This window comes from Panthera onca, chromosome C2 (genome assembly GCF_046562875.1).
Source record: "Panthera onca isolate mPanOnc1 chromosome C2, mPanOnc1 haplotype 2, whole genome shotgun sequence".
Classification (NCBI taxonomy): Eukaryota; Metazoa; Chordata; class Mammalia; order Carnivora; family Felidae; genus Panthera; species Panthera onca.
In genome coordinates, this window is record NC_138347.1 from 146449121 (window position 1) to 146562359 (window position 113239).

General features: G+C 44.3%; 1 protein-coding gene and 2 long non-coding RNA genes across 4 annotated transcripts; 2 read left to right on the forward strand and 1 right to left on the reverse strand.

Moving 5' to 3' along the window:
• The first annotated feature begins 21226 nt into the window (after nucleotides 1–21226).
• TGFBR2 (transforming growth factor beta receptor 2) lies at nucleotides 21227–112967 on the forward strand. 2 transcript variants are annotated; one of them, XM_060638451.3, is made up of 8 exons: nucleotides 21227–21861; nucleotides 58985–59153; nucleotides 64369–64559; nucleotides 79898–80008; nucleotides 92820–93619; nucleotides 95314–95455; nucleotides 107170–107297; nucleotides 110293–112967. In XM_060638451.3, exons 1-8 carry the CDS (start codon nucleotides 21768–21770, stop codon nucleotides 110470–110472), a joined length of 1815 nt encoding a protein of 604 aa, XP_060494434.1. In that variant the 5' UTR covers nucleotides 21227–21767; the 3' UTR covers nucleotides 110473–112967. The 2 variants fall into 2 exon arrangements, with proteins under 2 accessions (XP_060494434.1, XP_060494433.1); XM_060638450.3 differs by lacking the exon at nucleotides 79898–80008 and having other exon boundaries at nucleotides 21230–21861.
• On the forward strand, nucleotides 21874–34474 carry LOC144612798 (uncharacterized). Its single transcript, XR_014135256.1, has 2 exons — nucleotides 21874–27195; nucleotides 33296–34474. It is a non-coding gene; the product is annotated as an uncharacterized LOC144612798 (long non-coding RNA).
• LOC132682988 (uncharacterized) lies at nucleotides 37581–46877 on the reverse strand. Its single transcript, XR_009611978.3, has 4 exons — nucleotides 46559–46877; nucleotides 40512–40670; nucleotides 38800–38906; nucleotides 37581–38042 (listed from the first exon to the last, which is right to left on the reverse strand). It is a non-coding gene; the product is annotated as an uncharacterized LOC132682988 (long non-coding RNA).
• Nucleotides 112968–113239: the final 272 nt, after the last annotated feature.

Sequence of the window (113239 nt, forward strand, 5' to 3'; positions counted from 1 at the left end):
GAAACCATTAACAGTTATGTACATTTCGACAGAAATTGATTTCTCAGGCTCTCTCACAGTGAGTTGCGTGCCTGGAGGCTATTGTCCCATTATCTATTCCACTTCCTTCAGTGGGGAGTGACCTCAGATCAGGTGTGAACCTGACTGGTTTCAATGTAATCTCACACTTCTTGCTAAGGAAATGTTCAGGAATGATCATGTGGCTAGATTTTGGCCAATAAACCGTAGGAGAAAATTGGCGGGGGCTTCTGGGAGTTTTCCTAACTCATTTGGGAGACTCATAGGGATTCCAATACTCTGCCCTCCCCGCCCCAGGAATAAGAATTGAAAAGCAGGTTTCCCCAGGGGTTGCTGCAGCCATCGTGAAGCCAGGAGACAAGAAATGCTACAGGCAAAATCCATACACAGAGGAGAGTCTAAGGAGAGAAGCACAGACGAATGCAGCTGTAGTAGATTCTGTGGGTACCCTGCCCTGACCCCACACTGACACATGCCACTGCTGGGAGTGTCGGCTGCAGAGAGCTGACAGCTGCCCTTTTCTCCTGAGAATTGCTGTCTGTGGATGAGATGCCCGACTGCCCCCTCCCAAAAGGTATGCACCCTTCCATCCCTAAAATAACGGACAGCAAATGACTGACTAGCCCAGGAATACAAGAGGCTCCCTCCCTAACTCACAGTTAAGACTGGCTTTGTGGTACCATCATGCTACCGAGGACATCATGTCTCTGCTTAGCTCCTCTTTCTGCCTCTTGATTCATTCACTCCCTTTCTCCTGAGGGTTCTTCCTCCACAAACCATTTGGACTCAAACCCCTGTTTCACATTGTCTTTCTTGGGAACCCAACCGAAGACAGTGCCTGAAAGCATGATTAAACCGTGCCTGACACCCGCCCTCTCTGTTCTTCCAATTGTGTGAACCAGTATGAGCTCTTGTGTTTGAATACAGTATGGGTAAGGTTTTTCTACTGTTTGTAGCTGAAACTTCCTGAGTTAGGACACGGAGGCTAACGGATTTTACTGGGAAATCTGGGTCAGAAAACACACACGGCACGAGGTGCAGGTTTTGATGGCTGCTATAAGACCTAGAGCAAAGTGATCTTGGACTCAGGAAAGAACAAGGATATTCCTGGGATAATAATTTCTGAGGGTATGTTGAATGTGAGAGATCTTATTTGCATATGCTAGGAAGTTAAGCCAGGTGAGTGAGATTTGTATCTACTAACAAAATTGTAAGACCATTGAGACACATGAGGGGAGAAGGGGAGGAGTTGGGTCCAATGTCCAAATATCTTCACCACCGTCTTAAATTACAATAGCGAAACAGCTTAATCCTAAAGGGAATTACCTAAGAAATGTATTCTTGAACTGACCTTGAGATTAGGAGGTTACAGGACCCATGTCCCCATCCCCAGGATATAGCTAGGTGTTTATCCCCCGTGTTACAGGCCTGTGCTGACCAGTACGCTGGCCATTTGTCACATGTGGCTATTGAGCATTAAAAGGTAGTTTAAACTTGCATGTGTGATAAAACCTGAAATATACAATGAAAATAAAATACTTATATGAACTATCTCATTAACAATTTTTATTAAATTATGCTTTGAAATTACAATATTTTAGATCTACTAGGTTATTACAATTAATCTGACATGTTTATTTTTATACTTACTAATGTGGCTCCTAGAAATATTAAAATACAAACATGGCTTCTATTAAATCGCTGTTAGGACTTATCTGAGCAGTTGAAGGCATAGGGCTGTGTCATAACATAGGAGCCAGACTTGGAAGCTCATGCCAAAAATTCATTAAGGTGCAGGAGTTTGGATTTAGAGCTAATATTAGTATGAAAACATGACTAACCAGACAGCTAAAAACTAAATATCCAGGATATCCAGTGAAGTTTAAGTCACCGCATGCTCAATCTAGTGTTTTACAAAATGCCGCTCAACAGTTATAACTGCTTATTTTTTATTTCCAAAATAAAAATGGCTGAAATGACATTAAGGTGCAACGTGGCAACAGACTAAAAGGCGTTTGCCAACAAATTTACAGGAAAATGCACAGAGCACACAATGGAGAGGATGTGAAAGAGACGTGAAAGAGACAACCATTACAATGAATGATACAATGTGGGAAGGTGCTGTGCAGTTGAATAAAAATACTTGTCTCTGTTTACACTATTTACTAAATCCCTTTGTGACACAGAGACCCATGAAGAAATACATTTTGGGAAACTATTACAAGAGATGATGCATTGCCTAAAATGTTTTGGAGAGGAGCTGTGGCTGTTTTGACTGGAAAAAAAAAGATTCCAAAGCAAACTGGCAGGAAACCATTCTTTTCTTCAGTGATATTTGTTGGGTGTGGTACTGTGTCCCACTAAGGTACTACAGTCCCCAGCCTCCTTTGCAACTATGTATAGTCAAGTGGCCACATTCCCGACACTTAGATGAAGACCTTAGATGGAACTTCTGGGAGGCTTCCTTGAAAGAGAGAACAGAAAGCTAGAAATACAGCCCTTTTGATCTTGCTCTTCCTTTTATTCCTTCTTGGGTCCAGATGTGATGGCTAGAGCCACAGTAGCCATCTTGTTGCTTTGAGGATGGAAACCACAGAAAGGATATGGGAGCAGAAAGATAGGAAAAGCTTATGACACTCTGGAAGGTGAGTCTCGGGGCTTTTTCTGTGTGCGATAAAATTAGTGTGTTTTCACTTTTTTTTTTTTTTTTAACTGATAAAGGTAATTACAATTTTTTGGAAATCCCTGGCCTGTGGAAGAAGATAGAGTGTTCAGGATTGGAATTGGGGAATGAACAGAAAAGGGAAAGTAAAACAGACCACAGGAGGATAGGAGAGGGTTTGGGGAGACGGAAGACTCTCTTTTAGAACCGCACCAACCTCCATTAAGGGAATAATCAAACCTGACCACACCAAGGGGCTCTTTCTTGTCTCAGTTCCTTGGAGGCACCCTAGAGGTATCTTGATAAAGATAAAATAAAAGTCCTCCATGATCAGGCCTGGCTACCTCTCTGGTCTCGTTACCTGCCAATCACTCTTTCTTTTGGTCTGCCATTCCTTTTGAAGACTCGCTCAAACATTAATTCTTTATCAAGAGCAAAGTCAAGTGGAAGAATCAGAGAGATAAAAGCAGATAAAAGTAGATAGGCAGCATTAAAGCCATTTAGCTACCCGCTTGTGAGCAAGACCGAGAAGTCCTATCACTGCCCTATGGTTAAATTTTGATTGTGAAAGGTTATAAAACTCTCTTAACAGTAGAGCCAAGTTTTCATATAGAAAGAGCCCATTTATTTCACAGCGTTGTGCTGCCAGCTTCAATAGCAGCCTCATGGCTATTGAACTCACTTTCAACACAACAGTCAAAGAGTGGATTTTTTTCCCCCTCTTAAATATCAATTCCTTGCCTGTGAGCTCTACATATGGATTTCAGTTTTTGAACCAGAACAGTCAAGAAGCATCTCCATATCGTCGCCAAACAAATCCCTCAATTTTTCCAAAGGCAGATCCCCCAAATAGACTGAATCTAAGGCTGCTTGAACTCTTTATAAAATCTGAACCAGAAATCTTTGTCAGGTTTCAGTAATCCCTTCCACAGATATAGTGTCAAGATCTCCAAACTGCAAACGTCTGCCTTCGTCAGGAAAAAAATAAATGAACCTCATAAGTATACATGCACATGTGTGTATATGGTTGTGCGTGTATGCATATAAATGCTTCGAGGTAAAAGAGTAGGCTCCCTTAGAAACATTTCGTTTCTAAGAAAAGGAACAGAGCTCCACAGGTTATTGGATTTAAGTTTCCACAATGAATAAGACGGTCATGTGTTCAGAATCCCAGCTTTAGCTGCAATTAAATACTGACCTTGTTTCTCTTTCTTATGAAGGATTTGTATTTATGCCCGAATCCTGACTTGACAGATACGCAAAGGAGAATTAATTGTACATAGATAAAATTTCATTTTTCTTCTTTAAGGTTAATATTCACACTTCGCTTCCTAAAATTCTTAAATGGTTTATAGCCAAGGAATACAAAATTAGATATAAAATTATAATACTTCGGGAATGTAACTGAAAAGGAGCACAAGTAATAAATCCTATTATTGTAGCTGGATAATGCAGACGAGGGTCTATATTTACACTATTTGCAATGTGATCTTTTATTTGGAATAGGTTTTAATTTAAAATGTAATTAAGATTATATCAGTAAGGACTCTTTATATTGTACACCATAGGAAGCCCAACTGAAATGTAATGAAAGACTGTATTGACTCGCAAAATTGGAAAGTTCAGAATTAAGGCAAGCTTTGGGTTTTGTTTGACCCAAAGACTCACAATATCATCAAGCCTCATTTTCCTTCGATTCTTTCAGCTTCTCCCTCCTTTGTGCTTTCATTTCATCCTTAGGCTGGCTTGCCTCGTGGTAGGAAGATGGCCGCCAGCATTTTCCAGAACTGCAGACTGGAGTCTTCACTTCCAGGTGAGGGATACTGCTTTTCCCCAAACCACGAGTTAAGAGTGTTAAGCTTCACATTGTATCATCCTTCAGTGTTTTAGCATCTCTAAAACTATAAATGTCACAGGAAGTTAGAATTATCTTGATTGACCTGGGTCAATTCTGACCTCTAGACCTAGGGGCCTGGTTAATCCCACATAAACCTTACGTCTGCTATTCAGGGGAAAGGGAATGAAACAAATTTTCGAGAGGCCACCAGAATATTCGTTACCAAAGAAGATAAAAAAGATATATATTTCTAAAGTGCAGTATTTACTTGCCTTAATGTCATGTCCAGTCATAAAACCATGACAATGTAAGGTCCCAGCACGGGAAAAACTCACAGATTTGATGGTGTAAAACTTACCCAATAAGGAATCGCAGTCTGGGGAGGAGATGGTGAAGTGACCAATAAATGTACTATTGTGTGGTAAGTACTGTGAGCAATAGAAACACAGTCTTGGAATTATCTGGGGCTTCAGAAGCTTGGATCTGAGTGCTGGATGCCTTCGCCACATTTCCTCAGCAACAAAGTGGGGATAAGATCTTATTATTCGCGGTGAGTTCAGCTGCAAGTAACACGAAACAAAATTCAAATTCTTTCACCATAAGAACAATCACCTCATGTTACAGAAGACCAGAATTGATAATTCGGTCACTTGATGGCCTCATTAAGGACCAAAATTCCTGGTGTATGTTGGTATTTTCCTTCAGTATTAGCCTTTTGTGTTTGCTAGATGACCAGCTCCTCATGTAGCCACACCCATAAGACCAAAAAGGAAGTCATGCATCTCTGTGGAGAGCAACAAAACTCTTGGGCAGAAGCCGTTTGGCACCTTGCCATCAGCAGACATCTTGTTTGGCCAGAATTGTACCATGTGTCCACATCTTAACTTCCGTCTGGTAGAACTAGTGGAATGGCATCCTTGGCCCAGACTCATCAAGGTTCATCCTCTTGAAATACGCAGAGAAAGGACTTTATCCCAGAACATGTGGGTAAACAAAACTTTTAACCAAAATTCAGGAAGGAAAAGTTATGTAGAGTTGGAGGTGGAGACAAGCATGGACCAGATAGACTTGGGAAACTCTACCCAAATGCCCACTAAACCAAACTCACAGTATATGAAAGGAGCTTATCCCACAGTTAGTGTGCAGTATGTGCAAGGGCTCAATAAATAGTTACTAACGCTGCTATCTATAGAAGATTCGTGTGATGTGGAAAGAAATCACACTAGAGGATGCACCAGTCGGAGTGTTGAAAACAGAAGCGTTGTGGACTTTCCTAGATGACAAATGACAAGGGAAGGAAGGAGGCCAGAGGCTATGGGTCTGGAGATAGTAGATAATTAAGTAGTTGCTAAGGACTTAGTTTCCAATTGGATCAGGAAGTCTAGAAAGATTGAACTTTCTGGTATGACACAACAGTATCTGTGGATAGATGTGTCATTTGCTAGCACAAGAATAAAAGGGAAGTGTCTGGTTAGATTGCAGGGTAGAGAGGCCAAGTTCAGGGATGGGAATGACGAGTTTAAGGTGTCTTCAGTACATTCCAGTACAGACTTAATTGTAGTACAATCTGCTACTGTTTATTTAGTAGTATGTCATTCATTCATTCAACAAATATTTACTGTATACCTACTGTGCCCTTGGGTCTGAGCTCAATCCATTACAAGCATTGTTGTGTAATCTTCTTAAAATTATTTATTTATTTATTTATTTATTTATTTATTTATTTTTGAGAGAGAGAGAGAGAGAGAGACAGAGAGCAAGCAGGGGAGGGACAGAGAGAGAGAGAGAGAGAGAGAGAGAGAGAGGGAGAGAGAGAATCCAAAGCAAGCTCTGAGCTGTCAGCGCAGAGCCTGATGTGGGGCTTGAACCCACAAACCATGAGATCATGACCTGAGCCAAAACCAAGAGTTGGACTTTAACTGACTGAGCCACCCAGGCGCCCCATGTTATGTGATCTTCCAAACCCTGCTACAAGATAGTTGCCCAGTGATCTCCAACTGTTGCTTTTGAAGCCAATTTTGGAATCCATTCATTGGCGCATCACTGATAGTTAATTACATCGTTGGCAGCAGCATCCTCAAACACAAAAGCCACATTGTTTATGTTAACTCAGGAGTGAGGTTTTCTCTTGTTGTCATTAGAATCAGACCTGCAAACTCATTAACTTTGTCTCATTTATATACGCTAAAGAACCTGAAAATTAAGTGCATGAAAATGCGTTGAGAGAAATAGACTGATAACATATCACATCCAAATACATGCAAAGAAAAGCTTAATGTTGGTGCTATTTTGATAATAAATTATATATATATACACACACACACATATATATATAATTTATTTTCTATATATATTTATTATATATATAAAGTTAACATCTGTCAGAGCTTTATAAGTTATAAAAAGTTTTCATAGACATTATCACGCTTGGTTCACAAGAAAAGAGAGAGAGTGAGACATAACCCCCCCCTTTTTTTAATGTATTTATTTTTGAGAGAGAGAGAGAGAGGAGAGAGAAACAGGATCCTAAATGGGCTCTGTGCTGACAGCAGAGAGCCTGATGTGGGGCATGAACTCACAAACCACAAGATCATGAGCCCGGCCAAAGTCAAAACGCTTAACCAACCGAGCCACCCAGACATGCCAAGACATAACCCCTTAATTAAACTTATATTTTAAGATAATTGTAGATTCACATGGCTATAAGACATAATACAAAGAGATTCCAGGTACTCTAAATCCAGTTATCGATCAATGGTAACATTGCAAAGCTATTACAATATTTCAACCATGATATTGACATTGATGCAGCCAATATGCACCACATTTGTATCACCACAAAGTTCCCTCAGGTTGCTTCTGTGTTAGCCATACCCACTCCCCACTGCCTTATCCTCTCCTCAACACCTGGCAACAGCTAATCTGTTCTCCATTTTTAAATGTTCTGTTATTTTAGGAATGTGACATAAATGGAAGCATTCAGTGTGTAACTCTTTGTAATCAGCTTTATTCACTGGTGTAATCCTCGGGATATTCATCCTGGTATTGGGTGTATCAATAGCTCATTCCTTGCTAGTGCTGAGTACTAGTCCCTGGTGTAGATGTATCACAATGTATTCAATCACTCACCTGTTGAAAGGTATCTGTGTTATTTCCACTTTGGGGCTACTACAAATGTTCTTGCCCCTTTTTCTTTGTGAACAAATATCTTCATTCATATGGGATAGATGCCGAGAAGTAGAATTGCTCAGTTTTGCCGGAGTTGTAGATTTAGTTATTTAAGAAACTGCCACATTGTTTTCCAAAGTGGCCATACCATTTTACATTCCCACCAATAATGTTTGAGTGATCCAATTTCTCCATGTCCTCGCCAACATTTGGTGTTGCCCTTATTTTTTATTTTAGCTATGCTCACAGGTATGTAGTGATATCTCATTGCGGCTTTAATCTGCAATTCCCTAATGGCTATTGTTGAGCATCTTTTTATGTGCTTATTTGCCATCTGTGGGTCGTCCTTGGTCAAATGTCTTCTGGTTTTGTTTGCCCATGTCCTTACTGCTTTGTAGGGTTATACATTCTCAAATAATTTTGAGAATTCTTTATATGTTCTAGATAGTTGTTCTTTATCAGCTATGTGAATCGTAAATATTTTTACTCACCTGTAGCTTGTCTATTCATTTTTTCGAAGGGTCTTTCATAGAGCAGACATTTTCATTTTGATGAAGTCTAATTTATCAACTCTTTTCTCTTATGGATGTCCTTTTGTTCTCAAGACTAACAATACTGGGCTAGAGCTACATTGCAAAGATTTCTCCCCCTATGCTTACTTTTCCAAACTTCGTATAGCTTTACCCTCTACATTTAAGTCTGTGATCCATTTTGACTTAGTTTTTATATAAGATGGGGGGGTTAGGTCCAAGTTTTGCTTGTTTTCTTTCGGTTTTGGTTTTTACATAAGGAAGTCCACATGCTCTAGCATGATTTGTTGAAAAGGCTATCTTCTCTCTGTTGAATTGCTTTTGTATGTTTGCAACACATCACTTGGGCACATTTATACGGGTCTATTTCTGGGTTCTGATTCACTGATCTATGTGTCTTCCTCTTTCTGCCATTACCATGCAGTCTTGATTACTGTAGCTTGAAATCAGATAGACTGAGGCCTCTCATTTTATTATTCTTTTTCAAAATTGGCTTAGGTATTTAGGTTCCTTTGCCTTTCCGTGTACATTTTAGAACAGGTTTTTCTTTCAGGACATTTTTCCATGCCAACAAAAAATCATGCTAGTATTTTGACAGGAATTGATTTAAAAGCGTATATCAATTTAAAGAGAATTGGTTTCTTCACTACTTCAAGTATTCCAATCAGTGGATCTTGTGTCTCTCTCCCTGTATTTGGGCCTCTCCTAATTTCTTTCATCAATGTTGTGTAGTTTTCAGCATACAAGTTCTGTACGTGTTTTGTTAAATTTATACCTATGTGTTTCATTTTTGAGCTATGTAACTGGCATTGTAGTTTTCATTTCAGTGTCTACATGTCCATTGCTACTGCATAGAAATATAATTGATATTTATGTGTTTATCTTATATCTTGTGACCTTGCTGAACTCACATTATTTCCAGGAAAGTTTTTGTAGATGGGATTTTCTACATAGACAATCGTGTCATCTGAAAATAGGGACAGTAATTTCTATTGTTCTATTCTAATTCACTGATTCATTCTTCCATCATTTCTAATCTACTGTGGAACCCATCAAATGAGCTTTTCATTTCAGTTATTATATTTTTCAGTTCTAAATTTCCATTTAATTCTTCTTTATATTTCTCTTTCTTTGCTGAGTTTTCCTGCTTTTATTTTTCATTTATTTTTAGGTATATTTCTAATTTCTTGTTGAAGCATTTTTATCATGGCTGCTTTAAAATCTTTGGTAGATAATTGTAATAGCACCATTTTCTTGGTGTTGGCGTTTGTTATCTTTTCCCATTCAGTTTGAGATCTCCCTGGTGTTTGATATGAGTGATATTCTAGAGAAACCTGGACTTTTTAAATTGTGTTGTGAAACTCTGGATCTTGTTTAAATCTTCTGTTTAAGAGTTTTGTTTGTTTGGTGTGTGTGTGTGTGTGTGTGTGTGTGTGCGCCTGCTTGGCTTTCAATACTGCTCCAATAGGTTGAGGGGCACCACACTGTTACTGACAGGTAGAAGTCAAAGTCCAGTCTGCCCATTTGACCTCCACTGACACCTGGCTGTGGTGTGGGGAGACTCTCATTGCTGGGTGCGGTTAGGAGTTCCAGCTCCCATGTGGTATCCACTGCCGGGAAAGTAGAGGTGACCTTCTTACTCCTGGGCAATAGTAAAAGTCCTGATTTTCCATGAGCTCTTGTCTGATAACACCCCAATGGGAAATGGTAGAGACACCTTATCACTGCAGGATAGGGGTAGAAATCCAGGCTCTCTACATGGTCTCCACTCACAGCACAGAAGCGGGAAGGGGCAGAAGGGGGCGCTCTACTGGCCAGTGGCGATGAAAGTCCTGTCTTTCTACTTGGCCTTCTCTAACCCCACCTTAGTAGGGGGGGTTGGGATCCCTCATTAAAACTACACAAGCATGGAAATCTATGCTCCCCTTTTGGTCTTTGCTAGTGTGGGTGGAACCACAATATCTTATGTGGTATTTTGATGGAGTATAGCAGTTACTGTCTAAAATTTTTCTATTTTGCTAGATTGCCTCCTTTCTAGTCTTTTGGCTGGGGTTTTGTTTTTGTTTTTTAGTCTTACCTGTTGATGTTTCCTGGTTGTTGGCTTCTTTAGCTCTGAGTATGAGCTTTTGGGGAGGGGCAGAGGTGAGGACTGAGAAACTCACCACTATGTGGTTCCTCAGGTTCGAGGTCCCTAGTTGGTTTTACTTCTTTCCACCTTCCATAGTCTTCCTATGTTTTCCTACATATAGAGTCCAAGGTTTTTATTTGTGCTAATCAGGAGGTATAGGGAAAAGTAGCTCTAAGCCATCTTTGAAGTGGAAGTCTGATGTGATTATCAACTTGACTTTAAACTTAAAATCAATCAGGCTCAGAAATGTTGGATAAATTGCTCAGGGTCTCCAACCTAGAAGGTGGAAGATAGGAAAAAAGGGTCAAGAATCAGGACTCTGACGTGAGATGGATTGGGTCTGGTTCCCAATCTATCATTCACTCTAAATATTATTAGTAAACTTTTTTTTTAATCAAAAACCCCTTTGAAAATCTATGATCCCCTCTTTTGACAAACACGTGTACGTGAATTCATACAAATTGTTGCACATCACGGTAAATTCCATGAATTCCAGATTAAGATCTCCTGTTTTGGAGAAAAGTATGCTATAGGCTTGCATGTAGGGAAGAGAGAGGCCACACTTGTGAAGCAGCAGCAAAGAATCACATCCTAAATGGTCATTCACTGGTCCAAGAACTGACCTCAGGATCAGACGGCTGTGAGGCCATGCAGCAAGGAGAGGACAACCATGGGGGCATCATGGGAGTGCCAAGAGTAGGGGGTTAAACTGGATGGCATCCCCCTACCTTACCAGCGCTCTACTGTCTACCCCCACCGCATCTCCCATCCCAGGAGTCTCCAGGGATGACTCTCCTGGACAGGCAGTTCCAATGGGCTCCTCTGTGTGTGAAGACACTGTCCACTAATGGTCAATCACCATGATGCATGGGCTGTAGAAATGCTCCCAGGGCATTCTGGCTCCAGAGCACTCTGGCCCCTTCTGGATAGGAAGCAAGTGACAGTACTTGAAATTTTGGGGTGGACTTAAGCATATCGGTATACCCTGAGCCAGGAGCAGACATGAGAGCCCAGTGTAGGGACATGTAAGTCAGCAAAAAAGAGAGTTGAAGAAGTCCCTGAGGAACAGAAGAAAGAAAAGTCAGGTAACCAATTGGTGTTCTGGCTCTTACTAGCTGTGTAGCCTCAGGCAAGTCACTAATGTCTTGGAATCTCGCTTTCATCGCCTGCAAAACGGAGTTCATAATTTCTCGCCCTGTCAACATCATGTGGTTTTCGTGAGGCGAAAATAAGATCTGGTGTGTGGGGACTCTTTGTGAATTGGAAAATACTACCCCAGCATTATTTTCAGGTCTGGCTGGAGATTGTACACTTCACCCAGAAGTAGAATTTTATCTACAGAATCGTTATTTTTCTGTAAAAGATATTCGTGTAAAAGCCCTGATTTGAAAACCTATAGAAGGTCTATGGTAAGACCAAGATCGAGTTTTCTTTCCTTAGAGAAAAATGTCCTGGGGAATATGGGTGTTCCCCATGAAAGAAACAAATACGTTTCATGGGAGCAGATGGTTGAGATGAAGGAAAAGTAGAGCATAACAAGAGGTGTCTATAAAATCAGTCAAATAAAACATGAAGTGTTGGGAAAATAGCCCACTGTTTTAATTGTCTTTCGGGAGTTGATTTTGTGTGTGGAGGCAAAAGATAATGATAAATGTCAAAGGCAGCCTCTCTGAACTACTTCCTCTGGAATTCTAAAGAACGAGTAGCATTCTGATAGCCTGTAGGTGAGGAATGACTGCAAGGAGCAGATGGTTTGATGTTGTTATGACTTGGCGATAAGCACTCACCATGGCAATTCTAAACAAGAACCAATGGGTCTATTGTCAACTTCAGGAAGGAGGCACCCCTTTGAAATGCCCGAAGGCACATGTAGCACATGCTTTTCCAATGATTCAGTGGGTTAATAATTAATCACCTCTTGAGACTTTTGCAAATGATTATGCAAGAGCACATTTCACACTGTGAATTCTTCACCTCTGATACACTAAAGCATAAGTGTTTTGTTACCAAATATTCTTTGCAATTGTTCTTAGCTGTTAAACTAAAGCTTCTGCGTTTATAGAACTGCTGTGAACTGACTCAAGACATTTTGTCATTGCCAAACGTTTGCATACGTTTGGTGGATGGGGGAAATTAGAAATGGGTTGAGAACCCAAGGTCTCCCCATGTCCTTGCCACCAGGTAACACTTAACACTGGAAGCAAGTCTCAAACTGAATTCTGCTACACGTATGTATATTTATTAAGTAAGCCAATGTCCACCTCCTCTGTGGAAAAGTGAAGTCTCTGCTCTCTGTCCTTTCACACACTCTGAAAGTATTTTGCAGGAAATAGTCACTCCAGGAAAATGTGACCGTTTTCTAGCAGTAGGATTCAGTTAATCTGAGATCAAGGGTCAGAACCTTCCAACAGAAGCCAAACACAGGATACTGGGTTAGGCCTGGGGCTCCCTCTTTAAGCCAATTTATATGTCTTGAGCAACAATCATTTCACCAACAAAAATTCATTTCTGACTTCCACATGACACTTAGCAAACCGGCTGGAGTTGATCTAAGATAAATATGGCAAAAACTGCTTAGGGGTGCAGTCTCGCTAAGAGCTTTCTAGATGCTACCGTTACTCACAAAATATTTCCCTTTGACTAGGGTACAAAAGTTTTATCAGAAGATCTCAAATATTCATCGAGTCTAGCACACATGCGTATTACATGCTCTGAGATGTGTAATACCATGAAATCAAAGTATAAATTAAAAGTATAAATTAATATGGTTATATCATTATTTTTCTGAGACCAACTAAATAAACTCACGTTAAGGTATAATTTTGTAAGCCGATGAACCAGTACCACTAAGTAATTTTGTATTTCTGCGAAATGAACAACTAAAACAGTTTGTTGTAATTTAAAGCAATAACTTAAGTTTGACTAAGTGTCTAACTTTCAAGTCTTATAATATCATTTGGTTAATAACTACTTATTCAACTGAATGATAATCATAATAAAATTTTAAAAATAGAAATAAAAAATGAAACCTCTTTTGTTGCAGTTTTCTTTTTTTTTTAAACTTAAAAATCAGAGATGAACATTTACCAGGGTGAAATTGATCAATGTAACTATCAAAAATATAAACGTTCTCTTGGGAGATAAAATCTATTTTCATTTATTTATACCATTTTCACTTATGGGAAGCATTTTTCAACAACGTAAGAGGAAGTTTATGCTGGCGTTTAAATTCCATGGCAGGTATTTCTAGCCTCATTTGGTAGTCAGGCATTGAGGGTGTTATGGATTTTATCTCCCAGATTCACAATCTGTAGAGTCTCAGTTTTTTAATATTACAGATTATGGAGTCTATTCATTGCATCATCTTATCATTCACGGGTATTTATTGAGCAACAAACATAAATCATGCACAGGAAGCTAAAGATGTGAAAAACACAGTTCCTGCCTCAAGAATGCCACAGTCTATGGGGAAATCTAAGGGGTGGCCACTGTAAGGACAGTAGATGACAAAGTGGCTTAGAGCCGGGGATATGCAGCTGGTCTCTACTGGGCTGGAATTCTGGCTCTGTTGTTACTCAACCTCTGTGTGGTTTAGTATCCCAACCTGTAAAGTGGGCATGATAATACCACGTACCTCATAGGATTGCAGTGAGGGCTATGGGCATTTATTTATATTAAAAACTCAGAACAGTGTGCAACATAAAATGTGCTGGGCGACCAATGTTGGTTACAATTATTAAGCAGGATGTTTTGGGGACCATCTTCTGCAAGACTATCCCTCTGCTTCGTCCCATGTCAATTCAGACACCAGTTTCTGCCAAACTGAGCTCTTTATATATTTCTTATCCATTGATTTCCCTCCATTCCCATGCTCCTTTGGCTCAGACTTGTGATTTCACAGTTGTTTTCCCGACATAGTCTTACACCCTCAGATGCATCCTTCAGACTTTTAATCACTATTTTGAAAATCTTATCTGATTAGTTCTGATCATCTCCCTCCCTTGATCAAAATTTCCTTCAATGTTTTCATCACCTGACATATGAAATATAAACTCTTTAGCTTGACATAAAAAAAAAAAAAAAGGGCTTCTCCAAGCCCAAGCTACTCTGGGCCACTATTGGGTTTTGAGATTCCCTGTTAATGTCCACAACTAGATAACTACTAAAATAAAATAACAAAATTTTGGTTCACTTACACGTTTGCTATGTATAAGCAAACATATACATGTAAATATGCATTTCTTTATGAATGCAAATACATAAAGAATGTAATTGTGTGATTTCCAAGATAATTGGAGAAATCATATAGTTAAGGCATAATTGATGTGATTCTGTATTTGGTACACAGATTGACAGCCATGTGGTGACTGGAACATCTCCTTCTTTCCATTTCATTAGTGGACTTCTCTGTATTAGTTAGAATTTTGACTGGAACTGACAGTCGACATGATATCAGTTATGATGTCTTGTGATTCTGCAATCTGGACTGGGATCACCTTGCTGATTTCTATCCCCTCTGGCATTTGCTGGGGCTGGGAAGTCCAAGATGGCTTCTTCACTCATGTGTTTGATGCCTCTATTAGGAGGACTGGAATAGCTGGTGGCTGGTTGGGTATCTTTCTCCATGTGGCCTCTTATGGGGTTCACTTGGGCCTCCTCACAGCATATGGTTGCAGGGTATTCAGACTTCTTACCTGCTAACTGGTTTCTGAGAGAAGTCTCTCTTTGAGGCCAGCCCTAGAACGGGCACTGTATCATTTCTACCATGTTCTATAGGCGGAAGTAAGTTAGAAAGCTCGCCTGGATTCAAGGAGAGAGAAAAGAGAAAAGAGGATCCATCCCACCTCTTGAGGAGCAACCGTAAGCCAGTGAGGAAAGGAAAGGGTCATAGCCATCTGTGAAGACTACCTACCATACTCAGATAATGTCTAAGTTGAGGTGGTTACTTATATCGGTTCAGTAGTTCTACTTTGGGATACTTTTGGCCTTCTGTCATTGTTGAAAGGTGACTGTATCCCTGTAACTGCTTCAGCCTCCCCTAATTATGTTTAAAGGTAAGAAACAGGAGTGGGAAGAGTGGCTTTCCTTGGAAAGAAAACTTTCTCACAAGCCCCAGTAGTATTCCTTTTTATATTTCTTTGCCCAGACAAACCAGGACAGGCTCTTTGCCTAAGACACAGTTAAATCCATATCCTAAACAAAATTAGACTCTGATAACAAAGGAGGAAGGGGAAGAATAAATTTTGCGCAAGCCAGCCATGGTGTTGGCTGTATCCTATAACTTCCTAAATAATCAAATGTGTAGATGATGCCAAGAATCTAAATTAAAGCTGCCTTGCCCTCCTCACCTCCAGCCCCAGGATGGACCCCATGATGGTTTTTGCCTGTGAGAACCCTTTGCCTCTAGTGGGAGGAACTCCACACTCAAAAGGCAAAGAACATGAATTCGGGGGGAGGGGTGCAGAACTGGGGCCAAAAAATACAACCTAAAATCCCTTCAAATCTGTACTCTGGGCATTTTAAACTCCTTGTATTTCCCGGCCCAGTCTACGCTCATACTTCCCCTTGTCTTCTCATGGCTGATCTGTTTATCTGCAACATGCTTCCTCAGGCCTTCATGGCCTGACCATGCTTCAGGATTCAGCTCAAAAGGCACTCCTTCCCTGCAGTCTTCTCTCACTCTCAGGCTGGTTCTTGGCCCCTGGTGCCTGCTTCTGTCGTAGCCTGAGCTTATCACCGTTGTGACAATTATATTATCAGGGCTATAGATAGACCCTAATGCCCACTTAGTTCAAGAAAGTAAAATAGAAGTTAACTCTTAGCTGATTTTTAATGTTTCTAGCTTGGGCTATCCATTGGAGTTGGAGCCTTTATACAATTTTCTCTCAATTTTAACTTTAGAAAGAGGTAAAGGAGGAGGGAAGGGTCAGAGAGAGAGGGGGAGAATCCCAAGCAGGCTCTGCACTGATCATGGAGGCTCAGTCCCCTGACCCTGAGATCGTGACCTGAGCCAAAATCAAGAGTTGGATGCTCAGCCAACTGAGCCACCCAGGCACCCTTTTTAACATTTATAAAAATTTTTTTTTAAAGATAGAGCCTTTTCTCCATATGGGGAATGTACCAAGGGGACATGCACTTTGGAGTCCAATTTTAAAATTATGAGTGTATGCGATGCCAGTGGAACATCCATGAAGAGTCGAGTAGGCAAATGGAATAATGTTAGCTTAGGTGAAATTAGAGCTTGATGATTAGATTTAGAAATCATCATGTATTAGTGAAGCCATACAAATGCATGTGTTCCCAGGAGGAGTGAGAGAGGGGCAGAGAACAGAGTTGGTAAGCACTAGCATGAGACCAATGAGCGGAGGAAAACAAACCTGTCAAGATATTGAGAAGGAACAGCAGGAAATTGGGCACACTAATCTGCTAGCACTCCCGTAACAAAGTACCGTAGACTGGGCAGCTTAAGCAGCAGAAATCTACTTCTCACACTTCCAGGGGCTGGAAGTCCAAGGTCAAGGCGTTGGTGGTTCGGTTTCTCCTGAGACCTCTGTTCTTGGCTTGCAGGTGACTGACTGCCTTCCACGGTGTCTTCACGTGGCGTTTTCTCTGTGTGTGCACTTCTGCCTCCCTGGCAACTCTTTTTATGACGATACCAATCGCATGGGGTTAGGACCCTAACCTCATGAGCTCTTTCAATGTTAATTATCTCTTCAAAGCTCCTATCATCAAATTTAGTCATATTGTAGGTTAGGGTTTCAATGTATGAATTGGGGAGGATATTATTTAGTCCATAACATAGGAATGGAAGAGCAACACTGAAGTCAAAGGAGAGAGAATGCCAAGGGAGAGAGGTGAGCAGGCTCCTACTATCCAAGGTAATAGAGCAAGAAGGCAGGTAAGCCCCTGATTGGAATATGCCCACCCATGGCACAAGTTAAAGACAAGATGTTTGCTAAGCAAAAATACTTTCCAATGGAGAGGTGACTGCCATGGGCTGACCAATGAGTAAGGGAGGAAGTAGTGATAGCAGAGGGTGGGCTCTCACCAGCCCATAGTCACCCAAAATAGTGTGATGATCAGGCTGGTCAGGTGGTTAGGATCGACCACTTGATCAACTTATTCTAGAGTGTAGACTCTGGAGCTAGACAGGCGTCAGCATAAACCTGGGCTCTGTCCCTTACTAGCTACGTGAACTTTGCCAACTCTCTTATCTGTATAATCCTCAGTTTCTTCACCCGTAAAGTGAAACTCAGATCACTACTGCAAGGACGTGCTCCCAAATGTTAACAAGTGATTATATTTGGGTGATAGAGTGAAGGATCTTTTTATTGATTTCTGCCTTTCGCTTATCTCTATTTTAGGTTTTTTTCCACCTAAAGTGAATATACATTATTTTTGCAATTTAAAACACAACTATGTTTTCTCCAAAAGAAACAATTCCTGCTTTCTCTAAACATGTGGTATAATAGCAGGTTTTATTAATATCTGTAGAGAACTGCAAATAAGGGGATGGATGAGAAAAACAGATATTCTCATTTTTTCCCTTTATCGAAGACAGGAAACATACATGGAGTACTGTAGGGCGCAAAGTGTGGTTCAAATTTGAAAAATGAATAATCTATGTTTCCAAGGGTTTTACAAGTATGTGTGTGTGGGGGTAGGATTCCAAAAAAAATAATGAATAATTATAACACACTCCGTGTCAGAATGGGATAAACATTACAAAATAGGTCAAATAAACGAAATGCTCCTTGGGTTCCCTCTGGGAGAGGAGAGATCATTTGAAGCTGGAGGAATCACAAAATATTTCCTGGAGGAGCGAACATCACGTAAGATTCTGAAAGGGGTGGGTGGTTCTCACACATTCAGTATTGTCTCAGTGTTCATTGGTCTGTTTCACAATAGGAGGAGAATTGGTCAAGAGATAAGAGCTGAGAATGCAGAATATGATTGATTTCTATGAAGAGCAGTCTTCTGTCAACTGCTTTGGTTGCCAGTAACCTCAGCAGCTGTGTGTCAAAAAGTTGAGGGGAGTGGAAAGTTCTGGCTTATCACAACTGGAAAATGCAGGGCTTAAATTAACCATTTTGATTCAGTGCAATTGTGTGTGTGTGTGTGTGCGCGCGCGCGTGCGCTCAGAGGTTGTAAAACTGGAAATGTGAAGACACTCAAGCCGTTTAACTTTGGTTCAACTTGGTTTTTATTGTTTTTCAAATTGGTAAGGGCCTAAAAATTACTCTTTGTTTTTTAAGTCCCGAGGAGTTGGGGTTTTAATTTTTGCTTCTATCTGCAAATGGCCTCAAGTTTTGCATATGTCTATTAACTGAAAATTATATTGAGTCAAATATAAAACTCTGTGTGAAAGCAATGTTTTAACTGAGAGTATCAGACTTCTTTTACGGCGAGAATCCCAAAAGGAAGGTCATACTGACAAATGTTTAAGATTGCCAAATTGCAGTATGTGTGAGTTTACAGGCCTCTGATTTCATCGGACTGATGGTTTCTAAAGGATGAGTTTGCATTTGGCAATGCTGAATTCAGACTCTCAATTTCACAGGAGATTGGGGATTAAATCAGAAATGTTAAAGGCAAACAACATTAAAGTCAACATTACTAACACATGATGGCAAAGGCCCTCCAGTTAAATTCTCTGCCATGGAACTGAGTATCTTAAACCTGGCCTCTGACAATGTAAAACATCTGTTTTTGCATTAAATATAGGGGAAAAAAAGTCTTTGGGATCACCTGGGCATTTATTTGCTTCTCAGTATGTCTGGAGGAGTAAGGAAGTATATGTAAGCTGTCCAGAGGAACTTGGGCAAATTTAGAAAAAAAAAAAAAAGAAGAGAGAAAATACCCACACACTTCTCCTTTTTAAAGAAAAGGAAGTAATAGTGACATCACCTGTAGCTAAAAACTAGCCTGTTTACATCTCAATTTATTAGGTAATAGAATGCCTTCTCCAGAGCTGTGGAATAAGTAGGGCACTGAAGTCCAATTTTCTTCTAAATCTTTATTAACTCATTCTTTCATTTATCCAACAGCTATTTATTAAACACCTGTTACATGCTAGGAACTAAGCTCACAATGGTGAGCAGAGGGAAAAATTTAATCCCTGTCCTCAAACAATTTGGACTTGAGCTGGGGAGAGGAATAGACGTGAAAGAGTGACACCGATAATGACACAACGATACCTGTAGTAAGTGTTAAAAATGAGAAGCATAAGGGTGCCAAGAGAACACATAATAAAAAGTCTATTCAGAGAGGTTAGGGAAATCGTGTCCATCAAGGAAGTTGGGATTTACCAAGAAGACGAGGAATTGGCTGGGTGAAGAAGAAAGGAAGAACAGAGAGAAGGAAGGGGGCCCTAGGGGTGGCTCTGTACAAGAGGAGTAGTGGACATGCTCTAGGGAATTTGGAGAAGGCTCTCAGCAGGAGAGGAAGGGAATTGAAGGATCGAATTTCTACCCTCTCTCAAGAGCAGTGGGAAGCCACTGAATGCATTTAATCAGAGGACTGGGATAATTAGGTTTGCACTTTGAAAAATGGACGTTAGCTCTGATTTGAGAAATTGGGTGCCCAGAATGGCCAGGACTGGGGATGGGTGGTTGGGAGACTCCCGCCCAAGGGTTGGCAGTGGAGGAAATGGCAAGAAGCAGATTTTGAACTCCACTTTCCTTGGTGGCTCAAGTGGCACCAGCTTTGGTGGTTGTGGTTGAGCAAGAAGATGCCCGGCCCCTCCTGGTTTCCCTGCACTTCCAGCATCCGGAACACAAGAGGGCTGGGAAGCGGCCTTTTCCTAAGAGACATTCAGAGGCAGCTTCCGTGTTGGGTGGAACAATCACCATTGTTCCAATCACCAATCACCATCAAGGCTGATGGCTTCAGGATCAAGCAAATGAACTCTTAGATTGACAGGGAGGTTTTCCGGCGTTGGGTTTCCCGGGAGAGCTATTTGCTTTCATTCCCAATGAACCTGGCCACCTGCCTCTGCAAATGTTTCTCTCAGATAAAGGAAATAAGTTCATTGTGTAACCTGCTGGAAGATCTCCTGACCAGAGAACCGTACACGGTTGGAACTGGGATGAGCATGTAATTAATTCCCTACCCAACCAAGACGCTTGGGAAAGGAAAAGGGGCTCCTTGAATGATCGAACTTCAAAACAGGTGTGCACATGGATCTCTTCGGGCAAACCTGGTCAGCCTAGCAAGAAGGGAGGGTTCAAGGTTGCCCCAGCTTTCCCTGTTGCAGAGGCGCTAAGGCTTCTTTCTCTCTTCACAGGCAGTATTGGAGTGCAAACCCTGGCACTTCTCTCACTCCTGGGCCACTCTGATATTAACATTTATTGCCATACTCCATCCATTCTGCACATGAAATGTCCCACCACTATCCCTCTGTGGTGGCTGCTCCTTTACACTCACTGAAGCGCCCCCACCCCCACCCCCCAGGAAGGGGCAGTTCAAAACGGGAGGCAGCACCCCAGAGCTCCTCAGAAACGCTGCAGCTTGGGGGGCCTGGATCAGAAATTTTACATTTTAGCAAGATACTCATTTGGTTAACACGCACATTAAAGCTTGAGGAAAAAAAAAGGGGGGGGGGGGAAAAGGAAAAAAAAAAAAAAACTTCCGGACTTGGACCTACAGTAAGGAAAACATTTCACAACGAAACAAAAGTTTCTCGAGGCGCTACTTGCTATTTAATTTGAAACAAAACTGCGCTCACGCCTCAGATTTCGGCATCCGCTCGCGGGGGCTGCACTTGGGGGGCTGAACACACGATCCCGGAGCACCCGGGAACAATGCAAAGGGGGGTGTGCGGAGGGGGAGGATGCTTGGGGCGGGAGCTCGTGCAAAGCGTGCAGACTCGCGGTGTTCGGCTACTTTCTGAGACGCGTGCCCTTAGTCACGCGGGGGGGCAAACGCTCGGAGCCAGCGACTCCTGAGGGCGGCGGGGGCAGCTGAAAGTTTGCCAAAGCCCTCGGAGGGGCCGGTCTCAGGGACGTGATTGGCAGGCAGGAGGGAGAGCGAGGGCTGAAAGCCGAGCGGAGGGAGAAGGCTCTCGGGCGGCGAGAGGTCCTGCCCAGCTGTTGGCGAGGAGTTTCCTGTTTCCCCCGCGGCGCCCGGGCGAAGTTGAGTGAGTCACTCGCGCGCACCGACCGACGACACCCCCGCGCGCGCACTCGCCGGGGGCAGGAGCCGGCCTCCTGCGCAGCTCCCCTCGGCCGCCGGGGGCCTCCCCGCGCCCCGCCGGCCTCCAGGCCCCCTCCCGGCTGGCGAGCGGCGCCGCATCTGGCCCGCGCATCTGCCCGGCCGGCCGGCGCAGGGTCCCGAGAGGGCGCGGCGCGGGGGCGCAGCCGGGGCTCCGGGAGGCGCCGTCCGCTGCGCTCCGGGCTCGGTCTATGACGAGCGGCGGGGGCTGCCATGGGTCGGGGGCTGCTCCGGGGCCTGTGGCCGCTGCACATCGTCCTGTGGACGCGCATCGCCAGCACGATCCCGCCGCACGTTCTGAAGTCCGGTGAGTGCCCCCTCCCCCCGCCCCAGGCGGGCTCGGCGGGGCGCCGGGGGTCCCCGCTGCGCTTGACAGGCGGCCCCGGGCGCCCGGCGCTCGGGCGGAAACGGCAAAGTTCCCTCGGCGGCACCCACGCAGCCCGGCTCCCCGAGGGGCGCCGGGGTGTGCGTTTCTCTTTCGGAAGAGGAGGAAAGTTCGAGGGGAAGGGGGCGCGGGGCACGTCGGGCCCCCTTTGTGCGGCCAGGAAAGGCGTTGCGCCGGCCGCGTCCGAGGCGCGCCCCCACCCCCGGAAAGGGAAGTTTGAGAAGTTGCTTGGGCATCCGAAGGAGGCAGGGGAGCCGCGCGGCCCGGAGCCGAGGCCGCCGAGCAGCCAGAGCAGCTGGCGCACCTGGGGTCGCCGCGGCCCGGGCCGAAGCCGCGCGCCCACCCGGGTCTGGCCGAGCCACCCCCCTTCAGTGGCCAGCGAGTCCAGCCTTCGCTCGGGGGAGGCGCCGCACGTCGCCCCAGGCCGGCTTCTCGGCCCGCAGTCGCTGTCTGCAAGTTTCAAGGAAAGAAACAATTTCCCGAGGAAAGCTCTCTGGCCCCGCTGATGGCTGGGCGTGGACGGGGAGGGGAGCAGGGATGGTCAGGTGGAAGGCGGGGAATTACGAACTCAGTGCCTACTAGGTGCTGGGTGCTGGAGATGGGGCCTGGAGCAAGACAGCCCTGCCTTCCCTGAGTTGCTGGGTTCTGGAAAGGTTCGATTCCTGACCGTCCGTACGCTTCCTAGAGGTTTCTGAAGGTGAAAAATGCAGGAATTGAGTTCTTACTGACTTGCTGCGGAAAGTGCGGAACCCCCGGGACCTTAAAAGTTAAAGTTTTTGCAGCTGTGATTCCGACGACTGAGTGTCTGCAGCTGGGGTCAAGGTGAACTGAGTATTTGGACCTTTCGAGGCCTCAGTTCCTTCATCTGTAAAATGGTTACATTGGGATAGTTTTACATCCCTTTCATTGGTAGCGCTTGTCGCTGCCTTTCCCCTTCGGTGATTTGGAGATGCCTTGTGTAGGTAGATTTGGGACGGAAGTGTAGAGGATCTGACAGGCCACATCACCTCCAGGTACTTGCTTGTTTTTCCCAAGGGGCCACAGGCAGACTTGACCTTTATGTTTGTCCAGAAGAGAGAAGCACCGGGTTCTACATGGTACCTTTCAGAGGATTTGAAGAGGGTTGAGAACTTTTTAAAATGATGCCTCATAGGGAACGTGGCATGGAGATGGGAGTTTTCAGTGGAATAAGGCAGAAGAACTGTTGTAAACATAACGTCCTAACGCGCATTTGAGTTTCATAAGATCCTAGTATTTCATTCTTGGATGTTTTCCGACGTTGCAGCGCCACAGTGTTCGACTGTCTCTGATTATATTCCAGATACTTAAAAACTGAACTATATTTTGCTAGTAAAGCTTTGAAACAGCACCCTTCATTTTCCGAGTGCGTTAAAAGTCATTAAAACTCTTCGTTTCCGATTACGAAAGAAGGAAATCAGCAGGCCCTGATTTGGTTAGGTTTTGTTTACGAGGATAAGATTTATGAATTTTCAAATTCCAGACCCAGTGGTTCATGAGTCCGTTTCATTTCATCTGTATACACATTTTTAAACAATTAGCTTAAGAGCCTAGTGGCTTTTCATTCGGGCTTTTGAACAGTTTTGCAAAACCCACAGGTTTCCTATTTTGATGGAATTAAAGTTTCCGAATTTGAACTAAGGAATCACTTTGAATTTGGACTCATTTGAAATTAAATTTTCAAGGATAGTTGAAGGTTGAAGGTAGCCATAATGAAAACAAGAAACCTACCTTCCACTTGCATTTTAATTTTCCATGTGAGTAAACGGTTTCAGGATTTTTCTAAACTAACTGGTAAACTGTCCAGGCTTTTTCAGAGCATCTTAATGTGTGATAAGATGGGAGGAAATGAGATTGTTTACCGTGTCTTGTTAGGTCACCTAAGTAAGTCCCATCTTCTGTTTGGCAGACTGATAAGTGGGCAGAGGATTTCAGCATAAGAACGAACTTCTCGAAGAAATGTTCTTAAATCCTGTTTTGTTTGTTTGTTTGTTTCGTAGACCCACTCTTCCCGAATGCCCCAAATTAAGTAATTAGTCTTTAGGGGAAAATCTTAAATGTCAAAAAACTCTTCAGATCTGAAAAATGCCGCTTGTACTTTTCAAATCCCTAACAAGAGATTTCTGTGGCGGTCTCAGTGCTGGTAAAAGTGTCACACAGATAAAGTTCTTTCCTAAAATCATGTTATGTACTTACTTTGTCAAGGTCAGAGACTAGAGATTGCTAGGCCCGGAATTTGATCTTTGGTCCTATTGCTTTCCAGAAGACACATTTATACCCCTAGGCCACTTCCTTTAATAACAGCTTACTTTTCACCCGTTATGGTTTATACAAAAAACTCATCATAGTTTGGATTTATTGCCTTTTATCAAGGTAGCACCCCATGGTGATGAGTCCTCATTACAGTCTGTGTAGCTATCATAACTGCTACAAGGTTGCCATTTTATTTTTTTAAATGTTTCTTTATTCTTGAGAGAGAGAGAGAGACAGAGTTGTGAGTGGGGAAGGGACAGAGAGAGAGAGAGAGAGGGAGACACAGAATCCGAAGCAGGCTCCAGGATCCGAGCTGTCAGCACAGAGCCGGACGTGGGGCTTGAACCCAGGAACCACAAAATCATGACCTGAGCTGAAAGTCAGACGCTTAACTGACTGAGCCACCCAGGTGCCGCACATGGTTTCCATTTTAATTTACCAATCCTTTGTTATCAATGCTACTTTAAAATTTTTTCTTTATTTTTTTTAACCCGAAGTTCCCAATTAAGAAAGCTACCTCATTGGTGCCATTGTAAAAAGTGGCCAGTACTCATTCTGTCTTCTCAGTATTTATGGAGTATGTTCTTGTGCCAGGCTCAGACCTGAAGACACTGTCCTGAATGAATAAGATGAGACTTGGTCTTTGCTCTCATTGAGTTTAACGTTTGGGAGGGTGTGAAAGGCCTCGTGCAAGGACTTTGAAAGGCCTCCATAAACAAGGGCACATAGTTTAACCCTGTGCACTTGGAGGCGTTAATGAACCCTGGTGGTTTATTTCCTAGACCCCTCTTTCAAAAGCCCGTTTGCTTGTTGAATGCTCTTATAGGAGTGCCTGTTGAATGTTTGTTTTTCTCCGTCCCTCTGAACATCTTTTCTTTCCATTGGTCTGTCCTTTTCTATACCTGCCATGTTGTAGGTCCCCACTTGGGCCACCCTGGTTCCCCACTCTGTAGCCATTGTGGTAGACCCAATGTGCCCATCCAGTCTTTCTTTTGAGGATAGGCTTAGAGATACAAGCTTTGGAATTGAGGCCTCCTGGGTTCCAGAACCACCTCCTGCTTACTGGCTATGGGGATTATGGAGCCATGGTAAAGATTAAATGAAATAAAGCTTTGAAGTGCTTAACACAGTGCCCACAGCATAATAAATGCTCAATAAATAGCAGCTTTCATTATTATTAAGTCCTCAATCAGGCCTCACAAGATGCTCCATGATCTGGTTGTCCTTTGATTCTGAGACTTTGCATCCCACCAAGTGTCACATTTTCCCAATGTACCCCTGTCATCCTGTATACACACGCCCTGAATAGTTTAGCCCTTTTAGTTAGTGTCTTTGTTCAAGCTGCTCTCTGCTCACACCTCCGGCTCCCTGAATAACTTTCCCTTGTCTTTAAGACTGCACTCAAGGGGCGCCTGGGTGGCTCAGTCGGTTGAGCGTCCGACTTCGGCTCAGGTCACGATCTCACGGTCTGTGGGTTCGAGCCCCGCGTCGGGCTCTGGGCTGACAGCTCAGAGCCTGGAGCCTGTTTCAGATTCTGTGTCTCCCTGTTTCTCTGACCCTACCCTGTTCATGCTCTCTGTCTCAAAAATAAATAAACTTAAAAACAACAACAACAACACTTTGCTCAAGTGTCATCTGCCTAAAGAAACCTCAACCCCAGGTTGAGCTAAGACCTTAGCACCCAGGAAATGTTGACCTGAGCTGCTGGTACAATCCAGGCCAAGCATTTTAACAACTAGGCAATCACTATGTATCGGGAGTTTGTCTGAATGGTAAAATCTTACTTTTGGTTAGAATAGTTTTGGCTCCGGGGTGCCTAAGTGGCTCAGTTGGTTGAGCTTCTGACGTCGGCTCAGGTCAGAGTTTGTGAGTTTGGTTCATGAGTTCAAGCCCCACATCGGGCTGTCTGCCGTCAGCACAGAACCCACTTTAGATCCTCTGTACCCCCCTCTCTCTGCCCCTCCCCTGCTTGCTCGCTCTCTCAAAAATAAATAAACATTTAAAAAGGAAAGGAATCGTTTTGGCTCTGATCTAAGTGGGCAGTGTGGCTGTTTTTATCCTATGTCCTTGTTTTCTTATTCTGGTGAGATATGGAATAAGAGGCTTCAACTTCTGACAAGGCATGAAGGAAAGTTCTCATCCAGTCCCTTCAGCTATGCATTTTGAATTAGCATTAGGCATTCTAAGCCCTTCCAAAACGTTAGGGTTTCCACCGAAGAAATTCTCCAGTAAATCCTGAATTCTCTGTCCTTTTTTTTTTTTTGTTCTAGAAGGTTGTCGAAAGGAGACTTTAATTAAAAATGAAGTGCTGAAATCTAAATATAACTTTTAAGTTTCTTTTTTCATCAGGGTTTTATGTTTTGGTTTATAAGCAGTGACGCAGAGTTGGTCTGAGGGCAGAGTGGCCCTCGAGCAGTCTCTCTGTGCTGCAGAGCTGTGTGGATGTTATTTAGGTCTGATGCAAACCACCAAAACAGTTTAAAATAGGGTGCAGAGGAAACCTACTTCCTGGCTAGAGCATGGCATTATTTAGCCAATTTCCACATAAAAGCATAACTCCGCTACCTTGTTACCTTCCGCTCTCTGGGTCCTCACTTACAGCTTTGGCCGATTTAAGGCATGATTCTCAGGGGAAGTGACTTAGCAGAGAAGCATTAGCAGTAAGAACACTCACCACGTGTTTTGTGCTACCTGTTTTCCGTGTCATCTTGTGTCCCGTTCCCCGCCCCCGCCGTACTGTTGCTTCTGACCTGGGCACCGCGATCATTCTCCTTCCTTGCCTGGCATGTCAGGAGGGTTTAGAAGGCCGAGCGGGCACATTAGCTCATCTCAGGGAGAAGTGGGGAGAAGGGAAACCAGCATTTGAAAATCTGCTCGCAGCCGGTTGCTTGACATGGCTGATCTAATTTAATCTTCAGAAGAAGCCTGCTATCTTTATTTATAAATGGGGAAGATGGAGTCTGCTCAAGGTCACTCGAGGTTTGTGTGTGTGTGTATTCAAAGTTTGCCCGGCTTGCACTCTGCTTGGCTCTTTTACGTGGTGTATCTGTGAGTACAGAAGTTGAGATGGAAGTTCGGGAGGGCGTGAAGAGTCCCCGTGTTTCAGCAAGGGGAAAGTGACCCTCTGATAGGATCAGTTCAGTGCCTCTGATTTCATGATTTGCTCTGCTTACGTGATCTGCCTCCTTCCTGACTCTCTTTGTACTACAGAAAATCAAGATAGGGCAGTCTCTTTGCGAGGAAACTCTACTCTTCTAGTCTGATCACAGAGGCCTTCATGTGACCCATGGTTTGACTGTTGGCGGCGATTGGACAAGCACCATCCAGGCCTAGCGTGTGGGCAAAAGGGGCCTCTGCCGAAATTCCAGGCTCGTAGGGTCAGCCTCTGCATACAGGCCGCAAATGACTGTTGGTGAGAGCAGAAGGAACAGACTTTATCAGGCATACCAAAGGGGGGAGATTGGACTGTTGAGGTCCACCCAATCTGAAGGCTTGCAGGTGGTTAACATTCTTCTCCTCATGATAAGTTCCGGCCTTTTACTTGCTATGATCAGCTTTTTAGGTCTTGGCACTCAGCAGGAAGCAACTGCCTCCTTTGTAGTCAACTCAGCATGGCTTGCTTAGGCTCTTATGGGTTCCCTAGCATCTTTGTTTTGTTTATGGGGCTGAAGCACAGCTCTTTAGGATGGCTTTAGCTGCAGACTAAGTGCCTATGACTAGTGAGGCTGTGAGTGGGAAAGGCTGTCTGCTCTGAAAATATGCAGCTCACTCACCCCCTCCCTCCCTCCTTCCCTCCCTCCTTCCCTCCCTCCTTCCCTCCCTCCTTCCCTCCCTCCTTCCCTCCCTCCTTCCCTCCCTCCTTCCCACCCTCCTTCCTCCCCTCCTCCCCCCACCTCTTTCCCTCCTTGCCTACTCACCTCCTTTTCTTTCTTTCTTTCTTTCTTTCTTTCTTTCTTTCTTTCTGATGAGATCTCCTCCCCCTCCCAGTTTATTTCAGCTCAGTTAAAATATAGGCCTAGTGTATGGGCAAAAGGGTCCTCTGCCCTTGGTTGTAGAGGGCACTCCCTTTATTCTTCTCAAGTCAGACCCCTTGTCCATGGGGTGAGGAGACTCTGGGCCTCTGAATCCAAACTCCTCCCTCTTTTAGGTCACGTTTCAGGTACCTGGGAACCACAATTCGCTGTCCAGATGGCCCTGTTAGCTTTGACAGACTATATGGACCTTTTGGTCCATTTTGGTGAGGGCCCATATAGCCACTAGTCTGTGCACCTGAGCGATGGCTAAGGGGCAGCTGTGTGTGTATGGGGTGTGTTCAGGGGAGTGTTACAGCTTTGTGTGTCTGTACATATCTTACAAGGTCCCTCTTGATGTAGGATGGAAGGGGCAGTGGAAAGAGGAAGCTATGTTGTTGGCCAGGCCCCGGACAATGTTTACCCGAAACACCCAGTTCTAGGGAGGGATTTGAGTAGCTCAAGAGTTTTAAAATGATACTTGGTCCTGCAAAGTGTTATGAAGATATATTTTGTCAGTGGAAGTAGGACAAAACCTATTTTACTGAATAGTTTCTCAGCTTAATTTAGAACTTCCAGTATTTTGCCCTGTGGTGTGTGGGCCTCTATTTGTCCTGGCCCTGGCTCTTCCAGTGCTGGGGATGCATCTGGCCTCAAGAACATTCCTTTGCAGAGGTGTGGGGTACAAACTTAGATTTTGTGGATTGCATTATATTTTCCCTGGAGAGACTGGTCATTCATGAAAAAGCTAAGACTCTGTTTGTAATTATAACGTATTTTTTTTGTGTGTGTGCAGTTCAGTTTCTCATAGTATTTTCTTGAAGGAAACTTTAGTTCTATTCATTTGACTTGTTCTGTGTGCTATTTCACGTATACATTTTTTTTCTTTTAAAGATTTCCCAATGCCTAGTTGCATTTCCTCCATGTGTTGGGAACACTAGGGCAGGGTGAGACTTATCTAGATGTTTTCTTCCACTACTGTAAATATTTTTACATGAGTATCCGTGGCCCTCTCAAACCTCTGTAAGGAAAACAAGAACAGTAGAACAGTGCTAAGAAGGAAGAAGCCCTTCTGACCCTATCAAAGGTATAGATTGCCCAAACTATGCATGTTGGGGAGCCGGGGAGTTGGCAGAACAAACATGAACGTTTCGAAGGAGAATATGAAGTCTGGTACATACTTAGAGCGTAGGCCACAGCAGGTCTTATCTGAGAAAGCTGTAAATCATTACAGAGAATTCACTGACTTGGGAGGAAACTCAGCCGGCTGCTTTGTGGATATGACTGGCCATCCGAAAACTCTGTGCAACTTTTCTACACAGGGATATCGAATTGGCCTCATGCTCCCTGTGAGTGAGGAAGTTCTCTCTCTCCAGGAAGCTTTATTCAGGAGCCTTCATGAACAGGTTTCCCAATAATGTGTGTAGCTCGCTTCTTGAGATCTTGCTACTTCCTGGATCATGCTGAGCATCACATCTCTATGAGTTAACCTTCAAAAAAAATTTTAATGTTTGTTTATTTTTGAGAGCGGAAGAGAGAGACAGAGCACGAGTTGGGGAAGAGCAGAGAGAGAGGAGATACAGACTATGAAGAAAGCAAGCTCCAGACTCTGAGCTGTCAGCACAGAGCCCGATGCGGGGCTCAAACCCACAAACTGTGAGGTCCTGACCTGAGCCAAAGTGGGACGCTCAACTGACTGAGCCACCCAGGTGCCCCTCTATTAGTTAACCTTCAAAACAACTCTATGAGGTAGATTTTATAATGCTCATTGTAAGTCCTCCGGAGTTTAGGAAACTTAGCAAAGTCTACCTGGGTAGCAAATGATTATGCTGGGATTGGAACCAAGATGGTTTGGTTTAGACACCTGGCTTCCCAGTTGTTACATTACATACTATACAAAGGCGAGGCTGCCTAAATCGACATAGTAGTTTCTCTATTGTAGCAGGGGTGGGGCGGGGGGGGGACATAGAGGCTGAGAAAAATAATGATTATATCCAACATTTTTCTGATGCTTTAGTGTTTTTCATTTATTATCCCATTTAATCTCTTTAGCTAAATAAAATAGTGTTTGATTCATACGCCAAGTAATCAGACATCATGCCTGTCTTGTGACCTCAGTAGGAAAATGAAATATATACATCCATTGATGCATTGTGGAACGTTTATGTCCTCAAGGAGCAAAACCGGCCCTTTATTTGGAAGGACTGGGGGGAATTCAAGGATGTATAAGTATGTAGGGAATATATATGGTATGCCAAGGTGGGATGTAACTTGCAAGGCTTATCCTTGGTATAGGCCCATCTCCTGGCTCTGGAAGGGGGACTGGCAATGTGGTTAGCGAGTGTCATCAAGGTGAAGAATATTTAAGAAATTTGGGGCGCCTGGGTGGCTCAGCCGGTTAAGCGTCCGACTTCAGCTCAGGTCACGATCTCCCGGTCCGTGAGTTCGAGCCCCGCGTCGGGCTCTGGGCTGATGGCTCAGAGCCTGGAGCCTGCTTCGGATTCTGTGTCTCCCTCTCTCTCTGCCCCTGCCCCATTCATGCTCTGTCTCTCTCTGTCTCAAAAATAAATTAAAAAACCGTTAAAAAAAAATTAAAAAAAAAAAAAAAAAAGAAATCTTGCGGTGCCCTAAATATCACAGCTCACGTATAAAAGAAACTTGATGGAGGTTTTCCCAAATTTAGAGGCAATTCAAATAGTTATAGGATATCACTTAAAATGACTTACAAAGCTGAAATAAATTTTTTCCAAGCTATTAAACAATAAATTACAGGGGCACCTGGGTGGCTCAGTCTGTTAAGTGTCCAACTCTTGGTTTCGGCTCAGGTCATGATCTTGTTCATGAGTTCAAGCCCTGTGTCAGCCTCCGCGCTGACAGTGCAGAGCCTGCTTGGAATTCTGTCTCTCTTTCTCTCTCTCTCTGTCCCTCCCCTGCTTTTGCTTTCTCTCTCTCTCTCTCTCAAAATAAATAAGCTTAAATATTTTTAAAAAAATTACAAATTCTGATCAACAGTTCTAGAGCAAAGATTGAGCTCTTTCTTTCTTTCTTTTTAATGTTTATTTGTGTGAGAGAGAAAGAGACAAAACATGAGCAAGGAAAGAGCAGAGACAGTGGGAGACACAGAACCCTAAGCAGTCTCCAGGCTCTAAGCTGTCAGCACAGAGCCCGAGGCGGGGCTCAAACTCCTGAACCGTGAGATCATGACCTGAGCCAAAGGTCATGCTTAACCAACTGAGCCAGCCAGGCACCCCTGAAATATTTTTCTATTATCTCTATAGAGAATATTGTAAAATATCTTTGGAAGAGGTGATCAAAGAGTATGCAATCAAAAAAGGTAGCCAAAATATTTCAAAGGTATGTCAGACAGTTAATAAAAACTGTTTTTTTTTTTAAATTTCATGTTTGTGGTATCTGTAGCTTTTTAAAATTTGTAACATGTAAGATGCCATATTAAATCCTAAATATTTGCTTTCATACCTAAATTTCTATTTTTAATTTTTGTATTCTTTTCCTTAAAAAATGCCCTGAAATTTAAAAGCTTCACAAGATCCAACTCTATGCTTAACGGTAGGATTTGCTTTTTGGCCTAAAAAGTAAATAGAAGTGCCTCCTTCCCCACCCCCATACAGAGACTGAAGTCTGCATTGTTACATCACCAAACCCAAACTTCCCCCCCACCCCCCAGGCTTAGCTAAACCCTTCATCATTTCCCTAGTTTGGAGGCCCCATGCCAAGTAGAAAAGAAATTGTAAATATGTAATTATCACAGAACCTTGATCTTGAATGAAACCCAGATCTGACCGTTAGTTTGAGTGAAGATTCTGCCTGGGAGACAGCTGAGGAAGACTAAAGTGTGTTATGACAACCAAGGTGTCTGGGTGACTTGCCTAAGTCCCTCTGCCCTAGGTCTAATTTTTTTCTACATACAGTGGCAAGAATTGGACTAGATGATATTTCCAGTTTTTTTTCTGTTTTGAAATGTTTCATTTTGTAGCTTAGTGGAGGAAATCATTGAAACTGACTCAGAAAACATAATCCTTAACTAATCTAAGCAGAAAACTCAAAAGTCATGACAGGTCAGAACTGACAGATAAACATCCACTTGGAGTTTGTTGGAGGGGACTACTCTTGAAAAAAGAAAAAGAAACCATAGTTATTTTGAAAATTTCTTGGTACAGGTGCCTGAGCATACACCCTGACTAAATAGCATGTTTACTTGAACCTAGCACTTCTTCCTTGCTGAAGAAAAGACTGACTTGGTTTTGGTGGTAATACCATTTCTCTTTGGTTAATTATGGCGTTCTCATTCCCCCTTTCCCCTGAATTGGTTACAGTGTCTGGGAAGGCTTTTCCTGAGGAAGAGAATTATGAAATGCTTTGCCGTGTCTAGGAAAAGAACGTCCTAAAGGAGCTTCTATGGGTTTTTTGGGAAGAGAAAGGAAACTCGTCTGAATATATTTAGTCTTCTCCTGCCTTTCAAAGATTTCTCTACCACTTTTCTTAACATAGTCTCAGAAAAGACAGAATTTGCTACAGATTGGCAGATTGCAGACTGCTTTTTTTAGGCAGAAGAGTAGCTATGAGCCCCGTAATTGCATTTCTGTAGTGTCTGCAGACACCAGTTAGCACAAAAGAGGAATCTTCTAACTTTTCCTTTGAGTGGCTATCTTATTACTACATCTCACTTTTATATGTTGTTCCCCAAAACCCATAGGATTGGGGGAAAATGTTGATAAAATTTGACCTCAAATATGTGAAAAGGAAAAAAAAAAAACAACCCACGGTCACATTGTGGAATCCCTTAAATCCTATTGTTGTAAAATACTTTCTAACAGTCTCAGCCCATCCTGAGCACTCTCTTATTCTTATCATTTCTATTATAATTAACCATATAATTTTTATTGCCTCTTATCACCTGTTTATTTACTGCAAGGAGCCACAGGCCAACCAGTCTTTTCCTTTTTTGCTATTTTCTGTTTTTCCATCACCTCCAGCAAGCCCTGCTTGTCCTAGTTGCTCACCCCTTCAGGAACCTCATTTAACATCTACTTTTCATGTGTTATAATACAGGTGAGGTTCAGATCTTGAGCTCAAGCATTCTGACACCAAAACATTGCTTTTACATCATCCCCTGATAACAGCAACTGAAGATGTTCTGATACCTGGCTACTCAACGCGTGGTCCAGAATCTGCATTTTAACAAGATCCCGGGGTGATTCATGTACATACTTGAGAAGTCCTGCTCCAGTAGCATTAAAGCATTTTGCACAGAGGAGTCAAAGGATCTACAGTGATTTTGGGAGATCAGATCAGACTTGCTTCTGCCACTGAGGAGGAGAAGGATTCCAGGGGAGTAGTAGCTCCTGGTTTTCGGAGGGTGTTTTGAGTCCTCCCTAGCTACAAGGCCCCCTTTAAACCGTATGTAACTAATGCTCCGAGGCTAGTAGAGGCGAATGCTCTGACAGCGCTTCAGGTCAATTACTGAGTCAGTTTCACCCTGTTTACCCAAAGCGTCTTCCATGGCTCTACCCTTGACCAGCAACCAAGATCCTAGGGATCCATTTCTCTGCTGAACTCATGGCATTTATCACGTTTACTCATTAGGCTTTTAATCACAGACTACCTTGACATTTGTAGGCCTTAATTAAGAGCTATCATACCTTGGCATTTCTGAAAGTGGGTAGCACTGTGCTGTATATAAAGTATGTCCCCAGTAAAGTAATGAATAAATGCCCGGTTTTTCGGGACATGGTTCTCCTCTTCAACATTAAAAAAAAAAAAAAAAAAAATCTTTTGCCTTGAGAAACTTATTTGGTTGATGCTGAGTGAGAACTCACTAAATTTTTCTTGAATCCATCAACATTTATTTTAGATGTTCTAAGCACCACCGTGGGCTTTTTCTGTGATTGGTGACTGTATTTTATTTACCATAAGGCAGGTTCTTTTGCACCTTGGTTACTTTCATCTTTAAGAATTTTGGGTCACTAGCAGTTACAACAACAACCAATTCTCATACCTCTTCCTGATCTTATTTTTTTCAAATAACTTTATCTTCTGACTTTTTTCTTCTTCTTGACAATTTAACTGTATTTGGCAAAAACCAAAATAAACAAAAAACTGAAAAAACTTTCCATTGAAACTTGTATCTCATGTTGCTGCCTTTTATATCAAATGTCAACTTATTCAGCAGAATAACTATAAATCTTAATACCTCGAATCTCTTAAGCAGATGTTTATTTACAACAGGAACCAAATTACATGAAATGCATAACCATTTGCTTTCATATTTGCTCTTAAATCATGCTACCATAATGAAAATCTGAACTCTTACCTTGCCGTCTGTAAGAAGCTCAGTGGTTTCTGCCTATGGACACCCTCTGTCCCTTTTCTCTTTAATAAATACACATGGCCATCAGTTAAATCTTCTCCACAGACTTCATTTTGAACAGGTGACCCCTGCTAGAAAGCCTTCCATGGATCTTCTCTGTTGATCTCGGGGATTGATTACACGGCCCTTGCTTTCTGTTTGAGGTCAGGCGCTGCATCAGTATCCTTGGTTCCTAAGACTGACTGATGGTTCCTAAGACTCACAGGATGGGTTTGATGATTGCATGCGTGAATGAGGCCAGTCCTCTCCCCCCATTTCCCCTTCTTCTCTCAAGCATGCTATGGACCCTGGTTCCATTCAGACTGGGTCTCCTCACACATCCTTTTGCTTTTAGATTTTCTATGTTTGACTGTTCTGCTCCCCCACGTTTTCCCATTCTCTACCCATGTCCTACAACACCTCCACCATGCTGAAATAATGCCTGACCAAATGCCACTCCCTCTGTTGGGTTTTCAGTTTATTATCCCGTCAGATCTCCTTTCTTTCTCCTCTTTGCAGCCTCTCTAACAGGCCTGGCTTCCACACTCAGGTGGCTTTGGTGGCCAAGCTACTCTTGGCTGTATTATGTGCCCCTTATTAGAATGAAAATTCTTTGAGGGAGAACCTTCTGTCTGATTTTTCCTGGCACTCAGTGTGTATTCTCACTGAGAAAGGTAGTTGCTGTTTAGAATTTATTACTTTTAAAGACCAGGGAAACTGCTTATAAATCCAAGATGGGATGGAGATAGATCTATATCTATAATATTAACTATAGATATTTTTTATATAAATTTAAATATTTTTTTCTAGACTGTTGACCCTTTCACCACCAAGCGTGTCATCAGTGGTCTTGTCATTTATTGCCACCTTGAGGGAACCTTGGGCTTGTGGGAAATTTTAAACCATCTGATGCGTGTAAGTTGCTCTTTGCAGTGGAGGATCCCCTGTCTTCGGTCTTTAGTTTCTGTGAACTTGGGGGAGCTGTAGTCTGTGGGTGTTATAGCCTGTTGTTTTTCCATCCGTCACCGACCGCCTTTGGTTCATTTATCCTCTTGTGTGTGAATCTTTTGTAGAGGGCCCAACGTGTTGTGACTATAGAAGCCAAAAAAAGTCATAAAGGAAATCATAATACCATCAGACTCAGGACAGGTTTTTATTTATTTATTTATTTTTGCCACTCCTGCCTTTCATTTTTATGAATTGTGGGTTATCTCCTGCCATTGGGATAGTTGGGGAAGGGACAGTTGAATGAAGGAGTCTTAGTGCAATGGAGAGTGTCCGAAAACACCCTTCCACCTGCCCAAGGGAGGACATCCCATATTGCAAAGATGACTCCTGGCTGTACCTTCTGGAAAGGCTGTAGACATGGCCCCTAGCTCTCTTCCAGCTGGATTGTCACCCATAGACCCCCCTCCTCCAGGGAAATTTTGGAGCTACCCATGAGTTCATAACATTAGGCATGGCTAGCAATGCCCTTTCTGTTCTATCTAGGGAGAAAGGGGGATGAAATAAGAATTTTATGTCTTAATATTCCGTCGCACTTACAGGAAATGGTTTTAATTTGATGGATGTTGGTTAGCTTTCAAAACTGCTGAAAACCTTTTATCTTTCAAGATTTTGACGATGAAGTTGGTGAGGATGTTTGTGGCAATTATATAATCGGTTATGCAGCACTGTGCAAAGCATTTTGTCAAACTCAGAGCGTCTCCCGTTACCAGTTTATTAATGAAATACTTATCTTCAGGGCCAAGGAAGGAATCTAGTTTCCTACTAGTTTCATGTTTACTTGTTGGATAACTGTTGGAGCTACAGTTAACTCTGTTCGGAGCTCACTGGCTTTGTTACTCCTCAAGGTATAACTCCTCTTAAAAGCAATTGACTAAATGTTAGATGCCTCTGTTAGTCATCTTCTGCTAATCAAAACAGCTTTCTTCTTCTCTCTCTCTTTTCATAGAGAGTTCTGTAATTCATCTTTAAGTTCTGGGAAGGGAATCTTCACTGTGAGCTCTGATACAAAGTACTGTTTTGATTACAATCAGTACTTTAGTAAAACGTACGTGAAGGTGAGTTATGGTGAGCATTTGATAATGTATATAATTGTCAAATCACTGTGTTGTACACCTGAAACTAATACAATATTGTATGTTGAGTATACGTCAGTTAATAATAATAATAATAATAATAAAGGAGTATTTAGAGGGAGCCCCTGAATGTCTGATTGATCCTGTGTCCCTGATCTTAAATCTACTTCCCTTGTTACACAAAGTGACCATAGAGGCCACCTTGGCACTCGTGCTCTCTGAATTGAAGTGTCTTTGAAGTTAGGGGAAAATGAAGGGATCAGAGTGAGCAGCTGATGATTGTGCTGGTTGAAAGCCACTCGTGTGACCTTTATCAGCAGTGACCAGGGCTGCGGTAGAACGTCCTGCTTGTGGTGAACATTTCTGCCCACAGCCCTCCCTGGTGCATATCTCTTGGGAACACGGAAAATGTCTTTTGTTGTTCAAATAGCTGTTAAATGAAGATGAAAAGCACAACAAACATCGTAAAAATAGTCATTTGCCAGCTTGTCCAGTCAGATAAAAAACCTAGTGTCAGGAAAACAGAAAAGAGCAGTGATTTGAATAACTTTATGAGTTCTGAGACTTACGGGGGAAAGAGTACCAGTGGGGAAAAGAGTCTAGTCTGATAACTTTGAAGAAAACATATTGACCATGTCTGGTTATAATGATTTTCAAATAATCCCTTATGTTAATAGAGTGCTTTATTATCTGTAAAAGAGTTTCACCTGGATATCATATTTCATTTTGGAAACGACCCTCTGAGTGGGTATAATTACCCTGTTTTACCAATAATATGGAAATGGAAGCCCAGAAAGATGAAACCATCTAAGGCCTTGTAAAGCATCACAAGTGTGTGTTTTTGTCATTTTACCATCTTTTAGTCATCGTACCCCTGGCTGCTTAATTTCTAAGAAAATGTGAGACAAACGCTATGGTCCTATCATATTTTTATCTTTCAGTAGCCAAATTGAGGAAGACGGGATCGTAGGATTGACATCAGAAGCCTTGTTCTTTGCCTCAAAAATTGGAAACCATATTTGGGACCGGCGAATACCCTCCTTCAAGATACACTTCTTTGAGGGTTTTGTCACCGGTCTTCCTAGAGCTGAAGCTATATAATGAGTTATTTTTCTTGTTCTCCTTTTCTTGTAGGGCAGTTCTCTTAAACACCATGTGGTCTGCCTTCCCGAGGGTTATATCACCATTGCCAGTAGGCACATGTCGCCATTTATAAAAGACTATGGCTTTGCCACAGTCTTGTAGTTGTGCTCGTCTTCAGAGTTTTGGGATGCTTCCCATAATCACACAGGAAGGGTGTGTCTTCACCATATAGGCATAGAGGTCAAGTATTGTCCTTGGCTTCCTTTCCCAGAACTTCTTAGAGATGAATGTCTGAGTAAAGATACGGAGAAGAACAAGATTGTTTTGACTGGCAGAACACAAGAAACACAGGCATCCAGTATTCTGGATACCCTAAATTACTTTTGTACCCTAAAACCAAGAGCACACTGTATACACTGTATGTGAGCCAACTTGACAATAAACTATTTAAATAAATAAATACATAAATAAAAGGAAAAAAATAAATTACTTTTGTATACAGTAGCTTCTATCTTGAGGAGTAGCAAAGCCGACTTATTTGACTGACATTTTCAAAGGATATGGTAAAGAATGACCTTGATTGGCAGAAACTGCACTCAGCTTGCAAGCTACACAAAGCTAACGGACACTCCTGCTTGCCTGCAATTTGTTCTAGAAATGTCATTTCCCCCACAACATAAAAAGAGAAGTTGAGTCATGATGTCGTTTTACTTAATTTTGGTTAAGGAAACAAATCAAATCAGCTCCCACACTATAGTATGGACTTCTTTCTCTTCTTTTCTACCATTCTTCTTTTTTTTTTTTCCAGTGGACTTGAGACTAAGGATTATTCTGATCTTTCCATCTCTGGGAAAATTTCCTAGAAAAGATGATCTTCCTTAAGTAATGACTGGGTTCATGAATTTATATTAGAATCAGATCTTCTTCAAATTAGAATGGATTTCAGTGTTACTTTTCATGTACTTCTTGTTTAAAAGGGATTTCATAGTAAATCTTCTAGAATACTACCTATTATATAATCCTTTTAAAAATGGTAATTTGTGCATACCGATTCCTGTTAAGGCAGATGTAACTGTATTTAGAAGAATATTCAAATTTTGAACATTTCAGAGGCGATCCTTCTTCAGATCTGGTGAGATAGTACTCAGTATATATCTGTTAAATGGAATAAGAAAGAAAATATACCACAGAGACAAGGAAGAGAAGTTAAGCTGTAGGACTATATTGACTTAAAACTTATTTTTTTGTGTGTTCTATCTGTTTAGCTTTGTGATTATCTGAAGGAAAAACTTGTCCACGACCGCGAACTCTGATCTAGGAGCTATTTATCTTATTAACTCCTTTGGTAGTGCATCTGAAAGGAGATAACACTTTCTTATGTTGGACTTTTTGAAGTCATTATTCATTTTGCCTTGTGGAGTCAAAGCCCTTTAGAAATTCAGCTTTCTCCGGAAACCTGCCCCTTAGGTCTTCAAACAGATCTCCCTTCAAACTCGTGCTCTTGGTGATTGACCAAGGATTTCCACCCTTTAAAAACATAGGAATATGTAAAATCCCTACTAAAAACTTAACCTAAAATGACCTTCCAGGGGTGCCTGGCTCAGTTGGCTCGGATGACTCAGTTGATTGAGGGTCTGACTCTTGATTTTGGCTCAGATCACAATCTCACGGTTTGTGAGTTTAAGCCCGGCGTGGGGCTCTCTGCTGACAGTGTGGAGCCTGCTTACAATTCCCTCTCTCCCCCCTCCCCTGCTCGTGCTCTCTCTCTCTCTCTCAAAACAAATAAATAAACATTAAAAAAAGAAAAACAAAAAATAAATAAAAATGACCTTCCAAGCGAGAATTTGTACAACAGCAACCAAATGCCTTGGGACCGATTATGTTTACGATCCCTGCCCTATCCCAAAACATTACTGGAGTTTGAGTCACATAAGAAAATCACTTGGGTTGGGTTTGACCCAACCCGTGTGTGTTGATAAAAATGTTCTGTTAATAATGCAGTTTGCGACTTTCCCCGCAGCCAGGCCAAGTTGAGAGGCATGGTTTGCAGGCAGGCCCTCCTCTCTCGCGGACTGCCTTGCTCCCTATCTCTAACCCCTGAGCTTGTTCCTGTTTAGCTCTTCACTCCATACACAATAAATCCTTTCCTGAGCTGTATTTACTTTTTTTACTTCCGGCTGCACATTAGAATCATATGGGGAGCTTTTAAAATAATCCCAGTGCCTGAGCCAAACGCCTGAAGTTCTGATGCATTCGCCCTGGTGGAGGGCCCGAGCATCGATAATTGTTTTAAAAGATCCCCCGATGATTCTGTTGTGGAACCCAGGTTGAGACAGACTGATTTCTACAAATGGAGAATTTGCACAGAGACGTCGAGGCGTTCACTTAATGTCCCGCCACAAAGTAGTACCATTTATGACTCCTGACTCTAAATCCAGTATTAACAAATAAGGGCAAGGCTTTGTTGGAGAATGAGGGGAGAATCAAAATCCCTTTACTTCTGGAAACTCATTGGCAGAGTGGGGTTAAACACACACCCATCCAAAAGCCTGTCTCACCGTACAGGTGGTTAAAAACCAAGGCCGAAGGAATCGGAGCGCTGGGCCCTCCTCAGTGGTTGTATTTGTGCACCTGCTTCAAGGGAACCAAGGGAAGCTGGGGGGATGCCTGCTTGCAGTGTATACCCAGCAACCACACCCAGGACTCTTCCTGTTCTCCCGAGCGACTCCACCCTCCAGAGCGGACAGTCGGCACACTCACTGAGTTGGGCCTCTCCTTGGGGAGGGTGTCAGATGCCAGGTGTCCTTGGAGAGGCCATTCTCTGAGTTCCTTTCCAGCTGCTGGGAGAGGCGCTGCCCTCTCTCTGAGGCCTGGGCAGACCATGTTGGGGATGGTAGATCTTATGCGGAGGTGGACACGCTGGGGGTGGAGAAGGAAGAAAGGGTGAACATATCATAGGGGTTCTGATAAGACGTCGTTCAGCAGAAGGATACTCAGATCATCGGGGCCTTAAATGCCAGGCCATGTAGTTGGGCTTAATTCTCCGAGTTACTGGCAGATTGTAAGCAGGGACGTAATCGAACCATCCCCAGGCCAGACGTTTGTTATGGGAAGGCTGTGAATGCCTTTCTTCTCTTTTCCTCTGATGCCTCTGCAGCTAGCAGAGGACAGCGGAACCCATCCCAACCTGCCTGTGCACCTGGTCAGCACCTGCACCCTTCTGGATTCTGATCCCACATCAGGGTTAGGGTGTCATCACCGGCACTTAATGGTTTTTTAAAAAAAAAGAACAGTTCTTTCGTTGGACCTCAGAAGATATAGGCGGAAGCTCTTAAGCATCGCAGAACCTCGACTGTCTCCACCTTATCTTTAGGTTCTGTGCTGATCTCGCTCCATACAAAGTAGTCTGCCGACTCTTCTGGAATGAGGTATGAACAAACCAAACAGGGGCACAGATTCATTAATTGCAGGGGGGCACTTTCTTTTGCCAGACCTCACTTATAGATGCTTTCCTGACGTGTTCACACCCCAAGTATCTCAAACATATGCCTCATACTTTTAGAAATCTGAAGAATTTAGAGTTTCAGTTGGGTAGAGCCTCGATGGAATACTTTTATTATATCTAATGCCATTTTAATGGGCTTGAGACTAGGGAGGTTGGATTGATTGGACAACGTATATAAACCACTGCAAGGAATTTACTAGAGTGGAGAACGATGCCAATAGCTCAGAAATGTGGTATTTAGGGAGCTTTTTACTTCATAATCACCATGACAACATTGGGACAAATTGTATAGCCCTCTTAGAGAGCAAGCACTTGTTTGCTGGAACTTTCTGCGGTGGTGACAATGTCTAATGTCTGTGCTCGCCACTGTGCTAACCATTAGCCACCTGTGCCTTCAAGTGTGGCCAGTGCAGCTAAGGAACTGGGTTTTAAATATTATTTTATCTCAGTTACACTTAAATGTAAATGACTGCCTGTGGCTATTGGCTTCCATCATGGACAGAACAGTTATAGAATATCCTTAAAATCCTCATTCCCTTCAAGTCCTCTGATGAAGCACAATCAGATAATTTCTTAGCACCTATAATTATAGGCAGATTACATTATTTATACCTTTCCAGTCCTGTACTTTGGAATTGTAGGCTGTTTCTGTCTTGGATATATGATATTCTAATGTTTACGAAAATACTCTTTAGTGTAGTACGCTTTAATTATAATACTTTGTTCTAGGAGGATCCAGCCGGGGCCTCTTTTATCATCTGTGTTTTTAGTTTTAACCTTAAAAGGGCTATAAAGATAGTATTATTTTGTGGGAGAAAAAAATGTGCTTAACGTCAATGCCTGTGGAGCGGTAGGGATTATGAAACATTCAAACTCCTCCTGGAAATACTGGATAAAGAGAAGTTAAAGAGGCAGGTAGAAATCTCCAAGGAGAAAACTTGCCCTGGAGGAATGCTTTTAATTAGATTTAGCTTCCATCAGAAGAGTCTAGCAAGGTGGCTTTCCCTGAGGGCATTGGGATTTTCCCCTGTGAATAAATTCTCTCCGCCATCGGTCACCTCTCTGCTACGTTCTTCTAGAAACTCAGCCTTACTTGGCATGCCGTGACTTAAACCCTCCAAAAAACCTTGGAAAAGAAGCCAGTATTTTTTCTAAAATGTTAATTTCCTTGCTTTAGGCTTATGTAGGCTTTGACTGGAAACTCAATCTGTGCGCCTCGGCTCTGCATTATGTTTCAGTCATTGAAATGGGGCTTAATAAGAATTACTTGATACCTTAGGAGTCAGATGAGCCTCACTTTTTTTTTTTTTTAAACAGTCTTTTATCTTAGGCACAGGGATTTGCATTTTGAGAGGTCGTGCCAGCTGACTTGAGCCTCTACAGGTTTCAGCTTGTTGCAAACCTAGTTTGGTCCATTTTTCTCACTTCTGGGACCTTCTGTTGCTGCCACTCATGGCTTATGGGTTTACTGAGGAGATCTAGTCCCTGTCCCTAATTGTCTCCTGTCCCTACCTCAGCAGTAATACTGCAGATAGCCAATCATTTCATATATAACACGTCCCTTAAGAAGTCGGGATGGAATGTTGGGGCACCTGGGTAGCTCCATTGGTTAAGCATCCGACTCCTATTTCCACTCAGGTCATGATCTCACAGTTAGTGAGTTCGAGCCCCGCATTGGGCTCTGCACTGATAAATCAGAGCCTGCTTGGGATTCTCTCTCTCCCTCTCCCGTGTGTTCTCTCTCTCTCTCTCTCTCTCTCTCTCAAAATAAATAAAATAAGCTTAAAAAAAAAAAAAAAGGAAGTCAGGGTGGACCATTAATTACAAACGACGTCCAAGCCAGTCTCTTCCCCCTGGGACTTCTTTTCTGGCTCTGCCCTACTTCTCCTTCCATGTCCCTTGTAGCTTCTGATTTCAGAGCTCCCTGGAAGCTGAGGAGCCCAGGTCTGTTAGGATTTCTTCAGATCAGTGTTTGTCCAATAGAACTTTATGCTGTGATGAAAATGTTCTGGATCTATCCTGGCAATATGTGGCTATGAAGCACTTGAAAATGGCTAGTGCTACTTGAAAGTGAATATATGATTTTATTTAGCTTCAGTTATTTACGTGTGTTAGTTTAGTTATTTAAATTTAAATTTAGAAAGCCGCGTGGACTTCTGACTACCATATTACACAGCGCAGCTCCAGACCGAGCCCTCGACTTCAGAACAACGTGCCTTGACAAGAGCATCTTGTCTTGGGTGCCCCGTGGTCCTCTACCTTCATGAACGAGCTCTTCCCAGGAAGGAAACTCTCTTGACCTCTGAACTAACTTCTTTATACTGCTAACTTTGATTACTGAAATCTTGAGCTTTTTATTTTTTATTGTTTTAGACACTGCACAGACGATTCACACTCTCCGCACCTGGGTTCTGGGTTCAACATGCCAATTTTTTTTTTCTATTGTCTTCTTTCCTCTGTGAGTGTATCTTTATTCCTTGTCCCACAGCTACAAATACGCATTCATTTACTTTTTAACAAATAAGAGGAATTTGTCAGAAACAGTAGAACTTTTCTCCGGGAACCTAAGGAAGGGATGTGAAACTTGGTGTTGCAGGATGCAGGGAAATGGAAAAGTGGAAACAAGTGTTTATTGCATGCCAGCTACTATGTGCCAGGCAGCGTTGAAGATTCTAGAGGACAGCAGTGAACTAAACAAAGACCATTATGCTCCAGCTAGAAACAGGATTTTACTAATATGTTGGGAAAATAAGTGCAGAGTAAGGAGCAGAGGCTGATGGCTGAGTGTAATTTTAGAAAAGGGCTACCATATTCCTATCTGAAAAAGGCATCTATCTTCAGAATGTTCTAGGTGGAGGGAATAGTATGTCCAAATGCCCTAAAACCAGAGCGTGCTTGTTATCTCTTCACACCCTCTCGGTTTCCCCGTGGTCTCTCATCTTTGCTGGTCTCTCTTTCTCTCTCTCTCTCTCTCTTTTTTTTTTTTTTACACTTATAGACACACATTTTTACATTGGACTCCTCAAGAAATGAAGCCAGTCCACAACCCCATTGGTGTTGGTAAAAAGATTAGACTGAAATGGTTGAGAGTCGGTGAAATGTAGTCAAAATGTGCTTTCTCGGTCACCACTGGGGCCATGCAGCATTTTACACATCTTGCCGCTCACTCCATTAGGTAGTTTCCAGCACTAGTTAGGTTTAATGAATAAGATTATTTGAGTTGGGGGGCGGGCGAGGGCAAATCCAAGGTGCAGAAGTTAGCTGCCTATGGGAGTTGGCACAAAAAGTCTTCTAAAGAACTAAAAGGTGTCGTAATTTGATCTCCCAGTCAAAGATAATTCAGAACATTTCAAAGTGGAAGTTACTTATTCCACACTTAGCCCTAGCAGTAAATGTTATTGCCGTATGCAAATATGGCCGTCCCCATAGATGGAAGGAGCCCGCTGTATTCCAGTACTCAGTGGGAAGAGCCCTCAAGGACTGTGGGCGTGGTTCTCATTTTCTGTACTGAAATGACTGCTGGGATCTATCTTGACTCTGCCACAGCCTGTTGACAACAGTGAAAACAATATCCTCTGGTAAATGGCTGTTCTCTCTTCTCACCAACTGCAGTGGGCTTGTTACCTATCGGAGGACAGCATCATACAGATCACAGCTACTTACCTTACGAGAGCCCTGTATGCTGTTTACTGTGAATGGCATTAATGACAAGGGTGAGGAATACCCAGGAAAGGCATAAACCCTCCCCACACCTTCTCATCCAACTGTATTGCGAGAAAGCAACAGAGTTGCTCGGTTCAAGAGCAGATTCTCAGAATTCATTTCAAATTTCCTACCCTGTGATGTCCCTCCTTGAAGGCTTCCCAGTGCTTAAAACGTATTTCTTTTTTTTTTTTTTTTTTTTTATTTCACTTCCTCTCCTTGAAAAATATGAAGGGAGGCTTCAAAGTGTTTGTTGTTATCTTAGAAACCAAAGTGAATCCGAACGCACCCTTTAGTTTTCTCGTGCCAACTAGTCGAAGGCAGTTTGGCAGCTGCTAGTCAATGAAGAGCCTCCCCAGAATCTTTTACAAGGGGGTCACAGTTTTAAACATAATGCTGAAACCATACCAGAACTGGTTGTTACTTTCATTTTCTTAAAATCGACCATGTTTCTTTGCCTTAATTTTCATTTGAGGGAAAATTCAGCCTCAAATAGATGGCCTAGTAGAAGGAGCTTGGTTTTGAATTTTGGCTTTTAATTCCACATTTATTGAGCCCTGTTCTGTGACAGACCCTGGGCCGAGGCTGTCCGTCTTGGAACAAGACAGATGATAGTCCCTGACCTCATGATGCTGATATCCTGCTGCCTGCCAGCCTCAGCAAGCTACTTAAACAGTTCCCTCTTCTGTAAAATGGAAGCAATAATCTAATCTCTCATAGCCACTTGCCAGACACAGTCAAGGCATAGATCAAGTAATGGGATGTTTTTGTACAATTATACATGTTATTATTACTTATCATTCAAGCTGAGCCCAGAAATGGATTCAGAGTAAACAGAGATGTTTCTAATGCTGAAGGTTGTTTTTTTTAAATGGTTAGAGTGAATGTCTGTGCTGTAAGCCAGAATTTCCTCCACATCCCCCATAAAATTAGAGGAAATGCCTACACGGGCTGAATGGAAAGTGATCCTTTGTCATCTGACATAATTTTCCTTCCTTCTAACCTCGGGATGCACAAATGTTTGTTCCTGCAAGATGGATCAGCTTCAGTGATCGGGGTTAAGCCTGAGTATTAGTGGGGGATGTGGACCTCCCAAAGTTGCAGAGAGTGTGGTTTCTCAAGGAGCAGAGAGAGCAAAACTGAAATCACACCGCTTGATAGTCCTGAAGCCGTTTTTTCTTATAAGCTGAAACATAGCATCTCATTCTGCTTAACCAGGACTGCCAGGTCAGTGCTGAGGCACGTCTGAGTTATTCAGGTTTCTTGACTCTTGGGGGTTGAACTGTGAGTGTTTTCCAAAACGAAAGGGACTTAAAGATCGTCGTGTTCGGCCCACCTATTTGACCGGTCAGAGGATGGGCACAGTGTGGTTGGGTAGTTGCCCAAGAACGCAAAGCCAGGCGCACAGTTAGTTCAGTGTCTTCTCTGCTGCAACCCGCGTCTACTCCCAGCGTGAATTCTCCTCGAGGGGAAACTGTATAGCAATGTCACATAATTAATTTGTACATGAGGAAACGGCTTCGAGGAAAAGAGATTAAGGAATATTGCTTTCCGTGTATCTGAATGACACAGAACGCTTCTTAACTAGATAGATACTTACAAATCTAGGAAAATTGTTGCTTATATTCCTCTCCATGTTCCTCATCAGCTGTGAATCACATTGTGCTGGGTTTTTCCTTGAGAAAGAAGGCCAAACATAACTTCATTTCAACATTTCAGAATTCCATAATCTTAAGGCGCCTCATTGCCTCCCCATGGCTGCCCGTCAAATTCACTAATTTTATTAGCATGTTGCCAAATGACACACGAAGTGCCTCAAAGCCAAGGGAGATCAGCTCTTCATGTTGAATGTGGCGCAAGGGTCAGCAGAGGATTTGAAAATCGAACTCGATCCTCCAGTTACTACCTAATTGCCAGACCTAAGCTGGTTCTGAACAGTATTTTAAAACCAGATGGTTTGGTTCTAGAAGGGTGTTTAAAGATCCAAAGCACTCTTGGGAGCTTTGTTATCAAACAGTGATTGATTCCGTTAGATCTCTTGGAAGCTTTGGCTCCAGGTCGCTGGTAACAAAACGTTACCGTATTTCAATTTGTCTATTCGCTCAAATTTCCTGAAATATTTTGTAGAGGTCATCAGACTGCTGCATTCTGGTGATGAGGAGGCATAGATTTACCAGACTTTTAATTATCTTGTGCCTTTCCTGTAATTTTCGTTTGTGAGAGAGTGTTTGCATGCCGTGCTACTTTTCTAACCAGAGTGCTTGTGTGGCACTTTTTATTGTCCAGATGATTTTCTCATGTACTTCAAGCGTGTTTTCACTTCATCCTGACCCTAGAGAGTACCATTTCACTGACCAAGAGAAGGGGGTTTCAAGAAGTGGCTTGCCTTGGTCCTACAGCCTTAATAGTGGCAGATCCTGAACTCTGAAGTCTTTGACCTTAAAACCCTTGGACTTCACAAGCTGACTGTGATTCTATATGTCTCCTAAAATAAGCAAAGGAATTACAAAGAACCAAAGCTCTTTTCTAAGAAACGTGCTGCTCCCCTGGCCCTACATGACCCCCTCTGCTACTTCTGGCCACACTCAGTATCTTTGCCTTCTGCTGGAGGGACTGTTAAGTGCTTCTCAGGAACCTTTACAATGGGTACATCTGTCACACTGCTAGTGTCGGGGAGGCTGAGGGTTTTCATGTGACTTGTGGCTTTGTTTCTCATTAGCTGTGTCTCATTGACCTTGAATAGTCATTTCACCTCTTTGACCCTTAATTTCCCCATCTGTGAAATGGTGATGACAAAATGCCATGGTGGTTGTGACGAGCAAACGAAATAATCCTCACTCTTGGTACTGGACTAGGCATTTGATCTGCGTTCAATAAATGGTGTAGAAATAACTAGTATTATTATTATTCTCCCATACAGTTCCGATTTCTAAAGTAGAAAATTTTCCTTTTCTTGAAACGTGAGTGTCCACGTTAGTGAATCAAATACACATTGGAAAATGACCATATTAGAGAATTATACGTGAGTTTTTGGCCTTCCAGTTAAACCTCTAATGTTAGAGTTGAACAGATATGTTAAAAAAATCATTAATGGTAAAACTTCAGGTGGCCGCAGGGGCCGGGCAGGGGGTAGGAGTCGTGAGGGAGCAGCAGTGAGTGGCAAGCCAGCCAGTGGGTACTCGAACCACCTCAAGGGCCTACCACCCCTCACTAGCTAACGTCTGACTGTTGTCATGGCAACTCTGTAGGTCCACTGTTGCCACATCTTTTTAATTTTCTTTTTTGTTTTTCATTTTATTTATTTGAGAGAGAACAAGTGAGGGAGAGGAGCAGAGGTGGAGAGCAAGAGAGAGAATCTTAAGCAGCCTCCATGCTCAGCGTTGAGCTGGATGTGGGGGCTCGATCCCATGACCCTGGGATCATGACCTGAGCTGAAAGCAAGAGTAGGATGTTCAACCAGCTGAGCCACCCAGGCACGCCATCTTTTAATTGTCTTAGTTAGAGTTGGAAATCCAGCTTTTCCTGTGAAATATCCTAATTTGAAAACCTGGGGGGCGCCTGGGTGGCTCAGTCAGTTAAGCGTCCGACTTCGGCTCAGGTCATGATCTCGCAGTCTGTGAGTTCGAGCCCCATGTCGGGCTCTGTGCTGACAGCTCAGAGCCTGGAGCCTATTTCAGATTCTGTGTCTCCCTCTCTCTGACCCTTCCCCATTCATGCTCTGTCTCTCTCTGTCTCAAAAATAAATAAACGTTAAAAAAATTTTTTTTAAAAGAAAACTTGGTTCACATTTCTTTTACGTTTGTTTGTTTCTTTTGAGAGAGACAGAGAGTGAGGAAGGACAGAGAAAGAGGGAGAGAGAGAATCCCAGGCAGGCTCCACACTGTCAAGCACAGCATGGACTTGAACCCGTGAACCATGAGATCATAACCTGAGCTGAAATCAAGAGTCAGACACTTAACCTACTGAGCTACCTAAGAGCCTCACTTGGTTCACATTTTAAAAAGAAAAGAGTTTAGGCCAAACGGAACACATCTGTGGACTCTATGTGGCTCATGCAATCCCTGCTTTAATGTCTGTCAGTCTGGTCTACTCCCAGCTTATTTGGGTGTCAGAAACCAAGCATCTCGAACCTCACCCCTTAAAGAAGTGCTTCACCTGAGTGCTATCGTATTTCCAGCCCTTTTCCAGAGCATGAGCCTCTGAATCATCTGCTTTGACCAGTATTTTCACATACTTCACAAAACTGAAGAGCCTTTCCATTTCCAAAGTTTTTTTGATAAAAATCATACAAGTACTTTTTTTTTTTTTTTGGTTCCCTACAGGACTGTAAGCATCTTGAAAAGAAAGGGTTATGTCTCATAATGTCCACCGTTTCCATAAGAGTTCTTTTTTTAAAATTTTTTTAATGTTTATTTTTGAAGGAGAGAGAGACAGAGAATGAGTGGGGGAGGGGCAAAGAGACAGAGAGGGAGACCCAGAATTCGAAGCAGGCTCCAGGCTCTGAGCCGTCAGCACCGAGCCCGACATGGGGCTCGAACTCACAAACCGTGAGATCATGACCTGAGCCGAAGTCGGACGCTTAACCGACTGAGCCACCCAGGCGCCCCCATAAGGCTTTTATATCCACTCACAAAGCAGATAGGTAATGCATGTTTGCTTATGTCGGCTAATTTTTCTGGTAATTATTTGAGTTGAGTTGGAATGCTATAGCACTCCATAAATCCTGTGCTCATTATGGTGCCTCTGCCAGGCTACTTACCAATGCTGTTTTGACTGTCACCAAGAGAGTTAATCATATTTATTTGCAATAATCTCTGGGTGCTTTTGCTTGTTGTCACGGTATACCATCCAAGTCACATCAACTGAGGGAGAATTGTTTTCTCAGTTACTATTACTTTACATAAAGCACCAACTAACTTTAAAGCATTTCCCAGCAGAATAGTTATTTTGACAGTATGTGAAATGGTGTCAAATTGTACTCCTTCACTTGGTATAGTATCCCATTTGCATTGTTGTGGCTTAATTTATTCAACTGCTTTCCTCTTTTCCTCAACCCCAGCCCCTGCATTCTCCTGGTGTTGGCTCATTTCAAAGTCTCTAGAGTTAAGATTTTGCCAGATAAACACACTGTGAAAATCAGCTTTCTCAATGGTAAACTAAAATTGCCATGTGTGGACAGTGGCATTTGTTGCCAACTGCTCACCCCTGCCCAGCTTTCTGGGGGCTGTTTTTCTACTAGATCCCTGTTAAACATTAAAGAAGATGATTGAGAGAGCTAAGAGTTTTTCAGCTCTTTGTGGCAAAAATTCTAGTATTCGGAAATACTGCCTTTGGCAGTAATATAGATATTTCCATCTGCAAGAGTCATTTAAAATGTGTGGGTTTTGTCACCTGATATGTGGCCTGATTCTGGGACATATACCCGCCACCACCCCCCCCCCCAAAAAAAAAAGCAAATGCAGCAAGTGTTTTCGGAGAACTCAAGCTGCACTTCATCCTCAGTGATCCAAGAAATTCAGGGCTAAGCAAGAAAACAGAGTGTGCATGTTGGGAGCTATTTGGAACTATAGGGGTTGGGGAGTGTTCAGTTGAGAAGTTTGCAATCAAACTCCAGCTCAGTTATTTTATGTTTGTCACTAGACAATGCCAATCACTTTTCCATTCAGCGGCAACTTGTTTTAGTCTATATGTGGCTTTTGAAAAGCTCCCTGTAAATCAGAATTTTAAAATCCTCCTTTAGAGGTACAGTCAAGTTTTCAATGTAAAATGCCCTATTGGATTAATCCCTTTGAAACATAGCTTAATCCCTTCGTTTATTTGTTTGGTGAATACAAGTTCCTACATTGGTTTATGCAGTTTCCTTGAAACAATCCATAGTGAACAATTCGACTCATTTTAGCCAAAAAGGCTAAAGAAAAAAAAAAATAAAGAAACCCAAACCTTCAAAGCTAACTTCCTCCACTGAACAAGTCAAAAAGGGAGGGAACACACACGCACACACACAGGCACGCGCGCGCACACACACACACACACACACACACACACACACCTCCTCTCCTATTTATTCACAGTTACCTACTTTTTAGTGAATTTAGGCTGGAGTTTTATTAAGATGGTTGACAACTGTCCAGATTCATTAGTTTATTTGCCAGCCCCTGACTTTTAAGTTTTTAAACCAGGCCTGGAGTTTCTTCAGTTCATTCCTAGATTAGAATATTTCTATTATGAGAGGAGGCAGACTACGTCTGAGATTCAGTTCTTGCCTCCTGTGCTTCTGGTCCCGGGGCTTTTGCTCTGCCTTCCCAACTCTCCTTGCCTTTTGTAAATCTCACTTGATCGAGCCAGTCCTGTGAATAGCATACACACCAGAACATGCATGTGCCACTCAAATGCAGGATGCCTATTTGATGAATGATTCTCTGTCTTCAGAGATCTCATCTCTGCTCAGACTCTCCTGGTCTGAGCTATTTGCTCAGCCCAGAGTGCCTTTATTTAAATTAAAAAAATTTTTTTTTAATGTTTATTTATTTTTGAGAACAGAGAGACAGAGCATGAGTGGGGGAGGAGAGAGAAAGAGGGAGACACAGAATCTGAAACAGGCTCCAGGCTCTGAGCTGTGAGCACAGAGCCCGATGCGAGGCTCAAACCCACGAACAGTGAGATCACGGACTGAGCCGAAGTCGGCCACTTAACCGACTGAGCCACCCAGGCGCCCCTAAATTTTTTTTAATATTTATTTATTTTTGAGAAAGAGAGAGAGAAGGAGAAACAGAGTGCAAGCGGGGGAGGGACAGAGAGAGAGGGAGACACTGAATCCGAAGCAGGCTCCAGGCTCCGAGCTGTCAGCACAGAGCCCAACACAGGGCTCGACCTCAAGGACCATGAGATCATGATCTGAGGCGAAGTCAGACGCTTAACCGACTGAGCCACCCAGGCGCCCCGCAGAGTGCCTTTTTGTCCTTCCCTTGCCAAAGCCACCCATTCTTCAAGGACCGATCCCCACCCCCCACCCCCCACCCCCCATCCCCCATAAAACTGGGTATTCCTGTGCCAGTCTCTCTCCTTTTTTTGACCTCATGCCTGCATTTAAAGGCAAGTCAGTTACATTTGATAATTTTGCTTCTCCAACTAGATGGTAAGCCCCAGGAGGGCAGATGTTTGTTTTAAATCTCTTGGGATGTGGAGAATATCACAGACGCTTGACAGATCCTTAAAGGTTGGCCATGTGGTAGGCAATTTCAATGTGAAAGGATACATCTTTTCTTATTACGTTTTTGACCAGAATGATTTTTCCGCCATTTCAGAGAGATTTTCGAGTATTGTTTCGGTCATCCTTGGAAGGTTTTTTAAAAGTATTATCATAGAACATTTGCACGAAAAGAATTGATGTATTCAGGCCACTTGTCTCTGTTTCTTTCCTGCCCATACTCTGGTCTCCAAGTTAACTAAGTGATGGTTTCTCTAGGACTCATCCTGGTCCTTCAGAGACCGTGCGGGACTATCATTTGAAGAAGAGCCCACCTCCCCTGCTCTCCAGATATTTACCATTACTTAGGGAATGGCGGTTAAAATACTTTTAAAACTAAAATAGGGGGTGCCTGGGTGGCTCAGTCGGTTAAGTGTCCGACTTCGGCTCAGGTCACGATCTCGCGGTCCGTGAGTTTGAGCCCCGCGTCAGGCTCTGGGCTGATGGCTCAGAGCCTGGAGCCTGTTTCCGATTCTGTGTCTCCCTCTCTCTCTGCCCCTCCCCCGTTCATGCTCTGTCTCTCTCTGTCTCAAAAATAAATAAACGTTAAAAAAAAATTTTTTTTAAACTAAAATAGAAGGTATTGTGTTGTGTTACGATTTCCAGCTATGCTGTAGAGAAGAAAAATATTCCTAAAATATCTTCGACTTAATCACGAGGTGTTATTTGTTTGTTTCTAGTGATAGGCCAAAGTATTTTCTTCCCTTGGAAACGTCTTTCTTCCGTGAAGAGTTATGAAGGGCCTGCTCTGAGGCTGCTTGACTTGCTGCTTTGTTCTGGAGGGAGGACGTGTGTGACGGGCCAATACACTTGTCCCACCTGGTCTCGGGGGCCGTGGGGCATTTGTTGCCAGCATCACAGACCATGGCGGCTGTCTGCCAGATGGTCGCCTCAGTGTCTGACTCCGAAATGCCAACTGCAATTAAAAACCTTCTTTCAGAGAACAAGTCTTTCAATTCTGGGCCCATATGGTGATCAGAGCCTCTGGGCCTGTGATCGTTTAAGAGGCCAGACTCAAGAGAAAAGCAGATGGAAAGAACTGTAAGATGAGACACGCCTGTAAAAAAGGTGAGGAACGGCATTTAATTTTGCTGGATCCAGTATGAGTGGAGAAGGGGAAATAATGGCCAGGCCAAAACTGGGTTCCCCCTAGCCTTCCTCCTCAACACGTGAACCAGCGGCATCAGCAGAATCTGGGAACGGTCTCAGTTTCTACCTGTAATGCTCAGTTTAATGAGTACTTGGCTAGGTTACAGGGCCCAGCTCTTCAATCAAACATTAACCCGGGTGTTGCTGTGGAGGTACTTTGCAGATGTGATTAACAACTGTAATCAGTTGACTCTTAAGTCCAGTCACATTACCCTGGGTAATGTGATTGGGCCTCATCCAACCAGTTGGAAGGCCTTGGGAGCAGAAGAGGTTTCCCCGAGAAGAAGTTCTGTCTCAGTGCTGTAGCATTCATTTTTGCCTGGGTTTCCAAGCCCTGGCCTGCCCTCTAAATTTTGGACTTGCAAGCCCCACAATTGCATGAGCCAATACAGTATCCCACAACTGGGGGTTTAAACATATTCCCCAAATCTTTGTATCCACCGTAACATCTGAGAAGCACTTCTCAGAAGCATGTGGAGTTGTGTTCACCAGTTGCCATGGATTATTCTTTGAGATGCTGCAGGTAATTGTATCAATTTTAGTGGTCCTGCTCTGAAATAAATAGCACTAAACAAGACCTTCACAGGTGTTTGTAGAACGAATTCATTCTTAGGTGCCCCCCAAAACACATCACTAGGCAACAAGAGATAGATGCACGAATTCAAACATATGGGAGTGCATTTCTGGCAAAGTGTTTAAGATTCTGTGTAGAATCTTGAGATTTCACCTAGTACTTCAGTTAATAGTTGACATCATTCCAAAGATAACGGACTAAGAATTCCTGTCCGATAGTCATATCTAATATTTATCTGGAATAAGTCTAAGCCTTATTAGGCTGCTCGTCACTAACCTTCAAAGACAACAGTGTTGTTCCAGAAATAGACACAGCTAAGCTTTTACTCAATTCATTTCTCAAGACCTGGAACTTGTGTCTCCAGGCAATGAGTTTGGGGAAAATGTGCCCTAAAATGAGGAAGACAGTATGACCTAGACTGAAGGTCTTGGTATTACTCATGGGTTTGTTTGAAGAGAAGTGAAATGCGGCGTGCCATGTGACCCCATCATATGCTGAAGGAGGCTACCCAGGCTCACTTCCTTTAGCGAATGACTTTCTAGGTGAGAGATGTTCTTATTGGAACCTCTTTCTGGGGGACATTATGAATAGCTGATTTGCCTGGTATGGGTAGAAAATTCCCTGAAGATGGTCAGCTGTGCACAGAGGGCATAGAGACACTAAAAATGTTCACTAATATGAGAACATATTAACTAAAGATGCAGGAGGGTAATTTAACCCGAATTGGAAGTAATTTGGAAGTTGGTTAGGGTCTACTGTGGGGTTAATTAGGTGGCTTTTGTTGTGGTGTTTAGGGTAATATCTTTGTCCCTGGCGATTCACATAGATCCACTCACCTTTCATTACTTTGGCTTCACAAACACGTATTCACAAACATAAGATGTTTGATACCTGAGGTTGCAAATGGTAACTTCTTCTGTTGATTGTAGTGCACAGATGGAATCATGCACGCGGTGAATAGCCACTAGGGCCCTTCCTGCACCCCCCCTCCAGGAGCCCCCCCCAACTCTGATTAGCGGTGTGCTACTTAGGGTGCTATCGGTGATTCTTGAGGACTCTGGGCTAGTCCTTGGAATCTTCGGCGGTGGGGGGCTTGTGGGTCTTCAGGGAGTCTGTAAGTCAGCCCTCTGAAATGATAACCAAAACTTCCTAAGTATGTCTCCCCCATCTCTTCAGAGTGACTTCATAAAGTTTTTAGCAAAACTAGATGACCTCCAACAAAGCTTAAGAGAAGCTTTGCCCCTTACATTTCGCTCTATGCCACCAGCACACGTATTCACAAGGGAGAACACTGGCTTAAAGCAGAGGCTGATGCTTACTGGCTGGCTGGAGTTGTCAAGGTAGGGAGCCTCCTGAGGTCAGTGAATAGGGAGTGGCTGGCTGGAGAAGGGAGGGCAAGAAATTATAGTGAATATGCCCCGGGTAAAGGCTTTCAAATTTTTCAGAAAAACAAAAACATAAAAAACAGCTGCTCAAGCTTAAAAAGTCTGTTCACCTTAGCAGTGGTCGCTTTTACAATAATAAAGAGAAAGATGAGGCCTCTTCACTGGGTACTTACGACGCGATATGTGATAACTTACATCCTTTGGTGCACAGTAGGTGTTTGATGTGTATGAATCCCCACTGTAAACTGTCCCTTCCCCCCCGACACACACACACACACACACACACACACACACACACACACACTCACCCCTGTACCTCCAAGTAGGGAGTGAAGCTGGCTGTTTGCCTTTTTCCCAGGGTTCATTGCAAAGGCCTTCCCTTTCTGGGTCTTGCCGAGGCAGCCGGCTTTGTAGACCTGCTTGTCTCCAGGGGCCCCGTTTTTACAGACTGCGGTCGGAATGCCACCCCCCAGAGCTGCGTGGCTTGGCGGCCCTTCTCTAGCCTTTCTCTTCTTTGATGGCCCTCTTTGGTGTCTTCACTGTTGATTGTGCTTTGTAGGCATCAGATCTAAAGCCCTTCTACTTGTCAACAGGTCTACGGCTGCCCTGGTGGCTTCCAACAGTGGACTCACTGTTTGCACTCCTCTCCTGACTTTTCTCACACTTCTTAGCTTGTGTTAGAAAAGCACTAGCCATCCCTGAGAAGGACTCCTTTTAGGGGCTGGTACTCCCGGCTTTATGGAGGGGCTGCTCCATTACGGTCACAGAAGTTGTGTGTGTGTGTGTGTGTGTGTGTGTGTGTGTGTGTGTGCGCGCGTGTGTATGTGCGTGTGCGTGTGTATGTGTGTGCGTGTGTGTGTGCGCAAGTGTGTGTGCGTGTGTGGTGGGAGGGTTGTTTGTTTTGTTTTGCGCCGGTCATGTTGTTTTCAGTTAATTCTAGGTCAGGATTCTCTGCCTTGGGTGCACGTTAGAATCATCCAGGCAGCTTCTTAAAATCCTTATGCTCAGGCTGCCTTCCAGCATAATTAAATCAGTGTATCTGGAGGTGGGACCTGGGCCTCATTATCTTTGAAAAGCTCCGTAGGTGATCAATTCTAACATGCCCTCAAAGTTGGTAACCGCTAATACAGGCTAAAATCCTAAAATGCTAGAAGGCTTAATTCCATTTCATGGAGGCTTCATTTTATATTTAAAAAGAACAAAGCTTCTGGCAAATGCATGTTTGTCTGAAACATACTCTATACCAAAAAAAAAAAAAAATATATCACATAAATACAACATGCCCCAGCTTTTTGTTGTTTTACAAATGTCTTATAGGGAAATCTAAAGGGTTAAGTTAGTTATTTCATAAATAGATCCAAATCTAACTATTGCAAATATATATATTCATTGTCGTGTTAGTCCCAAATTGAACACAAGGTTCAGAAAGCATTTTAGCCTGTATTTTTAGCTTAGCATAGAGCTCTGGGTCTGGGAGACAAATTTCAAAATAGTTTGTTGCCTAAAAATATACTTCCTGAAATGAACTTGAGGCCTGAGAGGGATGAATGGGTTTGGTTTTTTTTTTTTTTTCTTCTTCTTCTTCTATATTTAATGTTACCACAAGAAAGCAAATCTTAAATTTATATATGTTTGTATTTTTAGAGACCCAGGAAACAGGTGCTATGCCCAAGTGATGAAGAGGGTTTCGTGGCAAAGTGTGGATGACAGAAATCTGAAATTCACGGGACAGGGAGAGACAGGGGGTGGGTGATGAAGTCGTTCCTCTGGCTTTAGGCAGGAGCATGCTTGACACGGGGAGGAGATGGGGAGGCTCTCCTCAGGCCTTTCCAAGGGCGATCCCTGGGAGAAACGTACCTCCCAGCTTCCTAACGGCCAGTGACTGTTATGGTGCTACAGGTGGTCTAGGCACCTAATCTTTCTTAGTCCGGTTGATGAGTGTCTCTGAGTTCATGTTTGTTGACCAAATGCCTAGTAGCCTTGTCTTTATTTTTAATTTTTTTTTAATGTTATTTATTTTTGAGAGACAGAGAGAAAGAGGGAGGGAGAACAAGTGGGGAAGGGGCAGAGAGAGAGGGAGACACAGAATCTGAAGCAGGCTCCAAGCTCCAGGCTCCAGGTTCTCAGCACAGAGCCGGATGTGGGGCTCGAACTCACGAACTGTGAGATCATGACCGGAGCTGAAGTCAGACGCTTAACCGACTGAGCCACCCAGGCGCCCTCCTCCCCCAACCTGCAGTAGCCTTGTTTTCCTTCTCTTGACTCTCAAACTCATCCATTGAACTTCCACTTTTGCCAGGAGAAATGGATCTCATGCAGGAAAAATAAGGGGAAGGTAGTGTTATCCCCTTTTTAATGGTCTGTTAACATGCAGCATGTGTCTTGCAAAGAACGGTCTGTCTTCAATATGTTATTGATGACTGTGAATGAATATCGCATGTATAATCACACCCGCCACCCCCCAGTCTGAAGGAAGAAGTTATGTATCCTTTCCCACTTGATACACAGAGTCAAACGTGAACTTCTTATAGTTAGTCCTTTGTGTATTCATTCTTCACGTAGTCATCTGACAAATACTTTGGATACCTTCTATGTAGCAGGTCGTCTTCTTGGCACTAGAGATACAGTGTGTAAACAGGGCAGATGAAAGCTCACGGAGCTTGCATCTTGGTGGATAGATTGTAAGCAAGTAAGGGACTGAGATGGTTGTGCAGGAGATAACAACAGAATTCTGTGGTAGTTACTTGTGGGTCGCTTTAGGATGAAGAGGTCACATTAACTGGAGACCAGGAAGGTGACAAAAAGCCAGACAAAGGGAGTAGCAAGTGAAAGGCTCTGGGGAGGAAGGAACTTGGCTTCTTCCGGGGAAGGCCTGTGTGTCTTAAAAGGTAGCGAGTAAGGAGTAAAGGGGCTGGTGGGGTGTGGCGGTGGCTAAAGTCAGAGAGGTAGCAGGTGGTGGATTCTTGAGGTAGAACTCACCTTTCACTCACCCGCAAGACTCCGGCGCCTGGAGCCTTGCCAATTTTGGGGATTCTATCTCAGAGACGGTCCGTGTTGGTCGATTAACTGATTTCCTTCAAGGCAACGGGGAGAAGTTAGAACCAGTCTCTTTCAAAGAACGCCCTTGTAGCTCTTCCCATGCAGGTGAGGACAACGACGGCAGTGTCCTGCCCTCTGAGTTGGCCAACACGCTTTTGTACCGCACAACTCTGCCCCATTGTGACCTCTCTCGACCCATCTAAGTGGTGGCCCTCATTAGGATCCTGTATCTTCTGTGTTTCTATTTTGGGTTACCCTACCCTCATTTGTTTCCTTGTCTATCTACTCAGCTAAATGGTGGTTTCCTTAAGGTAGTGTTCTCTGTGCTTCCAGCACCCAGAACTATGCAGTAGACTGATCAGTTCGCTGTTTCTGGATGGAATGATTGTTTGTAGATCGAGTGCCTTAGGTAACCACTGACAAAATCAAGAAGTTACTCAGACGTCCCCCCACCCCGGCCACCACCACCCCGAAATGGCTTTCATTACGAATCGCCTGTGTGAAGGAAAGTCTGATCTGACATAAAGGCATTCTTTTATTTCATTCGAAATTGCAACACATCACCAGGGGTTCGCTGGCAGGCTGCCTAGCAGTTAGATACTCATTTAACGTGTCTTGCTTTTCCCTCCCCAGTTAACAATGGCATGATGGTCACCGACAACAATGGTATCATCAAGTTTCCGCAATTGTGCAAATTTTGTGACGTGAGATCTTCCACCTGTGACAGCCAGAAATCCTGCCTGAGCAACTGCAGCATCACGTCTATCTGCGAGAGGCCACACGAAGTCTGTCTGGCCGTCTGGTAAGGTGGCCTCTAAACATCTGCCTTTTCTCTCTTTCCTAAGTGATGCGCGCTGTCGTGCGTAAAGTCAGGGTGTCCCCTGGCCCCCTGACTTGTCCCTTTCCCTCAGGCAGCCTCCCTTCCAGAGATATTCCGTATGTTTTCAGATACATACACACCGCTGTGGATCTGTTTACGTGTGGGTGTGACAGTGTATAAGATGGCCTTAAATATTTACAATAAGTCTGGGACCCCTTCCTTGTATGAAGGAGAGACATCTGCCACTTGTCGTTTTAACTGACAACCTCCCGCTCGGTACCCCAGAGTGATACCAGGAGCTTTGTTTCTGTGAGGCAATGTCAGTCTTGTTTTATGGGAGGAGAGGGGATGCAAGGTGGCTGTGTAAAGAGGCAAGACCTTGTCAAAAACAGGGAAGTTCTTAGGAGAACCAGAAAAACAGCCCATTCATTAGTCAGGAGTCCTGGCCATGTTACTCACAGCACCACTGGGCTACATAATCCATCTTGCTCTGGGATCAGAACTGCTTGTTTCTTAGATCCCATTCCCTTCATATTCTCTCTCTCTCTCTCTCTCTCTCTCTCTCTCTCTCTCTCTCTCTCTCATTCTCATTCCCCCTTCAACGCACACACACACACACACACACACACACACACACACACGGTGCTCATAAATCCTTTGATTCATTCATAGTTTGGGATTGGGAGTAAGAGCAAGAGCTAAAAGGAAAATAGAGATTAAAAGAGTCCTCTTTTATAAAATGTATAAATTCATTAATGAAATATAGCATTTGCAGACTTACTCTGATGTTTTAAATTTGTCAGCCAATTTTTTCTTAAGTAACCTATGTGTTTCCTGGGCAGTTGGCAAATGAGAATATCTGTATCTATCTATCTATCTATTTTCTTAGTTTTTTTTAACATTTATTTATTTTTGAGAGAGCGAAACCGAGCACGAGTGGGGGAGGGGCAGAGAGCAGTGGGGGACACAGAATCCAAAGCAGGCTCCAGGCTCTGAGCCATCAGCACAGAGCCCGACGCGGGGCTCGCACTCACAGACCGTGTGAGATCATGACCTGAGCCGAAGCTGGCCGCTTAACCGACTGAGCCACCCCGGCATCCCGGCGAATGAGAAGATAAACCCAAATGTCTCCCTGTACCGCCCCTCACCACCCACCCCACCGCCTCTTGGAGAAAAAGTCTTTTGAGACTTTCTCCAGACCACATACGGTTAGCCTTGATGATAGATCTGAAAAGCTTGCAAATTTCGATACATACCAGGGGATGAACGAGTTTCTTAAGAACTCCAAGAATGTTAACAGCCAGTAGCTGTCGTGAAGGCTTGCTCTACCTGCCAACCTCATCAGGTCCAGTTCTGAGCACCGTCTTTGCGAAAGGGGTTTTGACAAAGATCGTGTTCAGAGGAAGAGGGGCCGGTACGCTTGCGGGCTTAGGAAGCTTGTGATGTGTCAGCTGTTCCTCACAATCAGACGTGGTGAGTCCAGTAAAGAGAAGACACGGGTTCTGTTGAGAGACGTTGGATGGCCGCTCAAGGGGAAACTATAATAAACTCGTTCTCCGTAATTCTGAAGGGCAGAAGGAGGATCCGTCAAATGAACAAGGGATCGGCCTGCAGTGTAAGTGTGAACATTTTCACACTTGTGGTTTCCTACCAGCAAAACAGGCTTCCTCGTCTGAGGAGTCAAAGTGCAGGGGAGGCTGGGGGACCACCCATCGAGTCTAATGCAGGAAAGATTGAGGCACCTGATTGTTACGGCCTCAAAGCTTCCTCCTTGGCATCTGGTCTCTGCTGATCACCTTTACTTGAATCTCCACCGTGACATGAGAGCTTACTTCTGCGACCCCAGACAGGCTCATCTGATAGATATTTTGACCTGTGGTCCAAGCCCCACTGATGGCACGTGAATCGAGTCGCTGTGAAATTCCAATCTCTGGAACGAGGCGTTACTCGCTGTCTCAGAGGATGTGAACATGTAGCGGGGAGGAGACCTCCCTGTTTCCTCAGTGTGCCCACCATGAAGACTTAATACAGCGAGTGTTGTTTTTCTACCTGTCTCAGCAAAGACAAATACTCCCGTGGGGGTGGAGTGTCGGTAAAGGGAAAGGGAAGTGAGAGGTGCTGTCGCACATCTTGCCCACCCTCCTCCGCACTGAAGCCCTCACCCCCTCAGCTGCTGGCACCAGTAGCCGCTGAGGGATCACCCGAGTCCCTCCAGCTAATTTCCCTCCCTCCACTGACTGGAGCTTCTGCCTTCACTTGGCCTCTGTTCAAGTTTGCCCCTCCCCATAGGCAGCCAGCCTCCCGTGACCGATTGACGCCAGGGTCCAAAATGCCTGGCCACGTTGCCTCCTTTGGGACCGCCCTGACTGGCCATCTTAGCTTTACATCTTCCGAGGGATCAGGGAGTCATTTGCTGTGACCTGCATTGTGGCTCAGCTCCTGCTGTGGGAAGTGCTCCTTCCTTCATCCCTTACAGGTGCCTCTCCAGAAACTCTCCGCAGAAATCTCGCCTTAAGGTCCGTTTCCAGGGAAGCCCAGCTAACAGCCAGATGTGGAAATGGAAAGGCTCTACCCCTGCTCGTGCATGCCAGTGCCTTTTTCGTCGTGGTGTTCTTTTCATTCATTCATTGACTCATTTGTTCGTTTAACTGATGTCAGCTGCGCCCCCATACCGTGTCAGACGCGTACGTTCTTGCCAAGGATAAAAATAATTTGGACCCAAAGTTAATTTCATTATTGTGTTTCTGTTTTTGAGTGGATGTTGACAAACCCCTTTAATGGCTCAGAGCAAATGTTTCAGCACAAAGAAGTCTGTATTTATTCCATCGTATTCTCCCTTCCTATGCTCAACTGTATCTAAAGATGTTTTTCAGAGTTGGCTTTGCCTGCCAGGGAGCACTGTTACAGGAGTGAGTGGAGAAAGCAGTTAAGGACTTTCCCCAGACTCAAGTATTCTAATTGAATTTCCTCTCTGCAATTTTAGTTCTCTAAGCAGCGAGGAGATGGCAGGCAAGAGGCTCAGAGAGCTGCCCAGGGATTATACAGCAGCTTCCCTTCACGGCCCACAGTTCCTTCCTCATTCCATTCCTTGGGCTCTAGAAGCTTCACAAGGAAGAGACACCATACTTTTACTTGGGGGGCACAGCAGACTCAGCCTTCAGTTTGTTACCCGAACCAAAAAGCAACCATCTCTGGGCACGCACACAACACACACACCCCCTCGCGGTGGGGGCAGGGAGGGAGGTGCTCTTGCTTCATGCCTGCCATTTTTGCCAAGACCTTCAGTAGCTTCGGGGTGAAGGATAAGTGGGTTTTTTAAATATGCATGGTTCGTTGTGTGATCATGCCAAGTTGTGTTTCACTTTGTTCCCTGCTAGCCACCCTAGAGTAAGGATTCCAACTGTGGCATTTCCTTTACCAGGAGGGACCTGCTCAGCAAGGGCGTGCTTCTCTTGTGCCTGCTGGAGTGTTAGTTCCAGAACCCTTGAGCTCTCTCGCCAAGGGCCCGTTTGCCTTTGCGGGAGCCAACCCTAGGTTGCATGGATGCCAGACACGCTGTCTGTATTCCTGGTTGGACCGTTCTATCTGTACCCTTACTTCTGCTCTTCTTATCCTTGTTGACATATTGCCCATTAGTGTCCTGGAATTTAACACCCTAGCGGTGGTACTGTTAAAGTTGCTCTTCCCCTGTGGACATGGCCTACCTGTTTTCCAGGTGAGGGCTGTACCTCAGCTGCTTCTTGCTTCCAACCTGCCTCCCATTTGCCTTGCTGCAAGCAGTGAGCTTGTTGCCGGGAGGGGAGCAGCTGGTGAGTGTGCGTGGGCATGTGGGCACGCGTGTGCACTCAGTCGCACGCATTCAGAATCCTTCCCACGAGAGATTATATTTGCAAATTGATGGTCATTGAGGCCTTCCCTAGACCCTTCCCTAGACAACCCCCGCTCCAGATGTAGAGACTACCTTTCAAGACCACACGTATTTTGCATCTGAAGAGGTCAGAGATGGGAGGAAAGAGGTCAAACCAACCTTGGTGTTGGACAGAGTCCTCCAAGATGGCAACTTTATGAGGAGCAGATTGAAACAGGCAGAGAATGATGCACATTTTCAAGGATGCCAGAGTTTTATTTTGGCTTTTGCAATTATAACAGTGGACATTAATCATGTCACTTTTATTTTTTTTATTTTTTTTAAATTTTTTTTAACGTTTATTTATTTTTGAGACAGAGAGAGACAGAGCATGAACTGGGGAGGAGCAGAGAGAGAGGGAGACACAGAATTGGAAGCAGGCTCCAGGCTCTGAGCTGTCAGCACAGAGCCCGACGCGGGGCTCGAACTCACGGACCGTGAGATCATGACCTGAGCTGAAGTCGGACGCCCAACCGACTAAGCCACCCAGGCGCCCCTAATCATGTCACTTTTAAATGTAATGTACACATACAGCCAGCTGAGCATTTTCTAGGGCCTAAGTAAAATGCCACGTGGGAGATTCTCTGAGCCCTTCGCTGAGTTAGGCTTCAAATATGTGATGTGAAGGGATACTAAATGTAGAAGTAATTTGTTTAAGACAGCATAAACTCTTTCACCGAACTGTACATGAAGAACACCTTGCAATTCTTTCCCGTGTGTTTTCTTTTTTTTTTTTTTTCCCCCTCTTCTGTCCCTTTCTGTGAGTCGGGAAACTGCCAGTCCTTCCTCTAGGAAGTTTGTTCCGTTTGCTCAGCCCAGCAATCAGCTGACATGGAACACGCCCTCGCTCCTAGTGCTCTGGGCCCCAGTGAGAACATTGTAGAAGCTAGACATGACCCTCATCCTGCCAGATAAACCGGGGATACGGCATGAGCCCGGTGGTGCATTCAGGATGGAAGGTTTAATCCTGAGTCCCTAGCAATCTTCCGTTTACCGTGCCTTCCTTTCTACTGATTTAATTAAGACATAATGTGTACAATTCTCCAGCAGGACAGCCTCCAAGGAAAGCCTTCGTGTTTACGGACATAAATGGGTTTTGAGACTACGCAATGGAAAAACCAAAATGAGTAGAAAAAGCACAGGGGACTGGAGGACAGCCTGTTAATGCTGGAGAACAGGAACCAGCTGCCATTGTTAGAACAACTTTGTGAAGGCAACACAGGACAGATTGCTTTTGTGCCCAGAAGACCGTATTTATCCGTCCTCTTTTTTCTCTCCTTTGCACCCTAGGAGAAAGAACGATGAGAACATAACCCTAGAGACGCTTTGCCATGACCCCAAGGTTACCTACCATGGAATTGCTCTTGAAGACTCTGCTTCTCCCAAGTGTATTATGAAGGAAAAAAAGGTGTTGGGCGAGACTTTCTTTATGTGTTCCTGCAGCACCGATGAATGCAATGACTACATCATCTTCTCAGAAGGTGAGTCTTCTTCCCCTGAGTGTCTGGAGCCCCGCTTCCTCTGTGTCCAGAGTCTCAGGCTCCATCCTTCTGGGACTAGACAGGGAGCTTACGCTCTGTGGATTAGGAACCAGGCACCTGGCGGGACGAGGTGCTTAAGGAGTAACAGGGCTGGTCCCGGCCCAGAGCCAGTCTGGCTCATAGGGCCCACATTCTTCTTGGCCTGCAACCAGTTTCTTCCCCGACAGCAGTGGCTCTCCGTGCGGTCCCTGGAGCAGCCGCGGCGGCATCACCTGAAAACCTGTCAGCGACGCAGATTCCGGGTCCCCACCCCAGACTATGGAAGTAGAAACGCTGGGTGCAGGCCCCGCGATCTGTGTTTGAGTAAGCCCCCCAGGTGATTCTGATGCCGCTGAAATATGAGAACTACTGGTCTAGAGATTGGAGGAGGCTGTCTTACTTTGAAGACTTACTTTGAATTAAGACAAGAAGTTTTGCGTACCTGTTCTCAGGATTTGTCTGAAGGGTGCTTACTAATGCCCCGTCTCTGAGGAGAGCTGAAATGCAGACAGAAAATAACGACCCAGGGTTTATAGGGAAAGATGAGATTAGAGTCTTGCCTCCATCTTTGAAGTTCAACATTCACTCAGCTTAAAAAGAGAGCACACACTATTCCTTCAGTTTAAACCACTATTCAGTGATTTTTAACCACAAAAATAGTATGTGTTTCTTATCAAAAATTCAGACAATCCACAGCCTGTAAAAATTTTAAATGGAAGTCCGTAAGTTTCCTCTCCTCACTCCCAACCCAGTAGATAATCAATATGAATAGTTTGTTGGATGCATACTTGTCTCTGTCATCCATTCATATTATCCTTCCTTATCTCCTCTGTTTCCCTATTTCCTCCCCCTCTCTCTTCCTTCCTTCCTTCAATCCATGCATCTGTCTGTCCGTCCATCCATCCATCCATCCATCCATCCAACTATCCATCCCATACCCTCATTCACCTTTCAGTGCAAATAGTTGATCATACTATAAATATTATTTGACAGTATTTTTTCACCCAGCCCCCTTACTTCTCCTTTTAAATAAGACAATACATATGGATATACTGCATGCCTTTTAATTATTGTCTAGAAGTTCCATAACGTGGATTATCTTCTATGACTGATTTAACCATTCCCTGTTGGTGGATTATTTAGCTGTCTCCATTTTTCCACTTAATCCTACATTGAATATCGTTGCAAAAACGTCTTGTACATTTGTGCTAATATTTCTGTAAGATAGATTTCAGCCCCAAGGAGGTCTGATTCAATAAAAAATCCTTTTATTTTTTTATTTTTTATTTTATTTATTTATTTTTTTAATTTTTTTTTCAACATTTATTTATTTTTGGGACAGAGAGAGACAGAGCATGAACGGGGGAGGGGCAGAGAGAGAGGGAGACACAGAATCGGAAACAGGTTCCAGGCTCTGAGCCATCAGCCCAGAGCCTGACGCGGGGCTCGAACTCATGGACCGCGAGATCGTGACCTGGCTGAAGTCGGACGCCCAACCGACTGCGCCACCCAGGCGCCCCAAAAAATCCTTTTAGAACACAAGTTGTGGGTTTACGCAGCATCCCTGCTGCTATGTATACCCCAGCGATGGAAAACGAGGTCTCATGCTTTGTGTATGGTGCTCATGAGCACTGCTGACCCACCTTTTTCTCTCTCTTTGTCTTTCGCCTCCTCCCGTTGCCCTCTTCTTGTCTAACCCCTTACCTATTCCAGATTCTCTGTACAGAGTCAGACACGTTCATCTTGTCAGCACAACACTTTCGAAAATCACCCCTCCCTCCTATTTTCTCATCCTATAATCCGTTTGTCTCATTTTTCTTGTGTAATTTGAGTTAGGTGGGAAGATATAACTGTGTTAAATCACACTAAAGCGTGGTAACACCTGATGTACTGACTTAACACATTAACCTTCCCCAAGTAGTTCACCTTTTCAAAGAACTCCCAGTCTAAGGTTAAGGGATTAATCTCTAATAGTAGAATATCCAAACAAGTTTATTGCCATCGATGAAACTTTTGTCTCCTTTTGCAAACTGGTTTATCCACAGTGGAAGAGTTTATTCTGTCCAGAAGGGACAAAAGTTAGTAAATGGCCTCAAAGTTGAATATATAGTTGTATTACTATAAGCTTTTAAGATATTAATGACTTCAGGGGCGCCTAGGTGGCTCAGTCAGTTAGGTATCTAACTTTGGCCCAGGTCATGATCTCACAGTTCATGGGTTGGAGCCCCACATCCGACTCTGCACTGACAGCCCAGAGGCTGCTTTGGATCCTCTGTCTCCCTCTCTGTCTCTGCCCCACCCCAGCCTGTGTTCTCATTCTCTCTCTCTGTCTCTCTCTCTCTCAAAAATAAATAAACATTAAAAAAAAAAAGAGGGGCCAAAATTCTTCTTAAAAAAAAAAAAAGAAGAAGATATTAATGACTTCAGTTTGCAGTATATTTCGACTCAGGTGATCATCATGGGCCCATGTCTGTACTTTCCCTCTTATTCGTTATCAGACTATTTCTTTCCTTATGAGGTAAGATAATCAGCATAAAGGCAGTTTCTCATTTACAACTCAGGAAATCCAGCACAGCTGATGACTGGATTGTCTGGATGACTTCAAAGTCTCTTAAAAATGCTCCAGGGAGTGTTTGCCTTTTAGGCATCTCCCTTCTCTGCAGTGGGATAATTCCTCCATGTAAAACGCCACATAATTAGCAACATTTGGGGATCCACATCCCTTCTTACTGCCACCATCTCTTTCTTATGCTGAGGAATGAAATGTCTTGAAGCAATTTTTATTTCTCCATTCCACGTCAAATAAGATGTCAAACACAAACACTATCAAGTGTTTTATGCTGTATTTTTATTCGTACGGTGCTCTGTTCTTGTTGCCAGATTTCTGATCTGCAAACGCTGTGAGTGATAATTACTCACATCTTCCATTGTTCTTAAATATTTAAGGGCAAAAGGTAAGCCACATGGTTTTCCTTTTAAATGTAGATCTTATTTCCAGGGCTATTAGCCGTGATAGCTGACATTCAGCGAGAATGAATCCTGTCTCTGAAAGATTCTCTCTTGCTAAAAGGTGTTGTGTAGAATTCCGAGAAGTCCCAGTCCGCCCCTGGACTCCCCCAGACCGAAGATTCCAGCTAGAAGAGCGGGTGGTTGTGTTAGTCCTTCTTGATGGCCTCGTGACAGCTGCTAGTCAGAGGAGACCTGTGAGGCTCCAGGACCGAGCATAGAATGTGGGAGGAGGGAACCCTGAGCAAACAGCTGTCCTGTTCACTTGCAGAGGACACATCCACTTTGCAGAGACATTATGCGGTGATCGATCTCCCACTGAACCTTTAAGAATCAAACGCAACCACTCGGCTTTATTCATTCCATAAACGGTTTCCAAGCGCAGTGAAGACACTCAATTTGCAGCGCTCAGAGCAAGGAGATGATTTTTTTGCTGTTTTAGGAAAGAGAAACAGTGTAGTGTAATTGGTTAAGAGTGGGAGCCCGAGGTGGGTTCCCTGCATCCATGGCCTGTTCTACTACTTATGAGCTTTGCCACCTTGGGCCAGTTACCTGATGTCTCCCTGCTTCAGTCCTCTTGGGTATGAGATGGAAATTAAAGGGCAGGGTTGGGGGCTGGGGCGGTGTTGTGATGTTGTCAGAATTGAATAGATGCGTGCGTGCGGAGCCCTTACGTCAGTGCCCAGTACAGCCTGGGGAGTCACTCCTCGCTGCTGGAGTTCGTTGGGCTTTTTGTACAGGATTTGGCACTTTTGGTTAAGACATGGGCCAGGACTGTGCGGTGCCTAGGTCTCCTCCGGCACTGAGGTCGTGCGGTCGGGTTTTGACCATGGCATGCCGGCAGAGCATTGAGACCCCTCTCGCATACACGGAGGGGCTTGCTTTGCTGGACTCTGAGCCTCATCATCCGCATGCCTTCACAGAGGAAGGGGAGCGTATTGGGTCTAGGATTTCTAATCTCAAAGCTAACCACAGCCCTGACATCGCAGGATAATATTACAAATTAGGCACGTTGTTCCTGTTTTGACTCAGAATCACAGCAGGAGGCAGCTAAATAAAACTAGGAAGACTCACAAGTGCCTTTCAGATTAGTGATGAGGGTAATCACACTCTGTCCTTGCTACAGGGATTCACCCCCTCTTCTTTTTTCCAGCTGAACGCTTGCTTGGGGCCACGTGCCCGTCTCACTGAATGGCCCGCCACTGTTGACCGCCGAGTGCTGATAGTGGGGGGGCCTGTGGCCTGGGGTGGCTGGGAGTTACAGGTGGTGCCGGGAGGGCCCAGCTCAGTAGCCAGCGCACAGTAGGTACCTTCTGTTTTACTCCTTCCTCCCTGGGAAAGGAGAACCCCGTGCCAAGGAGCACAGCCCCCCTGCATGGTGGAAACCTTTCATACACGGAGTGTTGGCACACCAGCATTACCAGGGAGCTTGCTAGATGTACACAGCCTGCGGGACCTATTGCATCAGCATCTGCCCTGGAACCGTGTCCTTGGTGATTTGTTTGCACGCTGAAGTGTGAAAAGCACTGGTGTGAACTCACCCAGCTAGGCACGGCACCGGAGATGGGTCTCGTTAAGTTCATGCTGGCAACTTGCTGAGCTAATCAACCCAAGAGGAGTGCATTTGGTCTTAAACCTGGTTCTTTGGAAATGAGCTAAATATACTGTACTCGGTCCATTCATGAATCGCGTAACGGAACTCCCCAGGGAAATGTGAGTGTTTTTCAACAGTGATGGTAAAGTTCATTTCTTTTTTTTTTTTTTAATTTTTTTTTTTAACATTTATTTATTTTTGAGACAGAGAGAGACAGAGCATGAACGGGGGAGGGGCAGAGAGAGAGGGAGACACAGAACCGGAAGCAGGCTCCAGGCTCTGGGCCATCAGCCCAGAGCCTGATGCGGGGCTCGAACTCACGGACCGCGAGATCGTGACCTGAGCTGAAGTCGGATGCTCAACCGACTGAGCCATCCAGGCTCCCCAGAGTTCATTTCTTGATACACCTTCTTACACACCTGATGTCTTGTACATCAAGTGTACAGACTTTGTGCTAGCGTCTGCATGTAGATATCAGGCTCCTTTTAGGTAACATTTCTTTCGTTTGCATAATAATGTTTATGCTAATTTGTCTGCGGGATTTGTCCCCTAATACTTCCCAAAGCAAGAAGACATTTAGGAATGCTTTTAAGACGTTGTTCTCAATTGGGTCTACAGAGGAGATGTTTAATAGCCCCGGGGAGCCCTGGACAAGTAATAGAGTAACGTTACAAAGAGTTTGCCTGAATCAGTTTGTTCTTCAGTTGTTTGTTATGGTCATCTGCCAGAGTTGGGTACGTGAAAAACAAGAAAGTGACTTATAGGAACTTCCTGCTCCCAGGTGACTGGGCTCCTGGCCATCCCACCTTTCCTCCTGACTTGGAGCTGAGCTGCTCATTCTAGAAATGGGCTCTGCAGGAAAGGGAATTAGCATTAAACTCAAGTCGTGAACTTTGAAAAGTTTGGTTTTAAGGCCAGAGACCCAACGCCTTCCTTAACTGAAGAGCCAGAAAGCTGAAGAAGCCTTGTCCGAGGCCCAGGCCGTGGTAATTCATAGAACAGTTAGAACAATAGCAGCCGTGATCACTGCCTCAGGTTGAGAGTCTACTGTCGGTTGGCCACGTGGGCTAACTTGTCCACTTGCAGGGATGTTGTCTTGTTTCCCAGAGTCCTATTTTTTTTTTCTGCCATCATTTTTTTTTTCAGCTTTACTGAGGCATTATAGACAAATACAACTGTAAGACATTTAGAATAGACACATACATTATGAAAGGATTCCTCTCATCTGGTTAGACACATCCATCACCCCACCTATTTGTGTGTATGTGAGAACATTTAAACGCTACTTGCAAGTTCCGATTATTCAAGACCGCATTTTCAACTCTACTCACTGTGTTTTACATTAGATCCTCTGACCTTACTCACTTTGTAGCTGAAAATGTGTACCCTTTTATCAACCTCTCTCCATTTCTCTGACCCTCCAGGCCCTGGCAACCACTTTTCTACTGTTTATGAGTTTGACTTTTTTTTTTTTTTAATTTTTTTTTTTTTTAACGTTTATTTATTTTTGAGACAGAGAGAGACAGAGCATGAACAGGGGAGGGGCAGAGAGAGAGGGAGACACAGAATCCGAAACAGGCTCCAGGCTCCGAGCTGTCAGCACAGAGCCCGACGCGGGGCTCGAACTCACGGACCGTGAGATCATGACGTGAGCCGAAGTCGAACGCTTAACGGACCAAGCCACCCAGGCGCCCCTTGACTTTTTTTTTTTAAGAGTCCACATAAGAAGTGATGACATGCGGTATTTGTCTTTCTCTGCCTGGCTTTTTTTTCTTTTTTTTTTCACTTAGCTTAATGCCTTCAAGGTCCATCCATGTTGTTGTGAATGGCAGAATTCTCTTCTTATGGCTGTATATGGATATATTCCACATCTTCTTTATTGAGTCACCCATTAATGAACACTCAGGTTATTTCTATATCTCAGCCATTATGGATTTATCCTGCAGTGAATATGGGAGTATAGATATGTCTTTGAGAGCCTGTTTTTATTTCCTTGGGTTATTTACCCCAAAGTCAGGTTGCTGGATAGTATGGTATTTCTACTTTTAATTTTTTGAGGAACCACCGTACTGTTTTCCATAGTGGCTGCTACCTTCCCACCAGCAGTCCCAACATTTTCCTTTTCTCTCCTTCCTTGCCAGTGCTTGTCCTCTCCTATTTTTTTTGAGTCACATTTTTTTTAGGCTGAAATGAGTCCCATGAAAGAAGCTTATCTACACTTTTCTTTTTTTTTTTTTTTTTTCCAACTTTTTTTTTTTTTTTTTTTTTTTATTTTTGGGACAGAGAGAGACAGAGCATGAACGGGGGAGGGGCAGAGAGAGAGGGAGACACAGAATCGGAAACAGGCTCCAGGCTCCGAGCCATCGGCCCAGAGCCTGACGCGGGGCTCGAACTCACGGACCGCGAGATCGTGACCTGGCTGAAGTCGGAGGCTTAACCGACTGCGCCACCCAGGCGCCCCCTACACTTTTCATTTTACTCCCAAAGAAATGGGTCTCCAGAGAGTAGCATGCATTTCCCAAGATCCCACCGTTGGTTCTCCAGCTTTTACCCACAGAGAATCAGAGAATCTCGTCTCTTCTTCAGGGAGTGCCCTCACCCTTCCACAGTCAGGTCTGGTTGGGGGTGGGGTGGGTCGTGTATGCTTTTTAAATCAGGCTTACACCCGTGGAAGTTTGCACCCTTCACATAAGGGGCTGCCTGTTCTGTGGGCACATGACTGGTCACTGAACCGCAATACACAGTCACCATTCAGCAAGTCCTTGGCAAGAAGTACAACCTCAGGCTTCCACTGTTCATGGGTTTGTGAGAAACGTTTATCACGTAAAGAATGGCCAGCAGGATGCCCATCTCTTGAGAAGCTCATGGTTCCCCCCAGTAAGATGATCCGAGTTTACATCCCAACTAAGCGACTTATAAACTGTCCCTTGAGTGGACTACTTTGCCTCGGCGTTCCCCTCTGAAAAATAGGGATAGAAATAGTGTTTCCTATGCCCAGGATAAGTGTGAGGATAAATTACTTCATTCACTTAGGGGACTTAGAATAGTACCTGGATCAGAGCAAGTCTTCAATAAACGTTGTCTGTAAATATTGACTATTACTTATCGTTGGATTCAGCCAGATGATCAAGGAGCTTTGTGCACTGAAATCAGGGTGATGTGTTCACGGTAAGGAATGCTGTTGGGGAAACTGTTCCCTGCATTGTGGTGGAATCTTCAGGAGGAAGCCGGGAGAAATTTCTCTCAGCTCTCTGCCTTAGAAAGATCGTTCCCCTCTGGGCCCCCGTTTGTGTCTGATCTTATGGACACTTTGAAGCATATAGAACAGAGGTCAGCAAACTTTTTTGCTAAAGGACCAGTTGGGAAATAGTTTTTGGCTTTCTGGGCCACAGAGTCTGCCTCCTGCGGCTGCTCAGCCCTGCCGTGGAAGCAGCTAGAGACAGCCTGTAAACAAGTGGATGCAGCTGTGTTCCAGTAACACTTCATTTACAGAAACAGACTTCAACCCCCGATGGAGAGCGTGTTTTTCGTACACCCCCCCTTCAGTACCAACTGAGTTGAGCGCCTAGCAAGTAATGTGGCTACTGACACCACCCCTGCCTGCCTGTATTCCACATTTATCGTCTGTTTACCTTCATTCCACAACCCGCCTTTTACTTTTGTTGTCTTCTTTCCCTACTGTCTCTATCTGTAGGTGACATGAGATTTTTGTTGTTGTTGTTGTTAAACAGGATGGGACTATCAGTAAACACATCAATTATTTGTCATCAACTTAGAAACGAGGACTCTAGAAACCACTTCTGACTCAGAGTTCAACCGATGTGGTTAAACAGAGAAACAGACCGTCCGATACAGGCTGCCACCCAATGTGTTGTCTCATTGCTGATGTGCCAGCTACGTGCAGACTTTTGCAGTTAGCATGCCCTTGAACCTGAGAGGCTGAGAGAAGAGAGACCAGGGCTCCCGGTAGCCACAGAGTTCCATTCCTTCCTCTCTCATTGTAGAATTTCTTTTAAATGAAAACAGCCTCTTCGGTTTGCAAGCCTAACTCTGGCAGGAAGACAAATGATTTTTTTACAGTATCAGACACGCGGTTTCCTGTCTGTGTTTAACTTGCTAGCAGAACATCTCAGCCAGCTGGTTCCCCCCGGACCTATTGTGACCTTAATAACATGGCCTCGCGCCATCCAGCACACGCACTCCGTGTATCGATCCCATGCCTCGTGCACTTTATTGACTCGTATCGGTTTCTGAGTCGGAGAGGACCTGGGAGCACCGCCCTCTTTCCCTTAAATCCCACTTTGTGTTTGTTCCGTCCCAGCATCACGGGGCTGGCTTCTTGGGGAAACTCTTCGTTCTCACGTGGAAGAAATGAGAAGAATAAAGGGGCTTTGGCAGCTCCGTGAGTTCTGGGTGTGCTGCCTTTGAACTGTGCAGTCGCTACTCAAAATAGCTGGCTCGCCAGCTGTGCGTTTTTGTTGCAGGAGAAGCAAACCAGATTTACTTTCTGGTCTCAATGTAGGAGACAAAAGTTAAGTGTGGAAATATGGTTGTGAAGAGTTGTTAGAAGAGGAAGAAAATTATGGATTAAACTCACTGGTTTCATTCCTGGGAAGAGAAGTCAGTTATTTGAGGTGATGATTCAGTGCTGAAGGAGCCTTTGGTTATGAATGAGCTAGGTTAGAAAGCATCCTCTGAATCTGTGAATACGGCCTATGTCTGGCCAAGGAAATAATAAAGATCGTACATGCCAGAGGGCATTGTGACTCAGTCAAGTGCAGCTTAGAATGCATTTGTGGCGTCTCCGGGCAAAGCAACTCGTCTTTGTAGATTTTTTTTTTTTTTTTTTTTTCCCTAAGCAGCAAAGTAAACAAAGATGCTCTGAGGTTAGATGTGGTTGCTGGTTGTGAATCTGTCTACACTGGAACCTCATTCCACTGTGAATCATGGCAGAGTGGAATCTCGAATCCCATCCACTTGGATGTGAGTGACCAGTTAAACATTTGGTCCAATGAGGTGGGACATCTGTAGTCTCTCATCACCCCCGTGACCACCTCCTTGTGCTGTACAAACAACACATGGATGGGTGACCGTGAAAAGGGTCCACAGAGACCCTTTGGCTATTTTACAAGTGTCTCAGCGCCCCACCAGTGGAAAAACACCAGGAAGCTAGCTAACCACCATGAAATTGACTTTCATTTCCGCTCATACTAAACTCCAGAGGCTGTATTTACCACCAGTTGGACATCTGGCTGACAAGACTTTGTAAAATCTTTTCTGATCCTGAAATCACTCCTGCATGGTGCTAATTATGTAAATATCAAATTTACCAGCAATCATTATACATTCATTAAGAAGGAACCTTTTTTTTTTTTTTTATCTTTTGCTTTAGAGAACAGTATGAAAACCAATACGTGGGTGTACAGGAAGTCCACTTTGACTTCATGTAAGGAATAAATTTTTAAATATCCCAGTGTTTAGACCTTATCCTAGATCTAAGCTAGATCTATTGGGATTAGATTGTGTTATGATTTACAGAGGAGTGGGGTCCATCCATTGTAACATTTCATCATTTTAAGGACATAACTCATGTTTTTACTTAAAAAAAATGTACCTCACATTGCCTCATTAGGATATAGCATGTTCCATTGTCAAGAACGATTGATCCGGAGCACCTGGGTGGCTCGGTTGGTTAAGGGTTCAACTCTTGACTTTGGCTCACGTGATGATCTCACGGTTTGTGAGTTCAAGCCCCACATCAGGCTCCACGCTGACAGCACTGAGCCTGCTTGGGATTCTTTCTCTCCCTCTCTCTCTCTGCCCCTCCCCTGCTTGTTCTCTGTCTCTCTCAACATAAATTTAAAATATATAGTTTAAAAAAATCCAGTTGATCCTAAATGTAGGCATTAACTCCTTCCATTCCTTCTTTTTCCAGGTCCCATCCTATTCAGAATACCCATTTCTCCCATCCAGCTGAATTCATTCTCTGCTTTGGCTGCACTTTGGAAACACCTGAGAGGCTTTAAAAACCACTCATTAACTGGGTCTTAGCCCTGTAGTTTCAGACTTAATTGGTCTGAGTCCTGGTATCAGGATTAAAAAAAAACAAAAAACAAAAAACAACACACTCCCTAAGATATTCTAATATGCAGCCAGTGTTGGGAACCACTGAACTCAAGACAGTTTGTTCTGCCAAATATTTTTCTATTTTTCATCATGTACCTCATATAACCTGGAAAAGAATGGTAACAATTAGAGAATGGCAACCACCACAGGAAGTAGCTAAAATGCAGCCTTGTAGGTTAGAGGAGGAGGAAAACAACCAAACAAAATACCTGTATTACCACATCCCTGAGGAACAGGAGGTTTCTCTAACACAGGGTAATACCGTGCTCTCTGTAACTTACAAGCAGCTACTCCCGAACAAGGCCAAGCGCGTTCCTGGGTGGAGGCATCCGAGGTGTTAGAACTGGTGAACTTGTACGGTATCCTTTGAAACCTCGAAGTGTGACTGGAAGGTAGGATGGAAAACTGGGGTACCACTGCCCCAGCAAAGACAAGGTGGGGCGGGAGGTGGGGAGGTGTGCACAGTTGGAGGAGGTGGAGACCCTCAGGTGGGAGGAACTGCAACAAGCTGTGGTTCACATGGAAAAAGCCAGAAAAAGGGGCAAGTTGTGTTTCAAGTGACCGAAGGGGGATTGATAGTGTGAATAATTAACATGCTTTTCCAAAGTGGTCGGAAGACTAACACGAAGAAAAATGTGGCCCCATAGAACATCTGTCAGGTTGAGGCTCTGCCCGGGGAGAAATAGGCATTCATACGATAGGTGATCATTTCTTGGGCAAAGCCCGGCGTGACTTAGGCTCTCTGTTAATGTTGGTTGCCCTCCTAAAGCCACAGCAACCGAAGTAGCAGGAATCTGTATCCCAAGGAGGAACGGGAAGGACGATGAGCATGGTGGAAGGAGTGCCTATCTACCGTAGCAGAAACAGAATCAGGGTTTTAGTTGCCTGGGATGGATGGCCAGTAATAATGAAACTTAACGGATCCATGTAAAATCAGGCATATAGGTCCAGGCGATTGATTGCAGAAAAGTAGCTTACCAAAAGCTGGCTTGGCATCTGTTCATGTGATAAAGACCCCAGGCTTTACAGGTGAGTTAAAGTCACATTAAATTCAGGCTGATCTGACCGAGAGCATCAAAACAAAACCATAGAACCAACTAACCAACGAGTCTTCAACTGTGCTCGTAGGAAGGGGCATGAGAGTCCCAGTTAAACTTTGCGACACAGATAACATTCCAAGTATTGTGGCTGGGTCTAGAGAAACATGGAGAATCATGAATAATAAGAATGATTTCAGAGAATACATCACTTCACACTTAGAAAACGGACCTGGCATTTATTGGGTGCCTGCCATATGTTGGGCAGGCCGACTTTAGAGTCTGACACATAGATCTTTTGAAGAGCAATTGAAGGAAACGGAGATGTTCAACCTGAAAAAGAAATGATTTAGGGAAGTGGGTGACATACTTACCAAGAGTTTAAGAGCTGTCATCTGTCCCATAGAAGAAGAAGCCATTTTGTCATCTTTTACTCTAGAGAACAGCATGAAAACCAGTAAAAAATGGCCACATTTGATTTAATACAAAGAATAAGCTTAATATAAAGAATAAATAATAAACTATCCCAGTGTTCAGACTTTATCCTAATAGATCTACAGCTGGATCTATTGGCATTAGATTATGGAATGATTTACAGAGGAGTGGGGTCTCTCTGTTGTAACATTTTGACTAGAGGTTTTATCTCTACCTCTCGAGAATATTCCAGAAGAGGTGGTCATACCCAACTAGACTACCAATAAGGCCCTTTTGTTGGGGAGAGAGGTGGAAGGAAACAATGTAAGGGAGACCACAGAAGGGGTGCAAGGGCTAGGGAATGGCTTAGTTTGGAAATATGTGTCATCGGAATAAAACAACCACGTGGCCTGGAGGGAAGACATCTTCCATTATTTTAGGAAGAATTATCCTCAGAGTCTGTCCAGAATGTCAAACAGTCCTGTCAATATTCTAGAAGTTAAATTCAATCGTCTGTGCCCAGTGAGCTCACTGTCCTTCTTTTGTTTAATTAGAATGATTTCTTTTTGTTTGCCTGAATCTAGTTGTTTGCTTTTTACTGAGACAATGAATGAAGAATCCTATCTCCTGCAGCAGCTGATTTCACTAGTAAATTCTCAGAGACCCTTTTCTCACTGGCTAGCACTGAATACAGTTCTACGAGGGCTTTGCAAACAGGTCCTTTACGAATTTGCTATGGGAGAGGGAAACCTCTCTGTGGCAGAGGACCAAGACTTATTCCATGTTTGCTGAAGCCCCACTTCTCAAAGTCTACTGTGTAAATGAAGCAGGAGGGAACTTTGTAAGATGCAGGTTCTGATTCAGGAATTTAGGACAGGCCTGAGATTCTGCATTTCAGATAAGTCCCCAGGTGACGCCTGCCCTGGCTGCTAGTCTGGGGGACACACTTTGTTGTTGTCGTTGTTTTATTTGAGTATGGTTGACATACAGTGTTATGTTAGTTTCAGGGGTACAACTGGGAACACGCTTTGAGCCGCAGAGAGCCAAGAGAGTCTTTCTGTATCATGCCACCAGATTTTTTTTTTTTTTTTGATACAGAAAATGCTGGTAAGATATTAGAACTCCTCAGTTAGGAAGTGTGTGTGTGTGTGTGTGTGTGTGTGTGTGTGTGTGTCTGTAAAATATGGTGGCTTGGTGTGTGTGATGGGGCAAAACAGAGGAAAGCTGTACGGATATGCAGTGTAACAAATAAAGAGATGCAATCTGTGTTGCTTCTTATGCAGTCCCTTATCTTGTTCTCTGGGGACCCTGGCTTGTCTGTGCCTGGAGAGTGCTGTGGTTCAGTAATGCTTCCTTTGCATATTGAATGAACATGCACGAAACGTATTCAGTGAATGAAGAGGAGACATCCGTATTTTTGGTTCACTTCCATCCTTTTCTTTATTGTAACCGGGTCCAACTTCCTTAGACATATGGTTCAACCGAGTTATGTCCCTGGGAGGACAACATCCAAACCAAAATGCGCATGCCTCCATTTTCCCAGTACAGCCAGACTATCTTCTGACTTCCCTAAATAAGCCTTCCAAACCTTCTTTTTGCTATTGCACTTCAAACTCGTCAGCATACGCTCTCTTAAACTCATTTCTGACAAGGGTATATTGCTTCACTTTCTCAAGAAAGAGAATCTTACAGCTCAGACAGTCATGGGGGAAATGGGTTCTCTAAAAGCAGCATTATCATAGGACATGATACAAAGAGAAGCCAGGCAAAACTGCAGTCAAACCACAAACCTAGTGAAATTTTAATGCTTCTTTACCAGATGGGGATTTTTTTTTTTTCTTGTTGGAAACCTATGAAATATGTTACTAATGAGAACTATTATTTTTTTTGCTAGAGTTTATCACAAAATAATACAAACATATTTATCGAATGTTTTTTTTTTTTACCTAACTTAAAGAGCTTGACAGATACTTATGAGATTGACAGAAATCTCTTGTGAGTCTTATAAAGAACCTAGTGGGGTTATTTCTGGGTTGTCTTCATTCTGCAGGTGAGGAGGCAGAAAGAAACAAAGCTGGCTCTAAAATCAGGTTCCAGGGGCGCCTGGGTGGCTCAGTCAGTTAAGCGGCCAACTTTGGCTCAGGTCATGATCTCGAGGTCCATGAGTTCGAGCCCCGCGTCAGGCTCTGTGCTGACCGCTCAGAGCCTGGAGCCTGTTTCGGATTCTGTGTCTCCCTCTCTCTGCCCCTCCCCCGTTCATGCTCTGTCTCTCTCTGTCTCAAAAATAAATAAACGTTAAAAAAAAATTAAAAAAAATAAAATAAAATAAAATCAGGTTCCAGAGTTTTTAAAAACCCAGTTATGCTGCTTTTCATGTAAATTTTTCAGGCTCGGGATCTACTTTGTTTTGGGAGCTTTCTGTTGCCTGGTGAAATGTTACCAGTTTGAATCTAGAGCTAGTTTCCACCCCACCCCCCACACCCCCTGCAGATTGCAAACAAAGTCAGCTTTTCAGTGTGCATCGAAAAAGTCACGGCACTGGATCCCAGGTCAGTGTGGTGTCTAGAAGGTAAAGTAGCATGAAAGCTACTCGTCCATCGCTTCATCCTGGAACACTCCAAGAACTCCCCTTCCCAAAGCAGCAGGGACTTCAGGATTTTACATGTGGCGGCTGCTGTAGGAGATAATGCTAAATAGTTTAAGGGAAGAAAAGGGACCTTAAATCCCAGGCAGCAAAGGGTGTGGCAAAGGTGATTCTGGGTTACATTGGGAGACTTGGGATAAAAATCCCCAAATAAGCTGTTTCAACAAAATGTACTTTGTGTGGGTCTGTTTGGAAATAATGGTTTCTTGACTGGAAGAAAGAGTCCTTTTCATACCATGAACCGCTTGTCCTTCCCGATACCTACAGCATTGTTTGCGTGTATGTTATTTCACGAGAAAAGAAGCCACATGTCCGTGCATCTGGTTGTAGAGCAGATTAAACTAGCATGGGGACACCTGGACACCAAGAGTCACTGAGCCCAGGTGTAAAGGACTGAGCTAGATGAGCCTGTAGATTTATAAAAATTCTTTATCTTGTAACACAGATTCCTCCATTTTGTTTCACTGTGCTGGTTCAGATCTCCAGTTCATGCTCGGTAGAGAGAGCTGTGGTTGGCATCCTGTTCCTGTTTTTAAAAGAAATGCATCTACCATTTCCCCGTTAGAATCAAGTTTGCTGAAGACCATTGGTATGTTTTCCTTATCAAGGTGTTCAGCGTCATCATATACTTCCTCTGTGTCCACTGAATTGATGATGTAGTTTTTCTGCTGTAATTTATTAATGTGGTAAATGACAGTAGGTGGTTTTGTTTGTTTCTCGTGCTAAAACATGCTCTCCTGGTAACCTGGTCCTGCTGTCTTATCTTTCTATTTATTTTTATTTCAGTTTAGAGAGAGAGAGAGAGAGCAAGCCCAAGCAGGGGAGAGGGGCAGAGGGAGAGAGAGGGAGAATCTTAAGCAGCTTACGAAGCCCAACGTGGGACTCGATCCCATGACCTTGGGATCATGACCTGAACCAACACCAAGAATCAGATGCTCAGTTGTCTTAGCCACCCAGGTGCCCCTCTTATCTTTTTATATCCTTTAATGGATTTGGCTTGCTGTTTAGTTGGAATTGCTTAAATCACAGTACGTGAGTGAGATTGTTCTGTAATTCTCTTTTCTCATACTCTCCTTGTTTGCTTTTCGTTGTTCTGTTTTCATGGAATGAATTGAACCATGGTACAGTCTTTTCTGTTCTCTGCAAGCGTTTGTGTGATATTGAATGGGTCTGTTCCTCACAAGTTTGGTTCAGCTAGGACTGGTATGGGTTTAGGGCTTTGTGGGGGGGGGAACACTGTTGCTCAAATATTTTCGGTTACTTTTTTCCTCTACTTCATATTTTTCCTTTTTTTTTTTTTTTAAATGTTTTATTTATTTTTGAGAGAGAGAGAGGCAGACAGAGAGGGAGACAGAGGATCTGAAACGGGCTCTGTGCTGACACCAGACAGCCCGATGCGGGCTTCGAACTCACCAACCGTGAGATCATGACCTGAGCCAAAGTCAGACGCTTAACTGACAGGGTCACCCAGGCACCCTTCCCCCACCTCTTATTTAAACAAAATTTAAACTTGTAGAACAGTTGAAAGGATGCCATAATGTACACTCGTATACTCTGTCCCTTCCTCAGTATTTACCCTGTGTTAACATTTTACTACCTCCTCGTTTCTGTGTGCCTGTGTGTGTGTGCGCGTGCGTGCGTATGGGTCTATCGTAGTCAATATTCAAGTTTCCCCAAAGCTGTGGTGTTGCTGCTGTTGCTTAAATTCAGGATCCAGGCAAGGACCACACATTGTATGTAGTTGTTTTACCTCATCCACCTGTTTCTTGTTTTTCATGACATTGACTTGGAACAGGCCGATCCGTTTATTTTATTCTGGATTTGTCTGATGGTTCCTGCTTGATGAGATTCTTTTTGCTGATGGAGATATAATTGACACTTGACATTATATTAGTTTCAGGTGTACAACATAATGATTCATTGTATGTATATATTGCAAAGTGATCATGACAGTAAGTCTAGTTAACATTCCTCACGGCACATGGTTACAAGCATATTTTTCTTGTGATGAGAGCTTTAAGATTTACTCTCTTAGCAACTTTCAAATATGCAGTGCAGTATTTGTAACTAGAGTCACTAGGGTGTACATTATATCCTCCAGACATATTTTATAACTGCAACTTTGTACCTCCTGACCACCTTCACTCATTTATCCTACCTCATACCTCCCACTTCTGGCAACCACCAGTGTGTTCTCTGCATCTATGGGTTTAGTTTTGTTTTGTTTCTTTAATTCCACATGTAACTGAAACGATAAAGTACTGATTGTTCTCTGTCAGACTTCTTTCACCGAGCACAATGCACTTAGGGGCCATCCATGTTGCCATAAATGGCAAGATGTCCTTCTTTTTTTGGCTTAATAGTATCCTACTGAGTGTGTATTTATATATTTATATAGATATATTGTGTTTTCTTTATAAATTCATCCACTGATGGACACTTCGGTTGTTTCCACGTTTTGGAACATTAAATAATGTACATAATGTTGCAATAAACACTGGGGTGCATCTGTCTCTTAGAGATAGTGTTAAATTTCCTTGAGATGGATTAGATTCAAACCAAACATTTCTGTAAGGATTCTACTGGTGTTTTTATTGTAGGAAAGTTTGGGGTGGGGAGGGGGTTGGCAGTTCTGGAAAAATCAAATTCTGAGATGTGTATTCAGACATGTTAATACCAGGGAAGCTAATTTGATAGTGAAAGGCTACAAAAGAAGAGAGAGAAAAAATTAAGAAATTAGGAAAATTTTGAATTACTCATTCAGTTTCTTTAATATTTACGAGATTATCCAAGTCTCATAGTTTTTCTTGGGTCGGTCTCGGTAAATTACACATATATTATTTTCAGGACTTATGACCATTGTTGTCTAAGTGTTTAAATTTATTAGCAAAAAGGTCTCATGCTCCTTTGAATCTTTGCTGTGCTTGTAATTACACCCCCTCTGTGCCTTTGCCTTATTGCCTTAACAGCTGCACAGAGGCTTGCATACTGTATTAGTCAGTATCCACAACCAATTTAGGGTGTTGTTGATCCCTGCCCCTTGTGTCTTTATTCCTGCTTCACGATTTCAATCGTTATGTTCACTATTCTTTCCTTCGGTTCTCTAACATCATCCTCTTTCTAGGCTCTTCCTAGGGCTCATGCCCTCTTCTCTGTGTTGAACCCTGTGTTGGCTGAAGGTCCCCAGAGCTGCCAGGAGCATCCCTCTTCGGGAAGCCCACCGCTACCTGCCGTCAGAGCTCCTCTGCTTTGATCCCAGCTCACTTCCTGTACATTTCCCCAGTTCCCACTTCTGCGAAATGGAAATAAATACTACATAACTAGCAGTGTGGCTGCAGGATTCAACATAATTTGTGGTATAAAACATAGTGTTTGGCATTAAGTAGAAGCTTAGTAAACGCGTGCTGGGCTTGTCACCGTTGTAGTGAACAGAATGACTTAAGACAGGAAGTTCTCCCTCCCCCCACAGGCCTCTCTCTCTTCAGCAGTTTCCTTCTTTGGATCTGGGCCAGTTGCATGTATATCCTGTTGCTTTAGACGGTATTGGCGTGTGAAAGCTTAGCGGTTAGACTGTTACCACCAGCTTCAAGAATCTCAGGGTTGTCCTGTGGTGTTCATTAGTGAGCCCATGCAGCAAGGAGTGTGTGGAACAACCATCCTTATCCCTTTGTATTGCTTGGATAAATTAGTTTCTTGGTAAAGTTGTGCCTGAAACTCCCTCATTAAGTGGAGGAATTGCCAAAACTACTTCAAATATTAAAATAGGAGCCCATCTCTCAAATTCATCTATGGTGATTTGGCTTTTCTCCAGACACATTAACTGACCCACCTGTGGCTTTTTTACTATATTGGTCTTATTTATTGTCTCTGTTATGGTTTGATTTTTCTTTTGAAACTGTGAATTATAGAAGTTTACTTTTAAGTTCCTTTTAGTAACCAGTGTTCGATTGGGGCATAACAAAGGACTTGAAAGAGGCTGGGACAACCTGTTTTCATTAGTGTGTGTGTGTGTGTGTGTGTGTGTGTGTGTGTGTGTGTGTGTGTGTTACTAGGCAACTTGTTTACTTTTAAATCACTCCAAAGGAATGTATACCATGAAATTTCCCCTTGAGGTTTTCTGCCAGTTTGTATTTTTTATGGCATACTAACATTTATCTTTGACATTTGTCTTTAAAAAATATTTATCATCAAGGCTCTGACATTTGCAAATGGTTCCTTATTTGCAACTAAGTCTGGGCTCTGTATGTGGGGCACATTTGGTTGGAAATTTTCAGAATTATTAAAGAGACCTCCGGGTTCATTTCTAGGGAGACAGTTTGGTGGCATGCAAAGAACAAAGGCTTTAGGGTCACTCAAAGTTGAGAGAAACAGGCTCCCCTATTTGCCCTTGAGTGATTCATCATAACTCTCAAGTTCCCTTCCTTCCTCCTTTCCCTCTCTCCCTCCACATTACAAGAATGTTTCTGGCAACATCAGTCATAGCTCAAAAGGACCAATAGTGGTAGAATGGATAAATATATTATGGTATATTTGGACAAGGAATTTAATTTCTTCACCCCTAAGATGGGGTGAATACTTGAAGGGGTGTTCTGAATATCAAATGAGATTATGTATCTGAAATTTTTGGCACATAGTAAGTGCTCAAAAAAAAAAAAAAAAGAGTTTTATCTTCCCTTTTCTTTTCCCCTAATAGCATCCAAAATAATTTACTTAGCCCAGGAGCAAGGTGTGGCATCCAGAGTTATTCTTCTGATTTCTCTCTTTTGAAAAGAGAAAGAATCTTGCAAAATAAAATAAAATACAAACACAGAAAAGCACATAAAACAAATGTCCTGCTTAGCAAATGGGGCTAACATTCTTATAACCCCTGCCCAGGCCAAAAATAAATAATTTTGCCAGATATCCTACAGGTTCTATGTGTTCTTCACCTCAATCATAGATCCCTCCTTCCCTCCAAAGTAAACGCTATTTTTCTTTTATAATTATCACTTACTTGTGTTTTCTTAAATAGCTTTATCATCCACGTTTGCATCTGGCAAACACTTGCATAGTCCTACCTATTCTTCTTCTTCTTCTTCTTCTTCTTCTTCTTATTATTATTATTATTATTATTATTATTTTGGTAATTTGATATACCTACAGGTTCTTTTTTTTTAATCTGCTCTCCCCAGTTCCTTTTTCCCCTACATCGTATCTATTGAAGAACCACGTTGACCTGTACTATTTTACAGTCCGGATTTTGCTGGTGGCATTCATGGTGCAATCCACGGCATTTCTCGATTCGCTGTATTGTTTGAAAATTGGCAGCTGGATCTGGAGGTTTCATCAGACCCCACTTAGATCTCTTTGGCAAGTCTATTGGTACAGTTATTCTCCTCCATCAGGGGTGATGATGTCCGACCATCTCTGATGTTGTTACATTGGTTGGCGTGGATGCTTGTTGCCTAGATCCATTTAATTCATGAAGGGTTAAAAAAAGGATAATCTGTTTCTTCCAACTCATTTGCACTTACTCGCTAGAATAATTTAACAAGGAGATGCTTTATTCAACTCTTTGGTTATCCAGTGCTATGGTCTGATGGAAGTGGCAAGATGCATGCTTGATGTTTCTCATCATGTTCTAGTTTTCAGTATAATGAGTTGACATCCTGTTGCCCTCAGAAGTTGATAAATTTATTTGTCAATCATTCTTATAAGTTGAAACGTACTTAATTGAGTCCCAGTGTGTTGCTTTTTAAAAATCTTCATTATCCTGTCTTGGTCAGAGAGTCTCTTCATGATGGCTTCTGGGTCCTTGGGTCATGACCTTAGTAGTCTTTGATCACCTCCTTGTTATGTGGTATAACAAAATATTCCAAACTTATTATTTCCAGTCCCAGACCTAGAATTGGCCATTTTGCCAAGAAGCCGAGATGTCTTCTGTTGGAAGCCTTCTATTGTTGAGGCATTTCTTTTTTCCTCAAGTGGGAACCAAGAACCATAGCTTTCATAGGAAACTGAGTCCTGGTGAGGTGAAATGACTTGCCTCGGATTTCATGGGTGATTAATGACAGATACAGGAATATAATCTCAGTCTCCTGATCTCTAATCTAGTGCTCGTTCTTTCACACCACATTCCAGGTACTCAAGCTAACAGTCCCCACATGCCAGGCACAAATTACAGGGAGACTGTATGTGAGCAGAGTCAGGTCTGGCTCACTCACGGAATTTGGCCTCTGGAGAAGAGGCAGTCAGCTTTGCAGAAATATTCCTCATCAGGTTGATTCATCAGATACATTCATTCATTCACTCAACAAACCTGACTTGTCTCCTTATCTTTGTGTCTAGCTGTGAGCATTATGATGGTGAGCAAAAAACGTGTCTCTTTAATAACTATACTTCCGCTTTGGCTGTGCCAGAGAAAATTGGCAGGAAACTTGATACTAGGGACAACTTTTACTTAGTTTTCTAGGTAAGCTAAAAGAATGTTGTAGAACCAACCGAGGCTCAATAACCTCGTCTGTAAAACAGGGCTATTAGGGAACCTGACTTGGTTGTTGGAGAAATAAAGTGAAAGGGTGCTTATAAAGTGAATTGCTCAGTGCCTAGTTCAATAAAGCACATTTTATGATCATTTTCTTTATTATTGTTGGGATTTCAATGGAGGGCTTCCCACCATTATCCATTGCAGACCTCCCTTCATGCGGGGCAAGGGAGACAGCAGCTCTGATGGAATTCAGAGTTAGGATCTGTCACTGGCACCAGCTTCCTCCCTTAGTAACTTCCTGGAGAAACAGCCGAATCTCAGAATCACTGCTCTAGGAAATCCTGGCAGATACTGGCGCTCCAGTGACTTCCCTCTGCCATGGGCTCCTCGCTTTTTTTGTGCATGTGCCACGGACAAAAGTCCATAGACTTCTTGGAAGTCTGGTGAACCCAGTGGACCCCTTCTCAAAAGGATGTTTTTAAATGCATAAAATATAATATGCAGGATTCCAAGGAAAATTAATGATATTGAAATATAATTGTCAAATGTTTTAAAAACTACATTTGTGATACAGCAATATGTGCTTCTGTAATAATGCTTTAACAAGATCTAGCATCAGATCTAAGACACTGAAGTATATTAAGTGATGAGTATAAATGATAGACAAAGACATCTTGTGATAAATGTAACATGGCATGAAAATACCTGTGGTTTCTACTGGTAACAAAGTCATAGCTGCAGCTACTCGTAGGAAATGTTACTTTAGCCAATAGTTGGAGAAAATAAAAAGATGTGATTTCTTCCCATTTAAATTCACAGATCTACTGAATTCTATCCATGGAGCCCAGGCTAATAACTTTTCTATTAGAGTGTAGAGACTTATTTTTTATGAATCTTAAAGAAATTCTCATATTTGTACTCCTCCCCTCCCAGAAGTATATGGTTTCCTCCACCACCCAAAAGCAGAGCATTCCAATGAAACCTTTCGTAAGCCAAAATGACGTAAAGCAAAGAAGCAATTACCATTCATTTATTTGGAAACATTTTTGAGCGTTCCCACATTCCCGCAAATAATCACTTTTTAGGCTTTTCTGATACTGTGGGACACATCTTGCTAACAGATGCACAAAGTAAATTGAGATAAAGCGCAGATGTTCACAGAGTTCGAAGCTATGGCGGCCTGATGCTGAGCTGCTGAGTGTGGTTCCCAGGGAAGGGGCTTGGCAGGGCTGGTCTCACTGCTGGGGTGGGTGTGGGGGGGCGGGGTGCCTCCTCTACAACAGCTCACTGCAAAACAAACACTGGATGCCGTTTTCTCTCTTTGCCTTCTTTCATAGAAGTCAGAATACTCTCTGGATTTCTTTCAGTTAGCATAAACAGTTACTAGTGTAGATCTTGTGTAAAAAGCCAGTGACTTAACAGGAACGTTTAAGAAGTAGAGAACACCTGTGTCTAACTGGATGGTACATGACAAGGGAGCGTAATGTGATTGTCAGGGCACTAGTTACCTGACATCCAGGCAACAGCTTATTATGTAGAAATTCCAGTGGTTCGGCAGTTACATCTTGAGCGTCCTATGTTGTCAAAGGCCCTGGGGTAGACTCTGACAAAAGAGATTTTAGGTTCTCCCTCATGTAAGACTTTTCTTCCCAGGCAGGGAAAAGACACCTATTCATGGGGACACTACTCAACTGTGGTTCTTAGTTAAAAACCAAAGAGAATCACCTGCACACCTAGAACATGCCGTTTGGGATGTGTTATCTAAGAAATGCCAATATCACTTAATAGATGTTTATAAAATCGCCTAGTGCCCATTGAAGGCAACCAGTTTATCAAGCTAAGGGGTTTTATAAATTCATTCTTCATTGGCTTTCACCAATGTGAAGTGTAGAGACAACATGGCGGGGCTCCCATCAGACCGTTTGTTTCACATAGTAGCTTTGCTGCTGCCTCAATATATGATCTTGGGAAATCATTTAATCCATATAACCCTTAGCTTCCCTATCTGTATAATGGGGCTTATAATAATAGTAATATCTACCTCCTAGGGTTTTTCTGTAGATTAAAACAAATATGATATAAAATTGGGGCCCCTGGGTAGCTCAGTTAGCTGAGCTTCCAACTTGGGCTCAGGTCGTGGGCTCAGGTCGTGGTCTCATGGTTCGTGGGTTCGAGCCCCGCGTCGGGCTCTGTGCTGACAGCTCAGAGCCTGCAGCCTGCTTCAGATTCTGTGTCTCTCTGTCTCGGTCTCTCTTTCTCCGCCTCCCCCATTCATGCTCTGTCTCTCAAAAAATAAACATTAAAAAAATTATATATAATATATATTATATAATATATTATATATAATATATTTTATATTATATATACATATATATTATGTATATACATATATATACACATATATATACACATATATGTATGTATATATACACACATATGTATGTGTATATGTATGTATATATATACATATATATGTATATATATGTGTATATATATATGTGTATATATGTGTGTGTGTGTGTGTGTGTGTGTATATATATATATATATATATATATATAAATAAAAGTTAGCACATAGCCAGGCCTTATACTAAGTATTCAGTATCTTAGTTCTTGCGTAATTGAGGGTTGGTGAAAAGAAATACCATCTCCTGGTACTCTCTGAGTAAAGGAAATGCCAGCTTGTGCCTATACCTGAATCTGCTTTTGTAGCAGCCCAAGGGTTAATACCGAGAGGGTGTGGGTGGCTCCTATTTAGATAAAACCACATCCCAGAGCTCCCTTTTAACCCTGTTTGCTATTGTTAGGGTTTTCCACCACCTCTTTGAAGTTTCAAGATTGACAGATGTTATTCAGTCATTCCCGCCCCATCAAATTTTTACATGTAGGTTTTCAAAAAGAAATCACAGGAAATTTGAGGGGAAAGTAAAACTTTTGGTTTCTGACACTGAACTGGGGGGGCGGGGGGGGGGCGCGGTTGGGGATTTCTAGAATCTTCTTCACACATAAATTTCAGGGGATTTCTGTTTTTGTGTTTCCCTTAGCCTGGAAAAGAATAGAAATTAGCAAGGAAGATCCTTTTCATCTATGGCCAGGAATTATAAAAAATCATCAGCAGTAAATAAACAGTTCATTTGAATGTTTTGCATACTTTATAATGAATTGAAGACACAGCCAAGTAAATATGCAGTATTTATATTTTTATATTTTATAAAAAGTATCTTAGGGGCACCTGGGTGGCTCAGTCAGTTAAGCGCCGACTTCAGCTCAGGTCATGATCTCTCAGTTCATGAGCCCTTTGGGCTCTGTGCTGATAGTTCAGAGCCTGGAACCTGCTTCGGATTCTGTGTCTCCCTCTCTCTCTGCTCCTCCCCTCCTCGTGCCCACTTGCTCTCTATCTCTCTCATACAGTAAACATTTAAAAAATTGTTTTTGTAATATTTTATATTTTCTAAAATATTTTAAAATATTTTAATAAAGTATTTAATAAAATAAAATATTTTAAAATATTTTCTAAAATATTCTAAAAATTTTATATTTATATTTCATATTTTAATATATTTATATATATACTTATATATTTTATAATTTATATATTAATTTATATTTATATATTTTATAATTGTATTGCTGCCCCAATAGAAACAGAATATATTCACCTTGGACCAAAGTGAACTCTCCCCAAATTCTGCCAATGTGTTACAGGTTGTTAAAAAAAAAAAAAAAACACCCACACAAGAGGGGCCCGCAGACTTTATATAGAGCGAGGTAGGAAGTATTTCAGGCTTTCTGGGCCAGATATCATCTCCGCTGCACGCACTTGTTAGTCTCTTTCTTTTTCTAAGCAACTCTTTCACAAACAAATAAAGCAACAAATGTTTGTAGCCCACAGGGCTGTACAAAAATAAGCCTTGGGCTGTGGTTTGCCAGCCCCTGCTGCAGAACGGAAAACGTGTGAGGGCTGTTGTCCTGTGAAGTCACCATCCATCCAGCTTCTATAGCGAACACTTGCTGAGTAGTGTAAGTGCCCCTTCCTCAGCCTGGCACTGGGTATAAGGATGGCGATCGATACACAGGTTTACCCATAAAGAGCTTACTTTCTCTTGGGGGAGACCAGCAATGCAGGGATCAAACCGATCTATGATCATAAGGCATCGTGTAGTTGCAGACAAGTGGGTGCTTGAAGCAGACACATTCATGGGATACTTCAGATAATAGAGGCAGAGTTACCAGGAGGGAATGTTGTTTTCTGCTCTATTCCTTCATCTGCCCCCCCTCCTTAACCTTGCTCTCCAGGCTCATACTTTGTTGAAAGATGGGGACAGTCTGTACTTACTCCACAGGAACTCTCTTCGTTTGCAGTTCCAGCCCTCTCTGCCACTGCCTTGTGCCATTGTCACTTACGGTGTCTCACCTGTCCTTTGTCCTATTCATGCCTTCCAGTGTGAGCAAGAATTTGGGTTTGCAAGAGTCAATTGCCATATTGTTTCCCTTTTCCTATTCTTTTTTTAAAAATGCACTAGGGGCGCCTGAGTGGCTCGCTCGGTTAAGCGTCCAACTTCAGCTCAGGTCATGATCTCACAGTCCATGAGTTCGAGCCCCGCGTCGGACTCTGGGCTGATAGCTCAGAGCCTGGAGCCCGCTTCGGATTCTCTGTCTCCCTCTGTCTGCCCCTCCTCTGCTTGCACTCTGTCGCATTGTCTCAAAAATAAATAAATGTTAAAAAAAAATTTTTTTTTTAATGCACCAAGAGACCTTTCCCCAAAAGAGTGACTTTTTTTCCCCCTCTTGGTTGCTGAAATTCAGATGTGTGGGGGTTGCTCTTCCAGCGTTTTGTGGCATCTCCTTAAGATCTGAAGTTTTCATCTAGAACATACAGGCAGGTGAAGTTGGTGTTCCCACTCAGAACTGACCTCAAGACTCAGCGGTACATCATGTGAAACCTAACCACTCCCAACTGGCTTGCTACAAGCTTCCTTTCTCACTGAGCTTTGTTGACTGACGATACCAGACATGATTTAGGTGACGGATTCTCTTTGAAAGGTAATGGTTCTCTCCCTCGTACCTGGACTGTATTCTTATCACCGTATTCTCATCAAACGCATACAGTAGGTGAAAACTGCCATTTGAACAACTATGCATACTCTCTCTGACATGCTCTCCGGTTCTGTGTCACCTACCCAACCTTTTTTCTTTCTGTTTCCTTGCGTGGAGCTATTGGTTTGGGAAAACTACTCTTCCTCAAATCATATATTCTTATTTTTTAACAGAACATTTCTTCTGGTCACCACTCACTTTTTCCCATTTTTCGTTGACCAGTTCAAAGGTAGTCCTTGCCACTGTGGTTCCCTGTTTCTCCAAGCTTTTCTATATTCTGCCAACACATAGACTGTAGCACACATTTAGCCCCGTCCCTGCTCGCTGTATTATCTCTATGCATTTGTACACGTGCCCTAATCCTCTCCTGGGTTATAACCTCTTTGAGGGCAATGCCATACCCACAGTGGCATCCAACAGTGCTGTGTTCAATGAGTGAATCTAGTCTCTGATCACGAGGACTGCTTCTTCACAGGTACCTTTGAGGGGAAATGAACGACGTATAAAACCAGTAGAATTCTGGCATTCTCGTCCAGTGGAGACAAGCTAACACAAAGCTCTCGCTGAACCATGACTGCCTTTCTCTGTCTTCTGCCACTGACTGTTTCCATCTATGCTCTTCTTCCCAGAGCCAGGCCAGGCTAGCACATGACCCAGAGTTTGACATACAAGACATTGTATGTGGTCAGATAGCTGGTGCTAAGGACTCCCCTCCAGCAATCCCCAGGCATGCTTCAGTGGTCCAAGCTAGAAAAATGCCTGCCTTTCTTTTTACTCTTCTCACCTTTGTAGTAATATTTCCACTGTTGTGGGGCGTCTGGGTCCAACTCTCGATCTTGGCTCAGGTCGTGATCTCACAGTTTGTGAGTTTGAGCCCCGCATCGGGCTCTGCAATGACAGCACCAGTCTGCTTGGGATCTTCTCTCTCCCTCCCTCTCTGCCCTTTCCCTGTTCTCTCTTTCTCTCTCAAAATAAACATTAATTTTTTTTAAAAAAAAAGACTATTTCCACTGTTGCTAGTAAGAATTCCTGTTCTAGGAAAATGCACGTTCAAAAGAGGGATGTTGGGTGGGTATAAGGTACCTGCCTTCCAAAAAGACCCTTTGCATCGATTCCTCTCCCCACCACCTATGTTTAAGGGTGGCCTGGGTGTCGGTCAGAACAGGACAAGCTAGAGTTTAGAAAAGAACAAAGACTCTGGTGGAGGTGTAGCGGTCTCTTCATTTTCACCAGATACCACATACACAAACTTTCTGGAGTCAGGAGCGGTCATTCTTCCTATATTACCGAAGCCTCCTGCTCAGCCTTGGGCTTAGTTAACACTCAGTAAATGCTTTGTCCGTTTAGTGAGCACTTGCCGAGGACCTGATGTGTGCTAGGCACTGTTTACAATAGTGCCGGAGAAAGACACGGCCCCTGCCGGCATGGAGTTCTCAGTCCGCTGAGGGTGGGGGAAGTAGAGAAAGGCAGATGTGAAACCAGTAACCAAAGTCATAGCTACTTAATTCAAATTGTGCTAAGTTGTCGCATAGGAAAAATGTAGAGCGTCATGAGAATATATAAAACAAAACGTTTTCCCACATTTTCCTAGATTTCCTTTAGAGGGTGACATCAAAGCTGAAGTTTGAGGGATGAATGGGAGACATTGAATAGGTGGCCAGAGGCGGGGAAGACTGCGCAGGTGCACCCATCCCTGGAACAAAAAGTCACGATATATTATCCACAAAAATAACGCGGGTGTCAAACCCTCTAGATGCCTAAGTCGTGGGCCCGCTCCCTGACCATGTATACCCGCTGAACCCAACTTCTTCTCTCCCTTGTTTTGTTTCCACATCAGAATATGCCACCAACAACCCTGACCTGTTGTTGGTCATATTCCAAGTGACAGGCGTCAGCCTCCTGCCCCCGCTGGGGATCGCCATAGCCGTCATCATCATCTTCTACTGCTACCGTGTTCACCGGCAGCAGAAGCTGAGCCCATCCTGGGAGACCAGCAAGCCGCGAAAGCTCATGGAGTTCAGCGAGCACCTCGCCATCATCCTGGAAGACGACCGCTCTGACATCAGCTCTACCTGCGCCAACAACATCAACCACAACACAGAGCTGCTGCCCATTGAGCTGGACACCCTGGTGGGGAAAGGCCGCTTCGCCGAGGTCTACAAGGCCAAGCTGAAGCAGAACACTTCTGAACAGTTCGAGACTGTGGCGGTCAAGATCTTCCCTTACGAGGAGTACGCCTCCTGGAAGACGGAGAAGGACATTTTCTCAGACATCAACCTGAAGCACGAGAACATACTGCAGTTCCTGACAGCCGAGGAGCGCAAGACGGAGCTGGGGAAGCAGTACTGGCTGATCACGGCTTTCCACGCCAAGGGCAACCTGCAGGAGTACCTGACGCGGCACGTCATCAGCTGGGAGGACCTGCGCACGCTGGGCAGCTCCCTCGCCCGGGGCATTGCCCACCTGCACAGCGACCACACCCTGTGCGGGAGGCCCAAGATGCCCATCGTGCACAGGGACCTCAAGAGCTCCAATATCCTTGTCAAGAACGATCTGACCTGCTGCCTGTGTGACTTTGGGCTTTCCCTGCGTCTGGACCCGACCCTGTCTGTGGATGACCTGGCCAACAGCGGGCAGGTAAGTTAGACCTGGATCCCCTTACTTGTAGGGGGCCCCGCCCTACCTCTCCATCCATCTCCCGTGTCTTTTGTCTCCAGTGGCCCTGTGCTCTGCACACCTCTGAAGGGAATGTAGCCGAGGTCAGGAGTTGGCCCTGGAAATGCCCCACTGTCTTCTGCCAGGGTGTCGTTACTAATGGACAGCATTTCTCCTCCTGTTTCTGCAGACCTCTTCCAATTCAAGACAGACATTCTTCTCCTTGAGTCGGTCTTCATTTTTCTCCTGTTTGCAGAGTACATTTCATTGCTTCTAACGCCCTTAGTGCTTTGCCTCTATTTTTTCCCCTCTCTTACTCTTCTGCTGAGCACTTCCTACTCGGTACTATTGGTGGCCACGTTGTTTTCTTTTTACCATTCTAGAAGGCAACCTCCTTGAAGCCCAAAAGCACATCCATTTGGTCATATCTAGCACAAAGCCTTGAACGGTGAAAGTGACCAATAGATACTTACTGAGTGAGTTGACAGACTGAGTGAATATACAATTCTACGGTTTTTTTGAAGCATCTCATAGGTGAAAATAGAAACCTTTTTGGGTAAGGAGGTATTGGAAAGTCACTAGAAATTACCAAGCCATCCTTCACGAATGACGGCGCTCCGTGTTTTCACACACTGGAAGCTCGATGTGGATTATAGTAGAGTCTGGAAAGCACCGTTGTTTCCTCCGAGAAAGTGGGGGTATGTGCTTCTGAAGCATTCAGTTGCTCTTTGGTCTGGCCTCTTGGGTCCGTGGCTGCACAGGCATTGTTGAGGTAAACATATGGAATGCAACGTGGACAGATTAATATGGCAGGGTAGTGAGTCATGCAATGACCTATTGAAAAGAAGAATTCCCTCTGATACATACGATTAAGAAACATTCCTTGGGATAGTCATATCAATTCACGTGACCTGCCCTAGATTCTTGAAAAGGTAAGGACTTCATTGTTATTTAGTTGAGCTATAGATACTGCAAAATCAGACATTTAAGTGATTGCTTCCCTAGAAATATCTTTCTCCTTTTTTCCTGTGTATACCACTGTTTTTGCATTATCAGCCATTGTCCAAAGAAAACTGCATAGCATGCTCATCAAAATTATAAAATGATCTAGATTTGGCCTTCTACTATAGAAATACTTTCACGCAGCTTAGTTCAGTAGAGATTTTATGAAGGTACACTACATTCTTGGCACACTAGAATGTACCACGGGGTAAACAAAGAATATTGAGGCCGTCCTTAAGTGACAGAAACTAATGGCAATTATTCTTACTTTCACCATAAATCTTGGTGTTTCAGGAATGAGAAAATAGTTATTTGCAAAAGCAAAAATAAAGTTCTAACATATCACAGATGTCGTCTCCCCAGTTATCTGTGAGGATGTTATTGTATAATACAATGACATATATCATGAAGGGAGAGAAAGCAGCCCTGGGGTTTGACATTTCCTTATTTTGGCGTGCTTTGTTTATATTTTTAAAAGTGTTTTCAGGGAGAGAAAAACTATTTTTAAAAATAATTTCAGAGGCTGTCCCTTTCTGTACCAGTCTCATTATTTAAAAGAGCGGTGTGCTTTTCAAAGATCATCTGCATGTGTAGAGAACAAACATCAGCTATATTTTTAGAATAAAAATGCAGCTGGATTTCACGATGGGCCTCAATGTCTATTTTTGCTTTAGGTGGGAACTGCAAGATACATGGCTCCAGAAGTCCTAGAGTCCAGGATGAATTTGGAGAATGTTGAATCCTTTAAGCAGACGGATGTCTACTCCATGGCTCTGGTCCTCTGGGAAATGACATCTCGCTGTAATGCGGTGGGAGGTATGTATGGACCACCCCCATACTGTGGGGGTAGACGTGTCTTCAAAATGATGTCACGTTGTTCACTTCAAGCGTGATTCCGGGGGTACGACAGAGTTAACCCCACAGTGAGAGCTGGCTGAGATCGGTTAGTACACAGCCATTCCAGAATGACTGAGAATTGTGCTAAGAAGCCTAGATTTTTCAGCTGAAAACCATGTTTGGAGCAGAAGGCTTTCTACCCCCTTCTCTACAGTATAATTACTTTTCTCTTGACACCTCTCCACGGATATTTAAATATCTGGCAAGAGATGAACACTAGTAATATTTATAAGAATTACTCCTGTTTATCAAATAGATCATGTCGTTAGGAAAAATATCGGATTTTTGTTTGTTTTTATATTTGAAGGTTTTGAAACCCATCACCTATTTGCCTGGGTCCCTGTGTGGGGACGGCACTTCCTGTCTGGCCGACCCCGTTATTTTCTGCTGCCTGCCTTCCCCCCGTGGCACATCCAAAACTAACTTGGTTTTTCCTTGCGCAGTGAGATTTGTTTAACCAAGTTTCAGCCCCTGAGAATAATTCTCTGCTTGAAAGCTTTGACAGTTCCAAAACGAATCCTTTGACCAGTATGAGTTGTGTAAGAGACGGTGGTGCTGTTGTCACCGTCAGAATAAATTTACCTAGATTTCGGTATCTTTTCTATCCTTTCAAACCCGTTATTCTATAAACATGAGCTGGAGATTGTGTCTCTGTCTTTCCCTCTGTCAGCGCAGCCGGCTTATTAAGGCCCTATGTGAACTCTCTGCTTCCATTGTTATCAATGACTGAAGCCCTTTCCTGTTGATATTTGCTGAGTGTGGAAGAATTCGGGCTAATGGGGAAGAACTGAGTTCACCAACTTTTTACGAGGTCTAAAAATGGATACAGTATAAACAAGTTTTCCCAAGGAAGGAACAGGATCTCATTTGCTCAGCTAGTCTCAGAAAACCTTTCATAACCTTTAGGATAAGAACGGATGGGTTTTGGGGAACCGGAAAGAGGCCATCCCGGTTCTCATTTTGTTTGATCTTAAGCCCACAGTCCTGCGTCTCCCATCTCCGCTCAGGCTGCAGAAACTCAAGTTATTTATCTCTCCTCACTTGGATCCAGCTGAAAGCCCTTCACTTGATTTAGTGTGTGAACTCACGTATTAAGCCCTTTTCTTTACCTTCTTTTGGAAAGCATTGTGGATTTTTTGGGGTTTTTTTTTGGTTTAGAGGTTTTTCGTTTTTTGTTTTTTTCGAAGGGGGTGGAATGTATCTTAAAAACATTAAAGACAGATTCTTCGCTTCATCTTAATTTCAGAGACCTTTCCTTTTTTTAAATATTTTTCAAGTTTTCTTATTTTGAGAGAGAGAAAGAGAGAACATGAGAGCACGAGCAGGGGAGGGGCACAGAGAGAGGGAGAGAGAATTTTAAGCGGGATCTGTGATGTCAGCACAGAGTCCGATGCGGGGCTTGAACTCACAAACCATGAGATCATGATGACCTGAGCCAAAGTCGGATGCTCAACTGACTGAGCCACCCAGGTGCTTCTCACAGACTTTTCTTCTGTATTTCAGGAGTCCCATGGAAAGAACATAGAGTCGGCAGATAGACACATTCCCTCCCAGCTGTTGTAGAGACACAGGTAGAAGGACAGGTCTTGCCCTCAGGAAGCTTGACTGATGAGACAGACTTTTTTTTTTTTCTTCTTTACTTTCAAAAAAATTTACAAATTCATCAGTTTCTTGCCTTAGAAATGAAATCAATTATAATTCCCCCCAGTTGATGTTAGGCTTTAATTTTGAAGGTCTAAGAAAGAGGGTGGGATGTAGAAAAAGCTTTCCTTAAGCTTAAACCTTCTTTTCTCTCACTTGAAATGCAATGTGTGTAATTACTATCTTCTATTGACCATCTGATTTCAAAAAAGGAAATGTGGAATCTGAAGCTTAACTTGGTATGGCGAATTAGAGATTGAGATTGTATTTTGCCACATAGGTCAACTAATATTCCATTCCATCCAGTTTTATTCTGAGTAGCAGGCATCTAACTGTATGCGGGAGGATGCTAACCATTAGGGGACAGTCTTGTAGGGAATGTGAAACCCCAGCTGTCCTGCCGTTAAGGGACGCCATTCTGTTCTTACGGTTGAGCCCAGACTCTTACGTGAATGCTAAGCCTGGCCCTCGCTCGCCTTTCTAGCCTCATCTCCCCATAGCACTGTCATTCCACACGGCACGTCTTCTATGAATGCCTTTTAGGTCTCAACCCTAGGCTTGGTCTCGTGCTATTGACTGGGGCCGAAGTAGACTTCTAAACACGCAAGTGCAGGTCAGTTGTGACCAGTGCTGCACGAAGGTGAGGCAAGGACACGGGGCCCCAAAAGCCCACGTCAGCTGAGGGGAGCGAGACAGTAGGGTCGGGCAGGGAGGGCTCTGGAAGGATGCGTAAGACTTAGGACTGTCCTCTTGAGTTGCTTCTTTATCAGCCTCTCTCTGCGAGGCGGCTCGAGGGGAACAGAGAAAGAGCACTACCACCCCACTGGACCAGTCAAGTCTTTCTTATCAGATGACAGAATGGCAACAGTTGATCATAGCACTCTTCCGAAGCCAACTGGTACAGCCCCCTTCACACGAAGGAGCTCGAGAGGTGGGCTGCAATCATGGAAGAGGGTGGTCCAAGTGGAAAGGCATCCTGGTGGAAGCAGCTGTGATCATGAAGAAAGCCACGAAGCAGTAGTAGCCACCATTCCCTGGGCACTTGCTTCGTGGGTCAGCTCATCCAGCCTACCGAGCACTCTCGGGCGCTGGTATTAAATGCTGCATTTTACAGATGGGAAAACTGAGGCTTCGGGAAGTGGGAAAGCCGTGTGGCCACGACACTGCTGGCCTGACCAGTGGAGGACATCGTAAAGAAAGGACATCACGGATTGGGCAGCCAGTGCTACCTTGTGCATCCTGGCCTCTAATTCAGTGTCTTTCTGGAAGTAGCCAGCAAGACTGTCACACTTGAGGAACGTTCAGTGATGGCCTCACTCGTGAAAGTCTCCAGGGATGGACTTCCCTGCCTCCTCTGGGTGCACCTCTATTAACAGATTCCTAAAGCTCTTAATTTCTGAGCATGTTACAGACTCAGTGCCTTAAAGTCTGAGATAACTTCTTTATCCTTATTTCTCTGAAGATCTGTTTATTCGTTCATTCCTTCTCTTAACAAATATTTATTGAGTACCAGTTGCAAGGCAGGCATTATTCAAATGCTAAGGACACAGCAGTGGGGGGCAAAAAAAACAAACAGAAAAAATGCCCTCTCTGTCCTCCAGAGACAAGGAGTCTGTGAAGAACTAATATTGTAGAAAGAGGGGTAATGAGCAAACAGATAAGTGATTACAGCACCGGGGTGGGAGTAGGCAGATAAGAATTTAGAAAGCAAAATAAAGAGTCAGGGACAGATCATGGCAGAGCGCATCATCTCGGACACTCGGATCACCTGAAAGAACACAGCAGTCAGGAAAACAGGTCTTTCAGAGTTGTTTGAAGAAGGAGCCAGATCGCAGGAGGTGATTGGTCTGTGACTGTCTTAGAAAGGAGGAAAGTCGTGAAATCGTCCTTCAGCAAGGACAGACCCGGAGACGGGCCCTGCTTTACAAAGAAATCTCTGTCCGGCTTTTGGTTTATTTGGTGTTCATGCAAGCGTTTGCGGTGCGTGGGAGGCGGAGGACGGCGGGGACCCTTTCGGGGGCCCCCCTCTGGCGAGCACAGCAGACACAATATTCACATCACCCCCAGCCAAAACGGACCCACCAGAAAACCGACTTCCAAATAAATCCCTGGCCACTGAGGTCTTTGAATAGAAACTGACACACGGCAGCCCGCGGAGCAGGCGTTTAACCAGGGGAGAGACGCAGCTCTTAAGCATCCTGTCTGCCCGCCACAGGCCTGGAAGGCAGAAAAAGAAAGGCAAAAGAGAAAAACAACAACGACGACGAAGAGGGGTGGGGGAGGAGGGCTGAAGAGAGGATAAGAGGCGCTCGAAGTTTTCCTGGGTTTCAGGGGAGCATCATTTAGAAGCAGATGCAAAACTCAGGGGTGCTGCCTCGAGGACCACTGTCAGCCTGCTCTATGAAGTTGGAGCTGCCAGATGCCGACTTCCGGAGGAAGAGCATCGTGTCCCAGAGACTTGCCCTCTGCGTGTGCAAAATCCGGGGGGGTGGGGGGAGAGGCAAGGGTGGTGTTTCTCTTAAGAGCCTCCTGAGAGACATGAGAGGAAGCTGCCAGGATCTGGGAGGGATGGCTTCCATCAGTGGAAAGACTCTGGGGAAAGCCTGGGAGAGGGGAGCCGGAAAGGAGAGCAAGCCATACGCGCGATAAAGAAGTTTCGCAGACAAGATGTTGTTTGAAGCAGCCGGGGAGATCCCGAGGTGGAGGTGTCGTGTCGGGCCCTGGGGCGCCTGGCCTGGGAAGCAGCCTGAGGGTGGGACAGAGACTGGGTCCCAGTGAATAGTTCTGTCATGGGGACGTCTGCCTGGGGTTGGTTGCCTCAGAGCCTGGAACAGGAATTGAGCCTGAGTGGTTTATTTGGGAAGAGATCCCAGGAAATGCCAGTAAGCAAAGGCAGAAGCGAGTCAGGAAAGGGGAGGAAGCCGGGAAAGGGCGGGTCATCAAGCAGGCCATCGCTGCGGGCAGCTGGAACACAGTCCTGCCGGGGACTCCGGGAGCAGACACACACACGAACACACACACACACACACACACGCACGCCCCGGGAGCACACCATCCGACCCATGGGCAAGCCGGCCGTTTTCCTCCCAAACCCCATCCATCGTGGGTTCAAGGTCGCTCCCGGGCGAGTCGGAAGGGTGAACACAACCTGCCCAGCAGGTTCCACCTGTGTTGGGCCAGCGGGCGTGGACAGCCACGTGGCCGGCGGCCTTCTGGCAGTATATGGAGTAACGGTACGGGGAGCCCGCTCCCCCCTTGACTGGCGTGATGACAGTTCCTTGCAGAAGGGAGGCCTGAGCCGTGGCATCATTTGATCAGGTGCACAGACGGCACCTCCAGAAAATCACGCGTTAACGCCGCGGCCAACACCGCCCTGATCTGGTGCTCGCGGCACAGGTTGTGACGGGCTCCTCTTCCCCCACCAGCCCACCTGTTTCGCCAAAACCCAGAATGGACCAGCATTTGGGTTTCATGCTGGTCAATAAAAGCAGTTAGGGAGAAGGCTGCTCGTTGCCATCAGTGAGGGGTTTTCTCGTTGGCTCTTTTGTTCTTTTGTGTAACTCGTTTAGAAATTACACACCGTAACCGTGCGACAGATTTCCATAAGGTTCCCCTTCTCGGAGCCATGCGGTGCGGAGGGGCCGGCCAAGGCAGGGAGGGACACGTTTGTCACATTTGTGACAGGCACGTTCCCACCTGGGGCTGCCCCAGCTGGGCTTGTTCTGGCCAGCCGGGGGAGAAAGAACTCACCGAAATGCTTAGTAGAGAGGAGAAAGCATGCAGGCTTCCTAAAAAGGCAAAGCCAGTTCATCAGAGGAACAGTAATAGAGCCCGCGATTCTGAGCGTTCTTCCCGGAATCCAGCGTGCTCTCTGGCCTCGGTTTTCGCGACTGGAAAATGAACTGTTGGATCCCATCTCTCAAGACTCTTCTTCAGCATTCTCTGTCTGACTCATTTGAAATGTTGAAAGTATGTTTAATAACTTGCATTCAGCTCCTCTGTCAAGACGCAACTCCTATTCCTTGCAAAACACGTACAACAGTCCTGCTGAGAGCATGGGCTGCAGAGGGTGCTGGCCCTCGGACGGGTTGTTCCAGATTTGCGACATGATGAGGACAGAGTGGGGGTGCAGTGACTCTGATAGCGGTCTGGGGTTGCCCAGGACCCCCAAATGGCATTCCTTCTTCCTGTAATTTTCTACAGTGTTTTACCTAAGCTTCAGTCCCCAGTGAATTGGGGGGAGGGGGGCAAAACATCTATCTAGTCTTTTATCAAAAAGAGATAGATTGAGAAGCACTCATCGTAAACAGTAAGGGGCAAATTTAAATCACTTTTTTGGGAAGTTTGTTTTTGAGAGAGAGAGCATTTGCGTGAGCAGGGAGGGGCAGAGACGGAGGGAGAGAGAGAATCCCAAGCAGGTTCTGTGCTGTCAGCATGGAGCCAGACTCGGGGCCTGAACTCACCCACCGTGAGGTCATGACCTGAGCCGAGATCGAGAGTCACATGCTTAACCGACGGAGCCACCCAGATGCCCTTTATCACTTTTAATCCCAGCATTGCACCTAAGCCACTTTTGTGAGACTAAGGATGAGGAGTGGGACAAAGATTTGCTTTTGCCTATATCCGTCTACTTAGTAATTTTGGAGTTTTAAACACATGCATTTTCTAAAATAAAAGCATTTTAAGCACGAACATGAACAACAGATAAGGACAAAAGATAAACAGACGGGGATAAAAGACATGTAACCTGGACCGAGCAATTTTGCCAGAGTGGATGAAGCAGCTCAGCCCCTAGTTGCCTGAAACCATGGGAGAAAGTTGGAGCTGAAAACCAACCTCTGGTTTGGCCAGTCACCACGTCTGCTCGAGTCCCCGGACCGTCTGGGTTTCAGTGCTTGAGGTTTCATCCCAGGAAGGACCATCGGTGCCCAACTGGCCGACAGAGGCTTCCTGCCCTCAACCACCTGCCCCAGGGCTTAGGCCTCCACCTCGGTCTCTGTGGCCGCCTCCTCCTGCTGAAGCAAAGAAAATATGCACGGTATCCTGAGGGCCTCTGAGCAGACCAGACCCGAGGAGCAGTTAGCACCTGGCCTCCAGGAAGAAAGAAACAGCCTCTCTTACAATGTCTGTCGGCGGTCATCCTCCACAACCTGAGTAGAGACCTGAGAAGGCATTGCCTTCACAGCCACAGAAGGGAAGAAAAGGAAAAGAATGTTGGCAGACAGTGGTCTCCACGATCAGAGATTCAAGCCGGTGACTGAGAAGCAGAGGGACACATGCTGCCAAGCACAGGTCATCTTTACCTGTTATAGGGCATGATTTAAAAAACGGGTGGGAGTGTGTACGTTTAAACTGAGGGCGAAAAGCAAAGAAAGAGGAATTGCAAAAATCCTCAAGACAAAAAGCCCGCTTAGCTGTTTTGAAAAATGTATGTTATGTAAATATGACAGTCACCGGGAGTTGAAGAAAAGTCAGCTGAAAATATGCATACACTTTAGTTTTATTTTTTTTTAACATGCATATACTTTAATTAAAGTCTCCATCCCGTTTCCTCACTGGAAAGACTACCTCGTTATTAAGGGATGGGGGTGTGCCAGTGTGGGTCACAGCATGGTCACCCAGACTTGTCTATTTTTTTTTTTTTTAGTGTTTATCTTTGAGAGAGAACGTGCAAGTGGGGGAGGGGCAGAGAGAGAGGGGGACAGAGGACACGAAGCCGGCTCTGCGCTGACAGCAGCGAGCCTAGTGCGGGGCTCGAACTCACAAACTGTGAGATCATGACCAGAGCTAAGTCAGACGCTTAACTAAGCCACCCAGGTGCCCCAGACTTGTCTTATTTATTTATTTATTTATCTAAAATGTTTTTATTTATTTTTGAGACAGAGACAGAGCATGAGCAGGGGAGGGGCAGAGAGAGAGAGAGAGAGAGAGAGAGAGAGAGAGAGAGAGGGAGGGAGACACAGAATCAGAAACAGGCTCCAGGCTCTGAGCTGTCAGCACAGAGTCCGATGCAGGGCTCGAACTCACGGACCGCGAGATCATGACCTGAGCTGAAGTCGGACGCTCAACCGACTGAGCCACCCAGGCGCCCCCAGACTTGTCTAATTTAAACTTAAAAGGAGATTCATAGAGTCACACTCTCCCAGTTCAGCTCAGAGAATCCATTCCTTTGCCAGCCACCTTCAGACTGCCCTTGACCTCACCTGCCTACGTTATCTCCCACAAGTCACAGACTCCTACCCCTCAGGGATACCAGGGAGTCTGACAAATCTCACAGCTTCCCAAGGCTTTAGGAAAAGTAGGAAGTAATCCAGTTAAATATCTCTTCACTCTGGGAAAGGACTGTTGCCTTTGTCTTCTTTTCCAAAGGGGCATTCATTACTTTTTCTTTAAGCAGAAAACAAGCCCCGTGCCTAATGCCCTCTGCCATCGTCAGCTCGCCCCCATTCCCCATGGAAACCTGCGTTAGTCCCCACAGAACTTACAAAATCAGACAGTGTGGTTTGTGGAACTTTGAAGATTAGAACTGGAAATTAAATAAATTGGCCCTGGGTTATGACAACCTCAACTCTGGAGATTTTTTTTCTTTGTTCTCTAGGAATCTTAGCCATGAGCTCAACACCTGGGATTGATTCTGATCCCGCCCAGTTTCCTTCCCTGACTGCAATCATCCCCCGCCCCTTTGTGAGCACTGTGCTGTGGGAATTGTTGATGGGTTAGTACATTCACTTTCTCAGGAAGAAGCCCTGTCAAGGCTTCCTCAGGGTGACTTTGCAACCAGGGTCCGGTGGTGCAGTTTAGCTGACAGATCGACCTGAAGAGAAAACACTTCTTTGACTGCTGTCTTAGGCTGGCTTTCCTAGAACTAATCTAAAACAAAGAGTTTTGTGCAGTGGTTTACTGCGGATGAGGTCTCAGGAGAAGGGAGTAAGGGAAGGGGAGAACCGCAGTAAGCCTGTAGTTTCAGGAGAGGTCTAGCCTCAGCCTCATCTCATGGGGAACTCTAGAGTATGAATTGTACCATGGTTATCTCCCTGCAGAGGCAAGAGGGTTAGACTATTAATACTCCCATGTTAATTTATCATTGGCTGCCGGCTGTCTCTCAGGGTGAGGCTTTCTGGAAATCTCTAGGCCAGGCAGCTCTCATCAGCGAAGGGCAATCCTCCAGAGGAGGGTGAAGTTGTGGCCTCTTAGGACTCAACACCTGTGGTAGCTGGGGGCTGGTGCTCTTGGCTTGGTTAAGGTATAGAGCCAGGGAGCCAACAATGCTAGCTATGGCAGCCAAAACAGTTGGAAATGGAGAGTGTGTGGACTGATACATTATCTAAGGAACACTTTATATCATATACAAATCGTATCCCATTATATTGTATTAGAATATGCATACCTCAAGACATGGAAGTAAGAGGGCATCATATTATTTGACTAGGTTGGATTACAAGATAATCCGGAGGGCGACAGGGAGGTCATCCACTTCAGCCCCTTCCTTTTATAGAAGACAATATTTAGATCAGAGTAAACTGTACTGAGAACCAGCTCTGATTACCAGTCCTCGGCTTCTAGAATTTGACCCAACTCATATCTGTCGCATGCCTGCTATGTATATGGCACAGTTTTTAGCACTGAGCAGAGAATCAGAGGACACTAGACTCAGCCTCTGCCTTGGGCCTTAGGAATGTACAGTCTGTAGAAGAAGATGAGGGAATGGAAGAAAGAAGTATTATGCAGGTCAAAATTCAGATCTCACCTCGAGAGCAGGAAGGGTTAAGTGCTGTGGCACTGGAGGGGCAAAAGTGGACACACCAAAGGATGGTCTGTGCTCACCTCAATGTGATGGGAAGCCTTCATCACAAATTTCCTGAAAAAAGATCTTCTATTTGGGGGCTAGAGGGGGTGCCACAGAAGATGAATCTGCAAGTGGGGTTCTGGGAAAGGGGAGAAAACAAACAGATAAGAACAGGCAATCCATTTTCAAAATGTCATTTGCCTCAAAAGCTTCTTCAGTTCTTAGCCTGGAAGGGCAACTTATTGAAAGGTTTACTCATTAAACAAGATTATTTTGCTAAAAGCCCAAGGTCCTGGTTTCTGTAGGGAAAATGTTGGATCCAGCCCATCCTCCATTTCCAGCACAGACATGTTTTACTTATTTTTATTTTTTGACATTTATTCATTTTTTTGAGAGAGAGTACGAGTGGGGGAGGGGCAGAGAGAGGGGGAGACACCGAACCAAAAGCAGGCTCCTCCAGGCTCCGAGCTGTCAGCACAGAGCCCGACGCAGGGCTCGAACTCACAGGCCACGAGATCATGACCTGAGCTGAAGTCAGATGCGTAACCCACTGAGCCACCCAGGTGCCCCCAGATATGTTTTAGTACAGGAGTGTTTTCAGTCTTTTAGGCTGTCCTGTGCCATACTGACATGTAGGGGATCCCCACCCACTTACTGCCTTGTTTTAGTATTCACTTAGAGTTTAGGCATTGCCACTTTGGACGGGATCTAAGATTCATCCATCCATCCATCCCTCAACAAAGTATTAATTGAGAGCCTCTTGTAGAGGAGGCCCTACCAGGGGTGCTGGGAATACAAGGATGACCAAAGGGAGTCTGAACCTACTCTCAGATGCACACAATCTTGTTAGATGAGACCAATAAATTTGACTATAGCAAAATATGATACATGCTAACATAGAGCTCTGCCCAGGACATCTAGCCAGGAATGTCTTGAAGGATATTCAAGGAAGTTTCTATAAAGAGATTCACTTTAGTTGAAATCTGAAGCCCTAGGGAAGGAGTACAGCATCCTCTCTGATCGTCTTTGTCACATGTACCACTAAAGGAAAATTACCTTTTTAAATTTTGTTTGTTGATGTGTTGTCAATCTCTCTCCTCTGCGATCCCACTAAACAGCATTGCTCAATGTTTTTGTCATCATTGCTGGCCCTAGGAGTCTTTATAGACATTTTTTTTTTCTTTTCTTCTCGTGTGTGTGTGTGTGTGTGTGTGTGTGTGTGCGTGTTTTAATTTTAAGTAGGCTCCACACTTAAAGTGGGGTTTGAACTATGACCCTCATATCAAGAGTCGCATGCTTTACTGACTGGGCCAGCCAGGCGCCCCAACAGTTTTTTTTTTCTTAATCCTTACTCTGCATCAGTGATTTTCCTTCCTGGAAGAACATACATAATCTAAAATTCACTGTCTGAATCATTTTTAAGTGTAGAATTCACTAGCGTTAAGTACATTCACAGTGATGTTTAACCATCCCCATTACCTATTTCCAGAACTTTCTCATCTTCCCCAACTGAAACTCTGTACCCATTAAACAATAACCCTCCATCTCTCTCCCACACACACGCACCCTCCCAGTCCCCAGCAACCACCTGCCTACCTTCTGTCTCTATGAATTAGTCCATTTTAGGTGCCTCATGTAAATGGAATCAGATGATATTTCTCCTTTCGTGATTGCCTTCTTTCACTTAACATAACATGCTTGAGGTTCATCCACTTTGTAACTTGTGTGAGAATTTCATTCATTTTTAGGCTGGGTATCCCCATGAAGTTGGCCACCACCTATTAAACCTGTGTGGGTCCCAGGGACCTTTGTAGGGCTACAAACCATCGTGATGTGTAAGACTTCTCCACCTCCCAAGAACCAGTGTTGCCCTCTTGGGGCAACATCATCCCCCTGAGAATGCCCGCATGAAAATGTACGCTGAGTGACCTTGTTGGTCCCATTCTTCACCGTCCGCAGCCATTAGCACAGTCCCTGGCACGTAGCAAGAGCTCGACAATCATCCATCATTTCTCTGGCTCTTTCCACAACTACTCCTTCTTTCTTATTTTGATCCACTCTTCTTTAAGCATTGCTCTCAGAGGAATCACAGATACATTTCGATGCTCAGTGGCTCAGGGTACTCGGCCAGGCTGCTCACCTTGTTCTTGTCCCCAAGCTGCCCACACCCTTCTCAGCGGCCTTGTTCACCTGCTCTCTTTAACAGAGGTGAAAGAGTACGAGCCTCCATTTGGTTCCAAGGTGCGGGAGCATCCCTGTGTTGAGAGCATGAAGGACAATGTGCTGAGAGACCGAGGACGACCAGAAATTCCCAGCTCCTGGCTCAACCACCAGGTAAGGAGTTGCTGTTCTGAAGGGAGAAGCAGATTTGTCTGAAGTGGCCTCTAGTAGAGGAGAGAATTTTAGGATATTGGGCTTCAGTCGGAGGGCGGGTCGCTTGGTGCTCCACGATCCTGTTAGGTTTTGTTTCTAGAGAAAATGTCACTGAAGTGGACTCACGCGGCAGACACACCATTCAAAGAGGGCGCTCCAGTAATCCTTTGCAGGCCGTCGTCCCGTTACGCAAGCCCGCTTGGGTCTGGCGTTAAAATATTTTGTTTGCAGGCTCTGCCCCTCACCCCCCAAGCCTTTACGTAGCGTGTTTATGTTTTGTTCCCTTCTGGGTTCCAAATATCGTCTCCTGGGAATCTTCCGCTCTAAGAGTGAGAAGTAAGCAGAGTCTGTCCCCCAGTGGGACTGGGGGGCGGGTGCCGTGTGCTCATGGCCGTGTGCAGGCCGCGCACACTGGGTCTGGAAGGACACCAGCTCTGCCATAAAAGAAAGCCGGGAGAAGTAGGAAGGTCCAAGTGAACAAATAGGAAATCTGTCTGTGGGGAGCATCCTCAGGGCTGTTGCTGTTTCTTTTCTTTTTCCAAGAGATGGTAGGCAAGGGCATCTGTGGAAGGGCAGCGGTTCTGGACTTTCGGGGTGAACTCTCCAAATTCTTTGTTTGGGGGCATCTTGACGAGAGCGGTGGTCAGAGAAGAAGAAGAAAGTGAGTGATAGGTTGCCAGGGCAAGAGAGCTGTGCGACATAACTCGGGAGCGTGAAGGAAGGACGAGAGGGAGCCGTGTGCTCCTGTCTCACGGACAGAGCTGATCTTTCTCCTGGGTAGACCCTCTGATGGCCTCCTTTGGAAGAATTCCCTTATCCAGTGAAGGCTGGGCTAAGTCATAGGTTTTCCGAAGGGCAAGGCAAATTGAGATAAGCAACAGAGACAACAGATCACGCACAATCAGGAAGACAGATGGAGCCGGAAGCCTGGTCGGTGCCAATCCTGGCCCGGAGCCACTTCAGCAGACAGTCCCTAATAAAGTCGGCGTAGAGCTTGAACCAGGCCATGGTAGCCCAGGGCTTCCCCGGGGTTTCGGGCAAACCCTCTTTGGCTGAAAACGCAAGGCTGTTTTGGGTTCCTTCCGAAGTCAGCAGGCACTGGGGTTATTTCTTTCAAACCCCGTTGCCTCCTCTGCTGTATGGTTCTTGTAATGAAGCCATTATTCATGATGATAAAATTCTGGAAAGAATTTGCATAATACATTTTTTCTCTTAATGAGATTTGTTGCCCTATTGATTTCACGTTAATGCTTAATATTTAATTTAATTTACTGCCTGTAATTACAGGGCCAGAATAAAATAAATGTTACTTGTGTACCAACAGTACCACTCCACTCTTAACAGGCCATCAATCAATACCGTCAATTAGGTGAATTTTACAATTAATTCAACATCATGAATTCACTCACAGGGCAGGAAGGGAGGGAGAGGCTCCTAGGTGTGTTGGGAAAGTTACCTGTGGTGGATGTTCAACAGCAACGTGCCGGTTCTCGGGGCAGGTGCTGGGGTATATCCGTCCCTCCTGGGCCACTTGTATCAAAGATCACCAGTGACCATGGGGAGCCTCTAACTGCCGGACACACGCTCTACGTCTGCCTCTCTGTTTAACCCCTGCCTACTTGGTTGCCAAAAAGGACTTGAAATGATGAACGTGTTTGCACTGCAAAATAAAAATTACACCCCTGAGAGAAGACCCTTGCCACCATACTGGGCAGCATTTCCTGAATGCCACCCCCTCGTTTTTTTTTAATTTTTTTTTTTTTAAGTTTTTGATACAGACAGAGTGCGAGTGGGGGAGGGACAGAGAGAGAGGGAGACACCGAATCTGAAGCGGGCTCCGAGCTGTCCGCACAGAGCCCGACGCGGGGCTTGAACTCACGGACCGTGAGATCATGATCTGAGCCCAAGTCGGACGCTTAGCCAGCTGAGCCACCCAGGCGCCCCTGAATGGCCCTTTTGAACGGCGTCTTTATGGGGCTGGACGGAACCTTCTGACAGAGCCTGGAGTCTAGCACGGCTGACTTACAAAGACAGCTGCTTCCTAGGGTGCAGCCTGATGTCGCTGGGAGGAGCGGGGCACGAGGGGTCATCCTTGGCAGCTGCCGGAAGCTGTCCAGAGAACGTGGGACTTCACAGGAGGAAACCAGCCCAAGGTTTGGACTTCACTCTGACTGGGGTATTTAACCCTGTTTAAATAGAAAGGTGTCTGTGATTCCAACTATAAGATGCTCTCAAAAGGCAAAACCATAGACGCAGGAAGATCAGTGGTCTCCAGGGGCTCAGGGAAAGAAGAAGCAGGGGTGGTGGGGTACAGAGGACTTTTAGGGCAGGGAACTTACTCGCTGGGCTATAACCATGTGCCTCCATGCTGTTGTACATCCGGCAGAACCCCTAGCGCGTCCCCCGGTATAAACCACGGACTTCGGTTGGTAGCGATGTGTCCGTGTTGGTTCCTTGACTGGAATAAATGGACCACACGATGCGAGATGTCCGTAGTGGGGGACGCTATACGTGTCAGGGGAGGAGGTGTTTGGAAACCCTCTGTGCTTTCCGCTTAGTTTTGCTATGAACCTAGGACCACCCTAAACAATAAGGCCAAAAACTGCTCTAAAGAAATAGGAAGGCGTGACAGGGTATCAGGGGCCACTTCATGGGAATTTTCCGGTACCCGGGATGCTACTGCACCTCAGAGGCCTCCTGGAGAGTCCTTGTCGCGATCAGACGTGCCGGCTCTCCATCTCACGACCTGTCGTGATCCCATGGCGCAGGAGCGGATGGGTAGAGCAGGCTTCCAGGACAGCGCACGCCCCTTTGTTCCACAGGCGAGTGGCCGGCCCCGCCTCGTGGGTGCTCAGTCGGGACGTGGGGCCAGCACCGCAGGGGCGAGGTCAGCAGGAGCCCCCCAGACCAGCAGCTCCGCGTGACTGTGACTTCCGTGACTTCTCTCCCACCGCAGGGCATCCAGATGGTGTGCGAGACTCTGACCGAGTGCTGGGACCATGACCCGGAGGCCCGGCTCACGGCCCAGTGCGTGGCAGAGCGCTTCAGTGACCTGCAGCACCTGGACAGGCTCTCGGGGAGGAGCTGCTCCGAGGAGAAGATTCCCGAAGATGGCTCGTTGAACACTACCAAATAGCTCTCTCGGGGCAGGCTGCGCTGATCTAAAGAGGCTGCCCCTGTCACCAAAGAACAGAGGCGGCGGGAAGCTGCCCCTGACCCTGAACCAATGCTTCCTGGAGGCCCCGGGGGCCACTCCCCTCCCCGTGAGCTGTGGGCGTGAGCAGAAACACCAGCGGCAGGGAGTGGGTATCATGAAGCATTCTACGCCTTTGACATTGTCATAGGATAAGCTGTGTTAGCACTTCCTCAGGAAATGAGATTGATTTTTACAATAGCCAATAACGTGCACTTTATTAATGCCTGTATATAAATATGGAATAGCTATGTTTTATATATATCTATATATGTCTATATCTATATATATATACAGCCATACTCTGGAAAGAGACAAGGAAAAAAGATCAAACATCCCAGGAAATTGGTTTGTTTGGAGCGCTCCGGAACCAGGCACAGAAGGAAGGGATCCGTGACAGCATTAGCATTTGACAATCACACGTGCGCTGGTTCTCTGACTACACAAGGTGGGGGCTCTGCATCAGGAGAGGGGCTCCGAGGCTCCGAGCCAGCCGTGGCCACGCTGCACTTGCTTTTGCAAACCAATAACTCCGTGCACGTGGAATTAGCTCCTTTTCTGGCCATGGAGCTAATTAGAGTCACGCCGTTTGGGGACCAGATCCTGGGAGACTGGGTCTCCTGGACTTCTCACTTGAGCTTCAAGCCCACGATCGGTTTGTGAGTCACCTTCCTCGACCAGCTCAGAAACCCTGTCCCATCTCCAAGAGCTTTTAGCTTCCCAGGCTTCACGGGCACAAAAATCAGAACAGATTTCCCCACTTAGGAAGTGGCCGCATATTCTACTAAAGACAGATCGTTCTTTCTGTTTGTTAATCCCCCTGCCATATCTATGTTACTCTTCTCTCCTGCCACCCAGATTCCCTTTCCTTAAAGGGAATACGTCTCCTGTCGAGGGTTCGTTGTGTTCATTTTCTCATCAGGCTCGGTTTGAGTCTCTAGCTTTCTGTGCAAACGCCGAGAGTTTCCATCTCTCTGGGCTCCTGGATGCTCCAGTACATGTTGGCCTAGTCAGAAGGATTCGAGCTGCACGACACCGCCATGGTCAGAGCTGTTTCCTCAGGCACTCTGAACATGTGTTTTGCTTGGCCAGCACAGCGTCGAACAAAATTGAGCCACTTTTTAAATATTTGGAGATTTTGCAAAACAGAAAATCTGGATCCTCCCAAGTGAAGACAGATAGCAGATGGTTTCCAGTTCTCCCCAGTCCACATTATTCACAAGACAAAGGTGTGGACACACTTTTTTAATGCTGCTTCACTTCTCGCTGTAAACGTTGGCATTTTCCACTGCCCACCCCATCCCAGGCTAGGAATTAAACCTGCCCGTAACCAAGGCCCCTTGTAAGAAATGTGCGTTATGTCAGCCATTCTCTGGCTAGATCATAGGAGTTTGATTGCCTCTCTCTTCCTGGTCTGGTGTTAAGATTTGAAGTTGGTGGGTTTTTCTGGACTGAAGGGGGCCCCCTCAAGTGGTCCCAGTTAAGCCAAATCTATTTTGCCTATATGTTAAGAGCTTTCCCCTGCGCATTACGGAGGGGAGCTCTTACCTAGAAGCTTTTGCCATGGTTATCAGTCTTTCCACCATACCAGCCTTCCCCGCCCTTTGCAGGATTTGCTAGCAAGGACTTGAATGTGGGACACAGTCCCTTTTGCATTTAGGAAGTCTGTGTCCGAATGGGCAAGAACAAAGAATGAGCTTTAATACTCCATAGGAATTTGTTAATCCACAAACAAATGTTAATGCTGCAAATAATCTCTTTTTTAATGTTGTTGAAGCTACCTATTTTCAGCCAAATAGGAATATTAGGACTGGCAGTGAGCAAATCAGTTCCATTTGGATTTTGGAAGGTCTCCTCTCATTGAAGTTTTAGCAGATAGGCTGAGATTTGGGATTAGATGAACCTTGTAGGCACCCTTCTCAGTGGGGGTGGGCTGAGAGAGTTCGGGACAGTCTGTCTGCAGCACCTTGGAAGTGCCCGGAAATTCCTTTGCACCTTAGGGCTTAGATGCTGTCCCAATAGCTGTTGCTCATTGACCTCTAGTGGTGAATTTCTAGAATACTGGTCCATTAATGGGGTTTTCCAAGATTCAAAAGAGCTTTATCACTTCTGGGTGGTCATCAGCATAAACTGGAATGTAGTGTCAGATGATACTGTGGCTTTTTTTTTTTTTCCTTGTCAAGAAAAAGACCAAGGAATAACATTCTGTAGTTCCTAAAAATACTGATTTTTTTTTTTTTACTACTATACATAAAGGGAAAGTTTTATTCTTTTATGGAACACTTCAGTACTCATGTATTAAAATAGGAATGTGAATGCTATATACTCTATATCAAATGTCTCAAGCACTTATTTTCATTCTATGCATCGTTTGTCTTTTATATAAATAAAATGTTTATTAGATGGAATAAAGCAAAAATACTCAGGTCAGCTTCCTACCTTTTGCTCCTGTTCATCGTGATTAAGCCATTTAACCACACTCGGTTATTGTGGGAAAAGTCACAAATTTTCCAATTGTTGTCGTCTTCAAGTGGCAGTCTCAAGTCCTTTTTTTAAAAAAGCAATCACAAAAGTTCCATCACAACAGATGCACCAAATGTCATTGGTGGCCAGGACATGAAGTCTCTACGTCTCCTGGCTATCATCTTGCCTGTCCCAGAAACTGGCTCCATTCACATGACTTTGTCTTCTAGGCTCCTTCCCTCGCATA

Coding starts and splice junctions, on each gene's coding strand:
- TGFBR2 (XM_060638451.3), top strand. CDS start 21,768: ATGGGTCGGGGGCTGCTCCGGGGCCTGTGGCCGCTGCACATCGTCCTG. Junction 59,154..64,368: donor GAAGTCTGTCTGGCCGTCTG/GTAAGGTGGCCT, acceptor TTTGCACCCTAG/GAGAAAGAACGATGAGAACA. Junction 95,456..107,169: donor TCGCTGTAATGCGGTGGGAG/GTATGTATGGAC, acceptor TCTCTTTAACAG/AGGTGAAAGAGTACGAGCCT.